At 44.6% G+C, this 144179-nt stretch overlaps 4 protein-coding genes and 1 non-coding gene across 10 annotated transcripts in view; 2 read left to right on the forward strand and 3 right to left on the reverse strand.

Annotated features, from left to right (window-relative positions):
* The first annotated feature begins 19185 nt into the window (after positions 1-19185).
* LOC106601826 (brain-specific angiogenesis inhibitor 1-associated protein 2-like protein 1) lies at positions 19186-88900 on the forward strand. 2 transcript variants are annotated; one of them, XM_045719965.1, is made up of 14 exons: positions 19190-19573; positions 24529-24604; positions 24884-24970; positions 47393-47454; positions 50024-50095; positions 53491-53625; positions 71943-72095; positions 72361-72516; positions 73185-73320; positions 73472-73700; positions 76575-76637; positions 76869-77055; positions 85799-85842; positions 87512-88900. In XM_045719965.1, exons 1-14 carry the CDS (start codon positions 19523-19525, stop codon positions 87582-87584), a joined length of 1524 nt encoding a protein of 507 aa, XP_045575921.1. In that variant the 5' UTR covers positions 19190-19522; the 3' UTR covers positions 87585-88900. The 2 variants fall into 2 exon arrangements, with proteins under 2 accessions (XP_045575922.1, XP_045575921.1); XM_045719966.1 differs by lacking the exon at positions 50024-50095 and having other exon boundaries at positions 19186-19573.
* trnat-ugu (transfer RNA threonine (anticodon UGU)) lies at positions 76190-76285 on the reverse strand. The gene is made up of 2 exons: positions 76246-76285; positions 76190-76225 (listed from the first exon to the last, which is right to left on the reverse strand). It is a non-coding gene; the product is annotated as a tRNA-Thr (tRNA).
* A 1451-nt stretch (positions 88901-90351) lies between the features above and the next one.
* LOC123743402 (brain protein I3) lies at positions 90352-97593 on the reverse strand. Its single transcript, XM_045719973.1, has 3 exons — positions 97004-97593; positions 96471-96588; positions 90352-93166 (listed from the first exon to the last, which is right to left on the reverse strand). The coding sequence occupies exons 1-3, from the start codon at positions 97167-97169 to the stop codon at positions 93034-93036; spliced, it is 417 nt and encodes a 138-aa protein (XP_045575929.1). The 5' UTR covers positions 97170-97593; the 3' UTR covers positions 90352-93033.
* A 3127-nt stretch (positions 97594-100720) lies between these two features.
* LOC106606659 (tectonin beta-propeller repeat-containing protein 1) lies at positions 100721-121534 on the forward strand. 5 transcript variants are annotated; one of them, XM_045719968.1, is made up of 27 exons: positions 100721-100884; positions 101422-101586; positions 101654-101730; positions 102349-102581; positions 102706-102891; positions 103181-103303; positions 103594-103716; positions 104505-104679; positions 105016-105119; positions 105251-105352; positions 109460-109587; positions 110168-110640; positions 111274-111377; positions 111525-111680; positions 111961-112113; positions 112564-112721; positions 114643-114779; positions 115415-115508; positions 115621-115717; positions 115860-115939; positions 116047-116103; positions 116179-116353; positions 117827-117962; positions 119274-119366; positions 119633-119739; positions 119826-119951; positions 120167-121534. In XM_045719968.1, the coding sequence occupies exons 4-27, from the start codon at positions 102357-102359 to the stop codon at positions 120251-120253; spliced, it is 3399 nt and encodes a 1132-aa protein (XP_045575924.1). In that variant the 5' UTR covers positions 100721-100884; positions 101422-101586; positions 101654-101730; positions 102349-102356; the 3' UTR covers positions 120254-121534. The 5 variants fall into 5 exon arrangements, with proteins under 5 accessions (XP_045575924.1, XP_045575926.1, XP_014058474.2 ...); XM_045719970.1 differs by lacking the exon at positions 101654-101730; XM_014202999.2 differs by lacking the exon at positions 101422-101586 and having other exon boundaries at positions 101654-101754.
* Positions 121535-121688: 154 nt separating this feature from the next.
* The window catches only part of LOC106606667 (serine/threonine-protein kinase LMTK2), a 60605-nt gene continuing 38114 nt past the window's right edge, over positions 121689-144179 (reverse strand). The window contains 9 exon segments of the mRNA XM_045719967.1: positions 121689-124285; positions 124425-124691; positions 124960-125077; positions 125445-125707; positions 125710-128552; positions 128770-128919; positions 133220-133341; positions 134119-134203; positions 138518-138648. Of these exon segments, the coding sequence (XP_045575923.1) occupies positions 124257-124285; positions 124425-124691; positions 124960-125077; positions 125445-125707; positions 125710-128552; positions 128770-128919; positions 133220-133341; positions 134119-134203; positions 138518-138648 (4008 nt within the window). The 3' untranslated portion in view covers positions 121689-124256.

The raw sequence follows: 144179 nt of genomic DNA on the forward strand, positions 1-144179 counted from the left end.
AACATCTTGATAACATATTTTAGTGTCTGTGTGTCTTTTGTTGTGTATCTAGTTTGTTTTTATATGTTTCTGTATTTGCTGGGGGAAACAAATGTCCCCTTTGGGGGATAAATAAAGTACGATCTTATCTTAGATAGCACCTCTCAAAAACGTCCCTGTGTTGTCTGACCACAACCACGCAACCAATATTATAGGCAACACTCAAATGTGTGACATTTATTTTTTACGCTGCCGTTGCAACAAATATGAATACATGTTTTGTTGCATTATGATGTAATGTTGACTGATAAGACAGCCAAGGGTCACAGCACTGAGGCAATCAACTCAAAGGCAACAAACGTTAATCTGGAGATATAAGCCTATACAGTATAATACAGTACATGAGTGATGGAGAAGCGTAGTGTGATCCTCTAGGTCTCTGTGGAAACTATTGGATCCACAGTACATCTGCCTTGGAGCCCGAGGATACTACATCTGCCTGGTAGGCTGAGGATAGTACATCTGCCTGGTAGGCTGAGGATACTACATCCTCCTGGGAGGCTGAGGATACTACATCTGCCTGGAAGGCTGAGGATACTACATCTGCCTGGTAGGCTGAGGATACTACATCTGCCTGGTAGGCTGAGGATACTACATCCCCCTGGGAGGCTGAGGATACTGCATCCGTCTGGTAGGCTGCGGATACTACATCTGCCTGGTAGGCTGAGGATACTACATCTGCCTGGTAGGCTGAGGATACTACATCCCCCTGGGAGGCTGAGGATACTGCATCCGTCTGGTAGGCTGCGGATACTACATCTGCCTGGTAGGCTGAGGATACTACATCTGCCTGGTAGGCTGAGGATACTACATCCCCCTGGGAGGCTGAGGATACTGCATCCGTCTGGTAGGCTGCGGATACTACATCTGCCTGGTAGGCTGAGGATGATACATCCGCCTGGTAGGCTACGGATAAGGGCATTAACTAGATCACTGGATCTATATCACTAAATACTGGACTGGACTGTTCTGTACACCCATTTTACTCACCCACCCACCGTGCTTATTGCCCAGAGCCTGGAGGAGATTACCAATACACTGACCTGGGGTCAACTTGGGATACACCTTTTACACACACACACACACACACACACACACACACACACACACACACACACACACACACACACACACACACACACACACACAAGGGCACACACAAGGGCACACACAAGGGCATACACACACACTTGCCGTAGGACGGTTAAGCCCTCTCTCTGCTGTGACATTTACAGATCATCTGACTTTCATCAGGAAACAGACCTGACCCCGACTGTGAAGCCATTTAAGTGTTTATTTATAGAGCCTGCTCAACTGTTTATGAATGTGAATTTCCTGAGCTCCCTGGTCAGTCAGCGCCCTGGACCCATCTCACTCAGTATCAAGCCGTAAATTCGAAAATTTTCCCCGAGCAAAAGACCAGAATGAAGCTTATAGAAGGGGTGGGGGATGGATAGACATGGTCATAGAGATTCTATAATATACAGTACCATTCGAAAGTTTGGACACACCTACTCATCTAAGGGTTTTTCTTTATTTTTACTATTTTCTACAATGTAGAATAGTGAAGACATCAAAACTATGAAATTACACATTTGGAATCATTTAGTAACCAAAAAAGTGTTAAGAAAATCTAAATATATTTGAGATTTGAGATTCTTCAAAGTAGCCACCCTTTGCCTTGATGACAGCTTTGCACACTGTTGGCATTCTCTCAACCACAATGTAGAAAATAGTAAAAAAATAAAGAAAAACCCTGGAATGAGTAGATGTGTCTGAACTTTTGACTGGTACTGTATATACTGTATAATACAATGTTTTATTTAATTCTGTAGGCGTGGTTAGTTTGGGTCAGAAAAATAATTACTCATGATGACCACATCATTTCTGGTTGGAAAGAAAGGCCTCAACTACTATTATAACCATATACATAAAAACCATGTATGATATCACTGGGGATACCTGGGAATAATACATGATAAAATACAGAGCATTTGATCCTTGTGATGTGACATCACTGCAGGTTTTCATCGCAGGTTGGCATTTATTGAGATGACTAATGTGCTGGAGGCAGCTCATTAGGGTTAGCATACACTGCTAACCCTAATGCCTGATCCTAACCTTAAATTAAGACCAAAAAGCTAATTTTAGTTTTAATAATTCAATTTTGACTTGCGGCTGGTCCATCTAGCAGAAACCGCTCAGTCAGCTCTGCCTCCAGGACAAGATTCCATCCCAAGAAACGTCAACTTGCGTTTTCATCAAGGTGAGATAAGATCATATTATTGCACGGTAGTGAGCGGATAGATGGCAGAGAGCCAGAGACACACAGGTACTGTGATTTGCCCAAGATCAACCTACAGCTGCACCTCCTCTGTGGAGAGGAACTCTGGAGCTCTATCAGAAGGACAACCATCTCTGCAGCACTCCACCAATCAGGCCTTTATGGTAGAGTGGCCAGACGGAAGCCACTCCTCAGTAAAAGGCACAAGACAGCCTGCTTGGAGTTTGCCAAAAGGAACCAAAATGACTATCAGACCATGAGAAACAAGATTCCCTGGTTTGATGAAACCAAGATTGAACTCTTTGCCCTGAATGCCAAGCATCACGTCTGGAGGAAAGCTGGCACCATTCCTATGGTGAAGCATGTTCTTTGGCCTGGTTTGCTAACTACCTCTCTCAAAGAGTGCAGTATATAAAGTCTCAGCCACTGCCTGTCACCAAGGGAGTACCCCAAGGCTCAATCCTAGGCCCCACGCTCTTCTCAATTTACATCAACAGCATAGTTCAGGCAGCAGGAAGCTCTCTCATCCATTTATATGCAGATGATACAGTCTTATACTCAGCTGGCCCTCCCCAGATTTTGTGTTAAATGCTTTACAACAAAGCTTTCTTAGTGTCCAACAAGCTTTCTCTACCCTTAACCTTGTTCTGAACACCTCCAAAACAAAGGTCATGTGGTTTGGTAAGAATAATTCCCCTCACCCCACAGGTGTGATTGCTACCTCTTGAGGGTTTAAAGCTTGGGAGTATGGCTAGACGGTACATTGTCCTTCTCTCAGCACATATCAAAGCTGCAGGCTACAGTTAAATCTAGACTTGGTTTCCTCTATCGTAATTGCTCCTCTTTTACCCCAGCTGCCAAACTAAAACTGATTCAGATGACCATCCTACCCATGCTAGATTACGGAGACATAATTTATAGATTGGCAGGTAATGGTGCTCTCGAGCGGCTAGATGTTCTTTACCATTCGGCCATCAAATTTGCCACCAATGCTCCTTATAGGACTCAAGACCGCAAGACCCACTGATTGATGCTTATTTAGAAAATCCTCTTATATAATCTACTGCAGCCCTCATCCTCCACATACAACACCTGTTCTGCCAGTCACATTCTGTTAAAGGTCCCCAAAGCACACACATCCCTGGGTCGTTCTTGTCGCGATGTGTGTTTTGTCCTATATTATATATATATATATGATATATATTTTTTTTATCCCAGCCCCCATCTACCGCAGGAGACCTTTTGCTTTTTGGTAGGCCGTCATTGTAAATACGAATTTGTTCTTTTAACTGACTTGCCTAGTTAAATCGAGAGCATCCTGTTGGGCTGTATCACCGCCTGGTACGGCAGCTGCTCCGCCCATAACCGGAAGGCTCTCCAGAGGGTAGTGAGGTCTGCTCAACGCATCACCGGGTGCAAACTACCTGCCCTCCAGGAAACCTACACCACCCGATGCCACAGGAAGGCCAACAAGATCATCAAGGACAGCAACCACCCGAGCCACTGCCTGTTCACCCCGCTATCATCCAGAAGGCGAGGTCAGTACAGGTGCATCAAAGCTGGAACCGAGAGACAGAAAAACAGCTTCTATCTTCTAGACACCCCATTCCACTTTCTGGCAGCTTTAGAGAGCCAATGGAAGCCTTAGAAAGTGTCACGTTACAGCACAGATGCTGTAATGTTGATAGAGATGCAACAGAAGGACAACAAATTGTCAGATAGGGCACTTCCTGTATGGAATCTTCTCAGGTTTTGGCCTGCCATATGAGTTCTGTTATACTCACAGACACCATTCAAACAGTTTTAGAAACTTTAGAGTGTTTTCTATCCAAATCTACTAATTATATGCATATTCTAGTTTCTGGGCAGGAGTAGTAACCAGATTAAATCGGGTAAGTTTTTTATCCGTCCGGGAAAATACTGCCCCCTATCCTAAAGAAGTTAAACAGCCATCACTAACATTGAGTGGCTGCTGCCAACATACTGACTCAACTCAAGCCACATTAATAATGGGAACATTTATGTAATCAATTTATCACTTGCCACTTTATATTATTTATATTAGATAATGTTTACATAACCTACATTATTCATCTCATATGTATATACTGTACGTTATACCATCTACTGCATATTGCCATCTTGATGTAATTAGATGTATCACTAGCCACTTTAAACAATGCCACTTTATATAATGTTTTCATAACCTACAATACTCATCTCATATGTATATACTGTACTCTATACCATCTACTGCATCTTGCCTATGCCGTTCGGCCATCACTCATTTATATATTTTTATGTACATATTCGTATTCATTCCTTTACACTTGTGTGTACAAGGTAGTTGTTGTGGAATTGGTAGATTACTTGTTAGATATTACTGCATGGTCAGAACTAGAGGCACAAGCATTTCGCTACACTTGCATTAACACCTGCTAACCATGTGTATGTGACAAATACATTTGATTTGATTTGATTTTAAATGAAAGTGTTGGTGGCAGCATTTAAATGAAATGTTGGTGGCAGCATCATGCTGTGGAGATGTTTGTCAGCGACAGGGACTGGAAGACTAGTCAGGATAGAGGGAAAGATGAATGGAGCAAAATACAGAGAGATCCTTGATGAAAACCTGCTCCAGAGCGCTCAGGACCTCAGACTGAGGCAAAGGTTCACCTTCCAACAGGACAACGACCCTTAGAGCACAGCCAAGACAACACAGGAGTGGCTTCGGGACAAATCTCTGAATGTTCTTGAGTGCCCAACCAGAGCCCAGACTTGAACCAGATCGAACATGTGGCGTCATACCCAAGAAGACTCAAGGCTGTAATTGCTGCCAAAGGTGCTTCAATAAAGTAATGAGTAAAGCGTCTGAATACTTATGTAAATGTGATATTGGGCATTGTGTGTAGATTGATGAGGGAAATTTTTTTATCAATTTTAAAATAAGGCTGTAACATAACAAAATGTGGAAAAAGGCAAGGGTTCGGAATACTTTCTGAACGCACTGTATATGGGTAAATCAGTCATACGTGTGTGTAGGTAAATACATTGTCTCTACAGCTGTGTAAAGAACTATAGGTGCTTGTCACTGATGTAGAAGTAAGTAGTTACTATGCACGAATGAACACTTTAAACAACACATTCTCCCACAGTGAAATGCAAGTCAAAACAAGTGAGTGCCTGGTAATTGTCATTTTAGAATATATTTCAGTCAGGCTTTATGAAAAGTAAACATTGAGGCAGATGGCTGAAACATGGCACAGTAGGTACAAATGGAAGTGTGGACAGGCACAGATTGGAACAGCTGTGTTGATGCCCATCATCCAATCGTCAATGTCCTCACGGTGCCCACTGTGCCCATGATTGTTGTGAGTGGGTAAGTCTGACTCAGTCAGGATGCCAAGGCTCCTCCAGGAGACTCAAGGGCAACTTGAAGTTGGCGCTAACAGATTCTACATAATGAATAACTGGTAGGTTGTACTTTACTCTGGAAGTTGTTTTATCTCAAGGTAGTACATTATGTAGCTTGAGTGTTGGTTGGTTTTGTTCAGCACCAGCTGAAGAAAGGTTTCCAGCCCCTTGTGTGGTGTTACTCATCTCCCGTGTGGAATTGAAATGGAACCTACACAGCACTTTATATGAAGTTGAATTTACACTTTTCACTGCCAGTAATAACAAATTCTCTTGCCAAGGTATGAGCCTCAAATTAGCACGATGACCTGGAGCTGGAGGCCATTACTATGTTGATCTTCTCCTCTCTCTACAATAGCTCCCATCTATGCTGTTGACGTTAACGGGCCAGGTATTGCGCAACGCAGCACGATCTATCTAAAGGTCTGTGAAAGAGCTTCGGGACTTAAAAGGCAACTCCACCACTTTTCAACCTCCTTTTCATTATCTCCAGCACAATACCAGTGTTGTGAAAACGGCAAATTGTATAGTTTTGTAGACAACAGTGAAAAAGTACTACCCAATGAAATCATTTCAAAACAGTGATTTTCAAACACTATGAGATTCACGGTGACGTGGGGAGCAAGAAAATGCCCTGCCTTGGGCTAGAATCTCGATGCAGGTAATGCTACCCTGTGATGTCACAGACAGATATATTTTTAGGACATTTATCTTTTTAACCACAGATCATAACTCGCTGTTTTCACATATCTATACACTGCTTTGGTGCTGGAGATTATATGATGTTCAAAAGTGGCAGAATTCCATTTATTATTTCCGCTAGCTTTGGAGAGGCTGCCCAAAAGTGTTATGTGTAAACATGTCACCTGCGCTTTCTCTCTCTCTCTCACACACACACACACACACACACACACACACACACACACACACACACACACACACACACACACACACACACACACACACACACACACACACACACACACACACACACACACACACACACACACACACACACACACTCCTCTCCTACCCTAACACCCACACACCTTCAGTACTTCTTCACTTCCTCTTAACAAACCCCACAGAGTGTACTCTTCCCTGATTCCCCATTCACTATCTGTGATGACTCCTCTGATGACTATCTATGCACTTCCACAATGAGAAGGATCACACAGGCTGCTCTTGACATAATATATCTATGGAAGAGGGATCGGCAGTGGGAGTATATCTATGTAGGGGGGCTCCTTACATCTGGAGCACCGTGAACTACCTCATCTCTTATCTCTCTCATCTGTGTGTGAGTGAGGTCCTCAGCTCACCCCAGTACAAGCAGAATACCCCATACACATGTCAAAAACATTACAGAACAGTGTTCTATTGAAATTCTCTCACTCACTCACACAGAAAGAGATGCGCGCACACACACACACACGCACACACTGTCAGACAGTCAAATGAAGAACGTGCATTGTTCACATAGAGAGTTTTGTCATGTGTTCCGCTCCTGCCGTCAAAACAACATTTGTGATCAAACGAAAGGGACATAAGACTTGAAACGCAACAAGTGTCCCTTGTCTGTCACACGTCTGCTTTGAACATAGTAGTAAGCTATCTCTATGGGTATTGGACCACAGTAATTAGGCTGAGCCTATGAGAAAAAACAAGCTCTCAGAATTAGTAAGCGGTCGCCGTCTGCATGAATGGCGGAAAGGGAAGCGATTAATAGTGTAAAGACCCTTTCATATTCATAAAACGTCACATACGCTGATCTAGGATCAGGTCCCCCCTGTTAATTTAATCAAATTCATTATGATCTAAAAGGCAAAACTGATCTTAGAACAGCATTACTGACACTTCATGAATACGGTCTCAGGACTCCTCAATGATCAATGAACTCTTTGTAGTCAGACAGACAGAGCTCCCTCTCAAGTTTGAAAACACTACTGAGTATCCGTTCGATGCAGCTCGCTGTCTGTGACTCTAGATTTGGTTGACACGATCAAAAAGACCAAATCCCAGGAGGATTTCCATGTAAAGTGTTGTAATTATCATATCTCTGTGGAGCAGACGAGACATCTAAACGGATTCACCTCCGTGTTTTCACATGCACATAGATTATAGGCTACGACGAGGCAGGCATTTAATGGCAATGAAGTCAGTGTAAGTACACTCTTAGAAAAAAGGGTTCCAAAAGGGTTATTCAGCTGTCCCCATAGGAGAACCCTTTTTGGTTCTAGGTAGAACCATTTATGGTTCCGGGAAGAGCTCTTTTCGTTTCTATGTAGAACCCTCTGTGGACATAGTTCTACATGGAAACAAAAAGGGTTCTACCTGGAACCAAAAAGCATTCTTCAAAGGGTTCTCCTATGGGGACAGCCAAAGAACCCTTTAAGGTTCTAGGTAGTACCTTTTTTTCTAAGAGTGTACAATGGAAGTGTGCTGTAGCCGTGCTTGACTCTATTTGACTCTAGAATCTGCACCCTGCTGGTTTAAACCTGCAGTCCCAACGTGCTAAAAAGGGATACTTTGGGTATTTGGCCCTTTATCTACTTCCCCATAGCAGATACCATAGACTTCTAGTCATTGTGCTAACGCTAGTTAGCATTGGCTTGCAAAACTACCTCACTGACGAAATCTCCTTTAAAGTTAAAGGGATACTTTGGGATTGTGGCAGTGAGGTAGTTTCGCGAGCCAACGCTAACTCTCGTTAGCGCAATGGCTATAAGTCGATGGTATAATTTAATTGTGTCAATCTAATTGTGTCATTATGAAAGTTATCCGCATTGTAATATTCCATTTTGTGCGACTCAAGCCATTATTTTCCATGTGCGCATGCTCAGGCTACACAGAGAAATATCACAGATGATAGGGGAAAGCTCTTGAGTCGCACAAAATAGAATATAACGTTGCGGAAAAAGTTAATAATGACACAACTGCATGTGTACAACATCTAAAGACCTGCATCACTATACTGAGAGTGTTGCCATTTCTGAAAGGACATGTTTGTTGATGTTTTATCTAAGCCCTGACACTGCAGAACGAGCATGAGGAAGTAATAATGACATAATATGTGCCATTTAGTAGACGCTTTTATCCAAAGTGACTGACAGTCATGCTTGTTTACATTTTAAGTGTGTATCACTGGTTGGGGTAAGTTTCTCAAAAACAAGTAAAATTGCTAAAAAAGAATCTGGACTCTATAAAGTGAACTTCTCCTTTAAGGCAATTCCTTCTGGAGACTGATCTCTAGGGTCATTTTCAATTACTTGTTGGAATAATCACTGATCTGACATGACTGGATTGGTGTAACATGCTGTTATGGAACACCTGCTGTCAAATCAATGTTTATTGGTCACGTACACAGATTTGCAGATACTATCGCAGGTGCAGCGAAATGCTTGTGTGTCTACAGTAGCTCCAACAGTGCAGTAATAACTAGCAATACACAACAATACACACACAATCCACAAAGTAAAAAGAAAGAAATTAAGAAATATCAGAACGAGCCTTCAGAGTCTCTACACTATATGACCAAATGAATGTGGACACCTGCTCGTCGAACATCTCATTCCAAAATCATGGGCATTAATATGGAATTGGTCCCCCTTTTGCTGCTATAACAGCCTCCACTCTTCTGGGAAGGCTTTCCACTAGATGTTGGAACATTTCTGCGGAGACCACAAGAGCATTAGTGAGGTCGGGCACTGATGTTAGGCGATGAGGCCTGGCTCGCAGTCCCAAAGGTGTTCGGATGGGGTTGAGGTCAGGGCTCTGTGTAGGCCAGTCAAGTTCTTCCACACTGATCTCGCCAAACCATTTCTGTATGGACCTCGCTTTGTGCTTAGGGGCACTGTCATGCTGAAACAGGAAAGGGCCTTCCCCAAACTCTTGCCACAAAGTTGGAAGCACAGAATCGTCTAGAATGTCACTGTATGCTATATTGTTAAGATTTCCCTTCACTGGAACTAAGGGCCCTAGCCCGAAACTATGAAAAACAGTCCCAGACCATTATTCCTCCTCCACCAAACGTTACAGTTGGCACTATGCATTGGGGTAGGTAGCGTTCTCCTGGCATCCGCCAAACCCAGATTCCTCCATCTGATTGCCAGATGGTGAAGAGTGATTAATCAGTCCAGAGAACGCATTTCCACTGCTCCAGTATCCAATGGTGGCGAGCTTTATACCACTCCAGCCGATGCTTGGCATTGTGCATGGTGAGCTTAGGCTTGTGTGCGGCTGCCCAGCCATGAAAACCCATTTCATGAAGCTCCCGATGGAAAGTTATTGTATTGATGTTGCTTCCAGAGGCAGTTTGGAATTCGGTATTGAGTGTTGCAACAGAGGACAGATGATTTATTTTTATACGATACGCGCGGCTCGGCTGTACCGTTCTTTGAGCTTGTGTGGCCTACCACTTCGCGGCTGAGCCATTGTTGCTCCTAGACGTTTCCACTTCACAATAACAGTGACCGGGGCAGCTCTAGCAGGGCAGACATTTTATGAACTGACTTGTTGGTAGTCACTGAGCTCCTCAGTAAGGCAATTTTACTGCCAATGTTTGTCTATGGAGATTGCATGGCTGTGTGCTAGATTGTATACACCTGTAAGCAATAGGTGTGGCTAGAAACTTGAAGAACCTTTGGCAGTGACTACAATATTGAGTCATCTTATGTATGACGCTACAAGCTTGGCACACCTGTATTTGGGGACTTTCTCTCATTTTTCTCTGCAGATCCTCTCAAGCACTGTCAGGCTGGATGGGGAGCGTTGCTGCACAGCTTTTTTCAGATCTCTCCAGAGATGTTCGATCGGGTTCAAGTCCGGGCTCTGGCTGGGCCACTCAAGGACATTAAGAGACTTGTCCAGAAGCCACTCCTGCGTTGTCTTGGCTGTGTGCTTAGGATCATTGCCCTATTGGAAGGTGAACCTTCGCCCCAGTCTGAGGACCTGAGCACTCTGGAGCAGGTTTTATTCAAAGATCACGCTGTACTTTGCTCCGTTCATCTTTCCCTCGATCCTGACTAGTTTCCCGGTCCCTGCCGCTGAAAAAAATCCCCACAGCATGGTGCTGCCATGCTTCACCGTAGGGATGGTGCCAGCTTTCCTCCAGACGTGATGCTTGGCATTCAGGACAAAGAGTTCAATCTTGGTTTCATCAGACCAGAGAATCTTGTTTGTCATGGTCTGAGAGTCCTTTAGGTGCCTTTTGGCAAACTCCAAGCAGGCTGTCATGTGCCTTTTACTGAGGAATGGCTTCCGTCTGGCCACTCAACCATAAAGGCCTGATTGGTGGAGTGCTGCAGAGATGGTTGTCCTTCTGGAAGGTTCTCCCATCTCCACAGAGGAACTCTGGAGCTCTGTCAGAGTGACCATCGAGTTCTTGGTCACCTCCCTGACCTAGGCCCTTATCCACCGATTGCTCAGTTTGGACAGGCGGCCAGCTCTAGGAACAGTCTTGTTGGTTCCAAACTTCTTCCATTTAAGAATGATGGAGGCCACTGTGTTCTTGGGGATCTTCAATGCTGCAGAAATGTTTTGGTACCCTTCCCCAGATCTGTGCTCGACACAATCCTGTCTTGGAGCTCTCCGGACAATTCCTTTGACGTCATGGCTTGATTTTTGCTCTGACATGCACTGTCAGCTGTGGGACCTTATATAGACAGGTGTGTGCCTTTTCAAATCATGTCCAATCAATTGAATTTACCACAGGTGGACTACAATCAAGTTGTAGAAACATCTCAAGGATGATCAATGGAAACAGGATGCACTTGAGCTCAATTTATCATCTAATAGCAAAGGGTCTGTTGCTAAATTTTCAAAAAACCCGTTTTCCTTTTGTCTTTATTGGGTATTGTTTTTAATTTTAGAGTAAGTCTGTAATGTAACAAAATGTGGAAAAAGTCAAGGGGTCTGAATACTTTCCGAGGGCACTGTATATATATTGAGTAGTTACTGTACATAGGATGACCCATGACTAGAACACTGTATAAACACAGTTCAATGACTCTATGTCTTGTTTCTATGAGAGCTTGTATATAGCTGGGGCAGAGCCTCAGACTCATCCACCAGAGTGGATCCCAGTGGACTTTCCCTCAGCGTTAGTTCACTCATGTTATGAAATGTTCACACTTCATGGCTCTCACTACAATATTATCAAAGCAATCAGAGGCTGGGGCTGTATGCCCCACTGCTGTCTGTGTGCATTGGTGCAAGATGTATTAGCTTCTGAATATCAATACAAGTCATCCTACACATGCCATTTTTCTGTGAGAAAATATTGTTAATCGATAGGAATGAATCTCAGATTACTCAACGTGTTACAACATTGTGGCTTTGAAGTGGTCTACGTGGGAGAGGGCCAATCTGTCTGGGTGGACATGGAAATTATGGAATGGATGTAGCATTGATGAATGTAGAAATAGTCTGGCACCCTGGCTAGCTTTGAAACAGTCTGGCACGGATAAATCAATGCTCAATAAATGAAATGGGGATTTGTTTGGTCCCTAACTGCTCCATACACATACATTCATTTCAGATGTGGTATGAACAGAACTCTTTCAATACGCTTTTATTGTATGGGAGTATTCAAGGTTACTAATTGAACAGGATACTGCATCTAGGAAACAACAGAAGAAAAACAGCCACTGCTTTATAACACAGAAAAATACAAAATAGCTTCAGGGTCAACTTTTTCTCGAGAATATGTAAGGCACACAAGTTTGAAGGAGGCAAATAAGTGAAGTTTGAAAATGTTTATACCAAAACAGCACCTTGAGCATCCTAGAGAGGTAAGTACACACCTTGAACCATAGAGACACAAAAGGATAATTAAATATCATATTTACTTCAATGCTGTGCCTTGAAATTATAATCCTCTAAGTGGTGGCTGTACTTCTGTATGTCCTTTCCATGACTGGCTGTCACGTCCTGACCAGCAGAGGGCGTATTGCTTAGTCTAGGTCAGGATGTGGCAGGGGGTTTGTGTTTGTTAAATGTTGGGTTGATGATTGGGACTTCCAATTGAAGGCAGGTGTGTATAGTTGCCTTTGATTGGAAGTCCTATATAGGTGTGTGTGTTTGTCTTTGGGGTTGTGGGGAATTGTTCTGTGTTGAGCCTATGCTTTGACAGACTGTTGGTTGTTCGTTCATTCTCGTGAGTTCTTTGTTAGTTTGGGTGTTCATTTTTGATAGTTAATAAAAGTCAAGATGAGCCTGCACATACCTGCTGCGTTTTGGTCCTCTTGTCTCCAGTACAACATTTTTAAGGATGAGTACGACTTATTTTATGACAGAATTCCCCACCAACAAAGGACCAAGCAGCGGAAGAAGGCTGGCGAGGTAAGGGAGACCGAGGGGCACACCCAAGACATTTTTAGGGGGGGGGCACAAGGGCTGTTTGACGGGGCAAGAGTTGCCCGCCAGTCAACAGTCGCCAGAGCTGCCCGCCAGTCAACAGTCGTCATCAGAGCTGCCCGCCAGTCAACAGTCGTCATCAGAGCTGCCCGTCCGTCAACAGTCGTCGTCAGAGCTGCCCGCCAGTCAACAGTCGTCAGAGCTGCCCGCCAGTCAACAGTCGCCAGAGAGGTCAGACTGCGCTGAACTGCCGGAGTGGCCAGACTGCGCTGACCTGCCGGAGTGGCCAGACTGCGCTGACCTGCCGGAGTGGCCAGACTGCGCTGACCTGCCGGAGCGGCCAGACTGCGCTGACCTGCCGGAGCGGCCAGACTGCGCTGACCTGCCGGAGCGGCCAGACTGCGCTGACCTGCCGGAGCGGCCAGACTGCGCTGACCTGCCGGAGCGGCCAGACTGCGCTGACCTGCCGGAGCGGCCAGACTGCGCTGACCTGCCGGAGCGGCCAGACTGCGCTGACCTGCCGGTGCGGCCAGACTGCCCTGAACTGCCGGAGCGGCCAGACTGCCCTGAACTGCCGGAGCGGCCAGACTGCCCTGAACTGCCGGAGCGGCCAGACTGCCCTGAACTGCCGGAGCGGCCAGACTGCCCTGAACTGCCGGAGCGGCCAGACTGCCCTGAACTGCCGGAGCGGCCAGACTGCCCTGAACTGCCCCGAGCTGCCAGACTGCCCTGAACTGCCGGAGCTGCCAGACTGCCCTGAACTGCCCGAGCTGCCAGACTGCCCTGAACTGCCGGAGCTGCCAGACTGCCCTGAACTGCCGGAGCGGCCAGACTGCCCTGAACTGCCCGGAGCTGCCAGACTGCCCAGACTGCCCCGAGCTGCCAGACTGCCCAGACTGCCCCGAGCTGCCAGACTGCCCAGACTGCCCCGAGCTGCCCAGACTGCCCAGACTGCCCCGAGCTGCCAGACTGCCCCGAGCTGCCAGACTGCCCCGAGCTGCCCAGACTGCCCGGAGCTGCCAGACTGCCCAGACTGCCCAGACTGCCCAGACTGCCCGGAGCTGCCAGACTGCCCAGACTGCCCCGAGCTGCCAGACTGCCCCGAGCTGCCAGACTGCCCAGACTGCCCCGAGCTGCCAGACTGCCCAGACTGCCCCGAGCTGCCAGACTGCCCAGACTGCCCCGAGCTGCCAGACTGCCCAGACTGCCCCGAGCTGCCAGACTGCCCAGACTGCCCCGAGCTGCCAGACTGCCCAGACTGCCCCGAGCTGCCAGACTGCCCAGACTGCCCCGAGCTGCCAGACTGCCCCGAGCTGCCAGACTGCCCAGACTGCCCAGACTGCCCAGACTGCCCAGACTGCCCAGACTGCCCAGACTGCCCAGACTGCCCAGACTGCCCAGACTGCCCCGAGCTGCCAGACTGCCCCGAGCTGCCAGACTGCCCAGACTGCCCAGACTGCCCCGAGCTGCCAGACTGCCCAGACTGCCCCGAGCTGCCAGACTGCCCTAGACTGTCCCAGACTGTCCCGAGCGGCCTGCACCTGAGCCACCTCCAGGATAGGTGGGTTGGGGAGGGAGGGTGTAGCACAGTGCCGTCGGTGACGGCAGCCACCCTCCCTTCCCTCCCTTATGGTTTAGGGGTTATTGTTTGTTGGGTTTTTGTTGGGGTATTGGGGATTTTCTTGTTTTTCTTTTTTAGGTGCATCCTGGAGTCTGCACCTTGAGGGGGGGGTACGGTCACGTCCTGACCAGCAGAGGGCGTTTTGCTTAGTCTAGGTCAGGATGTGGCAGGGGGTTTGTGTTTGTTAAATGTTGGGTTGATGATTGGGACTTCCAATTGAAGGCAGGTGTGTATAGTTGCCTTTGATTGGAAGTCCTATATAGGTGTGTGTTTGTCTTTGGGGTTGTGGGGAATTGTTCTGTGTTGAGCCTATGCTTTGCCAGACTGTTGGTTGTTCGTTCATTCTCGTGAGTTCTTTGTTATTTTGGGTGTTCATTTTTGATAGTTAATAAAAGTCAAGATGAGCCTGCACATACCTGCTGCGTTTTGGTCCTCTTGTCTCCAGTACAACATTTTTAAGGATGAGTACGACTTATTTTATGACACTGGCTGATGAACCTCAGAAGAACAGCTTCTCGTGTCTACAGGTGCACTCTAATCGAGTGGGCTATGCAACTTTGAGAAGATGGCTGCCGCACCAAGTGTTCTCAGAGCATAGATACAGTGCCTTAATGTATTCCCTGTTCAACAAAAATCTGTATTTTGCCAGTGGTCTAGTAATTACTCAGACAGCAGAAATAGATCCAAGCATAATGGGTTGCTGGTTGCTGCCTGTGTTCTGCTTGCAGCTCAGTTCATCTCATACTAACTAGATCTCACTGTTTTCATTGCTGGAGGTTCAGTACGATGTTTCCTGATGCTTGGTGTTCCTCAAATTGGACTGGGTTGGGAACGGGTTGCAAGACTTGAATATTAGAACACTCAATTTAGAAAATTCCTTCATTTAGATCATTTTGAGGCAGTTTACAAATGGACCAAAAGGTGACAGTCTAAGATGGAGGTCTCCATACTCAGAGGGCTGCTGTGAGTGCAGAATATTGCCTCAACATAGCTGATCAAAATGAGCAACTTATAATGGCCTCAATCTGGATCACCTTTAGTTGAATCAGATGTGTTAGTGCTAGGCTGGAACAAACACCTGCACACACTCTGACCCACTAGGACTGGGATTGGGAGAGGTGTATGGGTAGGTGCATTGCGTAAATCACACAAGTATTTCAGGACTGGCTAATTCCAGTACTGACTGGATACTAGTTGTCACATAAACAATATGCAGTTTTGTCCTAGGTGTCGTTTCCTTCACTCTTTCCTTGCTGCTTTGTCAAACATTTATGTGAAGAAAGGCAAGAAAAGCACGTCAATAGGAGCTAGGTGCCCTTGCTGAATTAACAATAGCGAGGCGCTCTTCTGAAAGCTGACTGCTTCCTGCACCATCAGCACCACTGTCAGTGTCTATTCACTCAGCACTGATGGAAACTTGTCCTTGAGTGAGACAGCAAGATGTGAACAATGAGAGAGGGAGAAGAATATCAGGGTGTGGAGATCAGCGTGCTTGGACAAAACTGTGGAACCCTATTGTTCCTAAACTCATAAAACAGTATTGTGGAGTTGCAAATGGTTTTCACAGAAAAATACATCACTTCTGGTATGACAATACTGTTTTTGGAAATGCAGTGACTGGAATTGTTTTGGAGTGTTAGTAAAGAAGTTGAACAATGAATAATAATTGACATTTTGTCTATGTGCTCATCCACTTCAATTCTAACAGTCATAAACTGGTATATATATATATATATATACAGTACCAGTCAAACATTTGGACACACCTACTCATTCAAGGGTTGTCTGTTTGAGCTGTTCATGCCATAATATGGACTTAGTCTTTTACCAAATAGGGCTATTTTCTGTATACCACCCCTACCTTGTCACAACACAACTGATTGGCTCAAACGCATTAAGAAGGAAAGAAATTCCACAAATGAACTTTTAACAAGGCACACTTGTTAATTGAAATGCATTTCAGGTGACTACCTCATGAAGCTGGTTGAGAGAATGCCAAGAGTGTGCAAAGCTGTGATCAAGGCAAAGGGTGGCTACTTTGAAGAATCTCAAATATAAAATATATTTTGATTTGTTAAACACTTTTTTGGTTACTACATAATTTCATGTGTTATTTCATAGTTTTGATGTCTTCACTATCATTCTACAATGTAGAAAATAGTACAAAATAATGAAAAACCCTTGAATGAGTAGGTGTGTCCGAACTTTTGACTGGTACTGTATATACAGTATATTATCCTATATCAGCCAAACTGTATGTGCAGTACTGCAGTATAATAATTTTGATCGTAAAGCTGTTACATCTGCACTGAGGCAACCCGCTATTGATAATATCTATTCATAGGCCTATTACTTTCAAAAACATCAACAAAAATGTCAAGTCTTTCATGATGTCATGTTAACTGATTTACTCATTCCAGTGGTGCATTCCATACCAAATTGACAAAAACCTTGAGGTATGAGTGCCTCAAGGACTTTCCAGTAATTACACAAATGGAGAGAGAGAGAGACGCAGTTCCCATTCCAACTGAGTGTGTGTGAGATCAGAGAAAGTTTATTTGTTATTGTTTTCAAACGGAGGAGATGATCATCCAGCGTTGTGGTAAAAAATTATTGTAGGCCAGTCAGCTGTTCTATCGCGCTTGAAATTATGTCTGAGGGGGGAAGGAACAGTGTTCGTTGTTTGAAGTAACGTCTTTGTTGTTGTAATATCGCAAATGGACATGGCAGTTTCACGGATTCCAACTTCAATATCGATTCAGGAAATAATAAAGCATGACATTGTCATCTGAAGGCAAAATGGCGGTGTGAGAATACAATAGTCCAAACAGAACCAGAGGCCCTGGACTCATATCACATTCTATCCTATCTGCTCTGGGGCTCTCCCTGGGCACAAACTCCAGGCTTTGACTTGAACTGACATTTACAGGCAAAGGTTCTGTAAATTTGCTTTTAAAATCTATATGCATGGCATTTCTCTTCCTCTCACTGATTTGAGGGTAAGTGAACCAAATAGATTTGTTAGTGGTTGTCAAATCACAGGCCCAAAAGTGATGTAATAGTTATAGCAAATCCATCATAGGGGAAAAATAATACATTTCTAGGCAAGCAACATCTAACATGTAAAGGTTGAGTGTTCTAAAATTAGATTACTTTGTATTAAGCTTGTAATGTTCCCACACACCCTCTCCTACCATCATCAGGCACTGAATTGAACTGTAAAAACGTGGCAGCGACTGACATCTGTTGGATAGTGATGGAACTGTATGTTGTTGTGCTAATATCCCAGCCAGGGACAGCAGATACCTATTGGACAGATATAGGGACAACATGCCCTTTGCCCTGCCCTAGTACTCTCCTGACTTTATTCATCGAGTGATTCTCCACTGCATGTCAGACGGACCATTACTTCGCTGTCGAAGGCGAATTCCCTCCCGTTTTATTGCTTATCTCCGTTGTTGATTGTAAGGCTAATCACGAGAGGATGTCCTGAATCAGAGTTCGACATAGGCACTGCTGTAACACTTGTGTTATTATTATGGGGATTTATGTGGCTTGTTGTAGTTCTTAGTGATATCGATTTTCTCTTCACTTGTAATTGTTATATTACCACTTCAAGGATACACTTTTTCTAGACTTTTGGCTCCCTTCAAGTAAAAGAGCCGGAACATTTGGCTAACAAACTTCGTTTTTTGAACCTTCATTTAACTAGGCAAGTCAGTTAAGAACAAATGTACAATGATGGTCTACCCCGGCCAAACCTGGACGACGTAGGAAGTCCCAATCTCGGCCGGATGCGATACAGCCTGGATTCGAACCAGGGACTGTAGTGACGCCTCTTGCACTAATATGCAGTACCTTAGACCGCTGCGCCACTCGGGAGCATTTACCCAGAACAACAGAAATTAAAGAAAATGCAAATGTCCAATGTACAGCCCAGAAGGTAGGCTACCATTATGTCAGATCGTGAAATGCATGTTGAAATACATTTGTACCTGGCAAAATGATTAGAAGGCCTGAAAAACTAAAACAAAAGAATAGTACCAATATGCAAATTAGGTAGCCAAATGAACGGTTCATTCATCCGATGCGATTCGGCTCCCGACGTTCACCAAAAAGATCAGTTCAAAAAGAACCATTCGTTCGCGAACGACACATCACTATATTATGTCAAATTGCAGCAACAGGTGTGAGCCTGATAAAGTTTTGTTTCTAAATTGATCGAGACTGCGGGCAGGGAATTAGGCTAGGCCTATGCCTACCTGTGAGTGGGAAAGAAAGGGAAGGGTATAGCCTAAATAAAATGTGTCTCGTGTTTTTCTATGATTTATCTTTGTATTGATAAATATGATATGGATTATAATTATTCCATAGATTATACATATTCTGCCCACGTGGATGGCCATTGGTCGCCTCCAGGGAGCGCCCTACACCTGCCAGTGTCCACTGTAGACGGTCACCTTTCATAGCACTAATGAATGACGTCGAACAATAACACCCTGCCCGCCTACCTTTCCTACCAACCGACTCACTGTTAATCGAGGCAGAAGTTTGACAGCTCAGCTTTTACCCCAGGCAGTCCTTTGAGAACGCACCGTTGCCTGCGGAGGAAATTGTCTCTCCTTTTTCATGAACGACTACTGTAGTTGGGAACGCCAGGTAAATAGGATCTTTCTCGGCAGGCTATATGGAGCGCGCGCTTGTTATGAGGAATTCGATGAGTCGATAGTGTCACATATTTATTCTGTCTGGGGAGTTTATTCTGGACATTTGTATTGTTTTAAACGGGCGCTTAAAGGGATATAACCATGTCGAGGGACCCTGGAGAAGTGAACAAACTCACCGAAAGTACATACAAGGTAAACGACCGTATGAGACCATGTGTTGCTTGAATCAATGTACCATAATTATCTGTGAATTAACCTTTATGAGATACCATAAATGGTCGGGCTTTCCCCGTGAAAACACCTCCCATATAAACACCTGCAATGTTGTTTTACTATGTAGGGTAATAACTTCCTCAGTTGCCAGAATTCCTGAAAGTGTTGTTGAAACAGGTTGCTCACTACTTGTGTCACCCAAATATTGTAGGCCTATAGCCAGAAAGACTATATATACAAAAGTATGTGGACACCCCTTCAAATTAGTGGATTCGACTATTTCAGCCACACCTGTTGCTGACAGTTGAGCTGCCCCAGTCAACTGTAAGTGCTGTTATTGTGAAGTGGAAACTTCTAGCTCAACTGCGAAGTGGTAGGCCACAAAAGCTCACAGAACTGGGTTGCTGAAGCACGTAGTACATAAAAATCCTCTGTCCTCGGTTGCAACACTCACTACCGAGTTCCAAACTGCCTCTGGAAGCAACGTCAGCACAAGAGCTGTTCGACGTGAGCTTCATGAAATAGGTTTCCATGGCCAAGCAGCCGCCCACAAGCCTAAGCTCACCATCCACAATGCCAAACGTCGGCTGGAGTGGTGTAAAGTTCGTTGCCATTGGACTCTGGAGCAGTGAAAACACGTTCTCTGGCGTGATGAATCAAGCTTCACCATCTTGCAGACCGACGGACTAATCTGTGTTTGGCGGATGCCAGGAGAACACTACCTGCTCAAATGCATAGTGCCAACTGTAAAGTTTGGTGGAGGAGGAATAATGGTCTGGGGCTGTTTTTCATGCTTTGGGCTGGGCCCCTTAGTTCCAGCGAAGGGAACTCTTAACGCTACAGCTTACAATGACATTCTAGACGATTCTGTGTTTCCAACTTTGTGGCAACAGTTTGTGGAAGGCCTTTTCCTGTTTCAGCATGTCAATGCCCCTGTGCACAAAGCAAGGTCCATACAGAAATAGTTTGTTGAGATCGGTGTGGAAGAACTTGACTGGCCTGCACAGAACCCTGACCTCAACGCCATCGAACACCTTTGGGATGAATTGGAACGCCGACTGCGATCCAGGCCTAATTGCCCAATATCAGTGCCCGACCTCACTAATTCTCTTGTGGCTGAATGGAAGCAAGTCCCCACATTAATGTTCCAACATCTAGTGGAAAGCCTTCCCAGAAGAGTGGAGGCTGTTATAGCAGCGGGGGGGCGGCAACTCCATATTATGCCCATGATTTTGGAATGAGATGTTCGATGAGCAGGTGTCAACATACTTTTGGTCATGTAGTGTACTATTGTACTATGCTATGCGTGTACAGTAGACACATGCCATAGGCTACTAAGAACATTATGTAGAGGAGAGATGGGCAACTGTGAAGCAGGTGGGGGCCACAAAAAATGGGAACTCATCATGAGGGGCCGCAGTGGCTCGTGTGTCTGCGTACCCACATCCACACCCACACATGCAGCCCTAGCCGAAGATCATTTAAAAAAAAGTTTGAGTTAATTTCCTGCAATTGTACACATTTTGCCATTGGGTGGGGACAAATGTTTGCAGTATTTAAGTATATTAGATGATCAATGAGGCCCCCGGTTGGTAATTCCACCATGCTTAGCCTACTACAACTTTAGATAGCTTGCCGTTAGATTCATTTACCAATCTAACAAATGTTAGCTGACATGGGCTAATCGAGTGACTGACATAACAAGCGATCTGGTGATGCACAACCACATTTCTAAAATTGATCCGCAGGCCGCCTGTTGCCCATCCCTGATGTAGAGGCACAAAACATAATACTTATGTCGTGAGAGGCTTCAGTTAGCCTACACCACTTGTGCCTAGCATCATTGAGCAGGCTTTCAAGTAGCCTACTGTCTACTTAAGACTGTAACCTATACAGTTAAGTTCACTGTGATAATGAATAAGGGTTGTCCTAACTATACCCTTCTCATAGTGTAGCCCAGCTGTGATGTATTGTCATGATTTCATCAGCTACACTTGCCGTCAGGCAGGGTCTGGGTGGTTAGAGGGAATAGACAGAATAGAAAGCATAATAGCAGAGAAGTACTCCCCCTCATTGTTTTCTCCACCACATTTAATCCTTTTTTTATCCCATCGTTAGTTCCCTAATGTCCGTTGACCACGCACCAGCTGTGTCAGTTAATGGCCTCTCATTTTGACAGATGAGTAGGTGGTATAAAATCTATTGCTGGGAAAGCTGTCTTTTTGGGGGGGAAAACTTTCTATCAGTCTCTGTTGTCTTGGGTCCCTTTTTTTCTACATTTGAGTATCACAAATGCTACTTACAGTGTTATATCAGAATACCATTACCCTAAGTGTTCCAGTATCCACATCAATGGATTAATCTGACACTTGTCAAAGCCATTGGAAAACCAGTTTTTAGTAGTCATACCCATTAATTAACCCCCTAGAGTCGATGTCCTCCGCGCACCCGCATAATAACAAATTCCCCATCAAATCCGCCTGTTTAAGCCAGAGATATCTGGTGGCGAGCTACAGCTGTGTTTGTCAGACCATGAGACATCCTGAAAATCGCTCTTCTCACAAAAACATCTGTAGTGTCCGAACGGTTTGGCCTACAGATGAGACTCTCACGAACACGATGGTGTTCTTCGTTTTGATACCTATAGGGGTCCTAATATCAAATCAAGCTTTATTTATATAGCACATTTCAGACATGAATGCAATGCAATGCGCTTCACAGGAAGAAACATAAGAAAATAAAACAAAAAAATGTACTACACAACAAACATAAGAGGATAAAAACTAAAGAATAACAGTAGAAACTGAAAGACGAAAAAAGCACCCTAAGGAAAAGCAAAAATAAGAGGAAAGCTAAAAAGATTCCAGACTCTTAAGGATTAATTAGCTATTACTGTGTAACTCGCTCTGCTTGCTGTCAAGTGTTGCACCCTCACAGTGCACACACTCCACAGGTTGTTGAGTGATAGGGTGTGCTCTCTCTCTTTCTCTCTGCAATATGAAAGAAAGAAGGAACAAGTGGATGCCTTGATGTGCCTCACTTGCATTGAAGTCCACCTCAGAGAGCAGTTAGACTGAGTTAGACTTTGGTCCCCTGAGACAGTCAGAACAGGAACAGAACAGCCTCCCCTTAGCTCCTCTCTCCTTGAGGTGATGATGAAACGGAGGGGAAACTGTCCACAGGTTTAATTATTTAGCTACAGGGTTTGACTGTGGTAAGATTAGACAGCCTCCCTCTCCTACTCCAACATCACCAGTTAGGTCTCAGTGGTAGGCAAGTCAACTGAGCCGCTCCTGACTGCTTCTCATGCTTATTAACACGGCCTTTATTCCTAATATGATGTGAGTACATGCAACAGAGGATCCATGAGGGTTGAAATGGTCCTATTTAAAATATTACCTGGGAGCCAAGCAGCATTATGCAGGTTTTTATTTCCTTCTGAATAATGGAGACCTGCTTGAGCATAGTAATGGCTGAATTATAAACTGCCGATGTATTATAACATCCATATTTACCGTGCTCTCTTAAATAAGAAGTTTACTGCCAAATCAGTTGACTCACCAGTGAATTGCATACTGTCTACTTTTCATTGTGTAGTCTACTGTTTACTGTGTGACTGCATAGCCATAACGTACTGCATTAGATTCTCCTCCTGCTTTGTTCATAGACAAGACGGTACGGATATGCTACTATGGATTTATATATCATTTCCCGGGTTCCTGGGTGTAACTCACCCTTATCTTTCCAAACAGTAGGTAAACATGATATAACAGGGCATGTCATTAATAAATAAGAAAGCTGTCAAATAAGAGAAGAAGTGTGTACAGGAAGAAAGACCCCTGAGACAATGATCATGATCCCACAGAGAATCAATTATATAGGATAACGGAGCTGACTTTACTGGTCCCCAAGGATCCATATCAGTCAAATCCATTGTCATTTTATTGAATGGAGGCTCCTGGGAAAATGAAGAAAATATGACAGAGACTTCTCACAGAGACCTTGCGTTCCTGATTTATTGAAATCCATTGGAGCTGTCAATCAAAAAAGCCTCTTGATATTAGAAATGATCTCTAAACATGCATAATAACATGCATCACTCTCTCGCTTTTTTATTTTTTTTATTTATTTCCTCTTCTTTCTCTCCATCTACTCCCATATTCTGTTTCCATTTTTGTCTCTTTCTCAGTCAGAGGAATGGGAGTGTTGCCATTGGAATGCAGATGAAAGCCAGAGTGTAGGCCACAGTCCTTTGTCAATCTCTGGTTAATCATTGGCTGCTTTGGATATAGTTTGTAGAGCTAACTGTGTTAGTTTAGAGGTCATTAGTCACATGCACAGGTTAGCAGATGTAATTGCAGGCTACAGGGAAATTCTTAAGCTCCAACAGTGCAGGTCAAGAGAAGTGAATGGGGCAATAACACAAATTATAATATACATTTATTTACAACTGTAACAATGATAAATGTCCATTGGGGTGTGTGGGGGGGGGGGCAAGTAGCTGACTAGTGGTGGCTATTCAGCAGCCTGATGGTCTGGGGGTAGAAGCTATTGGCCAGTGTGTCAGTTTTAGCCATGATGCTCTTATACAGGGTGATGTAAGTGGGGAGAACAGGCTGTGCCTGAGATCCCTGAGGTTCTTCCTGTGTCTCCTGGTGTTGGAGGTGACCTGTAGGGCAGGCAGTGTGCACCCAATGGTGCGTTGGTCTGAGTCCCACCCTCTGTAGCCGTGTGAATGGTGTACCTACTCACTCACTGACTTCTTTTCCTCTCGCTCGTTTAATCAATCACTCTATACGTCAATCACTTTGTCACTCACTCACTCACTCACTCACTCACTAAAGAGAGAAAGTGAGAAAAGGCTGAGAATATCTCATGTTGATGTGACGGTGACCCCATTTAACCCAACTACCCATCTTCTCTCCTCTTCCCAGAATGTAATGGAACAGTTCAACCCTGGGCTCAGGAACCTGGTCAACCTGGGGAAGAGCTATGAGAAATCAGTGGCAGGTGAGCAGCCGTCTTATTACTGAACTGTCCTGTACTGTATTGTACTACACTGTACTCTATTCTATTGCCATGGCAGGTTACTGGGTTACCAGAACATGTCTCTAACCAACATTTACCTTCAGTTATCTCATGCATTAGTCATAGATGGTTCATTGTTTAAAGCTGTGTTATATGTATAATAAACAGTAGGTCTGATTTTAAATTCAGGGTGCTTGTGTAGTAGTTCTTTTACACTCTGCATTGCCACATTTTTGTAAAGCAATACTTATTTTTTTACAGCGATGAGCCTGGCTGGAAAGGTGTACTTTGATGCGGTCTCTAAGATCGGAGAGAATGCTGCGGTCTCTCCTGTCTCCAGGGAGTTGGGTAAGTCTTACCTCCGTGACCATGTTACAGTCCATATCTGAACGTCTCAGATTTAACTCCATTGAGACCCTTGGTGGACCTCTTTTGGATCTCTTATTGATCTTTGTAGATGCATCACCTATCCCCTTGGTGAGGGGGATGGTGCCAATAGTCCCTCCCATCCCAACGCCTCCATCAAACCCAGCTGTGGAGCTGAGCTTTGGCTGGACTGTACTGTATGTACATGAGTTCTACTCCAACGTGGTCACCAGCCAGACAATAGCTCCAGTAAAGTGGCACACATACACCTTAAATATACTACACCTCCAACTGGGATTAAATCCCATGGTGGAAAACTACACTGATTTGACTTGCTCTGCCCAGTGATCACACCAATACACTTTAGCACAGCAAGGATCCACATCTGTCCCCTGAATCTGGATGCTCATTTGCAGCCCAGCGTGTGTGTGTGGTACTGTCTGGGCTTCCCTGCTGAACTGGGACAAGCTGCTGATTAAATCCTGCTGCACAGTAAGACTGAGCTTTACTTGTTTTCCTACATTATCAGGACCTCAATGTCCTATCAATTCACCTGAATGTCCTGAATTTGTTCAGGTTTTGAATTTGTTCAAATGCTATTTTAAGCTTAAGGTTTTGGGGTTAGGTGTTAGATTCAGGGTTTGGGAAAATAGGATTTTTAATGGTCAAACATTTGTACACTCCAAAAAGTCCAGAAATGTCACGGAAACAAAGCTGTGTGTGTGTGTCATGGTTTCCGTTAGCTGGTAATTGCTGGCTTTTGGCCAATAAAATAAATGAAAAGACAGTAAATAAAATTGTTGCTGGCCAAATTGACCGGGAGAAAGAACAATATTCTGTATTCATTGATGGAAATACCAGTCCATGTAAACACATTTGATGTCATGCTTATTAGTTTACAGGTTAATTTGCATAATTTAGTTGATTTAAATTGGCGCGTGTATTTTCGTTAGTGGTTATGTGGCTATCGTATTTATCCAACACAACTGTCACACACGAGCAGCATACAGAGCCTATTTTGAGTGGAATTTCTGCTGCAGCGCCTCAGCTGGTTGCTGCAGGAGTAAAACCATAGCCATGGGATGTAGGGGTGCTGCAGCACCCCCTGATAAATCACCATAAATATAGTTTAAAAAAAATAGGAAGAAAATGCTGTAAGGGCTTCTGTTGTCTCTGGTAAGGCTATGATGTTAGGGCACAGGAGGTTGGTGGCACCTTAATTGGGGAGGACGGGCTCGTGGGAATGACTGGAGCGGAATCGGTGGAATGGTATCAAATACATCAAACATGGTTTCCATGTCTGTGATGTCATTCCATTTGCTCCGTTCCAGCCCTTATTACGAGCCATCCTCCCCTCAGCAACCTCCACTGTGTTTGGGGTTCTGCTGTCTCTGGTAAGCTATGCTGTTAGGGGTTCTGCTGTCTCTGGTAAGCTATGCTGTTAGGGGTTCTGCTGTCTCTGGTAAGCTATGCTGTTAGGGGTTCTGCTGTCCTCCATTGCAACTACCCTCCGCTGTTTTGCCTTTGTCCGCAGCAGTAACAGCAACCCAGTATATGTGTTTCCATTGTCCAATTCTTTTAATAGTGTACAATTTAATTCAATAGAACTTCCCCTAAGCGAAAATCTAAATAAAGGATTGTGGTAGAGAACCCAGTCGGAGGCTGTCAGTAGCAGTTCTGGGTGTGTGTCTGTAGTTTCTATTCCTCCCGGTCCTGTAACTGATCCATGTGAAAGGGAACCACATATAGGTGAGGCTTTGACCTCTCCACCCAGCTGAGTCACACTGACCGCTGGCCATAATCCTCCCCCTGTGTCGGGGACAGTCAGGGAAAAGGTGAAGGGTGTGTAGAGTCCTCTGGTATGTGTCTAATCTAGCCTAATGAAGGCTGTTAACCCAGAGCACTGACTGTGAATACAGCTGTTTATATACAGTGCATTCAGAAAATATTCAGACCCATTGACTTTTTCCACATTTTGTTACGTTACAGCCTTATTTTAAAACTGATTAAAAAAAATGTATCCTCATCAATCTGCACACAATACCCCATAATAACAAAGCAAGGTTTTTTGACAATTTTGCAAATGTGTATATACAGTGAGGGGGGAAAAGTATTTGATCCCCTGCTGATTTTGTACGTTTGCCCACTGACAAAGAAATGATCAGTCTATAATTTTAATGGTAGGTTTATTTGAACAGTGAGAGACAGAATAACAACAACAAAAAATCCAGAAAAATGCATGTCAAAAATGTTATCAATTGATTTGCATTTTAATGAGGGAAATAAGTATTTGACCCCCTCTCAATCAGAAAGATTTCGGGCTCCCAGGTGTCTTTTATACAGGTAACGAGCTGAGATTAGGAGCACACTCTTAAAGGGAGTGCTCCTAATCTCAGTTTGTAACCTGTATAAAAGACACCTGTCCACGGAAGCAATCAATCAATCAGATTCCAAACTCTCCACCATGGCCAAGACCAAAGAGCTCTCCAAGGATGTCGGGGACAAGATTGTAGACCTACACAAGGCTGGAATGGGCTATAAGACCATCGGCAAGCAGCTTGGTGAGAAGGTGACAACAGTTGGTGCGATTATTCGCAAATGGAAGAAACACAAAAGAACTGTCAATATCCCTCGGCCTGGGGCTCCATGCAAGATCTCACCTCGTGGAGTTGCAATGATCATGAGAACGGTGAGGAATCAGCCCAGAACTACACGGGAGGATCTTGTTAATGATCTCAAGGCAGCTGGGACCATAGTCACCAAGAAAACAATTGGTAACACACTACGCCGTGAAGGACTGAAATCCTGCACCGCCCACAAGGTCCCCCTGCTCAAGAAAGCACATGTACATGCCCGTCTGAAGTTTGCCAATGAACATCTGAATGATTCAGAGGACAACTGGGTGAAAGTGTTGTGGTCAGATGAGACCAAAATGGAGCTCTTTGGCATCAACTCAACTCGGTGTGTTTGGAGGAGGAGGAATGCTGCCTATGACCCCAAGAAAACCATCCCCACCGTCAAACATGGAGGTGGAAACATGCTTTGGGGGTGTTTTTCTGCTAAGGGGACAGGACAACTTCACCGCATCAAAGGGACAATGGACGGGGCCATGTACCGTCAAATCTTGGGTGAGAACCTCCTTCCCTCAGCCAGGGCATTGAAAATGGGTCGTGGATGGGTATTCCAGCATGACAATGACCCAAAACACACGGCCAAGGCAACAAAGTAGTGGCTCAAGAAGAAGCACATTAAGGTCCTGGAGTGGCCTAGCCAGTCTCCATACCTTAATCCCATAGAAAATCTGTGGAGGGAGCTGAAGGTTCGAGTTGCCAAACATCAGCCTCGAAACCTTAATGACTTGGAGAAGATCTGCAAAGAGGAGTGGGACAAATCCCTCCTGAGATGTGTGCAAACCTGGTGACCAACTACAAGAAACGTCTGACCTCTGTGATTGTCAACAAGGGTTTTGCCACCAAGTACTAAGTCATGTTTTGCAGAGGGGTCAAATACTTATTTCCCTCATTAAAATGGAAATCAATTTATAACATTTTTGACATACGTTTTTCTGGATTTTTGTTGTTGTTATTCTGTCTCTCACTGTTCAAATAAACCTACCATTTAAAATTATAGACCGATCATTTCTTTGTCAGTGGGCAAATGTACAAAATCAGCAGGGGATCAAATACTTTTTCCCCCCACTGTATATAAAAGAAATGAACACGGAAATATTACATATACATAAGTATTCATACCCTTCACTCAGTACTTTGTTGGCGGCGATTACAGCCTCGCGTCTTCTTGGGTATGACGCTACAAGCGTACACCCTCCCGTCTTCTTGGGTATGACGCTACAAGCGTACAGCCTCGCGTCTTCTTGGGTATGACGCTACAAGCGTACAGCCTCGCGTCTTCTTGGGTATGACGCTACAAGCGTACAGCCTCGCGTCTTCTTGGGTATGACGCTACAAGTTTACAGCTTCGCGTCTTCTTGGGTATGACGCTACAAGCGTACAGCTTCGCGTCTTCTTGGGTATGACGCTACAAGCGTACAGCTTCGCGTCTTCTTGGGTATGACGCTACAAGCGTACAGCTTTGCGTATTCTTGGGTATGACGCTACAAGCGTACAGCCTCGAGTCTTCTTGGGTATGACGCTACAAGCTTGGCACACCTATATTTCTTCTCTGCAGATCCTCACAAGCTCTGTCAGGTTGGATGGGGAGCATCACTGCACATCTGTATTCAGGTCTCTCCAGAGATGTTCGATCTGGTTCATGTCCAGGCTCTGGCTGGGCCACTCAAGGACATTCAGAGACTTGTCCTGAAGCCACTCCTGCATTGTCTTGGCTGTGTGCTAAGGGTTGTTGCCCTGTTGGAAGGTGAACCTTCACCCCAGTCTGAGCACTCTGTAGCAGGTTTTCGTCAAGGATCTCGCTGTACTTTGCACCATTCATCTTTCCCTCTATCCTGACTAGTCTCCCAGTCCCTGCTGCTGAAAAACATCCCTGCAGCATGATCCTGCCACCACCATGCTTCACCGTAGGGATGGTGCCAGGTTTCCTCCAGACGTGACGCTTGGCATTCAGGCCAAAGAGTTCGATCTTGGTTTCGTCAGACCAGAGAATCTTGTTTCTCATGGTCTGAGAGTCCTTTAGGCACCTTTTAGCAAACTCCAAGTGGGATGTTACTCTTCGCCAACTGGCTTGTCAGGACCAATGCGATCAATACAAAGAACTCTGATTTAATGTACAGTATGATCCAAAGTTGGGGTCTCTATTTGAATTACAGTACATCGATTCAGGATTTGAACTGGGCATGTACTCTAACTTCAAGTGGAAATGATCTTTCACATCTTACGTTCCTGCATTGACTTCTATTGACTTGAGCACTGTCATATTGGGAAATGAATATGGCAGCAACTACTCCTTTCCAGGTCCTGTATGTAAAAAGTTCTGACTGTTGCCCCATAACCACTAAGTCCTATTTCCTTATCTTGCAACTTTTAAAGTCGAAATTCATGGAAAAGCTGTAAAGACAAATGGCCTACCGGTCGGTCAATGATACGGGTGCATGTTGCGAGAGCCTTCCTATCAGAGCCTGATAAACCCTGAGTTGCAGCAGTCTCTGCGTCAGTCAGGCCTCCCCCCGTGCCTCTGTAACCTGGGGAATATCTGGAGTCTACTGAGCTGCCACAGAGAAACCTGAGCTGATCAGCCTAGAAACCAGAGACTCCTGAGAGTCAGTGGAGGATTGACACATACCTTCCTTCCCTCCCTCTCCTGCTTCCTCCCTCCACCTCCAGGGTTCAAATGTCAGCGTGAAGGACTGTCCTTTCATTCTTTCATCCAGGCAGCCAAACACCCAGACTCATGACCTTTTCTGGTTGACATTGTGAGCAGTCACTGTCACAGTTGACCTAATGAAGATGGAGAAGATGGAGGTTTGAACAAGACACAGTAGTCCTTACTGTTCTTAATATCATTAAACCCTGTTCACTGTCTCTGAGATGTAACCCAACTCTCTGGATGGTTTGAAATCCGAGAAGTAAACAGCAGCAATGCACAGTGTCATCTCTCACGTGTCTGCCAGGCAGTCAGTCTCACTGTGAAAAATAGAGTTTAGTTTTTTGACAACATTGGGACAGCGTTCCTAGTCTGTCCTGTCACCATGGATGGACAGGTTATCTGAAGGCCCGTCCGGATGGTGCCTTTGTCCACCCCAGTGTTGTGAAGTAGGATGTTGTCTCGCTGGGACACCGTTGGGAGAACACACACACTGCCGTCTGCTCCATTATTTTGAATGGCTTCCAACCCATTTAGATAACCCATGTTTTGTAGTGTCAGGTGGCACCTGCTGTTGATGCTAGGATTCTTTTGCCCGCAGTCAAAAACATCGGAGGGACTGTGGGACGATTTGCATGCAAGCATAGAGATGCTTTTTTCCCAAACAACTTGGAGTGAGTGTGTTTGTGTGTACATTGCAGATTCTATGATTCTATGATTATTTATCTATTGCATACTGCAGATTATAAACTGGGTGGTTCGAGCCCTGAATGCTGATTGGCTGACAGCCGTGGTATATCAGACTGTAAACCAACATGTATTTTTACTGCTCTAATTGCATTGGTAACCAGTTTATAATAGCAATAAGGCACCTCAGGGGTTTGGTATATGGCCAATATTCCATGGCTAAGGCCTGTATCCAGGCACTCTGCATTGTGTCGTGCATAAGAACAGCCCTTAGCCGTGGTATTTTGGCCATATACCACACCCCTCAGGCGTTAATGCTTAAATATACACTAAGTGGACAAAACATTAGGAACACCTTCCTAATATTGAGTTGCACCCCCTTTTGCCCTCAGAACAGCCTCAATTCATCAGAGGATGGACTCTAGAAGGTGCCGAAGCGTTCCACAGGGATGCTGGCCCCATGTTGACTCCAATGCTTCCCGCAGTTGTGTCAAGTTGGCTGGATGTCCTTTGGGTGGTGGACCATTCTTGAGACACATGGGAAACTGGTGTGTGAAAAACCCAGCTGCATTGCAGTTCTTGACACAAACCGTTGCACCTGGCACCTACTACCATACCCCGTTCAAAGGCACTTAAATATTTTGTCTTGCCCATTCACCCTCTCTGACTGGCACACATACACAATCCATGTCTCACTTGTCTCAAGGCTTAAAAATCCTTCTTTAACCTGTCTCCTCCCCTTCATCTACACTGATTTGAAGTGGATTTAACAAGTGACATCAATAAGGGTTCATAGCTTTTACTTGCATTCACCTGGTCAATCTGTCATGGAAAGAGCAGGTGTTCTTAATGTTTTGTACACTCAGTGTATATAGTTGTCTAAGTTATGTTTTGGGACAAAGACTATAACTTCAAAAATGTAACTTATTGGTATTCAACTTGCCTGGACACCAATCTGCTCAAACAAATGATACATTCATGTTGCTTTATTTTAGAAAGCCAGTGACTGTTTCAAGTCTCCCCATCCTAACCTGAAATGAGTATCACTGAGCACTGCAGTCATATTGATGTACAGTCATCTGTCTAATTTGCATTTGTTGTTTCCTGCAGCCATTACTGATCCAATCTCCTTATCACAGAATAGTCTCCTTATCCTGGAATAGTCCCACATAATCTTTCTCTTTATGGCTGCTACTGAAATTAGCCTATGTCCCATTTATATATATATATATATTTTAACCTTTTATTTAACTAGGCACGTCAGTTAAGAACAAATTCTTATTTACAATGACAGCCTAAGAACAGTGGGTTAACTGCCTTGTTCATGGGCAGAACGACAGATTTTTACCTTGTCAGCTCGGGGATTCGATCTAGCAACCTTTCGGTTACTGGCCCAATGCTCTAACCACTAGGCTACCTGCCGCCCCCATAGGGCCCTATTCCCCAGAAAGTACGCTACATATGGAAATCCCTAACCGAAAAGTGACGTTTTTTCACCCACAAAATCACGGTGCTGTTATCACAAAACACATTATTTTCTGTGTTATAGACTAACTAGACAATAGGCAATAAAGGGGAAAGTTGTGTAATGGAAGTACAACAACTACTTTGGTGAATGACAAGACATTGCAAGATGCAGATTACTAAGACATATGCGCCCCACAGTTCTTTCTGCCTGCCCTCTCCTTTCTCTCCCTCATGCTGGCTTGCCTGGGGTGTATTCATTACACTGATTCTGTTGCAAAACGTTTCTGAACGGAAGCAAACGGGACGAAACTGGGAGGGACCTACCTGAATTTATCCAATATAAACTCTTGTTTTAGTTGCAAACTGTTTGCACTAATGATTCCACCCCTGCTCTTTCTTTTTGGTAATGATGCGAGTGTGTGTTCAGTCTTCGGTCTGTTGCCTGTAGAATATCCTAGCCTATTCATTGACGATAGATAGGCCCTGCTTCACTGAAGTTGCAAGCCAAGAAATTGGGAGATAAAGCATTCCAAATGTGTGATACAGTTGAAGTCGGAGTTTACATACACCTTAGCCAAATACATTTAAACTCAGTTTTTCACAATTCCTGACACTTAATCCTCGTAAAAATTCGCTGTCTTAAGGCAGTTAGGATCACCACTTTATTTGAAGAATGTGAAATGTCAGAATAATAGTAGAGAGAATTATTGATTTATTTCAGCTTTTATTTCTTTCATCACATTCCCAGTGGGTCAGAAGTTTACATACACTCAATTAGTATTTGGAAGTATTGCCTTTAAATTGTTTAACTTGGGTCAAACGTTTCGGGTAGCCTTCCACAAGCTTCCTACAATAAGTTGGGTGAATTTTGCCCCGTTGGTCCTGACAGAGCTCGTGTAACTGAGTCAGGTTTGTAGGCCTCCGTGCTCGCATACTTTTTTTTCAGTTCTGCCCACAAATGTTCTATAGGACTGAGGTCAGGGCTTTGATTGCCTCTCCAATACCTTGACTTTGTTGTCCTTAAGCCATTTTGCCACAACTTTGGAAGTATGCTTGGGGTCATTGTCCATTTGGAAGACCCATTTGCGACCAAGCTTTAACTTCATGACTGATGTCTTGAGATGTTGCTTCAATATGTCCACATCATTGTCCTCCTCATGATGCCATCTATTTTGTGAAGTGCACTTGTCCTTCCTGCAGCAAAGCACCCCCACAACATGATGCTGCCACCCCCGCGCTTCACGGTTGGGAGGGTGTTCTTCAGCTTGCAAGCCTCCCCCTTTTTCCTCCAAACATAACGATGGTCATCAGACCAGAGGACATTTCTCCAAAAAGTATGATCTTTGTCCCCATGTGCAGTTGCAAACCGTAGTCTGGTTTTTTTATGGTGGTTTTGGAGCAGTGGCTTCTTCCTTGCTGAGCGGCCTTTCAGATTACGTTGATATACTTTTGTACCTGTTTCCTCCAGCATCTTCACAAGGTCCTTTGCTGTTGTTCTGGGATTGATTTGCACTTTTTGCACCAAAGTACGTTCATCTCTAGGAGACAGAACTTGTCTCCTTCCTGAGCGGTATGACGACTGTGTGGTCCCACTGTATCACAATTCCAGTGGGTCAGAAGTTTACATGCACTATGTTGACTGTGCCTTTAAACAGCTTGGAAAATTCCAGAAAATGATGTCATGGCTTTAGAAGCTTCTGATAGGCTAATTGAGATCATTTATCAGAAGCTTCTAAAGCCATGACATAATTTTCTGGAATTGTTCAATCTGTTTAAAGGCACAGTTAACTTAGTGTATGTAAACTTCTGACCCACTGGAATTGTGATACAGTGAATCATAAGTGAAAAAATGTGTCTGTAAACAATTGTTGGAAAAATTACTTTTGTCATACACAAAGTAGATGTCCTAACCGACTTGCCAAAACTATAGTTTGTTAACAAGAAATTTGTGGAGTGGTTGAAAAACCAGTTTTAATGACTCCAACCTAAGTGTACAGTCGTGGCCAAAAATATTGGCACTCTTGCTCTTTTTTCAAATAATGCAGCATTTCTTCCAGAAAACTGTTGAAATTAAAACAATTTTTGGTATCCACATATGTATATCTTCGGAGTGCGGTTGAACAAAACAAAAGAATTTGAATAATTTACTGAATCTTTGCTAATTCCACAAAGAAATCCTAAAATGGCCTGGACAATATTATTGGCACCTTCTAGAAGTAGTTAGAAATTATTAGATTTCAAGCAGGTGATTCTCATTTACTTTGGAATTGAACTCACCTGTGCTGAGTTGAAGGTGCCTGCAGTATAAAAATCACATATTAAACCAGTTTAAGTAGAGAAAAGGACTCATTCTCCTGTTTTGGGTAACTGTGTGTACCGGAACGAGCATGGACAAAAGAAAGAAAACCAGAGAATTATCTGAGAAGGTGAGACACAAGATTACAAGTCCATCTCCAGAGACCTTGATGTTCCTGTTTCCACCATACATAATGTTATCACGAAGTTTAAGGCCCATACCACTGTTGCCAACCTCCCTGGATGTGGCCGCAAGAGAGAACTTGATGAAATTGTGCAGCGAAGGATTGTTTGAATTGTGGAGAAATGAAATTTTATTTATATAGCCCTTCTTACATCAGCTGATATCTCAAAGTGCTGAACAGAAACCCAGCCTAAAACCCCAAACAGCAAGCAATGCAGGTGTAGAAGCACGGTGGCTAGGAAAAACTCCCTAGACAGGCCAAAACCTAGAGAGGAACCAGGCTATGAGGGGTGGCCAGTCCTCTTCTGGCTGTGCCGGGTGGAGATTATAACAGCACATGGCCTAGATGTTCAAATGTTCATAAATGACCAGCATGGTCAAATAATAATAATCGTAGTTGTCGAGGGTGCAACAAGTCAGTAACACAAGAGTAAGTGTCATTTGGCTTTTTCATAGCCAATCTTTGAGAGTATCTCTACCGCTGCTGCTGTCTCTAGAGAGTTGAAAACAGCAGGTCTGGGACAGGTAGCACATCCGGTGAATAGGTCAGGGTTCCAGCAGGTCTGGGACAGCAGGTCTGGGACAGGTAGCACGTCCGGTGAACAGGTCAGGGTTCCATAGCTGCAGGCAGAATAGTTGGAACTGGAGCAGCAGCACGGCCAGGTGAACTGGGGAGAGCAAGGAGTCATCAAGCCAGGTAGTCCTGAGGCATGGTCCTAGGGCTCAGGTCCTCCGAGAGAGAGAAAGAAAGAGAGAATTAGAGAGAGCATATTTAAATTCACACAGGACACCGGAAAAGACAGGACAAATACTCCAGATGTGACAGATTGACCCTAGCCCCCCGACACATAAACTACTGCAGCATAAATACTGGAGGCTGAGACAGGAGGGGTCAGGAGACACTGTGGCCCCATCCGATGAAACCCCCGGACAGGGCCAAACAGGTAGGATATAACCCCACCCACTTGGCCAAAGCACAGCCTCCACACCACGGGAGGGATATCTCCAACCACCAACATACCATCCCGGGACAAGGCCGAGTATAGCCCACAAAGGTCTCCGCCACGGCACAGCCCAAGGGGGGGCGCCTTGATCAACTGCCACACAGATTCAAGTTGATCTTCAGACACAAGGTACCACAGTTTCAACTAGCACAATCCGCCACCAACTCAATGAAAGGGGGTTATATGGTAAGAGACACAGAAGGACCCCATTGCTGAGAGAAAGACATAAGAAAGCCTGGCTGCAATTTGACAAAACACACCTGAACATGCCAAAACCCTTCTGGGAAAATGTCCTGTGAACAGATGAGACCAAAATAGAGCTTTTTGGTAAAGCACACAATCTCTATGTTTACAGAAAACAAAATTAAGCTTTCAAAGAAAAGAACACCTTCCCTGCAGTCAAACATGGAGGAGGTTCAGTGATGTTTTGGGGTTGCTTTGCTGCCTCTGGCACTGGGTGCCTTGAACGTGTACATGGCATTATGAAATCAGGAGAGTACCAAGGTATTTTGGATCGCAATGTCAGACCCAGTGTCAGAAAGCTGGGTCTCTGTCGAAGGTCATGGGTCTTCCAGCAGGACAATAAACACACTTCAAAAGCACCCAGGAATGGTTCAAGACAAAACGCTGGACTGTTCTGAAGTGGCCAGCAATGAGTCCAGATCTAAATCCCATTGAAAACCTACGGTGAAATCTGAAATCAGCAGTTGGGAGAAGGCACCCTTAAAATCTGGGAGAACTGGAGCAGTTTGCACAAGAGGAGTGGGCCAAACTACCAGTACAGAGGTGCAGGAAGCTCATTGATGGTTATAGGAAGCGCTTGATTGCGGTTATTTTGACCAAAAGCAGTGCTACCAAATATTAAGTCTAGGGTGTCAGTAATTTTGTCATTGCCATTCCTGTTTATTTTCAGATTTAAATGGATATATTAAGTTCGGAATCAAAAGCAAAGGTTCTGTAATATTAACAGTAAAATAAAGAATTGTGTAGACCAACTACTTTTGTTCAATTTCAACTTATTTTTAGGAAAATTGTGAGTTACTTGAAAAACGTGCAAGGGTGCCAATATTGTTGGCCACAACTGTATGTAAACTTCCGACTTCAACTGTAGATGGGCCTAGTACACGGTTCTGACTCCGTCTCCCTGGTGGCCGACCTGCCTATACTGTGCCCCTCCCCTCTCTCTCCGTCCCTTGTTAGCTCACAATGAAAGATGCGAGTGTTCGGAAATATGGCAACTAATCAGTCTCCTGCATTCCAAAAATACTGACTCTTAGGAGTAAATTCCTGGCGGAATCTAATCTTGATACTCAGAAATGGGAGTCGACACCGGAAGGTTTAGGTTTGAGGTTTTATTTATTTGCACCAAAGAAAAGAAGTGCACTACTGGGTGATTTGAAAAGTCGTAGTCAATCGATTAATAATATAATACTTTTAGGGGGAAAAAAGTCCTTAATTTACAATCTGTAGACACTATGAGAATAGAAGGGTTCAGAACTTTTGTGAACCATCACAGCACAGTTGAAAAATATATGGCAAATAGAAAATGGATGGTGTTCAGAGATAGATGGGAGGTGTTGAGTGGGACTAAAAACCAAAGATAACTAATGTAAAATATAGTCTGTAAAATGTATATAGGTTCAGAACTTTTGTGAAACAGCATAGTTAAACATATGGCAAATAGAACTGGATGGTCTTCAGATATACAGTGGGGGGGGAAGTATTTGATCCCCTGCTGATTTTGTACGTTTGCCCACTTACAAAGAAATGATCAGTCTATAATTTTAATGGTAGGTTTATTTGAACAGTGAGAGACAGAATAACAACAAAAAAATCCAGAAAAACGCATGTCAAAAATGTTATAAATTGATTTGCATTTTAATGACGGAAATAAGTATTTGACCCCTCTGTAAAACATAACTTAGTACTTGGTGGCAAAACCCTTGTTGGCAATCACAGAGGTCAGACGTTTCCCACTCCTCTTTGCAGTTCTCCAAGTCATTAAGGTTTCGAGGCTGACGTTTGGCATCTCGAACCTTCAGCTCCCTCCACAGATTTTCTATGGGATTAAGGTCTGGAGACTGGCTAGGCCACTCCAGGACCTTAATGTGCTTCTTCTTGAGCCACTCCTTTGTTGCCTTGGCCGTGTGTTTTGGGCCATTGTCATGCTGGAATACCCATCCACAACCCATTTTCAATGCCCTGGCTGAGGGAAGGAGGTTCTCACCCAAGATTTGACGGTACATGGCCCCGTCCATCGTCCCTTTTATGCGGTGAAGTTGTCCTGTCCCCTTAGCAGAAAAACACCCCCAAAGCATAATGTTTCTACCTTCGTGTTTGACGGTGGAGATGGTGTTCTTGGGGGTCATAGGCAGCATTCCTCCTCCTCCAAACACGGTGAGTTGAGTTGATGTCAAAGAGCTCCATTTTGGTCTCATCTGACCACAACACTTTCACCAGTTGTCCTCTGAATCATTCAGATGTTCATTGGCAAACTTCAGACGGGCATGTATATGTATTCTTGAGCAGGGGGACCTTGCAGGTGCTGCAGGATTTCAGTCCTTCACGGCGTAGTGTGTTACCAATTGTTTTCTTGGTGACTATGGTCCCAGCTGCCTTGAGATCATTGACAAGATCCTCCCGTGTAGTTCTGGGCTGATTCCTCACCGTTCTCATGATCATTGCAACTCCACGAGGTGAGATCTTGCATGGAGCCCCAGGCCGAGGGATATTGACAGTTCTTTTGTGTTTCTTCCATTTGCGAATAATCGCACCAACTGTTGTCACCTTCTCACCAAGCTGCTTGGCGATGGTCTTGTAGCCCATTCCAGCCTTGTGTAGGTCTACAATCTTGTCCCTGACCTCCTTGGAGAGCTCTTTGGTCTTGGCCATGGTGGAGAGTTTGGAATCTGATTGATTGATTGCTTCTGTGGACAGGTGTCTTTTTTACAGGTAACAAGCTACGGTTAGGAGCACTCCCTTTAAGACTGTGCTCCTAATCTCAGCTCGTTACCTGTATAAAAGACACCTGGGAGCCCGAAATCTTTCTGATTGAGAGGGGGTCAAATACTTATTTCCCTCATTAAAATGCAAATCAATTCATAACATTTTTGACATGCGTTTTTCTGGATCCTTTCTTTGTCAGTGGGCAAACGTACAAAATCAGCAGGGGATCAAATACTTTTTTCCCCCCACTGTATGTCTCTATAAGCTTGGCACATCTAGCCACTGGGATTTTTGCCCATTCCTCAAGGCAAAATTGTCCCAGCTCCTTCAAGTTGGATTGGTTCCGCTGGTGTACAGCAATCTTTTAGTCATATCACAGATTCTCAATTGGATTGAGGTCTGGGCTTTGACTAGGCCATTCCAAGACATTTAAATGTTTCCCCTTAAACTACTCAAGTGTTGCTTTAGCAGTATGCTTAGGGTCAAATGTCCTGCTGGAAGGTGAACCTCTGTCCCAGTCTCAAATCTCTGGAAGACTGAAACAGGTTTCCATCAAAAATGTCCCTGTATTTAGCACCATCATTCCTTCAATTCTGACCAGTTTCCCAGTCCTTGCCGATGAAAAACATCCCCACAGCATGATGCTGCCACCACCATGCTTCACTGTGGGATGGTGTTCCCAGGGTGATGAGAGGTGTTGGGATTGCGCCAGACAGTGTTTTTCTTGATGGCCAAAAAGCTAAATTTTAGTCTCATCTGACCAGAGTACCTTCTTCCGTAAGCAAACGTGTTTGCTTATTTTTTATTTAAGCAATGGCTTTTTCTGGCCACTCTTCCATAAAGCCCAGCTCTGTGGAGTGTACGGCTTAAAGTGGTCCTATGGACAGATACTCCAATCTCCTCTGTGGAGCTTTGCAGCTCCTTCACGGTTATCTTTGGTCTCTTTGTTGCCTCTCTGATTAATGCCCTCCTTGCCTGGTATGTGAGTTTTGGTGGGCGGCCTTCTCTTGGCAGGTTTGTTGTGGTGCCATATTCTTAAAAAAAAATTATAATGGATTTAATGGTGCTCCATGGGATGTTCAAAGTTTTGGATATTTTTTTATAACCTGACCCTGATTTGTAATTCTCCACAACTTTTCCCTGACCTGTTTGGAGAGCTCCTTGGTCTTCATGGTGTCTCTTGCTTGGTGGTACCCCTTGCTTAGTGGTGTTGCAGACTCTGGGACCTTTCGGAACAGGTGTGTGTATATATACTGAGATCATGTGACACTTAGATTGCACTCAGGTGGACTTTAACTAATTATGTGACTTCCCAAGGTAATTGGTTGCACCAGATCTTATTTAGGTTCTTCACAGCAAAGGCATATGCACGTACCACTTTCCAATTTTTTATTTTTTGAATTTTTTGAAACAATTTTTTTTTTTTTTTTTTCACTTCACCAATTTGGACTATTTTGTGTTGTCCATTACATGAAATCCAAATAAAAATCAATTTAAATTACAGGTTGTAATGTAACAAAACAGGAAAAACGCCAAGGGTGATGAATACTTTTGCAAGGCACTGTACCTCCATCACCTCCATTACATCAGGAGGATCAAACTGAAGCAGAGAAGGGAAATGTCCCTTAATGTAATCCAAGGGATTGCCATCAGTTTTCTCAAATTTCTTTGACCGAGAGGAACCCACATTCACAAAAAAGTTATTCAATTCACATGAAATAACATCAGGATCACTATAGGTCTTATTTCCAACAATAAATTGAGATGGGATGGTTGTAGATGCCTTTTTCTTATTCAACAGTCTGTTGATGACTTTCCATGTTGGCTTTATGTAAGGATTCTTGGAATTTGTTAGTAAAAATAAAAAATTGAGGAAATCTGAAGTAGGTGAGTACATGTTGTTTTTATTCTTTTTGTAATTTGCAGAATTCAGGGGAGAGGTATTTGTGAGAAACTTTTTATACAACTTTTTTTGAGACCGGTTGTAAACCAAGGTTTCCAAAACCATTCTGCTGCTTTCTTACGTCGTTTAACTAAGGGAAAGCAGTGGTGAAATACAGAATTGAAAGATGAGAAAAGTCTGGTAAGTAGACTCCACATCGGCCTGATTATAAAAAATGTTCCATTAAATATCATCAATCAGCATCTTAAAGAGCTCACAACTACTTTTGTTAAATGCTCTACATTTAATGCTACTAATCATTTCCATCTGTTCATTTCCATCTGCCAAAGAGAAGTGGACAATTGGAAAGTGGTCAGAAATGTCAGTATAAAATATACCTGTATAAGCCACATTATTCAAAGAAGTCGACGTACAAGGAGTCGAGGAATCAATTATTTGGGAGTCTATTCTCCACCACCAGGTCATCGCCATGCAGCTACAGTGGCCAAGTCCTGTATGGCAATACTTTGAGAAGTTAAATGATAAGGAAATGCCAACTTTGCGAGGTGGAATTGAGGTACAGTAATGGTAAAACATGTGCAATGCTTAAACATCAAAGGGACGCACCTTGAGACCCAAACCGTTGTTGGCAGCAGCGCAGCTACACTGTGAATTAATGTGGGAAACTGATGAACGTTAAGAACATTTTCCCATTTGTCACATCCCTAGTACCATTCATGATTTTGCTTATTTAATAGGTATTACTGAGCTCAAAGCACCAAGCCCCACCACCATGTCTACCACCACATCTACCACAGACAGACCATACTCATGGGTCAGTCAGAACCATTAACCCAACACCACATCTACCACAGACTGACCATACTCATGGGTCAGTCAGAACCATTAACTCAACACCACATCTACCACAGACAGACCATACTCATGGGTCAGTCAGAACCATTAACCCAACACCACATCTACCACAGACAGACCATACTCATGGGTCAGTCAGAACCATTAACCCAACACCACATCTACCACAGACTGACCATACTCATGGGTCAGTCAGAACCATTAACCCAACACCACATCTACCACAGACAGACCATACTCATGGGTCAGTCAGAACCATTAACCCAACACCACATCTACCACAGACAGACCATACTCATGGGTCAGTCAGGACCATTAACAACAATTGGTTATTTTAGTTTGATTGGGTTAAACCATTGGATAATACTGGCAGTATTTCTACTAGGCTATTGTCCATTTACACAGGGTTGTGCTTCACACTGCGCTCAATTGACCATGCTTGTGTAAAGGACGTCACACTGCTTGCTTAGCGAGTACCACTTCCTTCCTTCAGCTCATATCTGGCGCAAACTCTGGACTTCTGTCTTGCTAGCCCACATGACCGTCCTCCCTTCAGCATCTTAGCCGATTGCGCCACCTCAAAGGCTAGGTAATGAGGCGACGCAAGCGGGACACTTAAGGCTGAGAAGTACGTTTCAAACATCCCCATGTGCTACCCTTGTTGCTTGGCAACATTCTGTCCATACGCACTGCATATAAACACATTATTAGTTGGGTTGTTGTTACTGCAAAATATATGCCTTCCAGTCTCCACTTAGTTTTAGGATCAGCATCAAAACATTCTCCTTCTTGAAACTTAGTTATACAAAAAGTCAACGTGGTAATCAATAGGACATTGCGAGCTACATTTTCAAGGTATTGTAGCAGCAGTTTAGCTGAGATGAAGGAGCTGTGTTGTCAATGGATACTTTGCTACTTTTTTAACTGGTGAATTATTTTGTGGTGAGAGATATCTGGATTTAAGTGACACTAACAATGGGATAAGTTGAATGGTAGGTCAGGGGTCTGAACATGGTGCCATGCACAGGCTTCTTTCACAGAGCTTTCTCTCTCCCTGCACAGGCCCCTCTCTCTATCTCTCCTTCCTTTTTCTCCTAGTGCCACCCCACTATCTGTTCCCGTCTCATCTACCCCACTCCCTCCCTCTCTCCCTCTCTCTCTCCCTCCATGTCCTGACAAAGGACACATTTACCAGGATGTTCTGGTGCCCTTTAGTCAGCGATGTTGTTTGAACTGTGGTGAGTATGCCAGCCACAGCCCACAGGGCAGGGTGGGGCTGGAGACTGGGAGACTCGGGAGAGGTAGAGTGGAGTGGCTTAGGACACACAGTGGGACAGGGCGTGGAAGTGTCTTAGGACTCACTCTGGGACAGGGAGTGGAAGTGTCTTAGGACTCACTCTGGGACAGGGAGTGGAAGTGTCTTAGGACACACACTGGGACAGGGAGTGGAAGTGTCTTAGGACACACACTGGGACAGGGAGTGGAAGTGTCTTAGGACACACACTGGGACAGGGAGTGGAAGTGTCTTTGTACACACACTGGGACAGGGAGTGGAAGTGTCTTTGTACACACACTGGGACAGGGAGTGGAAGTGTCTTTGTACACACACTGGGACAGGGAGTGGAAGTGTCTTAGGACACACACTGGGACAGGGAGTGGAAGTGTCTTAGGACACACACTGGGACAGGGAGTGGAAGTGTCTTAGGCCACACACTGGGACAGGGAGTGGAAGTGTCTTTGGACACACACTGGGACAGGGAGTGGAAGTGTCTTTGTACACACACTGGGACAGGGAGTGGAAGTGTCTTTGTACACACACTGGGACAGGGGGTGGAAGTGTCTTTGTACACACACTGGGACAGGGGGTGGAAGTGTCTTTGTACACACACTGGGACAGGGGGTGGAAGTGTCTTTGTACACACACTGGGACAGGGAGTGGAAGTGTCTTTGTACACACACTGGGACAGGGAGTGGAAGTGTCTTTGTACACACACTGGGACAGGGAGTGGAAGTGTCTTTGTACACACACTGGGACAGGGAGTGGAAGTGTCTTTGTACACACACTGGGACAGGGAGTGGAAGTGTCTTTGTACACACACTGGGACAGGGAGTGGAAGTGTCTTTGTACACACACTGGGACAGGGAGTGGAAGTGTCTTTGTACACACACTGGGACAGGGAGTGGAAGTGTCTTTGTACACACACTGGGACAGGGAGTGGAAGTGTCTTTGTACACACACTGGGACAGGGAGTGGAAGTGTCTTTGTACACACTGGGACAGGGAGTGGAAGTGTCTATGTACACACTGGGACAGGGAGTGGAAGTGTCTTTGTACACACTGGGACAGGGAGTGGAAGTGTCTTTGTACACACTGGGACAGGGAGTGGGAGTGTCTTTGTACACACTGGGACAGGGAGTGTCTTTGTACACACTGGGACAGGGAGTGGAAGTGTCTTAGGACACACTCTGGGACAGGTAGTGGAAGTGTCTTAGGGCAGTGTTTAGCTATTGTAATCCAGGGGTTAATAAAGAGTGGAGCTGGCCCTGGCTCATATCACACAGTATTTATTTGTATGTTCCACCATATCACAGCAGCTTATGTATTCATAACATGTGAATACAACATTCATGAAATGTATAAGTCTGTGTACTAATTGTTGGTACATTGAGACATTTAGTCACATGTATTATCTTGGACCGTGTAATGATTTTCAAATTAAATGCATTTGACTGTTCATGTGATTATGACTAATCCAATATAATCATTGAGCAATACTAACCTTCATTATGCAATGTTCAACAGTAAGTGAACAAAGCTTGCTTCATGTCAAACCATCCAGAAACGCCTGGGTTGGGTTTGTTTGATCAATGATCAGTCACATACTGTCACAACAGCACTTTCCTCTCTGGGTATTTCTCTCAGAGCAGAGCCATCACTGCCTGTTGTAAACAAACACAGTTGAATAATATGGAAATACTGGATGAGTAGTGTATAGTTCGTTCATCATTCGTTCAGTCCCACACTAAAGCTCTCTTCCTGTATAGTGTATCACTAATGCACTGAACCACTCGACTTCTGCCCTCTCTCCTCTCCCCTGCCATTGTGTCCCAGTATGGAACATTCTGTCTATTGTTTTGTATTATTAAACTACTCTCTTGTGTTGTTTGATCAGAGCTTTCTGACGTAGTCTCTCTGCTAGCTCTGTGCTACAGAAGAGGGACAGACAGCCTATAGCCTGGGGTGACATGGAATGGAAAATCTCTCTCCAGACAGACAGTCAAAGCTTTCCTCAGATTAACATCATATAGCCTACTGTGTAGTCTGACATACAGAGTAGGAGGTGGCCTAATCAGAGGGAGGACCAGCTTGGCTTCTGCTCAAAAAGGAACCAAACTGAAGAAAACACACTGAAACAAGGAGGGACTATACTTGGACTTGTCCAATAAGAAATGTTAGTCATTTAGCAGACGCTCTTATCCAGAGTGACTTACAGTAGTGAATACATGCTTTTAAAAAAAAAAATTGTACTGGCCCCCCATGGGAATCAAACCCACAACCCTGTCTTTGCACACACCATGCTGGCGTTGCAAACACCATGCTCTACCAACTGAGCATAGAATAATAGTGAAGACATCAAAACTATGAAATGACAAATATGGAATCATGTAGTAATGAAAAAACTGTTAAACAAATATTTTTCTGTTCACCTACTCTGCCTCACAAAGACACGGCGGTTGGAACCAAAAATCTCAAATTTGGACTCATCAGACCAAAGGACAGATTTCCACCGGTCTAATGTCCATTGCTCATGTTTCTTGGCCCAAGCAAGTTTCTTCTTCTTATTGGTGTCCTTTAGTAGTGGTTTCTTTGCAGCAATTTGACCATGAAGGCCTGATTCACGCAGCCTTCTCTGAACAGTTGATGTGGAGATGTCTGTTACTTGAACTCTGTAAAGGATTTATTTGGGCTGTAATCTGAGGTGCAGTTAATTCTAATGAACTCATCCTCTGCAGCAGAGGTAACTCTGGGTCTTCCTTTCCTGTGGAGGTCCACATGAGAGGCAGTTTCATCATAGCGCTTGATGGTTTTTGCGACTGCACTTGAAGAAACTTTCAAAGTTCTTAATGTTCCAGATTGACTGACCTTCATGTCTTAACATAATATGGACTTGGTCTTTTACCAAATAGGGCTATTTTCTGTATACCACCCCTACCTTGTCACAACTGATTGGCTCAAACGCATTAGGAAGGAAAGAAATTCCACAAATTAACTTTTAAGAAGACACACCTGTTAATTTAAATGCTGATTGAGAGAATGCCAACCGTGTGTAAAGCTGTGATCAAAACAAAGGGTGGCTACTTTGAAGAATATCAAATATATTTTGATTTGTTTAACACTTTTTTGGTTACTACATGATTCCATATAGATTATTTCACAGTTTTGATGTTTTCACTATAATTCTACAATGTAGAAAATAGTACAAAATAAAACAAAAACCCATGAATGAGTAGGTGCCCAAACTTTTGACTGGTACTGTAGGTTTCTCTGTGTGAGACTGCGTAAGATGAGTCACTTGTTTTAACGTGTTACGATAGTCATCAGTAAAACAATATCCTTTCATCTGTTTATTAGCAACACGTATTGTGATAATCACTCAGAAGTGCCATGTGGTTGGATCCTTATTAGGGAAAGGGAAGGGGGATGATACCTGGTCAGTTGTACAACTGAATACATTCTACTGAAATGTGTCTTCAGCATTTAACCCCTCTGAATCAGAGAGGTGCGGGGGGGCTGCCTTAATCGACATCCACGTCTTCCGCACCCGGGGAACAGGGGGTTAACTGCCTTGTTCAGGTGCAGAACGACAGATTTTTACCTTGTCAGCTCGGGGATTCGATCCAGCAACCTTTCAGTTACTGGCCCAACACTCTAACCACTAGGCTACCTGCATGAATTGGGTGTTCCGATTTCCAGTTGCTTTATGGTGTTATTACGTTTTAATCCATTTTTGATTGGCTGTTGAGGAACATGCAAAGAGTATTGTTTTTGGTTCCCTGCAGTTAGAGCTGTTTTTGATTATCTAACTGCAGGTGGTAACGACACACTGTTTCCTCAACGTTAGCGAATATTAATAGGGTCAATTTTAGTTTACAACTGAATTAAAGCCATACTGGGTTGTATTCAGTAGGGAGAAAACGTGTTGAAATGGACTGAACCGTAGGAGATGCAAACTGAGCTTGTCCAATAACGACACCGATTTCCATTGGCAACACATTGCTTCGGTGTGCCCTACTGAACATGATAAATGAATGTGACAGCATCTCACAAATAAATCACTGTTCTGTCGGCGTTGTCAACATTGTTTCCATTCCCCACCTTTTTGTCAGTTCAGCACTTGTCAGAGGGATGTGTACTGTATGTCTTTTCTCTTTCATGAAGGAAAGCAACCATTTGAGTCTATGTACATCGTATGGACAACCCTTTTGGGGGGTTCTGTTCAGATACCCCTTCACGAAGAAGTGTACACTCCCCCACATGCATTTAAAAGCATTGGATTGGTGTAAACAAGTTTCCACCATATTCCTTCCACCAGTCCATATCTAATGGTTCACACTTCAGGAGAAGGGTAGATCGTGTCTAATAGTGCACACTTCATGAGAAGGGTAGATCGTGTCCAATAGTGCACACTTCAGGAGAAGCGTAGAGAATCTGACCGAAACCCTAATCTTGTTTTCCCCCACGAGCCAAGCAGCCAATCAGTGCATGTCTCTCTCTCGCCACAGGCGTTGTGCTGATGGAGATATCCGAGGTCCACAGGAAAGTTCACCTTGAGCTAGAGGAGAATGTGAGTACTGTGTGTGTGTGTGTGTGTGTGTGTGTGTGTGTGTGTGTGTGTGTGTGTTCTGCAAGGTGTGTGTGTGTGGGCGGGGGGCGTTCTGCAAGGTGTGTGTGTGTACATGAGTGTTTGCGTCATCTATTGTTTAATTCCCTGACTTGTCTCGCCCAGTGTGCCCTCTCTCTCTCTCCCTCTCCCTCTCTTTTTCTCTCTCTGCTGCTTAACACAATGTACCGTTTTTAATTCCTCTCAAACACAAATATCTCTCTTTCCCCCTCTTCAACTCTCTCTATTAGTAATCATAGGATGGTGTTTCTCTTTCTATGAAACATCAAGGGACAGAAAAAGCAAAGATGATGAGGAGAAAACAAACAACAAGCTAGAGGAAAAGTTGCACCTGTTTGGTTATTGTGGTACAGCCTGTTTATAGGACGGGAGCAGGTCTGAACATGCCCTGTGACGGGGCCTCTGGGAACTGTTGTTGATGACAGTCACACTTGTCAAGGCCTGTAGTTATGGTTTGCATACAATAACTTATTTTACAAACTATAAAACATGTTTATCATAAGTATACAAGGTTAGGGAGACACTTATTCATGTAATAAATTACTTGTAATCTGATTACAAAAATACTGTAATCCATTACATTACCAGCAAAAAATCCTGTAGTCAGATTACAGATACTTTTGAAAAACTAGATGATTACTTCTTGTATTGACTTTTAAATTCAGAAAGGATGTTTGTGAAAAAATACATTATGGCACCTTTGTTTTCTCAATGACATTCAATTCAGCAGGAGGGAGTTTCAGTTTGTTCCACCTCAGAAAGTGACCACAGGTCAGAGACCACTATGATGATACTCCAGAAGCGTTTGATGGATCCTTTTGGTCTTCTAATGCCTCTTAAGGGGAAAGTAATCAAAAAGGAACTAATCAGATTACTTTACTGAGTTTGGGTAGTCCAAAAGTTACATTAATGATTACAATCATGGACTGGTAACTAGTAACTGTAACGGATTACATTTAGAAAGTAACCTACCTAACCCTGTACGTATGCATGTTGAGGAACCTTCTCATCTGAGAAGGTAGAAGTTGGAAGCATGTAAACTTGACTGTGCTGTCATCAGGTCATGAATACGTGCTAGATATGAGCTCATGTTGGAGGAACAAGAACCTCTGGGGCGTGTTGACACTACTGTTGTCATGCATGGCAACTGGTATATTGATTCTTAACCTGCCTAACTGTGGAGGGAGCCCATGGCAACCATGGTGAAGGGTTAACCAGGGGGAGAGGTAGAGCATTTTGTCACTGTTTGTATGTTTCTTGCTCTTACCACAGATCTATGATCAGATTCCCCAAATCTTAACCCTAACCGATAGGGGGAGGGTCCAGTCTGCCCACTCAATACCCATGTGGTAGAGGCAGCAGCACCCCTTGGCAGTGACACCCCTGTAATTCAAACCCTGCTCCCTTCTCTGTTACCTACACTGGCACACCAGTTCATGAGACGACAAAGCTACTACTTCTCCCTATCGTTATATCCATACAAATATAATTACTAATTATATCTGCCTGGTTCTGTCCCCAGAAGTCACTGTTGTTCTCTTCCCTAGCTCCACTCTGTATCGGAGAGCAGCTTTAGTTTAGTCAAGGCCTCCGCTGACTATGTGTGAGTCACAATATGAATTCCTTCATTCCATTAAAGAGTTGGAGCTTGGAGGAGGCGTTGTCATGCATGGTGTGTCTATGGAAGGCAGAGCAGTTTAACTAAAGGAGGGATCATTAACTAGATCCAGCCACGGGCAGATTTTTTTACATAGTTACAAATCATTTGTGGACTGCAAATTGACCCAAGAAGCCCAAACCGATATAATATTGGACTAAAACATAATCATTTCAAACCTTGCTTACATTTGTGTATGATCACGTGGCTCTCTATTATGCGAGGGAATACTTGGGAACAGATTTCCCAAATTAAAATCACGTGGAGCTGATTTTATATTTAAGAACTTGGCGGGCCAAATAAAACCAACCACGGGCCAAATTCGGCCCACGGGCCGCCAGTTGGGATTCCCTGCACTAAGGCACCTAGAGATTTGACGCAGCAGCTAACAGGGTTGTTGTTTGAGAGGACTGAGAAGACGTGGGTTGCAGGGACAGTCTCTAATTCTTCGTGAGAGGACGTGGGGTTTTCGTTGACCGAATGGCACCAGTGGGCGTCGGTTTGCCACCACAAGGTCACGGTGATGTAAGAGATGCCTGCGCTCCCCCTCATACTGATTAGAGAGAGAGATCCCTGCATTACGTTTCGGCTATGACTCACTCATATAGTCTTGAATCTTTTCTTCTCTTTCTTGCACACAGGCACACACACATACACAACCGTGCAAACAAACACCTTTGCTTACACAACTCAAGGATGGCTCTCAAATCCCTCCCAACATTCTTTTTACTGTTTTCCACTGACGCATCTCCATCACTCCATCATAACAGTCCCTTCTCTAATCAGTGTGCATCCCCCCTCCTTTCTCCCTTCACCGTCTCTCCCCCTCTCATCCCCCTTTCCCCTCACCTGCAGTTTAAGAGGTTTCACAGCGAGATAATAGCTGAATTGGAGAGGAAGACAGACATGGATGTAAAATACATGACAGTAAGTACTGTACTGTATGTATGTGTGTGCTTATGTGATTCTATGGAAACGGCCTTCCCTCCTGCTCATGGGAATATCAATGAGAACTGCCCCCCCATGCCTCATCACTGGAACTATGATCCTACCTACATCAGTGACCACATAATCCTGTCTACTGCCTACCTACATCACAGTGACCACAGAATCCTGTCTACATCACTGACCACGGAATCCTGTTTACTGCCTACCTACATCACAGTAACCACAGAATCCTGTCTACATCAGTGACCACAGAATCCTGTCTACTGCCTACCTTACATCACAGTGACTACAGAATCCTGTCTACCTACATCAGTGACCACAGAATCCTGTCTACTGCCTACCTTACATCACAGTGACCACAGAATCCTGTCTACTGCCTACCTTACATCACAGTGACCACAGAATCCTGTCTACCTACATCAGTGACCACAGAATCCCGTCTACTGTCTACCTACATCAGTGACCACAGAATCCTGTCTACTGCCTACCTTACATCACAGTGACCACAGAATCCTGTCTACCTACATCAGTGACCACAGAATCCTGTCTACTGTCTACCTACATCAGTGGCCACAGAATCCTGTCTACTGTCTACCTACATCAGTGGCCACAGAATCCTGTCTACTGCCTACCTACATCAGTGACCACAGAATCCTGTCTACTGCCTACCTACATCAGTGACCACAGAATCCTGTCTACTGCCTACCTACATCACAGAATCCTGTCTACTGCCTACCTACATCACAGAATCCTGTCTACTGCCTACCTACATCACAGAATCCTGTCTACTGCCTACCTACATCAGTGACCACAGAATCCTGTCTACTGTCTACCTACATCAGTGACCACAGAATCCTGTCTACCTACATCAGTGACCACAGAATCCTGTCTACTGTCTACCTACATCAGTGACCACAGAATCCTGTCTACTGCCTACCTTACATCAGTGACCACAGAATCCTGTCTACTGCCTACCTTACATCACAGTGAACACAGAATCGTGTCTACTGCCTACCTTACATCACAGTGACCACAGAATCCTGTCTACTGCCTACCTTACATCACAGTGACCACAGAATCCTGTCTACTGCCTACCTACATCACAGAATCCTGTCTACTGCCTACCTACATCAGTGACCACAGAATCCTGTCTACTGCCTACCTACATCACAGAATCCTGTCTACTGCCTACCTACATCACAGAATTCTGTCTACTGCCTACCTACATCACAGAATCCTGTCTACTGCCTACCTACATCACAGAATCCTGTCTACTGCCTACCTACATCACAGAATCCTGTCTACTGCCTACCTACATCACAGAATCCTGTCTACTGACTACCTACACCGCAGTGAACACACTGTCTGCATCCCAAATGGCACCCTATTCCCTTTATAGGGGACTACTTTTCACCAGGGCCCAAAAGTAGTAAGTTCACTATAAAGGGAATAGGATAAACATACAACAATGACTTATGCCGTTCAGAGCCGTGGTTGAGTGGTAACGCTCACAGCATATGGCACATGTACATCTCTCCCCACCAGAGACTAGGGTTTAATCTCTGTGTCCACCCTTTCTACTAATGCCTATAATAAAACATAGCATTTAAGGCTAATTACCATTGAATCAATGAAACTAAAAACAAAGCACTTTAATACAGTGGGGGGGAAAAAGTATTTGATCCCCTGCTGATTTTGTACGTTTGCCCACTGATAAAGAAAGGATCAGTCTATAATTTTAATGGTAGGTTTATTTGAACAGTGAGAGACAGAATAACAACAAAAAATCCAGAAAAACGAATGTCAAAAATGTTATAAATTGATTTGTATTTTAATGAGGGAAATAAGTATTTAACCCCCTCTCAATCAGAAAGATTTCTGGCTCCCAGGTGTCTTTTATACAGGTAACGAGCTGAGATTAGGAGCACACTCTTAAAGGGAGTGCTTCTAACTGCAGCTTGTTACCTGTAAAAAAGACACCTGTCCACAGAAGCAATCAATCAATCAGATTCCAAACTCTCCACCATGGCCAAGACCAAAGAGCTCTCCAAGGATGTCAGGGACAAGATTGTAGACCTACACAAGGCTGGAATGGGCTACAAGACCATCGCCAAGCAGCTTGGTGAGAAGGTGACAACAGTTGGTGCGATTATTCGCAAATGGAAGAAACACTAAAGAACTGTCAATCCCCCTCGGCCTGGGGCTCCATGCAAGATTTCACCTCGTGGGGTTGCAATGATCATGAGAACGGTGAGGAATCAGCCCAGAACTACACGGGAGGATCTTGTCAATGATCTCAAGGCAGCTGGGACCATAGTCACCAATGTCATTTGCGCCCGCAAGGTCCCCCTGCTCAAGAATACATATACATGCCCGTCTGAAGTTTGCCAATGAACATCTGAATGATTCAGAGGACAACTGGTGAAAGTGTTGTGGTTAGATGAGACCAAAATGGAGCTCTTTGGCATCAACTCAACTCGCCGTGTTTGGAGGAGGAGGAATGCTGCCTATGACCCCAAGAACACCATCTCCACCGTCAAACATGGAGGTGGAAACATTATGCTTTGGGGGTGTTTTTCTGCAAAGGGGACAGGACAACTTCACCGCATCATTTGACGAGGCCATGTACTGTCAAATCTTGGGTGAGAACCTCCTTCCCTCAGCCAGGGCATTGAAAATAGGTCGTGGATGGGTATTCCAGCATGACAATGACCCAAAACACACGGCCAAGGCAACAAAGGAGCAGCTCAAGAAGAAGCACATTAAGGTCCTGGAGTGGCCTAGCCAGTCTCCAGACCTTAATCCCATAGAAAATCTGTGGAGGGAGCTGAAGGTCCGAGTTGCCAAATGTCAGCCTCGAAACCTTAATGACTTGGAGAAGATCTGCAAAGAGGAGTGGGACAAAATCCCTCCTGAGATGTGTGTAAACCTGGTGGCCAACTACAAGAAACGTCTGACCTCTGTGATTGCCAACAAGGGTTTTGCCACCAAGTACTAAGTCATATTTTGCAGAGGGGTCAAATACTTATTTCCCTCATTAAAATGGATATCATTTTATAACATTTTTGACATGCGTTTTTCTGGATTCTTTTGTTGTTATTCTGTCTCACTGTTCATATAAACCTACCATTAAAATTATAGAATGATCATTTCTTTGTAAGTGGGCAAATGCACTAACTCAGCAGGGGATCAAATACTTTTTTCCCCACTGTAGTGACATTACATTTAATGATATTACTGAAAGTTTTTTTTCCAAAAAGGAAAATATACTTTTTAAAATCAATGCTACTTGTACTGTCTAGAGATGGTTCCAGGTGTTCACGGGTGCTTCCCCCACCTCCCCTCTCCCTCCCCTCTCCCTCCCACCCACCCAGGCCACCTTTAAGAGGTATCAGACAGAGCACAAGATGAAGCAGGACTCTCTGGAGAGGTCGCAGTCTGACCTGAAGAAACTCAGGAGGAAGAGCCAGGGCAAGAACACCAACAAGTACGAAAACAAGGAGAGTGAGGTGAGGACTGACCCACACATTTCAGTAATTTAACTGACACTCTTATCCAGAGCGACTTACAAGAACAGTTAGGGTTAAGTGCCTTGCTCAAGGGCACATCGGCAGATTTTTCACTTAGTCAGCTTGGGGATTTGAACCAGAGACTTTTCAGTTACTGGCCCAATGCTGTTAACCATCTAGGCTACCTGCCGCCCTCATACACACACCTGTACATACACACTCACACTCTCTCTCTCTCGCTCTCTCAATCTCACACACACACCTTCGACATATGAGACGGTGTCGATCATACCCAATGTAACATTATCCAAGTTCCCAGACAATGCCCTCATGCATGATTACGCTGTGTGTGTTATGTGTTGTTTGGTGTTTTGGATAGTTCCATTAATACACCTCTCTGTACTGTGCCTCCTCCCTCCCCCACCAACACACACGCATGTTGTTATACTGGAAGATCCAGTCGGAGCCTCCTACACACACACACACACACACACACACACACACACACACACACACACACACACACACACACACACACACACCGCTTCAGACTGAGACAAAGAAAGATAAACCTCTTTAGTCCAGTGGTGTGTATTCATGGATACCAAGGCTTCCCACAAAAATGTACCAAGAAAAAACATTAAATAATGTTTCGTCTTTCTGTGCTTTCCTAATTATCGTTGCATCCGAGTCAGCGAAACAGCGCCCCTCTGCCACTGTATGTGTAGGACATCTATCTGATGCTGTCTGGTCATAAAGAGTATGACATTGTTGCCACCAGTAGCATTGAATGTAAGGGAAGCCAGGGAGCATTTGGCCTCCCTTGATAAAATAAAAAAGTATTAAATAATAGCCAATCAGCATTGAGCTAAACTGAGTGAGCTCAACTGTGAATAGTCCTGGCGCACAACAAAAAAAGTGTCAAGGGAAGCCAGTTTTGATTTGGCTTTACTCCTATCGCAGAGAAATATGTAATCGATTAAAAACAACTTCAATTGTTGCACCTTGTTGTGCAGTTGTCATCCGGTGGCTAGCGAGCTAGCTAAAATTGGCCCTTTCCTAAATTAGCCATGGATGGAGATAGGGATTTGGACTTGTGGTTTTACTTAATTCTCCATACTGGCCAATGCTTATAACTACAATTCTGATCCAACCATAAAATACATTGTGCCCCTGGACTGAGAGATGGACATTCAATATGTAGCTAGATGTAGAAGGCTAATGTTAACTAGCTAACATTGCCCATGAATGGAAGTTAGGCTAGTGAGCAAGCATTTTAGTCAAGTAGCCTAGGACAACAAAAAATAAAAGCGTGTACTGTATGACAGAGTCATAGACCGTTTTGTCAACATGAAAGAGAGGAGGATGGCATTGGTGTTTCTCTACAAGTAGGGTGAGTCTACATGTTTTTCTACTTAAACACACACACACACACACACACACACACACACACACACACACACACAAAATCAGAAATCAGAAATCAGAACCATAGACAGCCACATCATATTTAGATTACGTTGATTGGATTACATCGTTTTTGGTATCTTTTAGTTGTCACTTTATTAGACTAAGCAAAGGTGATTTGATGGTGTTGGAATAGTGGAGACATATCCTGTTTTCTTTTTGTCCAAAAATGTCGGAAACATTAACTTTCTTGACCAATATGTAGGTAATTTAGCTGTTTGCTACATGCAGTAAGGTTTGTGGACTTCACCAGACAGGTTGCTCTCCGGTTTTGTGATGAAACAAAGGTGTGGTTGAGTTTATTCTGCCACTGTCTTCTTATTGTCTCTGCCTTTAGGCCTGTATATCACAGTGTCAAGGCATATGAACTGACAGGCTATAGAGCAAACAACACAATTATCACAACACATATGTTGTAATATGGCATTTTCTTCTGGCTTAGATTCCGCAGTGATTTTATCCACGCACCGCTACTGCTTTAGTCACAACTCTGTGACAGTCTGCTGCCAAATAGGACGAGAAAGCCCCAAATTGAGAGGAGTTATGAAGAGTCATTAGTATTCATTCTGAGGTCAAGTTAAAGTACTGTTTACACCCCTAGAGTTGATTGACGCACCGGTGCTTCAATCTATGCTAAATAACAACAACAAAAAACATACAAATCTGTCAGTTTAAACTAGAGATATCTTGCATTGGATGCATCTCAATCCACCGCCTCCGCCAGTGTCTCACTTACGCATCTACGGTGAAAGGTGGCAGAGCTAGAGTGGTGTTTGTCAGACCACAAGTCATCCCACAAACACGATGGTGTTCTCCGTTTTTCTCTATGGCCCCCATAAGTAGGAGACTCGTATGAAGTCGGTACCGTTGATGTGCAAACTTCTGTTTCGTAGCGTCTGAACCGTTTGGGCTACAAACTAATAAAACCCCACTGTGGAAAGGGGAGATTCTCATGAACACGATGGTGTTCTCCGTTTTGCTGTACATTGGGGTGGAGCGTGTGGATCGCCCCAGAGTCTGGTGAGAGAGCCTGGTCCTAGTCTCTCTCACCAGACTCTGGGGGCGCTCCACACGCTATCCTGGTCCTAGTCTCTCACCAGACTCTGGGGGCGCTCCACACGCTATCCTGGTCCTAGTCTCTCACCAGACTCTGGGGGCGCTCCACACGCTATCCTGGTCCTAGTCTCTCACCAGACTCTGCGGCGCTCCACACGCTATCCTGGTCCTAGTCTCTCTCACCAGACTCTGGGGGCGCTCCACACGCTATCCTGGTCCTAGTCTCTCACCAGACTCTGCGGCGCTCCACACGCTAGCCTGGTCCTAGTCTCTCTCACCAGACTCTGGGGCGCTCCACACGCTATCCTGGTCCTAGTCTCTCACCAGACTCTGCGGCGCTCCACATGCTATCCTGGTCCTAGTCTCTCTCACCAGACTCTGGGGGCGCTCCACACGCAAGCCTGGTCCTAGTCTCTCACCAGACTCTGGGGCGCTCCACACGCTATCCTGGTCCTAGTCTCTCACCAGACTCTGGGGGCGCTCCACACGCTATCCTGGTCCTAGTCTCTCACCAGACTCTGGGGGCGCTCCACACGCTATCCTGGTCCTAGTCTCTCTCTCTAGACTCTGCGGCGCTCCACACGCTATCCTGGTCCTAGTCTCTCTCACCAGACTCTGGGGCGCTCCACACGCTAGCCTGGTCCTAGTCTCTCTCACCAGACTCTGGGGGCGCTCCACACGCTAGCCTGGTCCTAGTCTCTCACCAGACTCTGGGGCGCTCAACACGCTAGCCTGGTCCTAGTTTCTCATCAGACTCTGGGGCGCTCCACACGCTATCCTGGTCCTAGTCTCTCACCAGACTCTGGGGCGCTCCACACGCTAGCCTGGTCCTAGTCTCTCACCAGACTCTGGGGGCGCTCCACACGCTATCCTGGTCCTAGTCTCTCTCACCAGACTCTGCGGCGCTCAACACGCTATCCTGGTCCTAGTCTCTCACCAGACTCTGGGGCGCTCCACACGCTAGCCTGGTCCTAGTCTCTCACCAGACTCTGGGGCGCTCCACACGCTATCCTGGTCCTAGTCTCTCACCAGACTCTGGGGCGCTCTACACGCTATCCTGGTCCTAGTCTCTCTCACCAGACTCTGGGGCGCTCCACACGCTAGCCTAGTCCTAGTCTCTCTCACCAGACTCTGGGGGCGCTCCACACGCTAGCCTGGTCCTAGTCTCTCTACCAGACTCTGGGGCGCTCCACACGCTAGCCTGGTCCTAGTCTCTCCACCAGACTCTGGGGCGCTCCACACGCTAGCCTGGTCCTAGTCTCTCACCAGACTCTGGGGCGCTCCACACGCTAGCCTGGTCCTAGTCTCTCTCACCAGACTCTGGGGGCGCTCCACACGCTAGCCTGGTCCTAGTCTCTCACCAGACTCTGGGGGCGCTCCACACGCTAGCCTGGTCCTAGTCTCTCCACCAGACTCTGGGGCGCTCCACACGCTAGCCTAGTCCTAGTCTCTCTCACCAGACTCTGGGGGCGCTCCACACGCTATCCTGGTCCTAGTCTCTCTCACCAGACTCTGGGGCGCTCCACACGCTATCCTGGTCCTAGTCTCTCTCACCAGACTCTGGGGCGCTCCACACGCTAGCCTGGTCCTAGTCTCTCTCACCAGACTCTGGGGCGCTCCACACGCTAGCCTGGTCCTAGTCTCTCTCACCAGACTCTGGGGCGCTCCACACGCTAGCCTGGTCCTAGTCTCTCACCAGACTCTGGGGGCGCTCCACACGCTAGCCTGGTCCTAGTCTCTCTCATCAGACTCTGAGGCGCTCCACACGCTAGCCTAGTCCTAGTCTCTCACTCAGACTCTGGGGGCGCTCCACACGCTATCCTGGTCCTAGTCTCTCTCACCAGACTCTGGGGCGCTCCACACGCTAGCCTGGTCCTAGTCTCTCTCACCAGACTCTGGGGCGCTCCACACGCTAGCCTGGTCCTAGTCTCTCATCAGACTCTGAGGCGCTCCACCCCAGCTGGGGCACAGCGGCTGTGAGAAGAAACAAGCTTTTTCCTGTATTCACAAACGCTCAGAGTAGGAGTGCTGATCTAGGATCAGGTCCCCCTGTCCATATATAATCAGGTTCATTATGATTTAAGACCAAAATTAGACCCTAGATTCCTACTATGAGATGCATTGTGAATATGGGCCCTGGTCTCAGGTATGTGCTTTAACCTACTGAGGCACGTGCAGTACAGATACATGAAGTTGAAACAGCATGATAACAATATTCAGATGAGTTATTTTACCTGCAGATCTGGGAACAGACTACAGTAAGTCTGTGCAACAGTGACTTACAAATCTGTTATCTTAATTTGATCACTCTGTTGTCACAGAGATTTTCCCTGCGCAGCAGGACATACAAATTGTAGTGTATTTAAGGTATAAAAAGTCTTCTAAAGTTTGTAATTGCCACTTTAACATTTCAGACTTGATTTGCACTAACAAAAAATGTGTCAACACCTACAAAAATGTCCATCACTTATATTTCACATAATAATTCATATTACCTGTTGCTGCAGGACTATTTTCCTGCTGTGAGAAGCAGGGTCAAATTAAGATGGCACATCTGTATAGATAAATATTGCTATTACAGATCTGGGACCAGGCTACAGTAGATCTAACATTGACCCTGAGAGTAGAACCCCAGAATCTGGTCCTGGACCAGCTCTAATATAACAGGACAACTGTTGACAGAGTCAGATCCCTGGTTTGGTCACAAGACTATCAACAGACTGCACCCAGGCTCAGAGACTTACACACAGAGCAGAGCTGTGTTACAGTCACAGGTGGAGGTAGGGTTACAGGAAGCCACAGAGAAAACAGGAGCAGAATGAGACAGAGAGGACCATAGGCTTAATCACTGTATTAAGTCAGTGTTTAGGCCTATAGTTAATTTTCATATTGATTTGTTTTCTTCACTAGATAGAATTAACTGCAGCTTCATATTAAATAGTCAGTACATCTTCCTCTCCTTCCGTGGTCTCCAACTGCTCCTAAACACAAGTAAAACTAAATGCATGCTCTTCAACCGATCGCTGCCTGCACCTGCCCGCCTGTCCAGCATCACTTCTCTGGACGGTTCTAACTTAGAATTTGTGGACAACTACAAATACCTAGGTGTCTGGTTAGACTGTAAACTCTCCTTCCAGACTCACATCAATCATCTCCAATCCAAAGTGAAATCTCAAATTGGCTTCCTATTTCGCAACAAAGCATCCTTCACTCATGCTGCCAAACATACCCTCGTAAAACTGACCATCCTACCAATCCTCGACTTCGGCGATGTCATTTACAAAATAGCTTCCAATACCCTACTCAACAAGCTGGATGCAGTCTATCACAGTGCCATCCGTTTTGTCACCAAAGCCCCATATACTACCCACCACTGCGACCTGTACGCTCTCGTTGGCTGGCCTTCGCTTCATAATCGTCGCCAAACACATTGGCTCCAGGTCATCTACAAGACCCTGCTAGGTAAAGTCCCCCCTTATCTCCGCTCACTGGTCACCATAGCAGCACCCACCTGTAGCACGCGCTCCAGCAGGTATATCTCTCTGGTCACCCCTAAAGCCAACTCCTCCTTTGGTCGTCTCTCCTTCCAGTTCTCTGCTGCCAATGACTGGAACGAACTACAAAAATCTCTGAAACTGGAAACACTTATCTCCCTCACTAGCTTTAAGCACCAGCTGTCAGAGCAGCTCACAGATCACTGCACCTGTACATAGCCCATCTATAATTTAGCCCAAAATACTACCTCTTCCCCTACTGTATTTATTTATTTTATTTATTTTGCTCCTTTGCATCATATTATTTATATTTTATCTCTGAACTTTCTTCAAACTACAAATCTACCATTCCAGTGTTTTTCTTGCTATACTTTATTTAATTTGCCACCATGGCATTTTTTTTGCCTTTACCTCCCTTATCTCACATCATTTGCTCACATTGTATATAGTCTTATTTTTTTTTTCTACTGCATCATTGATTGTATGTTGTTTTACTCCATGTGTAACTCTGTGTTTTTGTATGTTGTCGAACTGCTTTGCTTTATCTTGGCCAGGTCGCAATTGTAAATGAGAACTTGTTCTCAACTTGCCTACCTGGTTAAATAAAGGTGAAATAAATAAATAAATAAAAAACATCAGTGTTGATGGTTACATCCCGAAAGGCACCCTATTCCTTAGTGCACTACTTTTGACCGGAGTCCATAGCTGGAGTCCATTTTTATTGGGTGTATCTACCACGTCCTGTACCGGTCCGGAAAGATACATCCGTTGTTTTGTTATTTTCTGCCTGCAAACATGTTGGATGATTCAGTATCCATTGAAGAGCTTGAACAATACATTGACGAGAGATACTTACGAGCTCAAAGAAACATGTCGCTGGTTTCAGAGGATTCAATCACTGTTAAGGACAACAAACCCAATCAACAATACAAACCAAAGCCAAGTTGTCCAAGCGGTATCAACGATGTCATAAAACCATCCCCAAGCAACAGGGTGCACGTGGAGAGTGGGGAGATGTTTACGGATATGGATGTTGACTTGTTGAAATCCATCAATGAAAGGCTTGTCAAACTTGATATCTTGGATATATTACGAGAGGACATCAGTGCATTATGTGCCCGTCTAGAATTCAGCTAATGTCAGATTGATGATTTAAGGAAAGAGAACACAGTGCTGAAAGGTACTGTAGACTCTATTCATGGCAAGGTGGAGGTGGTGCGAAAGGAGAACAAACAACTTAAAGAAACCTTGCTTGATGTACAGTGTCGATCAATGCGGGACAATCTCATATTTTCAGGGATACCGGAGAAAGACAACAGCAGAATCTGTGAGGACACTGTCCGAGACTTTATGTCAACTCAACTGAAACTGCCCACTGATGTTGAATGGGTAAGGCCTCTGGGAATAGGCCCCGGGCTATTATTGCATTTGTTATAACATTTTAAGCAAATGGAAATGAGGAAGAACAAGGGCAGAGCACTCCGAAAAATTGATTTTGGAATGAATGATCACTTGCCCACGGAGATCAATGAAAGGAGAAAAAAACTGTATCCCATCATGAAGGAAAAGCGTTGCCTGAATCAACGAGTCTCCTTGGTGATGGATAAACTTCAGATCAAAGGCAACTGTATCGGGACTCTAGAGTAACTCCCTGGCTATTTGAATCCAATGTTCAAATCTGAGTTTGTGTGTTGTAGTGTATCATGACATCTTCAACTATAACGAATACACTTGACAAGAAATGGGTTGCATATAGCTCAGGTTAATGTATGTAGCCTTCCTAACAAAACACATCAGGATTTTAACTTGGTCAACATAAATAATATTCATATTTTAGCTTTGACGAAACACATTTAGATGCATCTGTAAACGATGGGCAAATGAACATTCAAGGATATAGTCTACATAGAGGGGACAGGAATAGGAATAGTGGGGGTGTAGCACTGTACATTCAGAATCATATACCTTTTAAGAGGAGGGATGACCTTAATGTATGTCAAATAGAGGCACCATGGGCTCAAGTACATCTACCTCACCAGGCACCCTTATTGGTAGGATGTGTGTATAGACCTCCTAGCTCTAAGGTGTCCTATCTGGATGACTTATGCAATGGGTTTGACCAGGCCACACATGGTAACAGAGATGTATTTATCTCGGCTGATTTTAATATAAATTGTAAGGATAATAATTATTCAAATATAACTAAATTGATGAGATATGCCGAGAGCTATGGTTTGAAACAAATGGTTAATGATGCTACTAGATCATCAATTAAGTTAGGTCACCGTTCAGACACATGCATCGATCTGATCTCCTGTAGTGTACCATTGCAATGCTTAAAAGCCAGATCAATGCCGGTGGGCTGGACAGACCATAATATTGTGACCATAACCATGAACACCAAGGTTCCAAAGAAACCCTCAAGGATACTGGTCAAGAGAAATGCTAAGACATTTAATCATGAGCTATTTCAAAATGATTTGACTGATGTACCCTGGGAGCTGATTTATCTAGCGGATGATTTAAATCACACTACAGAATGTTTTATTGATTTGCTCACTGAGGTAATGGACCATCATGCCTCATCTCCATGGATTGATGATGAACTGGGTGAGACATTTTCTCAAGGAAATATGGCAAAAGTCTTAGCAGCCAAATATAAACTAGAAATTGATTAACAGAATTATAGAACACTACGTAATTATGCAGTTTAAATTAAATCGTAAGAAAAAAATGTTATTTTACAAAAATGATTTTAATGATTGTAAAAAGGTATGGAATAAAGTTAAGGGCATACTTTGTACATCTATCTCATCATGCCCTTCTAGTGTGGAGGTTGACGGGATAACAACAAAACCATCTTATATTGCCAATCATTTTGCAGATTTTTTTACAAAGAAAATGTATTTACTGAGCGATAATATAAACACCCATTCTTCCAAACAAGCTATTGTTCATTGGATTGATGAACATATTATGAGCAGAAAAACCTGCACTTTGGTGTCAGTAGAGGTGTTAAACCTATTGAAGTCATTACCTGATGGTAAATCTACAGGTTATTATTTTATGGACTATTGTTTTGCTTCACTATGATGCTCCCCAGATTGCAGCTCCACTGAAATACACATTTTATTGGTCACTGGAAAAGGGGACATTTGCACATGTATGGAAGCATGCTGAACTGTGTCAAAGTATGGGGGGAGTACAAATTGAGGAAGTGGCAGAAACCAAACTACTAGGGGTGCAGCTAGACAACCGCTTATCATGGTTGTCAAATAACTAATCTATGTAAAAAAATATATATATATACACTGCTCAAAAAAATAAAGGGAACACTTAAACAACACATCCTAGATCTGAATGAAAGAAATAATCTTATTAAATACTTTTTTCTTTACATAGTTGAATGTGCTGACAACTAAATCACACAAAAATAATCAATGGAAATCCAATTTATCAACCCATGGAGGTCTGGATTTGGAGTCACACTCAAAATTAAAGTGGAAAACCACACTACAGGCTGATCCAACTTTGATGTAATGTCCTTAAGTCAAAATGAGGCTCAGTAGTGTGTGTGTGTGGCCTCCACGTGCCTGTATGACCTCCCTACAACGCCTGGGCATGCTCCTGATGAGGTGGCGGATGGTCTCCTGAGGGATCTCCTCCCAGACCTGGACTAAAGCATCCGCCAACTCCTGGAGAGTCTGTGGTGCAACGTGGCGTTGGTGGATGGAGCGAGACATGATGTCCCAGATGTGCTCAGTTGGATTCAGGTCTGGGGAACGGGCGGGCCAGTCCATAGCATCAATGCCTTCCTCTTGCAGGAACTGCTGACACACTCCAGCCACATGAGGTCTAGCATTGTCTTGCATTAGGAGGAACCCAGGGCCAACTGCACCAGCATATGGTCTCACAAGGGGTCTGAGGATCTCATCTCGGTACCTAATGGCAGTCAGGCTACCTCTGGCGAGCACATGGAGGGCTGTGCAGCCCCCTAAAGAAATGCCACCCCACACCATGACTGACCCACCGCCAAACCGGTCATGCTGGAGGATGTTGCAGGCAGCAGAACGTTCTCCACGGCGTCTCCAGACTATGTCACGTCTGTCACGTGCTCAGTGTGAACCTGCTTTCATCTGTGAAGAGCACAGGGCGCCAGTGGCGAATTTGCCAATCTTGGTGTTCTCTGACAAATGCCAAACGTCCTGCACGGTGTTGGGCTGTAAGCACAACCCCCACCTGTGGACGTCGGGCCCTCATACCACCCTCATGGAGTCTGTTTCTGACCGTTTGAGCAGACACATGCACATTTGTGGCCTGCTGGAGGTCATTTTGCATGCTTATTTTATTTCACAATATACACCATTTAAAGCAGCCAAACAGTATTCAGTTGGTAAGAGACCGACATTCAGTAAATACTAAGAATAGATTATCCAACATCTACAGGTGAAGTGCGAAGTTTACCAACACCTTAGCCAAATACATTTAAACTCAGTTTTTCACAATTCCTGACATTTAATCCTAGTAAAAATTCCCTGTCTTAGGTCAGTTAGGATCACCACTTTATTGTAAGAATGTGAAATGTCAGAATAATAGTACAGTGATTTATTTCAGCTTTTATTTCTTTCATCACATTCCCAGTGGGTCAGAAGTTTACCTACACTCTATTAGTATTTGGTAGCATTGCCTTTAAATTGTTTAACTTGGGTCAAACGTTTCGGGTAGCCTTCCCCAAGCTTCCCACTCTAAGTTGGGTGAATTTTGGCAAATTCCTCCTAACAGAGCTGGTGTAACTGAGTCAGGTTTGTAGGCCTCCTTGCTCGCACACGCTTTTTCAGTTCTGCCCACAACATTTCTATAGGACTGAGGTCAGGGCTTTGTGATGGTCACTCCAATACCTTGACTTTGTTGTCCTTAAGCCATTTTGCCACAACTTTGGAAGTATGCTTGGGGTCATTGTCCATTTGGAAGACCCATTTGCGACCAAGCTTTAACTTCCTGACTGATGTCTTGAGATTTTGCTTCAATATATCCACATAATTTTTCGTCCTCATGATGCTGTCTATTTTGTGAAGTGCACCAGTCCCTCCTGCAGCAAAGCACCCCCACAACATGATGCTGCCACCCCCGTGCTTCACGTTTGGGATGGTCAAATGATGTCAATTAGCCTATCAGAAGCTTCTAAAGCCATGACATCATTTTCTGGATTTTCCAAGCTGTTTAAAGGCACAGTCAACTTAGTGTATGTAATCTTCTGACCCACTGGAATTGTAATACAGTGTATTATAAGTGAAAAAAATCTGTCTGTAAACAATTGTTGGACAAGAAATGTGTGGAGTGGTTGAAAAACGAGTTTTAATGACTCCAACCTAAGCGTATGTAAACTTCTGACTTCAACTGTGTGTGTTATCCAGACAGAGCAATAAAGAGAGCAATACAGAAATGTAATTATTAATCTGAGCACACCAGAAACCTTTCAGTATATAAATTCAAACAATACTTTAGAACCATTTGAAATATAATAAATTGGAAGGTTGTGCAGGACTTTGGTAGATGAATCAATCAATCTATCCTTTCAGACTGTTAAGAGTATTTATCTGGTCAATATGTCAGTGTATTATGTCTGTTTGTAACAGTGTGGTATACGTGAAAATGTGATTGTATTATAAATTGTATTTTAATATTTAAGGACTCTTGGAAGATTAGTCCAAATAAGGACTAAAATAGATAATAAAATTAAATTCCTCTTTCTCTCTCACATTCCTGTCTCTCTCGCTCTCTCTCTCATTCCTCTCTCTCTGTCGGTCTCTCTCATTCCTCTCTCTCTGGCCACATGGAGAGAGAGACCGACAATCTCCCTGTTTTGCTGTCTGTTCAGGCTTCTGAGGGATCAGTGTTCTGAGTCAGAATCCCTAGTGATCTGAGTGTCGTTCTGTCTGTATGCCAGTCATTCTCTGGGGCAGACAGACAGATGGCCTGACGTCTGGGCTGAGACACAGGGGCTTAGCTGTAGATGACTCACCAGTACAGCTAAACACTTCCTGGGTACTGCCTCTTCATTGACCAATAATTCCCAAGAATTACACTGGTAATTTACCTGACCCCCCCTCGCGCACTCTCTCGGTCTCTTGGCCCTCCCTCGGTCTCTTGGCCCTCCCTCTCTCTCGCTCTCCCTTTCTCCCTCGCTCTCTCTCACTTTCTCTCTCTCTCGCCTTTCTTTCCTACCTGTTTCCAGAGAACTAAAGATATGTGTCCATAGCAACAGCCATTATTTAGCCTTGACAGATGTATTGTGTCAACCAGGATGGTTGCATTTATTACATTTCACACCAATGTTTCACTCGCATATATATATATATATATATATATATATATATATATATTATATATTTTTTTTTATATATATACACACACACACAGGAACACACACACGCAGGAATATTTGAATTATCCAGGTTGGTGTTTCAGGTCCCTGTGGCTTTATCTTAGTACATGGAGGGCAAATGATTGCAGTATAGCTCTGCACGCACGCGTCAGTGATAAGGAGGAGGTGGTGTTATGGCTCCCATGATGAGGAGGTGGTGATTGTTATGGCTCCCATGATGAGGATGAGGTGGTGTTATGGCTCCCATGATGAGGATGAGGTGGTGTTATGGCTCCCATGATGAGGATGAGGTGGTGTTATGGCTCCCATGATGAGGATGAGGTGTTATGGCTCCCATGATGAGGAGGAGGTGGTGTTATGGCTCCCATGAGGATGAGGTGGTGTTATGGCTCCCATGATGAGGTGGTGTTATGGCTCCCATGATGAGGTGGTGTTATGGCTCCCATGATGAGGAGGAGGTGGTGTTATGGCTCCCATGAGGATGAGGTGGTGTTATGGCTCCCATGATGAGGAGGAGGTGGTGTTATGGCTCCCATGATAAGGAGGAGGTGGTGTTATGGCTCCCATGATGAGGAGGAGGTGGTGATGTTATGGCTCCCATGATGAGGAGGTGGTGATGTTATGGCTCCCATGAGGAGGAGGTGGTGTTATGGGAAAGGCCAGCATTGTCACAGGTAACCCAAACAATGGTGGGCCTCTTGTAGGAAGTCTAGGAGGTGGGCTCTGGGAAATTAGTAAAATGTGAAGCAAATTGCAAAATGGCTTATTTTTTTTTTAGAGATCCTGTATGCATGTCACTGTGTTACTGTCCTCGTGTCTGACTGTGTGCTCTTATGTGCATACACTTGCCTTGTCTGATTGTGCACTACTTTTGGCCAGAATATCAGCCTATTCCCTATACAGTGCACAAGTTTTGACTAGAATGACACCTTAGTCCCTAAATAGTGCACTACTTTAACCAAATCAAATTGTGTTGGTCGCATACATATTTTGCAGATGTGATCACAGGTGCAGAGAAATGCTTATTTATTTTTATTTCACCTTTATTTAACCAGGTAGGCAAGTTGAGAACAAGTTCTCATTCACAACTGACCTGGCCAAGATAAAGCAAAGCAGTTCGACACATACAACAACACAGAGTTACACATGGAGTAAAACAAACATACAGTCAATAATACAGTAGAAAAATAAGTCTATATACAATGTGAGCAAATGAGGTGAGATAAGGGAGGTAAAGGCAATAAAAAGGCCACGGTGGCGAAGTAAATACAATATAGCAAGTAAAACACTGAAATGCTAGATTGCAGTGGATGAATGTGCAAAGTAGAAATACTGGGGTGCAAAGGAGCTAAATAAATAAATACAGTAGGGGAAGCGGTAGTTGTTTGGGCTAATTATAGATGGGCTATGTACAAGTGCAGTAATCTGTGAGCTGCTCTGATAGCTGGTGCTTAAAGCTAGAGAGGGAGATAAGTGTTTCCAGTTTCAGAGATTTTTGTAGTTCGTTCCAGTCATTGGCAGCAGAGAACTGGAAGGAGAGGCGGCCAAAGGAGGAATTTGCTTTGGGGGTGACCAGAGAGATATACCTGCTGGAGCGCGTGCTACAGGTGGGTGCTGCTATGGTGACCAGTGAGCGGAGATAAGGGGGGACTTTACCTAGCAGGGTCTTGTAGATGACCTGGAGTCAGTGGGTTTGGCAACGAGTATGAAGCGAGGGCCAGCCAACGAGAGCGTACAGGTCGCAGTGGTGGGTAGTATATGGGGCTTTGGTGACAAAACGGATGGCACTGTGATAGACTGCATCCAATTTATTGAGTAGGGTATTGGAGGCTATTTTGTAAATGGCATCGCCGAAGTCGAGGATCGGTAGGATGGTCAGTTTTACGAGGGCATGTTTGGCAGCATGAGTGAAGGATGTGTTTCTAGCTCCAACAGTGCAGTAATACCTAACAATACACAATAATACACACCAATCCAACAGTACAGTCATACCTAACAATGCACACCAATCCAGAATGACCCCCTATTCCAGTTATAGTAAACTACTTTTGACCTGAAGGAAACCCTGAATTCATTATACAGACCGTAACTGGATGGAGACCACAACAAATTACCATAGGAAGGCTTTTCCCATTTCCTCTATGACTCAAGAGCTCCAATAGGGACAGGAAGCTGGTGAAAGAGTGTGTGGAGGGTAGATTACATTGAATCGTGTGTTGTCACATGGTGTTGTTGTTATGGGTAACATACTGTGCTGTACGGCTGCAAGGTGATTTTGCAGTGTTGTGATGACGAGATGGGGATCTCACCGTGCAGCCCTAGTCTGTCCCCCACCTTTAACTGTGTGTGTGTGTGTTAGGTAAGTAGGTAAACAGCATATTGAAACGGGTTGACTTTACACAGGGTTCAAATTAATTTATATAGCCATTCTTACATCAGCTGATATCTCAAAGTGCTGTACAGAAACCTAGCCTAAAACCCCAAACAGCAAACAATGCAGGTGTAGAAGCACGGTGGCTACGAAAAACTCCCTAGAAAGGCCAAAACCTAGGAAGAAACCTAGAGAGGAACCAGGCTATGAGGGGTGGCCAGTCCTCTTCTGGCTGTGCCGGGTGGAGATTATAACAGAACATGGCCAAGATGTTCAAATGTTCATAAATGACCAGCATGGTCAAATAATAATAACCACAGTGGTTGTCGAGGGTGCAACTGGTCAGCACCTCAGGAGTAATGTCAATTGGCTTTTCATAGCCGATCATTGAGAGTATCTCTACCGCTCCTGCTGTCTCTAGAGAGTTGAAAACAGCAGGTCTGGGACAGGTAGCACGTCTGGTGAACAGGTCAGGGTTCCATAGCCGCAGGCAGAAGAGTTGAAACTGGAGCAGCAGCACGGCCAGGTGGACTGGGGACAGCAAGGAGTCATCATGCCAGGTAGTCCTGAGGCATGGTCCTAGGGCTCAGGTCCTCCGAGAGAGAGAAAAAGGGAATTAGAGGGAGCATACTTAAATTCACACAGGACACCGGATAGGACGGGAGAAATACTCCAGATATAACAGACTGACCCTAGCCCCCCGACACATAAACTACTGCAGAATAAATACTGGAGGCTGAGACAGGACGGGTCAGGGGGCCCATCTGATGATACCCCCGGACAGGGCCAAACAGGCAGGATATAACCCCACCCACTTTGCCAAAGCACAGCCCCCACACCACGAGAGGGATATCTTCAACCACCAAGTTACCATCCTGAGACAAGGCCGAGTATAGCCCACAAAGATCTCCGCCACGGCACAACCCAAGGGGGGAGCCAACCCAGACAGGAAGACCACGTCAGTGACTCAACCCACTCAAGTGACGCACCCCTCCTAGGGACGGCATGGAAGAGCACCAGTAAGCCAGTGACTCAGCCCCTGTAATAGGGTTAGAGGCAGAGAATCCCAGTGGAGTGAGGGGAACCGGCCAGGCAGAGACAGCAAGGGCGGTTCATTGCTCCAGTGCCTTTCCGTTCACCTTCACACTCCTGGGCCAGACTACACTCAATCGTAGGACCTACTGAAGAGATGAGTCTTCAATAAAGACTTAAAGGTTGAGACCGAGTCTCTCTCACACATGGGTAGGCAGACCATTCCATAAAAATGGAGTTCTATAGGAGAAAGCCCTGCCTCCAGGTCTTTGCTTAGAAATTCTCGGGACAATTAGGAGGCCTGCATCTTGTGACCGTAGCGTACGTGTAGGTATGTGCGGCAGGACTAAATCGGAAAGATGGGTAGGAGCAAGCCCATGTAATGTTTTGTAGGTTAGCAGTAAAACCTTGAACTCAGCCCTTGCCTTAACAGCCAGTGTAGAGAGGCTAGCACTGGAGTAATATGATCACATTTTTGGGTTCTAGTCAGGATTCTAGCAGTCGTATTTAGCACTAACTGAAGTTTATTTATTGCTTTAGCCGGAAAGTAGAGCATTGCAGTAGTCTAACCTGGAAGTGACAAAAGCATGGATTCATTTTTCTGCATAATTTTTGGACAGAAAGTTTCAGATTTTTTGCAATGTTACGTAGATGGAAAAAAACTGTCCTTGAAACAGTCTTGATATGTTCTTCAAAAGAGAGATCAGGGTCCAGAGTAACGCCGAGGTCCTTCACAGTTTTATTTGAAACGAGGGGGGTGTGTGTGGGTATATCTCTGGTACCTGTCACTTGTGCAGGTCTGTTGTTATGCCAGGTGTTTCTGGGTGAATGAGTTCCCAAGACCCATACTGCACACTGGCTGCTATGTCACATGTAAGCAACTGGGTCAAGCATTCACTGATGGAAGTCTTCAATGAATCAAAGCTCTTTTTGTCCGTGTTCTCCTTACAGATTCATGTACCTAGATTGATTTGAGCTGCAGGGACATTGTAGGATCATATGAAATGTAATCAAGATAAATAGGTCCATAAAGAGATATGGTTAAAGGACCCTATAGCATGTGTATGTCTTAGTTCTAATGAACTGCACACACATCATCTCAATACTAATCTCAAACAATACATCCAATAATAATCTTTCCTCTGTATCTACAACAATGTCATATGTTTCAGTGCACACACTTTAAAGACAGCTATTATACTTCAGTCTACAGTAGATTAACTACTTTGATAATTCAACACATAGTGGCATCCATTTTACACGTTTGTTGACTAGTCTTTGTTTTTGTCATTGTTGTACCAAGTATTTACAGGTTAGTGCTATCCGGGATCATTGGGACATCTCGACCCTAAACCCTAACCTTAACCCTTACCATTTTACATGTCAACTTCAATGGGGTAGAGATGTACCAACGATCCCAGATAGCAAGGATCAATATTTACATCACAACTCACTGTGCTGTGTGCTCATTGGTCTCCCATTCGGTTCCATTTCCAATCAAATCAATAGAACTGTATTGATTGTAAATATTGACAGTTGCCAGCCACAGAAACACAGTGAAAAGGAATAGAGAGATCATAAACTTAGCCATAGATGACAAAGTTATAAGAGCCATTCACACCCACATAGATCAGAGACTCTGACCCCTGAGTGACCCATGTCTGTGATGGAAGATAAGACACACAAAAGAAGGTTGTGTCATTGTCCACACACTCTTTGTTCACTCCCACATGGCATTTTTAATTCAGCGTTCAGCAATACAAACTAAATGTTTCGACTGACCTTGTTCAGATCCTGTGCCAAGTTTTTAAATGTGCCTTCAGATAAGACTCCTAGGCTGCGTTTACACAGGCAGCCCAATTCTCATCTTTTTGACCAATCGCATCAGATCATTGCACATCACATCTTTTTCAGAGATGATCCGATTGGTCAAAATACCAATTAGTGCCAAAAAGGTCAGATTTGGGCTCCCTATGTAAACGCAGCAAAAGACACACTAAACAAACTCATACAAACTCAGCGTTTCGACTGACCTTGTCCAGCTCCCGTGCCTAGTTTGAATGTGCTTTGTCTCCTAGACACACAGTATATTTTGCTGCTGCTCCTCCTTAACCCTCATCTATTCTTCTGTCAGCATGTCTGCTACTGTCACCTCCCTATCCCTCATCTATTCTTCTTTGTCAGCCATGTTAGATAATAAAACCCATCCCATTCCCTTGTACAGTATCCCTACAATACCTCTCTGTATCTCTGTCTCTGCCTGCCACACAGAGATTAGAACGTCCAGCCAGCCTATATCTCTGCACCTCTCGTCACAATGCCCTTTCACTTCCTGATACCTACGATGCTAGGCAGCTCTGATTGGCTGAGCTATGTCTATGTGGCAAGACTGTGTGATTGGTCTTTGCAGTGAGGTGAGAGCATGTGATTGGTCAGTGCAGCAAGATATTTGTGTACGATTGGTCGTTGCAGTTGAGATAACAGCATGTCATTGGCCTGTTGTGTTGTGCAGTGCCTGGAGACGCTGAGGTCAGGGCAGATGGACATGCAGAAGTTCATCGCCGATGGCTGCAAGGAGGCTCTGCTGGAGGAGAAGAGACGCTTCTGCTTCCTGGTGGACAAACACTGCACCTTCTCCTATCAGATCGCTGCCTTCCACAACAAGGTATTGGAACTATGCTACAGTGCCTCCTAGGTTCTCAGTCAGTAGAAAACCTGAACATGATTTCAATCCATTAAAATTATGTGGGTTTTAAGGGGATGTGGCCTAAAGGCTAGGGGTGGAATTAGATCCAGATCACACTGACCATAACCACCATCTGTGTACCACGTTTATCATACAAATGTCTAGCGGGGTACCACATCACAAACCCAAGGCTCCCATTCTACAGTAACTACTATGACTGCTGCTGTTCCTTCTCTGACCCCAGGCCAGAGACATGCTTTTCGGGAAGCTGCCCACCTGGCAGGACAAGTGTGGCGACGCCACCAACGTGCCCGAGAGCGTGATGTCTATGATTGAGGGTCTTCGCACCCCAGTGTCCATCACCCCCCAGGCCTCCCCCGTCTCCCAGAGACACAGTAGGGTGAGAAGGCAGAATCACTCATTCATTAACCATTTAGAAAACAATTTATTAATTAGAATATCTATCTATTTCTGATTCAATGTGAGAGAGAACACAGCACAGATACCTTGTGAGACACTATGGCTTCAGTGATTTCATCATAATGAAATGGTAAAAACCTGTACTACTAATGTACCACTACCAATGGCAGGTTAACTACTAATGTACCACTACCAATGGCAGGTTAACTACTAATGTACCACTACCAGTGGCAGGTTAACTACTAATGTACCACTACCAGTGGCAGGTTAACTACTAATGTATCACTACCAATGGCAGGTTAACCACTAGGCGGCAGCTTAATGGTTAGAGCGTTGGACTTGTAACCGAAAGGTTGCTAGATCGAATCCCCGAGCTGACAAGGTTAAAATCGGTCGTTCTGCCCCTGGGCAGTTAACCCACTGTTCCTAGGCTGTTATTGTAAATAAGAATTTGTCCTTAACTGACTTGCCTAGTTAAATAAAGGTAAAATAATAATAATACTAATGTACCAATGGCAGGTTAACTACTAATGTACCAATGGCAGGTTAACTGCTAATGTACCACTACCAATGGCAGGTTAACTACTAACAACTGTACATTCTAGCACTCATACTATCCCCTTCCTGTGTTCCACTTCCTGTGGTCAGAGCAACTCCATATTCCGGGACACAGTTCCACCCCCTGCCCCGGCACTGAAGGCTCAGACCAGCCCATTGGCCAGTATGTTCACGCAGGACACACCCACAACAAACTCAGTCACCAGAGAGACTGAGAGTGTCACAGGTAGTGTGTGTGAGAGTGTGTGTGAGAGTGTGTGTGAGAGTGCGTGCGTGCTCGCTCGCATGTCCTCCCCGCTGATCGCTGGTGTGGGTGCATGCATGGACCTGTGTACATGTGTCTGTATATTAACCCTTCTCTCTCCCTCTCTCTCCAGACTACAGGGACAATGGAGGGGAGGAGAGTGGCGGTCTAGGTCCCAGGTCAGTGTCTGTGGCCACAGGACTCAACAACATTGTGAAGAGACCCAGGGTCCGCACCATCTTCCCCCACACCTCTGGGACCAACGCTACGCTGCTTAGCTTTGACGAGGGAGACATCATCACCCTGCTCATACCTGATGAGAGGGACGGATGGCTCTACGGAGAACTGGAGAAGACCAGGCAGTAAGTTAGAGAGACACACACACTTACATACGGTGATGCACACACACACACTAGGGCTGGGCAATATGGCCAAAATATCATATCATATATGGTATTTTTCACAGTATGACGGTATTTTATGTTTTTGTGTCTAAATTTGCTTTATGAGTAGTGCGTGACAACACATATATTCTAAATTATTTCAATGGGTCTATCTCCATTTGGATTATTTTATACTGTTCAATTCAACTTCAACCTAAAATAATTTTGTATTATTTTCCATCAATTTCTGCATTCCATGCACTCATTTGAGATAATTTCCACACTGCCACAATATGGGCAAAAATACTAGGCCTTATTTTTAACCAAATGTTGCAATTGCGATTTAGATCAAAACCCTTGGGTGAACTTTTGGAATCATGGAAATATAATGTTTATTATAATTCTATAGTTAGAATATAAATAATAGTGGGCATAATAGTGTTGTTTGACATGACAACGAATGAAAATGCCATGGATGAGTTATTGTGACAGGGTAGGAACCAAAGTGATGTCCAGTGTTTCCTAGTGGACCATGTGATCTTTGGCAACATTAAAACTTTATTCATATAGCCAACATATTCATGCTTCGCCTATTCCTCTTTGATTTAGAAGATACTTTTGCACAAACAACGCTGATTTATGCCTCCACCAGTACTGGTAGCAGGCTGTATTAGCTAGCTACGTTTGCTCTGACTCAGTACTTTTATGAGCTAGTTAGCTAACCAGCTAACTAGCGATTAGCATTAGTGGCTAACACGATTTAGCTTAACTTGCTAAGAAAATACAAACTAGCTGTTGGAGATGTAAGAAACACAAACTAATATTGTAATTATAGGACGCTTGTGGATTTATATTAAGATCAAAGTGGAAACAACATCGTTGTCATCGACATTGTTGCATGTGCTGCATTGACCATGCAGACTGAACGAAAGTCTCGTGGTCAAGCAACAACAAATGTGGTCCTTGAGTGACGGGGTGGGACTAGGTCTATGTGGCAAAGCGGCGTGGAGAGAGAGCAGAGAGGAATGACTCAAGTAGCAGAGTAAATGATAAAAATGGACTTTACACACGGGTATCACATTTAACAAACTGTTATAGAAGGTAAAGTAAAAACCCAAACCGTTCCGTGCATCAATACCTGTATATAGTACAATATGGTATACCGCCCAGCCCTAACGCACACACATGCATTTATACACACACCGCCAGCTGCTGTGTACATGTGGTAGTTCCGGTCCTGATTAGATGTTGATTTGATTGAGCTCCCCTTAACTGGACCACTCCAGGTGGGGCTGGCTGGGCGCCGTGCTCTGGGATCGCTAAGCGCTGCCTGGGAGCCGGCTCACACTGGGGAATACAATCAGCGCATGGCTGGAGGCAGAAAAACAGAGGAGAGAGGGGGGAAGGAGTGGGGGGAGAGGGGGAAAGAGGTAGAGAAAGGAGAGAATCACAGCCATTTGAATCTCTGATGTTTTTGCTGAATCAAGGCTTAAAATGAACTTTTAAAAAGGTGTTGTATTCCTGACATGATGCTGTACATGTTCTATACAGATTCTAGAGATGATGGACTCTTATATACATGTCAAAAGCAGTGCACTAAATAGGGTGGCTTTTGGGATGTTACCTAGATATGTGCCATTGATACAGTGTAGGGTTCTTGTGGAGGTCCCTGCAGTGTGATGTCATTGAGTTGATGAGACACCTATCTGTCACACCTCAGTCAGATGGATCTGGGTCAGTCACCTAGCAACACACACTGATAACATCCACATGTATCCCTCCACCACCATAGTGTGATGAAGAGTGTCATGGACAGGAATGAAATACATTTAATTAATATCTTGTGAAAACATGAATAATTCATCATATTCATTATGTTCACAAGGCTATATGACAAAAATCTGTCATCTATGATTTTTTGATACCCTTTGAGACGGTAGACTGAGAGAATGAGAGGCATGTGACTGTGAAATGTTGGCCTGGTTCCAGATCAGGTTAGTGAAATGTGATCACTACCTAAACCCTACAGCATGGTTCACTGTGGTGCTTTTAACAGGGAAGCTGGAAGTTGATACAGTACCCCCAGCCTTTATGTATTCTAGTTAAACACTGGCCGCACCCTGCCGCCCATTCTGAAGCCCAGTGAACAAATATGAACATTTCTAATCTAGTTAAACACTGGCCACACCCAGCTGCCTATTCTGAAGCCCAGTGAACAAATATGAACATTTCTCACTGTTCTAATCTAGTTAAACACTGGCCACACCCAGCTGCCCATTCTGAAGCCCAGTAAACAAATGGACAAATATGAACATTTCTCACAGGGATTTGTATGGAGTCAATGATTTCTCCTTTCAGAGGCCTATGATGATTATACAGTTACAGTTTAGTCATTTAGCAGACGCTCTTATCCAGAGCGACTTACAGTAGTGAATACATACATTTCACTCATGCATTTTCTTTGTACTGGCCCCCCGTGGGAATCGAACCCACAACCTTGGCGTTGCACACACCATGCTGGCATTACAAACACCATGCTCTACCAACTGAGCCACAGGGAAGGCTTATTCTACCATAATGGCCTCACGTCTATCTCGCCACCTGTTAGACAGCTATAGAGAGGTTGAAGATGCAGAATCCTGAAAAGGGGATTCTATTCCGCTACTGCATGATGGAGTGGTGTGTAGAGAAGCAGCTTCCAGGGGATTGTGTACTTCAGTGTGGATGTCAATGTATTAGGAGTGTCTGAGGGTTATCCAGGGGCCTGTAGAAAAAAGCTGGGGAGATGGGAGTAGTATACAAGTGTAATCACCTCCCTCTCTCTCTCTCTCTCTCTCTCTGTCTGTGTTCCAGGAGGGGATGGTTTCCATCATCCTATTGCCGGGCATATTCAGAGCCAATAGTGAATAAAAACAGGTAAGATTTCATTTCACTCAAGCAGGCACACACACACACACACACAGGTTTCATCCAGACTTGTTGTCTCATAGTGTTTCCTCTACTCTCCTAGTCTGATGACCTTTGCTGATCAGAACTCCCTCCCTCCTCTCTCCTTTATTCTCCCTCCCTCCCTCCCCTCTCTCTCCTTCCTTACTTCTTCCTCCCTCCCCTCTCTCTTTCCTTCCCTCTCTCCCTCTTTCTCCACAGTGTGGGGGCTCCTCCCATGCGCAGTAAGAGCGTGGTGAACCTGCTCCACCAGGACACAGAGACAGATGATTCCTCCATGGTCCTCCCCCCTCCCGACTACAGCGACTATCCCAAGAGGAGTGTCCTCCCGGGCAGCAAGCAGCACTCGCCCTCCCTCTCCGCATCCTCCGGCTCTTCTGTACACACGGTCAGTCAGAGCCTGTCAGAGCTGATACTTAGTACTATACAGTTACTAGCTACCTGACCAGAGCTGATACTTAGTACTATACAGTTACTAGCTACCTGACCAGAGCTGATACTTAGTACTATACAGTTACTAGCTACCTGACCAGAGCTAATACTTAGTACTATACAGTTACTAGCTACCTGACCAGAGCTAATAGTTAGTACTATACAGTTACTAGCTACCTGACCAGAGCTGATACTTAGTACTATACAGTTACTAGCTACCTGACCAGAGCTAATAGTTAGTACTATACAGTTACTAGCTACCTGACCAGAGCTGATACTTAGTACTATACAGTTACTAGCTACCTGACCAGAGCTGATACTTAGTACTATACAGTTACTAGCTACCTGACCAGAGCTGATACTTAGTACTATACAGTTACTAGCTACCTGACCAGAGCTGATACTTAGTACTATACAGTTACTAGCTACCTGACCAGAGCTAATAGTTAGTACTATACAGTTACTAGCTACCTGACCAGAGCTGATACTTAGTACTATACAGTTACTAGCTACCTGACCAGAGCTAATAGTTAGTACTATACAGTTACTAGCTACCTGACCAGAGCTGATACTTAGTACTATACAGTTACTAGCTACCTGACCAGAGCTGATACTTAGTACTATACAGTTACTAGCTACCTGACCAGAGCTGATACTTAGTACTATACAGTTACTAGCTACCTGACCAGAGCTGATAGCTAGTGACTGTATAGTACCAAGTACCTGACCTTATCTGAGGTTTCGGATCATTTCAGTCCTTCTCAATTGTCAGTTGTGTAAACAGGAGAGTTGGCTGACGTTTACATGTGCTGCCTGTCTGCGTATAAGATGTTGTTTGTTTTAATAACACCTATATAACACCTTAACAATACTTAATAAGCACTTAATAACATCTCTTACTGATTACAAGCCACATTAAACCATTAGCACATCCTAATTCCCTAAAGGTTGTCTATACAGTATTTGATGCATCCTCATATTTTTGAATCCTGTATTGGATAGGATAAGGATAGGATAGGATAAGATGTTACTGTATGGTACAGTATAACAGATCATAGCATTGTATAAGACCATAGATATCAACTACATGACATCACTGGATTGTGGATAAGACACACCTGTAAAGAGGATTTCCCCTTGAGCCAGTATAGTAATACAGTATAGTAATACGGTATAGTATAGTAATACAGTATAGTAATACAGTATATTATAGTAATACAGTATAGTAATACGGTATAGTATAGTAATACAGTATAGTAATACAGTATAGTAGTATAGTAGTATAGTAATACGGTATAGTAATACGGTATGTATAGTAATACAGTATAGTAATACAGTATAGTAGTACGGTATAGTAGTACGGTATAGTAATACAGTATAGTAGTACAGTACAGTATAGTAATACATTCCCGGACTGTTGGACACCCTTGCATCTGGGAGCCTCTGCCCCACTAAGGGGCTGCTGGACTGTGGTAGAGTAGGATAGGGCTGGGCCTAGCCAGGAGGTTGTTTAAGCTAAAATACAGCAGTTTTGAATGTAGTTACAATACATTGTAAGACTCATCATGAGCCTAGCTATCTTAAGATGAATGCACTAACCAAAAGTCGCTCTGTAAAAGAGCATCTGCTAAATTACTAAAATGTAATTGAGCTTGACAAGTATTATCCCTTTATAGTGGTCTATTATCATCTGTAATGATGTGGAGTAAATACCTGGTCCTCTCCTCATGTCTGACTCCTTGTGTGGGTCACGCCATGCGTGTCTAATGCTCATCCTACACTCTAGCAATGCTCTCAACTAACTCTTGCTTTTGCATGTATTCAAAATCATCAGTCAAAGTTGTGGGTTTTCAAAGTGCAAAGGCCAATCCGAGGTTGTTTGTGCTTCCTGATCCTGGCTGAATGGAAATTCATGGTAAGAAGCCTAGCCACTAAACACCTGCTGGCGTTGGTTTGGCTGAAGGCATACAAACAAAGAAACTCAGTCTCCTGTTTAAACTTGTGCAAGCTATAACATGTACATATTGATGTGAGATGAGGATGAGAAGTGAAATAACTCTGGTCGAACATCTCCTGTTTTCCCTATGCAAAATGCTACATAGAACCAAGCCAGCAGTAAAAGTAGTGGAAAGTCCCAGTTACTGTAAAGCTATGCAGGATCCCTCCATCCCATTTCACTAAAGCAGAAACAGCTATTGAAGCCAGACTCCTTAAACCACCTAAAAGACATGGAGAAGCCCTGCATTGTGTTCAGATGTGACGTGTGATTTAACCCTCGCTACCCTGGCTCTCCTTTTAGTGGAATGTCAGCACCCAGAATCACATCTCCCACTACTCCATGACGTCCGTCACAAGAGACTACTTTTAGTGTAATTAGCTGTACCTACAGTACAGGCTGGACATCCCGTTCATCACATACACACTAGAAATAGCGACAGGAGGAAACATAAGCTGCTAATGCCCTCGTGGCTGTACAGGTCAGTGGTGACCCAGAGAGGTCAGGTTGTGGTTTGTGATGTTTGGCTCTCCTGTGTGAGAGGTTGAATGGAGAAGTCTGGGAAAGACAATACACTTCTCAACTTGTCTTTTCTTTCACGGCGGTGAAATATTTATTAGGCTACACTCTGCTGTGTCCCGTGTGTGTGTGTGTGTGTGTGTGTGTGTGTGTGTGTGTGTGTGTGTGTGTGTGTGTGTGTGTGTGTGTGGCCATTATCATGCCTGGCTGTCAGTGTACACTGAGTGTACAAAATATTGAGAACATCTTCCTAATGTTTTGCCCTCAGAACACCTCAATTCGTCTGGCCATGGACTCTACAAGGTGTTGAAAGCATTCCACAGGGATGCTGGTCCATGTGGACTCTGAAGCTTCCCACAGTTTTTTGTGTCAAGTTGGTTGGATGTCCTTTGGGTGGTGGACCATTCTTGATACACACGGGGAAACTGTTGAGCATGAAAAACCCAGCAGCGTTGCAGTTCTTGACATAAACCATTGCGCCTGGCACCTACTATCATACCCGTTCAAAGGCACTTACATTTTTTGTCTTGCCCATTCACCCACTCGTGTACATGCATCCTGTGGCACAGCTCCGGCATAGCCTTCCATTGGAATTCCACTCTGGGTGAACCTGACACCTGGAACCTGACACCCTCCTTCTCTTTCTCTCTCTTTCTTTCTCTCTGCTTCTCCCCTCTCTCTCCCTGTCTGACTTCCCTCTCTCTTTCAATGTCTCTCTCCCTGTCTGACTTCCCTCTCTCTTTCAATGTCTCTCCTTTTTTTCTCATCAACTTTCTCTCTGTCTCTTTCTGTGTCTTTCATTGTTTCTCTGTCCCTCACTCCATGCCCTACCTCCCTCTTTCTCTCTGCCTCGGCCCCCCATCTTTCTCCCTCTGTGTCTCTGCCCTGGCCCCCCATCTCTCTCCCTCTGTCTCTCTGCCCCGGCCCCCTATCTCTCTCCCTCTGTCTCTCTGCCTCGGCCCCCCATCTCTCTCCCTCTGTCTCTCTGCCCCGGCCCCCCATCTCTCTCCCTCTGTCTCTCTGCCCCGGCCCCCCATCTCTCTCCCTCTGTCTCTCTGCCCCGGCCCCCATCTCTCTCCCCTCTGTCTCTCTGCCCCGGCCCCCCATCTCCCTCTCTTTCTTTCTGCCCCGGCCCTCCATCTCTCTCCCTCCATCTCTCTCCCTCTGTCTCTCTGCCCCGGCCCTCCATCTCTCTCCCTCTGTCTCTCTGCCCCGGCCCCCATCTCTCTCCCAGTGTGTGATTCTGATTCTAGTAGGTACTTATCCTCCATTCATGCTGTATGAGTCAGTCAGACAGACAATCAGTTCCGGAACATCGATAGTAACATGTTTTACCAATGAAACACATTGTATTTAACAGTGCTGGACTACACCAACCTGCTGTGCTCCCATTCATCAAACAACACACAGAGATAGAGCAGGGGTTGAGGTGGTGGACACCGCTCTGGGATGCTCCCAAACGGCACCATATTTCCTATATAGTGCACTACATTTTACCAGGGCTCGGGTCATAGGGAATAGGGGGCCATTTAGGACACAGCCCCACTCTGTGGAGATGGGAATCTATCTATGAGTCAGGTTGTGTTCAGTTATACTGTGAGCGGGTGGGGTGTGTGTAGGTGAACACGGGGGGTGGGGTGTGTGTAGGTGAACACGGGGGTGGGGTGTGTGTAGGTGAACACGGGGGTGGGGTGTGTGTAGGTGAACACGGGGGTGGGGTGTGTGTAGGTGAACACGGGGGTGGGGTGTGTGTAGGTGAACACGGGGGTGGGGTGTGTGTAGGTGAACACGGGGGTGGGGTGTGTGTAGGTGAACACGGGGGTGGGGTGTGTGTAGGTGAACACGTGGGGTGGGGTGTGTGTAGGTGAACACGGGGTGGGGTGTGTGTAGGTGAACACGGGGGGTGGGGTGTGTGTAGGTGAACACGGGGGTGGGGTGTGTGTAGGTGAACACGGGGTGGGGTGTGTGTAGGTGAACACGGGGGGTGGGGTGTGTGTAGGTGAACACGGGGTGGGGTGTGTGTAGGTGAACACGGGGGTGGGGTGTGTGTAGGTGAACACGGGGGTGGGGTGTGTGTAGGTGAACACGGGGGTGGGGTGTGTGTAGGTGAACACGGGGGTGGGGTGTGTGTAGGTGAACACGGGGGTGGGGTGTGTGTAGGTGAACACGGGGGTGGGGTGTGTGTAGGTGAACGCGGGGTGGGGTGTGTGTAGGTGAACGCGGGGGTGGGGTGTGTGTAGGTGAACGCGGGGGTGGGGTGTGTGTAGGTGAATGCGGGGGTGGGGTGTGTGGCAGGTGAACGGGGGGTGGGGTGTGGGTAGGTGAATGCGGGGTGGGGTGTGGGCAGGTGAATGCGGGTGGGGTGTGGGTAGGTGAATGCGGGGGGTGGGGTGTGGGCAGGTGAATGCGGGGGTGGGGTGTGGGTAGGTAAATGCGGGGGTGTGGGCAGGTGAATGCGGGGGTGGGGTGTGGGTAGCTGAATGCGGGGGGTGGGGTGAGGGCAGGTGAACACGGGGGTGGGTAGGTGAACGCGGGGGTGGGGTGAGGGCAGGTGAATGCGGGGGTGGGGTGTGGGCAGGTGAATGCGGGGGTGGGGTGTGGGTAGGTGAATGCGGGGGGTGGGGTGAGGGTAGGTAAACACAGGGTGGGTGTGTGTAGGTAAACACGGGGGGTGGGGTGAGGGTAGGTGAAGACAGGGTGTGTGTGTGTGTAGGTGAACACGGGGGGTGGGGTGAGGGTAGGTGAACACAGGGTGTGTGTGTGTAGGTGAACACGGGGGTGGGGTGAGGGTAGATGAACACAGGGTGTGTGTGTGTAGGTGAACACGGGGGTGGGGTGAGGGTAGGTGAACACAGGGTGTGTGTGTGTAGGTGAACACGGGGGGTGGGGTGAGGGTAGGTGAACACAGGGTGTGTGTGTGTAGGTGAACACGGGGGGTGGGGTGAGGGTAGGTGAAGACAGGGTGTGTGTGTGTAGGTGAATAGCATGCTGTGAATGTTTTTCCGTACAATGAAAATAATAACTATCTGTGTAGGTGAGTCTGAACAACACTTCCTGTTTCTCTCTGTGTGTAGGTGAGAGCACGACAAGTGGAGTAACTCTGTGTATGTAGGTGTGTGTGTGTGTCGTAACTGTACTGTGTGTAGGTGTGTATGCGACAAGAGATTGTGTGTGTGTGTATATGACACAGACCTCCAGGGCTGTCTGAAGGAGGCAGGGATGGTATAGTGGTGAGTCATTCATTCTAGACTACCAGCCACGTATAGCTCTATCCTTGTGAATGGGATTATAGTTACTTCATAACTGCGATCACTCACTTCTCTTCATCTCCTTTGGGACACGACTAGGTCTGTTTGTCATGTTTAATACTGATAATGTGGTCATTTAACAGACTCTAAACACATTCAGTATATGTGGCCCCTGCAGGAATCAAACCCACAACTCTGCTGTTACAAACTCCAGGACCCAGGTCTTTATTGTGCTAGTATGACCACTGCCATAACGGAGAAGTCTTTTCCCCATTCAGCAGATTTGGCTGCAGGGAGTGAATGAGGGGAGGGAATTAGAGAGAGGAGGGTGGGATAGAGGGAGGAGTGGGGGTTACACAGGAATGCTCTGTCACCATGAGAAAAAGGCTCCCTTGCTGGTTCTGCCCTTTGTGTAGAAAGTGAGGCAGATGAATACAGAGAAACCGATTAAAAACCCAGAAAGAGAAAGGAGACTGACGTAGCGAGAGCAGAGGTACTAAAGGAATGTATCGAGAGAAATTGTGTGTGTGTGTTGACACCCTGCACTCAGTCTGATTAGGACTAGGATTAAAACTACACATCTGTCCAGGATGTCAAGAGGATGTTAGGACAGCAGTCAGTAAGGTCAATGTCTGTCTGTCTGTCACATCTGTCTGTCTGTCTGTCTGTCTGTCTGTCTGTCTGTCTGCCTACCACTCTCTAGGGCTAATGCTGTTCTGTAGGCTCAATGCTGTCCTCTAGTGGTGACATCCCAGCACTACAGCTGTGAGAGACTACCAGTGATGCGTGGGTCAGCAGTTTGTTCACCAGCACCCACCCGAAATTGCTAGTAACCCATCCGCAACCGCCCGACTATATGTCAAAATCTGAGGCCCACACTCAACCCTAACCCGCAAATATAGAAAATGCGAGGAACCATTTTTTGACTGGCCTTTTTGAATAGGCCTATGTTTCTGCTTATAATTTCCGACATTTTGGTATGCTATTTGTTAGTCAACTTGTCTATAATTAAATACATGCAGCTTCTCTTCTGTCAGTAGTTGTTGCCCTAGAAGACTAAATAAACCCTTGCTCACAAGAATGTCATAAATCAATAGAATGAATGCTTAAATCTAGTTGACATGGGTAAAGTTGCTTCTCTCACAAAGCAAAGACATTTAGGGACTGGGGGGAAAAATGCAATAACTCCAGTTTTAAGGAAATTAAAAGCTGTTATAAAGACCCAACATATATTTTTAAATAAGATTTCAGTTCAGCTTGGGTGCATATTTTATGTGGTTGAAATACTATCCGTTTTTATGATGCTGAATAAAATAGCACCTTTACACACGGTCCCTAACCGCGCATTCATTATCTCAAGATGCTGAAAGAAATCAATTATATTTCTCCACTGCTGTACCCCAGTCAAAATGTACATTTGTTGTATCATTTCACTGCAAGAAATGCTTAATTCTATAGGAGTTAATATTAAAGCTATGTGAGAGGTTATAGACCTACACTCAGTGTCCAGATTTCAGTTATACTACTATTCCATTTAACCCATCTTGAACAGTACAGTTCCCTTGATGTGCAATTTTGAAGTCCCTGTGTTGTGACCTCACAATCATCACACATCTTTCCCAAACAGACTACTGTTCTGGCCTACTGTTCTGGCCTACTGTTCTGGCCTACTGTTCTGGCCTACTGTTCTGGCCTACTGTTCTGGCCTACTGTTCTGGTCTACTGTTCTGGCCTACTGTTCTGGTCTACTGTTCTGGCCTACTGTTCTGGTCTACTGTTCTGGCCTACTGTTCTGGCCTACTGTTCTGGCCTACTGTTCTGGCCTACTGTTCTGGCCTACTGTTCTGGCCTACTGTTCTGGCTCTACTGTTCTGGCCTACTGTTCTGGCCTACTGTTCTTTTGCAGCATTTCTCTTATTGAATTAAACTCTGACATTGTCTTTTCGGTCTCAGAATTCTACAAGACTGATACATTTATGGATTTTAAATGCATTGTTTTCTCTTTATTCAACCCACCCAATATTTAATGACCCTAAACCCGCCCGCCCCGCCAATATAACTACAGGTATTGCAGGTTATGAGTCAACCCACGCATCTCTACACAGTACAGTAGGACAGTGTTTCCCCATCCTGGTCCTGGGGACCCAAAGAGGTGGACATTTTGTTTTTGCCCTAGCACTAACACACCTGATTCTAATCAAAGGTGTGATGATGAGTTGAATCAAGTGTTTTAGTGCTAGGGCAAAAACTAAAATGTGCACCCCTTTGGGAAACTGCATATAGGGTCAGATCATGATTTCACCAATTTCACTATTGATTCTAGTTTGTTTGTTTATTTGATTGTGACCGTAAGATTCAATCTAATTGTAACAATTTCAGGAAGATTGCTTCACCTCAACATGCCTTGACTTTTCACTGGCATAATGAGTGAGATGTTTATATATTCTTTCTGGAATGCACTGTCCCTTCCAGAAGAGCCATTTTCCCGTGTCAGTGTTCTGAGGTGATGAAGCATTCTCCTCTCACCAGACCTGGGTTTAAATACTATCTATTGAGAGGACCTGTTGCAATGGAACCAACAGAAAAGTCTCAAAAGTCTAGTTGCAAACCACACCATTTGTCACTCCAGGCAGACTCAAGCAATCACTCAAAAGTATTTGAAAGATTTTAAATAGCATTTGAACCCAGGTCATCTCTGTTTGTCACAGTCACAACACACTCACCAGTCAGCCCTACCAAACCTGTCTGAGGGGCAGTCTGTGGTGTGGTCTCCATGGGCAACAGATGCAAAAAGTCCCCAAAATGTTGTACATTTGGTATGGAAATGATATTTTTGCATGTAAATGAATCATTGTTGAATTCCATCATGGAGAGTGAATGGGTCTTGTGACTTACAGTATATGTGGTCTGATGATGTCTCTTGGGTTTGTTTACAGGGAACCCAACTGAATGGGTTTGGAAAGACGCCTCTTTTCCTCGGGTAAGTCATGCATCATGTCATATGGATTATGAAGATAATGTTAACACATCTATCTTAAACTCACAATAACATGTGTAGACAAGCAAACAGTGCCATGGAACGAGAGAAGCGATTTATGATATGTTTCTGACTCAATATTATTTAGAAATATTGTTTTTGGTTTAAAAAAACAACTGTATAGTTTTTGGTTTAATTTGATTCTAAACCAAATGTATTAAAAAGATTCACCAGGCTGTAATGTAATCAAAAATGTAATCTACGTAATCCCCAGAAGTAATTATCATGAGAGGGCCATAAACAATAACTAGTAATGCTGCAGACTCTAAGGTTAAAATCTCCCCTTTCTGGTAAATCTAGTTATAAATTGCTGAGGTGTAGTCACTTCTCAGGACACAAGCTCAAGTACACAGTACAACTATGAAAGATTTAATGTGATGTATTTCCTATTCAACAAAATTGTATAAATAAGGCTTGAAATGACTTATATGCTTTCTAAATATAGTATAATCAATTTAGAAACGACTAACTAAGATTTCCTTAACTGTAAAATACATATTTGCATATTTAATGTTAGAGAAAATGTGCATATTTTCTAAAGGTCTCTCTTGATCAAAATGTCTGCCCCCATCGATGTGAACGTCTCACAGCACGCTAGCTTGGCTTCCTGAACTTGTTAGGACCTCGCCTTTCATCTAATATTAATATTGTCCATTTATGACAAAGTGTTTTTTGTTTGAACTCTATTAATTGTTTGAAATTACTGGCTATAAATCAATCTCAATGTGCGTCAGCGACAAAACCACTTCTCCCGCTGCATTACGATGTAAGGATTCCAGGCATATGTGTTGTTAGTGGCTGTGATGTAGGGTTCAGCCAGGAGTTGATGGACAGTCGGAAGAGCAAATGAAATGGTAGGAGGGACATCCCAGCTTCAAGTGGTGTCAGATTTCACATCCTGCTACACACAGGCAGAAGAGACATACCCCTTTGTCCATTAGAATCAGGGCTACCGCTCAATGCAAGCCATTTCAATCTATGGTGTCCACATATTCATTTATCAGATGACGGTTGGAACCGGTACCAGAACCACTCAGGTCCCCAAAACAGGGGACATCTATTATAACAAGTTGTTTCATTGTATACACTGACTTTTTAGACCATATCAATAGCCTGGTGAATTTAATCTTGCTTATTGTCTACGTTTGGTATGTCCATGTCCAGACTACAATTAACAGTAGGCCTAGCCCCTATATCAGTGTGAATGCTATAGCCTATGTTTTTCCATATTGAAGCAATGCAACTAGAACAATGTGGACTGCAAACATGTTCAATATATTTAGCAAATATGGGGCAGGCTATTTAACGAACTAGACTATAACAGACTAACATTTGAATTGGAGTTGATGACAATGTAATACATAAAAGACCATAAATACACAACACATATTTAGCCATGGAGCACGTTCTGATTGACCCAGCCTGTCTGTGCCACTACCACCTACCGCGCCCATAATTCCTGTTGTGAAAATAGCTAAAGTATTTTTGACACACCCCAAAGCTGTAACGCTACCGCCAGTGCTAAGATTTACCATTGTGTTAGGTTTGTTCAAATAGGGCCCAAGTGTCATAAAATCATCACACCAGTATTAACCAGTCTCTGTCTCCTTAGGGGAGGGAACCCGTTCACCGCAGTCAAGCTACGTCCCACAGTCACCAATGACCGCTCAGGCCCAGTCATCTAAACCTCCAGACCCACCCTCCTGTCCACCTCTACACAGGAGCGGCACCTCCAGCTGGGCATCACCCCATGCTGTCCCCCCTCATCCTCCAGGCGGATGGACCCAGGGCCGGACACTAGTGGACAGGACAACTTGACACTGTGGGCTGCTGTGCTAAAGATCCAGTAATTTCACTACTACAGATGCCATTAGAAATGACATTGTCTAATACATAGTTGCCCTACTGCTGCAAACGCTCTCCCTGAGAAGGTGGGAGGATTTATTTATGTAAACAGATGCACATATATAGATTTTCTAGACCTATTTTTGTCGGCGATGATGAGTGGCAACATACTACATGCGTTCTCGCTGGGCGTGTGCGAAAAGGAGTCGAGGAAAGCCTGAGATTGGACCGTTGAAATATCAGAATGTATTTATGACTCTTTTTTTTTGTTGCTTGTTCAATCACTCGTCAAAGATTTTTCGTTGCCATAGGGCAGTAGATAAATGAATGTATGCAATACGGGACCTATGCATCACAATTTACGGAGGTCCTTATGGTAGTGTTGCTCTTGTTATTGTGTATCTCAAATATGATATGTAAAATTGCATTGTTGCTATCATTACTAAAGACCAACAGCTGGCGACTGTTGAATATAACTATACTCATTCAAGGGAAGCGCACACATCGTTTTTCCCCCTCAACTCCTTCCAAGAAGTGTACAACGAATTTGATTGGTTGAGTGTGTCATTGTCATCTTGCTGATTTGGTTTTACAGTTAAGTGTTCATACAGTGCTGCTGTTACTAGTGGAAGATGTGTTTACCTTAACTCTATATACCAACAGTAATCATTCTGTGAAACGTTTCTCACCTGTCTGTTATTCAGGTAGCCCGGGTCATGTTCATTAGGCACCAAACGGAAGAAAGCAGACTGAAACCTGAGGAATGTTTGTTATTGCTTGATAAGAAACTTTCAACTGTTTTAAAATGTTTTCCATTACATTTCCTAATGAATATGACCCAGTAGTGCTGTGGACATATGTTTTTAAAAGGACACGCTTAAATGGAACTCTTAACTTCCCATAGACCGTGCAGGCATTTTGCTTTTATCTTCATGCTTCATGGAAGGCATTTTCAGCCTAGTGGCTAATTTTATTATTTTTCTTTGGTCTGCCCTGCCTACTCCCTGAGTTTGGAACGTTGCTGTATGAAAATAAACAAATATATACTGAACAAAAATGTAAACGCAGCATGTAAAGTGTTGGTCCCATGTTTCATGAGCTGAAATAAAAGATTCCAGAAATGTTCCATAAGCATTAAAAACGTACTTCTCTCAAATGTTGTGCACAAATGTATTTACATCCCTGTTAGTGAGCATTTCTCTTTTGCCAAAATAATCCATTCACCTGACAGGTGTGGCATATCAAGAAGTTGATTTAACAGCATGATCATTACACAGGTGCACCTTGTGCTGTGGACAATAAAAGACCACTCTAAAATGTGCAGTTTTGTCACACAACACAATGTCACAGATGTCTCAAGTTTTGACGGAGCGTGCAATTGGCATGCTGACTGCAGGAATGTCCACCAGAACTGTTGCCAGATAATGTTAATTTCTCTACCATAAGCTGCCTCCGACATCATTTTAGAGAATTTGTCAGTACGCCCAACCGGCCTCACAACCGCAGACCATGTGTAAGGCATCATGTAGGCGAGTGGTTTGCTGATGTCAATGTTGTGAAAAGAGTGCCCCATGGTGGCGGTGGGGTTATGGTATGGGCAGGCATAAGCTACGGACAATGAACACAATTACATTTTATCGATGGCAATTTTAATGCACAGAGATACCGTGATGAAATCCCGAAGCCCATTGTCGTGCCATTCATCCGCCACCATCACCTCATGTTTCTGCATGATAATGCACAGCTCCATGTCACAAGGATCTGTACACAATTCCTGGAAGCTAAAAATGTCCCAGTTCTTCCATAGCCTGCATACTCACCAGACATGTCACCAATTGAGCATGTTTGGGACACGCTGGATCGACAGTGTGTTCCAGTTCCCGCCAATATCCAGCCACTTCGCACAGCCATTGAAGAAGAGTGGGACAACATTCCACAATCAACAGCCTGATCAACTCCATGCGAAGGAGATGTTTTGTGCTTCATGAGGCAAATGCTAGTCACACCAGATACTGACTGGTTTTCTGATCTACGCCCCTACCTTTTTTAAAGTATCTGTATTCCCGGTCATGTGAAATCCATAGATTAGGGCCTAAAGAATGTATTTAAATTGACTGATTTACTCATATGAACTGTAACTCAGTAAAATCTTTGAAATTTTTGCATGTATATTTTATTGCTTCACTGCTCGTCTTCTCGTTATTTCAACTCTTTGTTGTGGTGAATTATACATGTTATGGCCAATAATATACAACAGTTACTTTATGACTAGAAAGGCTTCAATCCAAGGCACACTGTTAATAGACCTTTTAAAGGCAATTGCCCTGAAGTTTGCAAAGATCACATTCATGTTCAACTCTGGATGTCGGCTCTGATTCTAATCATTAACTGGTTGACAAACTGAATCCGGTTCCTTACAACTGGGGTCCAATTGAACAAGAACAGGGTTGTCTTCTACAAAGTGATTGGGCACTGATCTAGAATCAGTTGAGCTTTTTAGACCATAATTCATATGATTATGAGGGACCTGATCCTAGATCAGCACTCCTACTTTGAGACGCTTTATGAATACAGACCAGGAAAAGTTTTAAAAGATCAGTCAAGACATGTACCGCACTCGTGTTTATTTACAATAACTCTTATAAAAAATAAGGACCTCAATCATGATAGCGTGTGTAGTGTTTCAAAGCAGATCCATGTAAAATACACCCCCCAATATATAACCCCATTTTATTACATGACATGGACAGTAACAATACACTACTGGTGTAGAGACATTCTCAGTTGATTGTCTATTGTAGGGAGGATCGCAGACTGAGTTGTCACTGAGAAGAATACTAAGAAGGCTACACATGTCAACCTGCTTGTAGTATGCAAAAACTCACATGCTTTCCCTCCCTCCTTTGGCTGAGTCCGCTTGGTTGTAGGTCAAAGACGTGGTGTCCGACTTGACCTGGGTGAACTCTACAGAGCCTGTGTAGGGCGCTTCAACCTATGTCCGAATTTCCACACTACTTAGAACGTACATTTTTATTGGGCATGCATTCTAAGTGGCTATAGTGACATGAAAGGATATTGGAACAGAGACCCCTGTTCATTAGGCAGCAAACAGTAGAAAATGGACTGAAACAGGGAGGGACTACCTGGTCACGTCCAATAAGAAACGCTGAGGTCTGCAGACCTATATAAAAGCAATCTATCAGAATCATACCTGTGAAAATATGACATGGCCACAGAATAAAAAGAAACCCAGAACAGACAACTCAAAAGACACATTTTCAATGTCTCAGTTAGGGACAGCTGATGTCTCAGTGTTACGTTTAAAACCCTCCCCCAGCCAGAGTCAAGCTGGGAAAAGATATTCTCTGTGACACTGGCCCAGACTGAGTGGGGGCAGCATTCTCAAAGGCTTCAAAAACAGAGGTTCAAAAGGGTTGCTTAAAGCGGCTCTCGCTCGATGGGTCATTTCCTTATAGTCATATACCTGTACAGTGACAAACCATTTCCCAACATAATGAGTCTTCTTTAAAAAATACATAATTAATCCTAGAATGTGACTACATGAAACAGAAGGCGCTTCAGGAGTGGCAGAACTGAACAATTCCCAGGTGCGGCGCAATTGGAATTTAACATTGAGCACAAAATCAACTTGTGCCTCCATTTGATTGAACATGACAAAATAAAGGAATTCTATCAAGTAAATGATTTGTTATTGATCCACGTCTTGAGCCACATAATGATCACAATCCCTTTCTGGGCCTATATCACAAAGAGCCTCAGAGTAGGATTGCCAATCTAGGAATCTAGCTTTTAAATCATAATGTACAAGGTATATATGGACAGGGAGGACCTGATCCTAGATCTCCTAGCACTCCTACTCAGATGCACTTTTTTAAATATGCGCCCTGGGGCCGTATCCACAAAGCGTCTCAGAGTAAAACATTTGGTCGTAAGTGCTAAGAGACATTTTACTCCTACTCTGCAGGAAGCTTCTTTAGTCATAACAGTCCCCCACCTAGTCAAGAGATATTTAGGAGACCTCATGAGCTGTCCTAACCAGTTAAGTTACCAACACGTGTCTTGGTAATAGAAAACGGCAGTGGTTCCTGCACCATAGACAGGCAGTTGCTTTGGAGTTGAAAGAATGTTTGATATTTCTATTTGATCAACCCATAATAATGTACACCTTGTACCTTGTGCTTTTGACAATGATTTCACAAGGCTTCGTTCACATGACAGCCTATGCCTAAATACTTACAACCACTAGGCTAATAAACAATCCCACAGTTCTCTTTCAATGATTTCATGACCCCTACATCATGTCATTTAAAGTTATCCCTTTGAGCGCAATATCACATTAAAAACAGATGCCTAAAAGTAGCCGTGCCTGTGGGTTGGGCAATGGAAAGCATCTACAGCCTATATTAACTGATTGTGTTCGGTAAAATTAGACCTTTCTGAAATGCTTTATGTAACATTATCGACAAGTGACTCGAAGGCCTAGTGTGCCAAAGCTATTTAGATGTGTTGAACAGAAGTGTGCTGATATAACGTTCATATTTTAACTGTCAAACTGTATGATTCAGTGCAATATGCCCATCACATTAATATAAACATATGCAAACCAACATATTAGGCTAAATTAAAAGTAGACAAAGTGATCGTGTCAGGCAGATGATATCAAACGTTGTACCACTGCAACATTCACCGTAGTTGTCTGAAGCGTGCTATACAGCTGGCAGTGCCTCGTCCTGATTGGTTATTCCTTCTCATTTGCAACAATGACAACGAGCATCATCACTACCCCTCTTTTGCGCTCCCTCAAACTGTCGTGATTACCAACAGAGAAACTTTAATGAGTTGATTTTTCTCCTGGCTCAGAGTTCGTCTGAGCAGTAACTTATCATCATAAAACCTACTCTGAGCCGGGAGATTTTTTTTGTCTTAAAACGGGATCCTAGGATCTTTTCTGATACGCTTTGTGGAATATGGCCCCTGGCTGTTTTCTGCTCTATAGCGTAATAAAGGCACCAGCAGTAGATAGACAAAGATCAGGCTTCTTCACTAGATAATACTACCAAAGTATATTCTACCATGTGCAAATGTAGCTTTTCACATGCACCTCTATCATATTATCAGAATGAATGGCTGGCTATAAGTTCATTGTGGCGACTACTTAATCGTTGTATAGAAAATCCATGGCATCCTCAGTGTGTAATAATTCTAAACAACACAGTTCTAAGACCCAGCTGGGCTGTGAGAGGATGAGCTAGCTACTGGTTGGTCCTTCTATCCGAAGGTGGCGCCACAGTTGGGACATCTCCTCTGGCGCAGTGCCAGGCAGAATAAGATCCCCAGGGGGAAGAAGAAGACGGCACACATGATCCCCAGACAGGTGAAGTCATCCTCCAGCACGCCCACTCTGAAAAAAGATGAAGGCACACATTAAAGAGACAGAAAGTTGGCCTCTGGTGATGCTCTCCAGCAAAAAAGGGGCCACCTGAGCAAAAACGTTTGCCTATAACTAAGGATTTGTGTGGTTTTATGAGATAAGAAGTTATTTAAAAATGATCATATACGTAACAACATTCAAGCTAAAAAAATGTAACTCATCAATTAGCAACTAAATTCCCATCCACCCCAGAAAGCATTTTTTAGGACTGAGAAAACTCATGTCAATGCATCCACCTCCCAAAAACCAAGCGCAGGAAAAGGAGCACCTATTGGTGTAGAGATTGAACCATTCTGTTGTTGTTGTTGTGTGTCAAGTCGCCACAGGGAAAATAACTAATAATGAGAGAGAGAATAATAAGTAGCCTATTCTTTCTAGCATTGTGACTCTGGGCTTTCTAGGTTTCCATGGTAATCCAGTGTTCGAGATGCAGTGCTATTAGATGTATGAGCCGTGAACATAATCATCACGCTGTGGTCTCACTGTGTGACCTGGGGAATCACATGGACAGAGAGTTAACTGTTCCCCTGACCAGAGTGGCTACTAGAAGGAACAGAGCTGCAGGGGTTAACAGCTAGTCTTATGACTCCACATGTTGGCTGACTAGCATCATGTCCAATGCATCTGTCAACTCCCCTTAGAGGAAACCTACATTGTATAGACCCAAATATGTCTAGATGTTGAACTGTAGTGATTACACTATACACCTACTAGCCAATCACATCATGGTGTGTTAAAATCACAAGTGCTTTTTGTGACAGATATTAACACCATTTCAATAAGCGTTGTGACTAGAGGGAGTGCAGCTACCAGAAGTTACTTTTTACAGCAGGTTAGGAGAGCATTTTAGCTAGCCCTAACCCTTTCCCTAACCTTAACTTAAGTCTCCTAACCTGCTACGAAAAAAGGTAACTTCCAGTTGAAGCTATACTTCCTCTAGTTACAACCTTTTCTAAAAGAAATGGTGGACAGCAAAAATATGTGAGCAACAACAGGTGGAGCGCAAATGTAGTGTGGACTGTGACGTTTTGCCTGCTCTGTGTGTGTGTGTGTGTGTGTGTGTGTGTGTGTGTGTGTGTGTGTGTGTGTGTGTGTTGCCTGCACCTGCCCTGCTGTGTGCCATGTACATGTCATGGGTGTGTTTACACCGCCACTGCTTATCAGCGGAGTATCAGAGTGCCAAGGCCACAAACTGGACTAGAACCCTTTAGTGAACCTGGCAATGCAAATAGTGGTGACAATCTAGTGGTGACAAACTAAAACAGGCCGTCTCCCTCTACTCTCAATCTAGTGGTGACAAACTAAAACAGGCCGTCTCCCTCTACTCTCAATCTAGTGGTGACAAACTAAAACAGGCCGTCTCCCTCTACTCTCAATCTAGTGGTGACAAACTAAAACAGGCCGTCTCCCTCTACTCTCAATCTAGTGGTGACAAACTAAAACAGGCCGTCTCCCTCTACTCTCAATCTAGTGGTGACAAACTAAAACAGGCCGTCTCCCTCTACTCTCAATCTAGTGGTGACAAACTAAAACAGGCCGTCTCCCTCTACTCTCAATCTAGTGGTGACAAACTAAAACAGGCCGTCTCCCTCTACTCTCAATCTAGTGGTGACAAACTAAAACAAGCCGTCTCCCTCTACTCTCAATCTAGTGGTGACAAACTAAAACAAGCCGTCTCCCTCTACTCTCAATCTAGTGGTGACAAACTAAAACAAGCCGTCTCCCTCTACTCTCAATCTAGTGGTGACAAACTAAAACAAGCCGTCTCCCTCTACTCTCAATCTAGTGGTGACAAACTAAAACAGGCCGTCTCCCTCTACTCTCAATCTAGTGGTGACAAACTAAAACAGGCCGTCTCCCTCTACTCTCAATCTAACACTCCTAGAAATCAGGCTCTATTATTTGACTTTGTGGTCCAGGCCTCAGAAGTGAAAACAAAAGTCTGTATTTACACCAAACACTGATGTAAAGTCTCATTGGAAACATGCCATTAGTGTATTCTATCATCAATTAGCCTATTATGTTCATTTTAAAAACACTAAATGTGATTATTATTTTCTACAAAATCAACACAAGACAGACACTACAGCTGCTGGGTCATGTTCATTAGGCACCAAACGGAATAAAACAGACAAACAGGAACAGACTACCTTGACTTGTCCAATAAGAAACACTCCTTTTCCGTTGCAAAACATTTCAATGTTTATTAGGACAAACGTTTTCCGTTGTATGACCTAAAGAACACGACCCTGACCATTTTTCATATAAGACCACGTTGACGTTTGACCTTCAAGAGCATCATACAGTACAGTCAATCAACTTCCTCTCTCCTGTCACATGTCTGTGTTCTTAGCAGCTGACACTGAAAGGATGTTGTGTCAGACAAATTGAAACCACTGCGGTCACTCTCGAAATGAAGCTTTCCCCTACAGCAGCAGCTTTAGCGTGTACTAGGCCTGCCTGCCCGCCCACAGTGCAGTGTGTGTGTGTAACAGTGTGTGTGTAATACTGTTATCGTGATGCTCACATGTAGCTATGCTGTGGAACATCCTTTAGACACAGAAGGAGCAGAAGACAACGGTCATTTGACACATGGAAACCACGTGTTCACCACAGGAACACTATTGATTAACACTGAAAAGGCTTTCCTTGATAGCAGATTAGCCTACTGACCCGTCTTGGTTTGGCAGACCCCTACACCTTCTCCCAAATCTATTTGTATTGGTCACATGCACCGACTACAAATCTGGTAATGCTCTTCTTTCTAGATCACCTTCCTTACACGCTTGTTATAGCATTACTCCACCCTGTGGCTTGCAGAGATTCAGCGCTGTGCGAACAACAGCGTAATAGCTTCTATGTTGTTTTTTTTCTCTCAAAAAGACAGACCATAACATAACCTGGTGACATCATATCCTGTGATGTCAACCAACTCATCCTAATATTTATATATTTCTTAATTCCATTATTTTACTTTGAGATGTGTGTATTGTTTGCTACTACTGCACTGTTGGAGCTAGGAACACAAGCATTTCACTACACCCGCAATAACATCTGTTAAATATGTGTTTGTGACCAATAACATTTGATTTGAACTGAGCAGTTAAAGGTTACTTTACTAAAATATAATAAAATAAGACAATTGAAGGCTGCCAGAAATCCAAATAGTTCCCCCCTCCATAGATACAATACTGTTGTATTGAATTATGTGCCGCCTTCAAACATACAGTATACTTCCCCACTATGAGTGTGTTGTTTGGGGCTGGTGTCTCACCTGCAGGCTGGGCAGCCCCCCACCACCACCACAGAGGGCTGGATGATCGTGTACGTGCCAGGGTAGGGCTGCTGGGCTATGGCTGGGCCCATCTGAGCACTGGGGCCTCCTTGGAACCCTGTGGTAGGATAAGGGGAGGGGAGAGGAGTTTGAGGTTGAATTAGGCTAGATCTGAACTACAAGGGGAAGTCATGAGTGTTAGTTTCCGTTTCAGTCAGTCAAGAGAGGTAAAGGAATATATAGTATTTGTCACTAGTAAAATAACGAACCCAGTACCCTGTATAGGGCATAGACTACTCTAATACACACTTGTACATGTGTGAAATATGACAAATATAAGCATCCACCCAAATTATTATTGGTATTACAGTCAACAGGCTACTCTATAAATGTCAGCAAGTTCATACAACCTAAAATATAAAAAAAGTGACGTTATGGCGGTTCCAGCATTTGCACATCGGCGCGTAACGACGTCATACTCCAGGAGCTAGCTTTGGACGTTAGGTAACAACCCTACAATGTGATCTACTTGCCTGGGCCAGTGGGGTACTGATATGGCGGCGGCTGTTGAAAGCCCGGGGGTGCAGGGGTCGGGGCGGGGATAGCTCCATAATTGTGCTGCTGGCCATATTCATACGGCCCCGGGACGACGTTAGCATAAGCGGGAGGACGGTCTTGGAGAAGAGGTTTGCTGTCCATATCTGTTGCGTCCTCAAGTTACCTTTCTCTTTCTTTGCCTTGGCTGGCCCTCTTCTTCCCACACAAATTGGATTTACTTAGTCGGTGTTGCCTCGAGTCATACGACTTTCGCAGGCACGGATGGGTAAAAAAAAACTAAGAAAACACGACGCGCAAAAATTTAAGTTATCGCCTCTCTCCATGTGCCAACTTTGTCCTGACTGCACCACCCGAAACACTCGCGGACTGTTCAGACTAAAGGAAGGATGCTTATATAAAAATAAAAGAGTGAAATGTCTAAAATATCGCCATCTTATCACCACATTGTCATTTTCTGTCAAAAGAACCTCTCTAAACACTCTAGAGCACACAAAAAAAAACTGTTGTAAAGTCGGAACTCGTTTTCCCTTTCCGTCTGGATTGTCACAAGACTCGAATCATGTGATGCGCTCCGGAACGCCTATGTGCGGAGAAAGGGGGCGCGTTCGAGCGGATCACATTTGTCAAGTCGGTGACCAAAGTCTGTTGCATTCTGGGTTTACAAATTGTCTGACTTGTGCCTATGAAGTTTTGACTTCAAATTTGTGCAGTTGTTCTTCACCAACTTCATCCTGCAACCATCGCCTGCATTGTCAACCAATCATTTGGATGTTTTTTTGTTTTTTGTTTTACCCATGCAAACGTGTTCAAGGACATGTCTGAAACAGGAACCTATTTAACAAGTTGTGTGTACAGGTGATATACCATAAAACTTCAATTAATAGCCCGGGTGTTTATTTGCTTAAATTACTGAATACAACAGGTGCTTATTTGAGCCAGGCACACTGCTTTTGCATATTTGCATAGTTAATTGTTTAATTCCAGCATTCACTTCCAGCATTTTAATCAATCTTAATATCCTGCACTAATGTGTTATAATTGACACACTGTGTCACGTTTCTTTTGTCTTAAAATGCCTCTATTTAAAAAATGTACAAATAAAACATTTCCTTGACAGAATAATTATTATCATCTTTGACTGTGCATTTTCGGCAGTTCTTACTTTCGCCACAAGAGGGCGATCGGCCGATTTCTGGGGGTCTGTATATCCGAAGTTGTTGACTGTTTTTGTGCTTGTCAGCTGTTAGCAGCCAATGACTAACAGTTCCTTACTGTCTGTCGATAAAAGCAGATGATTGCCATCGTTTTATAGAATCCTTACTGATTTAGTTAATGTAAGAAATCAAACAAAACATTTCAAACAATTCATGGTAAACTAGTTAACAATTAATTTAGACCTGGTATTTATTTGCTCTAATGTGTAAAATTTCCCTGCTGGCTATTAAAATGGACAGGTGGCTATTTGAGGCTGTGTGTAATTTAAGTTTTACAGTATACAAATAAATGTGATATTTGAGGTTCTCTCTCACTAATTGACTGAAAAATATACACACATATTATGATTTCAGTTTATGAGTGTGTGCTATGGGGGTTAGATACATGTTTATTTCAACATAAAGAAAACCTTTTTTAAATAATGGCAAAACTGCCATGTTGATCTGAGCATTGCTGTTGGAAAAACCACAATAGTGTCCAACTTTAGGCTTTCGCAGATGCACTTCCCCAGACTTCACTCCTCGACTTTCGTCTACGGTCGGTTGCCTTAACCCAGTGGTCACCAACCAGTCGATCGCGATCGAATTGTCGATCTCCAAGGCATTTCTAGTCGATCGCCAAACATTTCTGTAAAAAACCCAACGATAAAGCCTTGTGATCCTATTTTTTTATTAGTCTCGGGCTGTTGATGGTAGGCGCAGCCAATTCAGCTGCCCTGCGCGCCGGGTAGGCAAACTGTTGCCATTTCATCTGTCTGAAGGTACAAACTCTGCCTTTCCGGTGGGCCTGGAGAGGAAATCAAGTGCACTATGCCACCGCTAGCCAGTCAGATTGCTCAGATGACCGAGTCTGCACAGTAACTTACTTAGGAGGCATTAAAGAAAGCTACGGCAAAATTGATACTGTGAGATTTCACAACGTTTAAAACCATGACTATAGAGATACTGTCAACGAATACAGCAAAGAGCTGCTGTTTTTATGAGTGAGTGTAAGTTCTTACTCAACACTTGGTATTCAACACTTTTATAACCCATAAAATGCTCGTTCTTCCTATATCCATTCAGCGCTACAACAAGCAGTGCAGCAGTAATGCATGAGTAGGAAAGTGTATCTATAGGCTTGGGTCTTTTTTAATATCAAGGAATATTTCACTTTCTCTGTTCATAGGAGTAACAACATGAATTTGTGCATGAGGCAGAAATATTGCGGTGCGACTCGAGTTTCGCCATCAGCTGGAAGACGGTGTCCCTTTTTGGAAGGTGTCAGTGGAGGAAATGGAGAGAGGAGGGATGTTGAGAGACGGACCATCAGCCTGCTGCTCTCTCCCTCTGCTGAGACTGACCATCAGATGCAGGCACCATCAATTCAGTAAAATAAAAAGCTAATGATTTAAATGTGTGCTCAACTCAGCTGTGCCTCACAGGTAATACAACAACGGATCTATTACCGGTGTGATCATATACACTACCTCACATTTTGAAATGAATATTTTTTTAAATGTCCCGAACGACAATGCATTGGCAGGTAAATTCAAGCAACGCCAGTATGCGGTGATAATGTATTGGTCCTATAGCTTACTGCACAGCCTCATTGTTACAGTACTGTTTTTAATTGGTTAATGTTGCATAGGCTTACATCTTTTGAGTCATGTTAATAAAACAATCAGAGCGGTAGATCTCGGCATGCATTTTGACTCAGAATGTGATCTTGATTTAGAAAAGGTTGGTAACCACTGCCTTAGCCTTACCACTCAAACGCACCCAGCGCTTCTTAAAGTGGCAATCCATCGCTGTGCTGCGCTGTGCTGTAGCAAGCACTTCTCTCTAATTGTATTGGAAAATGTATGCATATTAGGGTATTATTCAAACTTTGTACTAAATTAGACCCACACAACAGTATTGGTTTATCTCACCTAAATTTACTTCTGCACAACAATTATTACATTCTGTATGACCAAATGTAACGTTAGGCATACAGCTCATATTATAATGCTTATGATATTTAGACATAATAGGCATGCCCTATTGAATTAATTACATTCAGAATGGCAACACTAGGCCTATATCAAGGCTATATTGCCTTCAAACTCAACTCTGGACCTCGACGCCAGTTCCACTGCCCTTTTCTTGTGTTGTCACAATTCCTATATAGCCTCCCAATTTGAAAGTGTAGCCTAAAACAAAATACCTATCATGTCACTGTAGTAGATCACTAACAATAACAAATATTGGCCCATGGTCTATTTGAAGGCATTGGGCATGCAAATATTGTGATTACGATAACTCATTATTGAGTCAACTAAAACCTACCTACTGTTTAATTATTTACACCTACCGGTATCTTAATCAATAATTAAGATACCGGTAGTAGGCTATATGTGCGCGTCTCTCCACTTCTCTGTCAAACAGCTATAGCAGTCGGAAAAATATACAAGCCCACGCAGTTTGTCCAATCAAAATACGAGATTCGGGACACCTGCAGAATGTCAGCCAATCCGAGTAACAGTTCCACCATTTCCTGTTGTGGATTTGGAACGAGACGTTATACCTTCAGAATGGGAATAAAAGGCGGAGAATAGAATAATCGGGTGGATGATTTGGCCCACTAAATGCAGCTAAACCTACAAGAACGGGGAAAGAGAGTAAGTAGGGCTTTTGAACCTCTATATTGTTGTTGTAACGGAATATTGGATGATGTGTTCGGGGACAGGACAAAAGTGGAGTCTATCAAGTCAGTGACACTTTGCAGGACAGGACTAGATGCATTTAAAGTTGTCATGTTTTGCCGTTTCATCACCTCAAACCACAGTCAGTTGCCCGAAATATTCATATTTCAATTTTCCTATTGATATTGAATTTCTTTCTAGGCTGTGGTGCATCAACATGCATGGCAGGTGTCCGGTTTTAACGCACCTGGGTGTCTGATATCATGACGCGTCTTATCAGTGTCCATTGACAACCGTTGATCGGTTTTAGTTATTCAGGTGTAAGCCGCTCCTTACGCCGTTATTCCTCGGTGCATAGGCCATGAAATCCACATAACCCGGCTACTCTAAAAGGTTTAAGCAGCCTGCCCACACCGTTGACAGCATATCATTGGGACCGATGACACATCCAATTTTCCCATTCCATTATTTCTAGTGTTAGTGTTCCCACACGGCCGTATCTCCACGTTGCAGCACGTGTTTACCGGAGATGAAGGCGACCACCTGTGGTAATTAGATGTGTAGCGTGCTCCAAACACCTGTGTGTAGGCCCAACGGAAGAAGGTCGCGACAAACGTGTTATAACTGAAAAATACCAGAGGCTTCAACTGTGATAAAGCCGTTTAAAACAAGTGTACAGTAAGTGTATATTTTGCATTACTAAAATGTATTTTTGATATGAAAGTAAATGGCTTTATGTTTCTAGAACCGTATCACAATTGAGAGTCGACTCACATGGCTGTTTTGGCTGCCAGAGCCAGTCTACCTCCTGAAAATAACAAGGTACTTGGACCTTAAGGTGTAACGGTAGGTCGCCTACACTCCTTAAGAGCACATTCCTGGGCTAGTGGGTAGCCCACTGGAAAGAAAAAACTGACTGTAGAAAACAAATCTGCTGACCGCTAAGCCAAAGATGTGTATAACTAACCCAAGATGGGCCACAGACTGTCATTTCCAATGGGAACAAATTATTCATAGTGGGCAGAGCCAAGCACGAGCTAGCGAGATCCTATTGGCGTTTTCTAGCATGGATTTGCATAATAACTACAAAACTTAGTCCACTCTGTTCTTAACAGATTTGAGTTTTGTGAACAGAACTGTATTCCGATCAAATGTTTAATCAATGAGAGAGTTAGCAGAATGCTGGCCAAAATCCGTCTTCCATCTTCTCCCACTGCCGTGGCTTCCTCACATCACCACATTTGGTGGTGAGTGGAAACGTTAACCTCATGCTTCAGATGTATACAACCGGTGAAACATCTGGCTCGTTATTCTAACTGTGGCTAATCTAACCCGTCCATTAAGAGTCTAGACAACGCTCAGCACAGAGCAATGTTGTGTTACGGTAATGGCCGGGCCAGTGTGGTGAGAGGATTAAAAACTGCCCGTGTTTATCATCAGGCCCCATCATGTCCAGCTCGCTCCTATGGGCAGTGGACGTATACGGGAAGGTGTACAGCCTATCCACCACCAGAGGGCGCTGGGAGCGTGACGAGGACACCCTCCTGGAGCTAAAGCGTGTTACCGCTGGACAGAGGTGCAGCTGGGGAATTGGCTGTGACCACCATGTTTACCTCAATATCGACCCTGGGGAGGTGCCAATTCGCTATCGAGAGGAGACCTATGAGAACCAGGTATTGTGATAATTCCATGTCGCTTCTGCCAACATTTTAAATGTGTGTGTGTGCGTGCATATGCACATGCTTGCTTAGTGTCTGCATGTTCAATTGTACCTTACAAAACTGTTTGTGGTTTCAGAGGTGGAACCCAGTGGACGGCTTCACTGACGTGCTGCTGCCCACTGACCGTTGGGCCTGGAGTGACCTCACAGGGGTGACCGCCCAGCCGCTGCACAGCTTCCTGTTGCCCTCAAACAGCTGGGAGTGGGAGGGGGACTGGTACGTTGATCAGGTCTGCGCTGGAGGAGACCCCACTGAAACTGGGGTGAGAGACTGGAAGTTGGAACGCCAACTACTGCACAACAAGTCTGGGGTAGCAGGCTTTGAGGTGCTCAATAAAGCTGTGGAGTGCATCTCAAACGGTACCCTGTTCCCTAGTGCACTACTTTTGACCAGAGTCCTATAGGTCCTACTCAAAAGTAGTGCACTCTAAAGCCTTGGATTCATTAAAACACACTGCTGTTGATTTGAGTCGGGCCAACTGCTGACCTCTGAACTCTTTCACTTGTCATCTTAATTGTGTGCGTTTTGTATGTGTGCATCTGTGTGTTTAGGGCTGGGAGTATGCAGTGGACTTTCCTGCTAACTTCTCCAGAGAGAAGAAGTGGAACTCGTGTGTTTGTCGCAGGCGATGGATTAGAGACAGGATATACAAAGCCAGAGGCTCTTGGACCAAGGTACAGTATGTTGGCCCACAACATGACTTGATTTGGTCCTCTTCACCTAATTGTGAGCGTATGTCATCCACCATTAGTTTCTTTGTGAGATCTTTTTCCGAGCCTGGTCTATTTGTCTTGCCAACTCACGCTTGACAATGACCATAGAATTTGGGAAGACAGCACAAACCGTTCTAGGACCAGGCTAGGAGATCCCCACTGAAGGCTACATGCACTCCTGTAGGTATTACAATACCGCCAGTGAATATACTCTCGTTTTAACAGTTCCTCTCCTGACTGAACCCCCTCAGATCCCCTTGGACCATCCCAAGCAGCCCCCTCTCCCCCTCAGTGACATTAGCTGTGGAGGCTGGGAGATGAGCGACCAACCCGGGCGATATCACTTCCTGTGGGGTGTGTCCCAACAAGGACAGGTCAGTGTGGCTGATCCACCACAGATTCTTCTGCTCTGTTTCCTGTGCCTTAATTCACCTGCATACAAACTGATTCTTGACACACATTGACAAACCTTTCAAATGTAATGTTGTTCACCTTCATGTTTTGTACGAACTCGCACACTCAGGCCTGCATATCTTAATCATGATAACATGACAGTTTCAAAGTGTTGGCAACTTGGTGTGGTGTCAAATACAGCATGCTAGACCATTGTGCAGTTCAAACATTTGGCCACTAGAGAGCAGCATTACTCCATCCATTGTCAATGCATTGCTTAACTTGGTCTTAGACTCTTCTTCCTCTTTTACATCCAGTCTTGATCTGCTATTCCAGGAATCTCTCAGCATACCATCCTCTATAGGGATAATATGTGAACATATCTTCCATTTACACCACTGTAAATATAATGGACTGAGGTCAACGGCACTTACATCAGTGAATGTGAGACTTTCAAAGCAGCAGTTTTCTAAGTTTGTCATATGAGGTGCCTATATGCGAATGCTTTGCGTTCCTACCTTCACTAAATGTTGTTTCAGTCATCTTTTAATTATCAAATTATAGTGAAAATCTGCACACACAGTAACTGATCTTAATTTGCATTTCAACCAGAATGTCTTATTAACTCTTGCAACCCTCAAGAGTTAACGCAAGTCTTGAGTGGGGATGTGGACACACACTCATGATAGTGTGATAACAACTAAGGCCCAGCGAAAGCTGAGTTAAGATCAGTTGAGACTAACCGTGGCGGTGTTGCCTCCTCTCTCAGGTGTGGTTCAGGAGTGGCATCCTGCCACAGGTCCCTGAGGGCCAGTGCTGGGAGGAGGTGGAGGCCCCCAGGGAGGTGGCCCAGATCTCTGCCGGACCAGGGGACTTGCTCTGGGCTGTACTCTGGGACGGACAGCTACTGGTCCGCACAGGCATCTGCCTGGACAGCCCTACAGGTATGGGCTGATATTAGGTCCACACAACCATCTCCTAGTATACTGATGATGTATTTGGCTATGTGTAAGGGATCATGTAGACAACGACTTGTATGATGTACCAGAGTTGGATGTGAAGCTAGGTAAAATTAGTGCTCTTTTGGCATATTTTATGCTTTTGTCCTATACGGCAGGTTTCCTCTAAAACCATTGGTAGTACTAGAGTGGCAAACTTTGCTTCACAAGCTTTTGACTCGGAGTTACAGAGAACCCTGTTAGGTCAACTTTGTTTTTGTTTTGTCTTTTTATTGATTTTACACAATGACAGTGCAAATAGTTTCTCTACTACCCTGTCAGGTTCCTCATGGGTGGTGGTGGATTCTCCCCCAGTAAAGGAGGGCGGAACCATCCATGTTGCTGTGGGGGTCAGCGTGGTGTGGGCCATCACTAAGGACTACAAAGTGAGACAACATCCACCCCTTGCTGAACTTGTCTCCTAACCAGGAAGGATACTGGGCCCAGTTGTAGTCTGTAGAGCAGTACAGTAGCCTACCCTACAGAGCAGATCTATAAAGTGTGTGTGTGTGTCCAGGTGTGGTTTCGGCGGGGGGTGAACTCCCATAACCCCTGTGGTTCAGGATGGATCAGCATCGGAGGGGAGATGATGATGGTGGATGTGGGACTCAATGACCAGGTGAGACAACAGGGGATTTATATACACTAGATGACTAATAGGGAGTGCTGTGTTGAAGCCACCGTGCCTCAATTTTGCCACTCTCCCAAATTGTTAACATATTTTGGAAGGTATAGAAATGCATTTATTAATGTCTACATTCGTTTTTGCCACGCTAATCTATTAAAGACACCTTAATGCATACTTTAAAAAGATATTATGCAAGCTAAACATAAAAATCTATTAATTTCCCTTGAAGTAAATTATTTTGAGATTACTGATGTTACTGTCCCTACTAAAACAAAATAATTAAATGCATGTAATTTTGTCCTTAACCTTTAACTGAAATACTGTAGAATTTCATTAATTCCCATGAAGCACTGTTCCTACTGGGGAGTACCAATATGGCCGACCGGTGGCTTCAAAGTCTCTCAATGGCCAATACATAGCATCAGCAATCCAGGGTTTATATACATCATTGCACAACACGCATCCGGACAATTTTTTTTCTGGTATATTTACATAGGTACATTTGTAATGATCAGTATCTTGTTGTCTTATTTTCTAAGACTTGCTGGTTCTCCTCTCTTAATGGAGAGTGCTGGTTAGAACCTTAGAAGAGATGTTTGGCGGGAGGCTCTCATCCTCTGTGACAAACGAGTTCTGATTACAGTGCCATTCTCTCATGTCTGTTTGATTAAGCATAATTAGATCCTGCACACATACCACTCAAGTCCTCGTCTGCCCCTTCACCTCGTCCCCCTTCTGCCCTAGACCAGGTTCTGGCATTCCCAGCCTTGACCGATTCACATTTCCCTGGTGGTGTATTTCTGTACAGGGCTGGGCTGGAGTTGACGTCAGGGTGGAGGTTGAAGGGGCTGCTGGCCCTGTTTCCCTCTGCTGAGTCTGAGAGGAATTTGCTAGTACAGCAAACTCGCCCCTCTGCCCTCCAGTCTCCATTCTCTCTCCGCCTTTCTACCCTTTCTCCCGTCTCCTCCTCCTCTCCCCGTCTCCACCCTCTCCTCTCCTAGGCTTGGGTGGTATCCAGCTTGTCATACCTTCATAATGACATTGTCATACCTTTGTAATCCAAAGGTTAGCAATGCTAATAAATAAATGTAAAATCCCATAGAGAATGCTAACGAGCACATTGCGAACGTTTTTGTAGTCTCTGACCTAAAGTATTTGCAGGACAGACATCCCAGCTCAAAGTTATACAAGTAACAAAAAAATCCTACTCACAGTTTGCTGTACACTCAAAACAAATATTAGACAGCTAGGCTCTTGATCCAGGAGGGGATTCTCTGCTGTTACCAAGCAACGCTTGATTTTGAAAGAAGCTAACGCTAACGGAAGAAGCTAATGCTAAGCAGAGCATTTAGCACAGTGGTCACCAACCGGTTGATCACGTTCGACTGGTCGACCTCCAAAGCATTCCTAGTCAATCACCAAACATCTCTGTAAAAAAGCAAACGATAAAGCCTTGCCTTCCTATTTAAAAGAAAAAATGTGTTTCATGCTGTTGGCGGTATATGATTGGCCCACCTCTGGCCAATCAGATAGCACAGTTTCCTCGCGCCATAGATGGTTAAAAAGAAGCCTGGAACGTACAGCAAAGTTGTTACTGTGAGATTTTAAAACCATGACTAGCGAGAGTCAACGAATACAGCAAAGAACTGCTGTTTTTATGAAGTTGTTCAGTACTGTCAACATTTTGTTCAACACTTTTCTATAAGCCATAAAATGTGCATTCTCCCTACTTCCACTCACGCTACAACCAGCACTGCAGCTGCAATGAATGAGTATAGCAAAGTGTTTCCATAAGCTTGCGTTGTTATTATTAGCGTCTTCTCTCTTTTTAATATCAATAAATATTTCACTTTCTCTGGTCAGGAGTAACAAACTTGGTGCATGAAGCAGAAATAATGCAATGTGTTAAGTTTCGCTATCAGCTGAAGACTGTCCCCTTTTCTCAGCAGGGGGAGGGAGAGGGGGGGGGGGAGGGAGAGAGGTGAGGGAGGGGGGAGTGAGGTGAGCGGGAGGGAGGCAGCCTCACCACTGACCGTCAAATGCAGGCCATCAGTCCAGTAAAAAAATCTAGCTAATTATTATGCTCACTCAGCTGTGCCTCACAAGTAATACAACAAATGATCTATTACCAGTGTGATCATATACACTACCTCACATTTTGAAATGTTAGGTACTGTCTAATTTCAAAATGGTCTGAATTAATTTATTTTTTATCCAACTAGGCAAGTCAGTTAAGAACATTCTTATTTACAATGACGGCCTAGGAACAGTGGGACAGATTTTGACCTTGTCAGCTCAGGGATTTGATCTAGCAACCTTATGCTTATTAGTCCAACGCTCTGACCACTAGGCTACCTGCCGCCCCAATAACAACATTGGCAGGACAATTCAAGCATAGCCAATCAGCAGTGATAATGTATTGGGCCTATAGCTTACTGCACAAACCTCATTGCTACATAACGGTTTTTAATTGGTTAATGTTGGAAAGGCTTACGTTAAGTCATGTTTTTAAAATAAGGTGATCTTGACTCAAAGGTTGGTGACCACTGATTTAGCACAATTTAGATGGTTAACTGAATAGTTGTAAGATATCTAGCTGGCAAACTGTTAGTTGTGAATTCCATACATACTGTAACTAGATCACCTGGTTTGTGCTAATAACTCACAAGTCTCTGGTTGTTGTGCTTGTAAACAAACACCACATGACTGGGGACTACCAGTAAGCTGCATAATGAAAAATTGTGAAAAGAATGCGATCTTCAGCTCCTAACGTATTGCACAAGTTGACTGCAGGTATTTACTTAAAAATAGCTACAAATATTCAAATGTACTTAGAAAAACATCATAGTTATTGAAAAATAACTAATTGAAAAACCATCCTGGAGTATATACGGTATACTGCAACAGCCTACCTTCTCCTCCCACTCTCCTGTATCTCGTTTGTCTCCCCGCCCCCCTCTCATGACTCACCTGTCTCCCCTCTCCTACCCCCCTCCACTCCTGTCTCTCTCCTCTCCTGTCTCTCTCTTCCCCCTCCTCTCTGAAACAGGAGCCTGTCTCCACTACACTAACCAGGGGCCCCAGCCCAGCCTTATATATCCTTGGCCTATATTCTGGTGCCATATTGGACACAAGCTAATTTGAGTAGGGCAATACATCATAGCCCATATTTCAGTCCTGTCCCAGAGTTATGGATGCCACTTGTATTAGATGGCACTAGGGTTAAATTGCCTTTTAAAGTAGCACTTGACAGCAGGCCTTTGGGTCAGTCTATATTGGTTTTTACTGTATCCATATTGTATTTTTACTATCATATTGTATTTTTACTGTATCCATATTGTATTTTTACTGTATCCATATTGTATTTTTACTGTATCCATATTGTATTTTTACTGTATCCATATTGTATTTTTACTATCATATTGTATTTTTACTATCATATTGTATTTTTACTGTATTGTGTTCAACTGTTCTCTGGCATATATCCAACTTGCCGCTCAACCCCCTAGAGTCTATTGATGCGTTGGTGCATAAATCTAAGTAACACAATGTAATTAAGTCCCCATCAAAATCCCTCAGTTTATGCAAGAAATATCTGCATGGGCTGCGTCTCATTCCGCCTGTCGTCCTTCCGCATCTGTGGTGGAAAGTGGTAGAGCTACAGCTGTGTTTGTCAGACCAGGAGACATGCTGAAAATCGGTCTTCTCGCCAAAACGTCTGTGGCATCCAAACGGTTTGGCCTATAAACCAATATGACCACTCTATAGAAAGGGGAGACTCTCACGAACACGATGGTGTTCTTACAAGTGTCACGGGACTCAATGCTGATGTGACAACTTTTGTCTGTAGCGTCCAAGCCGTTTGGGCTACAACCTACTATGACCCCACTGTAGAAAGGGGAGACTGATGAACATGGTGTCACGGGACTCATCTAAAGGTAACCCATAGAAATTAATGTAAGGATGGAGGTAGTTTTGTGCCAACAAAAATAGACTTCTAAGAATGAATAAGTAGTCCAGCCACAGTGGTGGGTGTGATGTTTACGATAATGCTTTATGTTTATGAATAAGCCACTATAAATGCTTTATAATTTAAAGGTGTGGGGAGTTGGAGAGGACCGTGGGCTGTACTTCAGGAAGGGTGTCACCCCATCGGAGCCCAGTGGGAGGGGCTGGATACCTGTTTCTGCCCAATGGGGTCACAGCAAAGAGACTGTCCAACCCAGGTCAGTTACATACGGAGTACACACAGAGAATGCTCACTTTCCACTGTTTTTGCATTGTATTAGATTTCATGTACTTTGTATGCTGACATCTCAAAATAAATATCCATGTAAATGGTCATATCATCTTGTAAATACCTGGACGCTCCTTCAGTTTCATAAACGGACATGCATTCCAAAGAAGTATACAGCGGTGCTGGCTAGACCAGCTAGATGGTCCATATTGGGTGGACCAGAATGTTTGGGTGGTGATTAGGTGTCCATGTGACACGTCTGGTAATTAAATTTAGCCACAGGCGTTTTATTTATTGCTCAGAACTTGGGGGGGGGGCAAATAAAACCACCCACAGGCCACCAGTTGGGGAATGCTGGTGTATATGATCTTAAGACTACATTTATGCTTAACAATTACTGTACACAAGACAGGGATGCAGTTTTATTTTGGTAGTTGTCTGTCATGTTACCAAATGATTTACTGAACTCTTTGGCTGTCAAAAACATACTGTGTGTGTGTCTTTGTGAGTGCTGCATTTATACTCATATGAGTGTTCCCCCCCCCCCCCTTTCCGTCTCTGTTGTCCAGTGCTGGCTGTGAGTTTGGGGGACAGGTGACCAATGCTTCCCATGGCTCTGTTCTGACCTGCGAGGACTCAGGGGACACAGAGCTCCACCTCACCACCACCCCAAGGCCACAGGACACCCCCAAAGCATTCATCCCCACCAGTGACAGCTTCATCTCCAGCCTGGTGGCTGACCGTGAGCCCCTGAGGACCCCCACACCCTCCCCCAAAAAGCCACCCCAGGGGAAGGATGGCGAGGCCACCCCAGCCCCGATGTGCAATGTGGACCTGGAGGCAGCTCAGAGCCCCCAGGGAGAGGCATCTTCTCTATGCAGGGCAGGGGACATGGGACCCCCCACCTCAGTGGCCACCTACCCCCTGGGTCTGGAGCTCTCTCTGGGTTTAGGGGAGGAGGACGGGCCTGTATGGGCCTGGATCTCTGGCGGAGGCTGTGACGTGGACCATACAGCTCAGATGACCTGGCTCAGGCCTGCAGGTACGGAAGAACGCTCACCAGCCTATCAGAGTTTTCAGACCACTACCTGAAGTATGAAACGCACCGAGAATCTCACTGCTGATAGACTGCCGATAGGTACTTATCACAGTGGGAGGCCATTCCTTCTCTTGCTAGAACAAAAGCAGTACCTGCTGCGTGCCGACCCGGTAGTGAACCTACCAATTCTACTTCAGTGATCAACCAACAAAAAACCGTCCACAGATGAGCTGCTAGCTGACTAGTGGAGGCTGTTCAGCAGGAGAAATGTCCCAAAAAAGTCAAACCTGCAATGTTTTGTGAAACATTTGGCTATGGGCTGGCACTGGCAGTATGGGATTATGGAGAGTGAATTAAATAAATAATTTATTCGTCATCTTGCTAGGTAGTGTCTGTGTGAACACTTAAAGATTGACTGCCGACACTGTTCAGAGGTGCTAAGTTCTGTCGGCAGGTAAACGTTTGACAATACTACCGGTGTGTCTGAGCTCTACCTAACTTTACTTAACTAACTAAATAGGGGATTTCTAGGAGTTTTTCCTGGTGAAGTCACATGGTTAAGGAAAAATCCTTGTCCTGATATCTATCAAACTCTTAAATCACTTGTTTATCCTGTCTGTTATCTGTGTGCACCAGACCCATGCTCCACTGCCCTGTCCATCGCCCCTGTTGACCCAGAAGCCTCGGCGGCTAGGAAGGCAGAGACCACCACCAGTAAGGAGCCAGCGGAGAGAAGCGCGGTAAGACTTCACGTTCTCAGGTTTAGTTAGTTAGTTAAACATCACTGATCATTTTTTTTTAGGAGTCTGAGTCTGCTGAGGTGGTGCTAGAAGTAGGGACAGTGACTTTTAAATGGAGTTGTCTAATGAACACTGTGTACGGGTCAGTCTGTGTGGGTGAGGAAGGGCAGCATGCGCTGGTGGAGGGACTGGAAGCCCTATCGCTGGGTGGATGTGGGCGTGGCCCTGGAGCAGTCCACCAATGTCAATGGCAAGAGGGATGCCATCTTCTTCATCTACTTCACCCAGTATGACGAGAAGAAGGTGAGGGAGACTCAATGACACTCAAATTCCTAAACATCCATCCTCTCTTCATTGAAGTAATCACTGAATAGAAATGACTGGAGAGGTGAAAGCCATGTTGTGGAGCCAATGTCTTTCTCACCTACAGTATCTAAAGAGTAGATGCCTACTACTCAGAATATACCGCTATGCTACTGTACTGCTTTGAATTATTCAATCATTTTCATTTCTAGATTGTTTGTCACAGTGGTCAGAATGTATCCACTTCCTCCCTCTCCCTCCATTTCGCTATCTTTCTCAGTACCTCCATGTGTTTATAAGTGATGTGACGGTGCTGGTTCCTGTGCTCAAGGACAACTCCCATCATGCCTTTGCGGTGTACACGTCAGATAGCACAAAACAAAGATGGCCGCTGATCCTGTCTGCACAGACTGAGAAGGACATGGCTGACTGGGTATGTCTGGAAAGGCCTCCATTCAGATATAAACAGCACACATAATGTTTTTGAATAGAGAAAGGATAGATATTCTAATGCCATTATTTTTTACCTAGATTTTAAAAAAAATATCAAAATTCAGCACATTTTACAACAGCCTTCAAGTTAACTTCCCAATTGAAGTAGCCTTGCCAGAGATAAGAGATTAAGGCTGCGTCCCAAATGGCACTCTATGGGCCCTGGTCAGAAGTAATGCACTACATAGGGGTGCCATGTGGGGTACAGCCGCAGTACTTATCATAAGAGAGGATACCAGATACTCTAGAAAGTTTCACTGTTGTCCACATGCAATGTAAAGCCTTTACCTAAAACCACTTAGTAAATGTAGTCCAGTAATATTACTATTATCCATCTGGACTCTACCATTGGCCATATCTCTGAAGGGGTGTCTTTGTCTTTCCTGTGCAGCTGTCCCTGTTGGCTGGGTGCTGCTGCGAGGCCAGAGGGATCAGGGGAACCCCCTCCCGACAGGCCCTGTGGTCAGTCACCTCCAAGGGGGACGTGATGGTCCACGAGCCCTCTCCCTGTCTGGAGGCCCCGGCACACACCTTGCCCTGTGACATGATGTGAGCTTTACCTCTACCGACATGCCACGCACTGAGCTTTACCTCTACCGACATGCCACGCACTGAGCTTTACCTGTGCCGACATGCCACGCACTGAGCTTTACCTCTGCCGACATGCCACGCACTGAGCTTTACCTCTACCGACATGCCACGCTCTGAGCGTTACCTCTACCGACATGCCACGCTCTGAGCGTTACCTCTACCGACATGCCACGCTCTGAGCGTTACCTCTACCGACATGCCACGCTCTGAGCGTTACCTCTACCGACAGGCCACGCACTGAGCTTTACCTCTACCGACATGCCACGCACTGAGCTTTACCTCTACCGACATGCCACGCACTGAGCTTTACCTCTACCGACATGCCACGCACTGAGCTTTACCTCTGCCGACATGCCACGCACTGAGCTTTACCTCTGCCGACATGCCACGCTCTGAGCTTTACCTCTACCGACATGCCACGCACTGAGCTTTACCTCTACCGACATGCCACGCACTGAGCTTTACCTCTACCGACATGCCACGCACTGAGCTTTACCTCTACCGACATGCCACGCACTGAGCTTTACCTCTGCCGACATGCCACGCACTGAGCTTTACCTCTACCGACATGCCACGCTCTGAGCTTTACCTCTGCCGACATGCCACGCTCTGAGCTTTACCTCTGCCGACATGCCACGCTCTGAGCTTTACCTCTGCCGACATGCCACGCTCTGAGCTTTACCTCTACCGACATGCCACGCACTGAGCTTTACCTCTACCGACATGCCACGCACTGAGCTTTACCTCTACCGACATGCCACGCACTGAGCTTTACCTCTACCGACATGCCACGCACTGAGCTTTACCTCTGCCGACATGCCACGCACTGAGCTTTACCTCTACCGACATGCCACACACTGAGCTTTACCTCTACCGACATGCCACACACTGAGCTTTACCTCTACCGACATGCCACACACTGAGCTTTACCTCTACCGACATGCCACGCACTGAGCTTTACCTCTACCGACATGCCACGCTCTGAGCTTTACCTCTACCGACATGCCACGCTCTGAGCTTTACCTCTACCGACATGCCACGCTCTGAGCTTTACCTCTACCGACATGCCACACTCTGAGCTTTACCTCTACCGACATGCCACGCACTGAGCTTTACCTCTACCGACATGCCACACACTGAGCTTTACCTCTGCCGACGTGCCACGCTCTGAGCTTTACCTCTGCCGACATGCCACGCTCTGAGCTTTACCTCTACCGACATGCCACGCACTGAGCTTTACCTCTACCGACATGCCACGCTCTGAGCTTTACCTCTACCGACATGCCACACACTGAGCTTTACCTCTACCGACATGCCACACACTTATGTTTCTGTCTCCTCATCACTCAGTTCTCTCTCCTTTTTTCATCCTTGTTCTTTTCAACAATCACTTGTCAAGTGCTCTTTCTACCATGCTCCCCTCTAGCGCCCAGTGCAGAGCAGCATGTTCCTCACTGCTTTGAAGCCAACCAACCATGTACCTCTGTTCTTTTCTCTGTTCTTGCACTCATATAGCTAACACTTGATGTCCACTGTTGTTTGGCTAACATAACTCACCTGACGTCGATCTATTAGCTACTACTAACCTGCTAAAACAATTATCTTCTCTCTGGTAATCTTAAGCATAGTTCTAACTTCTGTCTTATTGCTAACAATTGGTGCTAGTGTCTGTCTCTTTTGCTAGATGCTAACCACAGGTGAGTGGTGGCACCTTAATTGAGGATGATGTTCTCACACTAATGGCTGGAACGGAATAAGTGGAATGTTATCAAGCACATGGTTTCCATGTGTCTGACACCACTCCATTCCAGATATTACTATGAACCGTCCTCCCCTCGTCAGCCTCCTGTGACGCTAACGCTGTCTGGTCCTGGTACAGGTTTTGGCTGCAGGTCCTGGGCCACCTGCGCTGTGTAGAGTCTAACAGTCTGGGTGTGGTGTGGGGGATCGGGTATGACGGCACCGCCTGGGTCTACTCTGGTTCGGGCAGCGCTGCTCAGGAAGAGTCCCCTCAGGGTAATAAATGACCCCACAACTCAGTCTTCCAGGCCACCACAGTCTTGGGTTATGTTCATTAGGCACCAAACGGACTACCCAGACTTGTCCAATAAGAAACATTTATTTTCAATTTACTTTGCAAAAAAAAACATTTTCCCTTAATGAACATGCCTGTGATGGTTTTCAATCATTTCTTCCATGTAGCTTAAGTCATTCATTGACCTTAATTAAAGATGAAATCCAGCAAACACTGAGTGGTTCTTGAGGACTCGTTGTTCACCCTGCCTTAGACCGTGCCTTTGCTAGTCCACCCTGTAGGCTGCTTTCATCTTTACACTTTAAGCTTCTTTACCTTCATCCTACAGTAGGTTGACCTTAACAAAGATTACAAGTTTTGATTCCATGTGGAAGCTTTTACAAAATAAACAGTTATGGAGTCCTCCTGTTTTAACCTTTGTCATCTTCAACCTGCTTCTACAGCCAAAACAGTCAAATTAAAGTGTTATAGCTAATGTGTATAAAGTAACAATTCAAAGTACTGTATTAGTGAACCTTCCAGCTAGAGAATTAGATAGTCAATGGCCTTATTACTGATGAATAACTTACAACATCAGACTTATTATAGCAGAGTTGTGCCTTTCCTCTGTTTGTAGGAGACAGGGTTACCCTGCACACACAGACAGATGGAAGGACTGTGTACATCTATGAGAACCAGCGATGGAACCCCATGACCGGATACACAGACAAGTACTACGATCTGCCTCACGTGACTGTTGGCTGGGTTGTAATATGTCCTAGACACTTCCTACTGCTCCTCTACAGGTCAGTGTGTGTAATATACACTGTGCCACCCTTGCAGGCTCCTCCCCACAGACCGGTTCCCGTGGAGTGATGACAACGGCTTTACAGAGTGCACCAAGTCCACCACCCACCCACCCTCGCCTCAGTGGAGCTGGGTAGGTAGTCCCTGAACCCCCTACACCCTCAAACCTCTTATTAAAACTAACACACAGTTCAATGTTGTATTTAATGGAACTGTGTTGAGTTGTTAATGTTGTACTGTCCATCTCAACATGAAACATGCCTCTGCTTTGCCAGGTGACAGAGTGGGCCGTCGACTTCGCTTTCTCAGGAGGGACAGACAAAGAGGGGTGGCAGTATGCAGCAGACTTCCCTGTGTAAGATGCATATGTCCCTTCATATTTGATCAACCCTATATAATGGCGAACACTTATCTTAGAAAAAGTAAAGTGTGTTGATTGACTGTTCTGTGTCTGTCATGTAGGACGTTTCATGGCAACAAGAGCCTGAAGGACTTTGTCAGACGTAGGCGCTGGGTCAGGTATAGTCTCACTCACTCAAACATTTCATTAGGAGGATGATGATGATGATGATGATGATTCTTGTTTCCACACAGGAAGTGTAAAATCACCCTGACTGCCCCGTGGCAGGAAGTCCCACCCATCCCCCTAAGTGACATCACAGTGTTGCCGTGCCTGGCTCAGAGCAGTATGGAGCAGGTCCCAGTCTGGGGCCTCAGTGACAAGGGGGACGTCCTGTGTCGCCTGGGGGTCACCCCCCAAAACCCTGCGGTGAGGAACATCCCCCAAACCTACAACCTGGGACTTGAACCAAAGACAATCATTACTACATCACAGAATAACATCCTCTTTGCTTGAACAAACATGCTCAATGTTATTCTCCTATATAACAGAGTTCAGCACCCTCTTGTCTTTTTTTACAATACATTCTGACCAAACCTCAGCATCCAGCTTTCTCACGTTCCCAATTGAATATGTTATGAGTCTAGGACGTACACTACAAAAGTATGTGGACACCTTCTCGTCAAACATCTCATTCCAAAATCATGAGCATTAATATGGAGTTGGTCCCTCCCCTTCTGCTGCTATAACAGCCTCCACTTTTCTGGGAAGGCTTTCCACTAGATGTTGGAATATTGCTGCAGGGACTTGCTTCCATTCAGCCAAGAGCATTAGTGACGTCGGGTGTCGGGCCTGGATCGCAGTCTGCGTTTCAATTCATCCCAAAGGTGTTTGATGGAGTTGTGCTCAGGGCTCTGTGCAGGCCAGTCAAGTTCTTCCACACCAATTTATACAAACCATTTCTGTATGGACCTTGCTTTGTGCACTGGGGCATTGACATGCGGAAACAGGAAAAGGCCTTCCACAAAGTTGGAAGCACAGAATTGTCTAGAATGTAATTGTATGCTGTAGCGTTAAGATTTCCCATCACTTGTACAAAGGGACCTAGCCCGACCCATGAAAAACAGCCCCAGACCATTATTCCTCCTCCACCAAACGTTACAGTTGGCACTATGCCTTTGGGCAGGCAATGTTCTCCTGGCATCTGCCAAACGGTAAAGCATGATTTGTCACTCCAGAGAACGTGTTTCCACTGCTCCAGAGTCTAATGGCGGCGAACTTTACACCATCCCAGCTGATGCTTGACATTGCTATCTTAGGCTTGTGTGTGGCTGTTCAGCCATGGAAACCCATTTCATGAAGCTCCCGACGAACAGTTCTTGTGCTGATGTTGCTTCCAGAGGCAGTTTGGAACTCAGTAGGGAGTGTTGCAACCGAGGATAGACGATTTTTCGTGCTTCAGCAGTCCCGTTCTGTGAGCTTGTGTGGCCTGCCACTTCGCGGCTGAGCCGTTGTTGCTCCTAGACGTTTCCACTTCACAATAATAGCACTTCAGGTTGACCGGGGCAGCTCTAGCAGGGCAGAAATTTTATGAACTGACTTGTTGGAAAGGTGGCATCCTATAACAGTGCCACATTGAAAGCCACTGAGCTCTTCAGTACGGGCCATTCTACTGTCTTTGTCTATGGAGATTGCATGGCTGTGTACTCAATTTTATACACAGGTCAGCAACTGGTGTTGCTTAAATACTTGAACCCACTAATTTATATGCATGTCCACATACTTTTGGCCATATTTACAACTTTTTGATGCTAATACTGTAAATATGTGTTTATGTTCTATTACATTCTGTGGTGCTGTCCTGTTGATTTGTTCATGCTATCTCTGACCATACCATCCCAGGGTTCCTCGTGGCTCCACGTGGGTACTGACCAGCCCTTCAAGTCCATCTCCATCGGGGGAGGTCACCAGGTGTGGGCCATTGCCAGGGACAGAGCTGTGTTCTACAGGGGCTCAGTGTCCGCTAGCAACCCTGCAGGTGAGACCCAAATGCTGGGGAGGTCCTTCTGAGATGCTGTATAGATACGGATGGCCTACAGTGCTCTATGACTGAAATACACAACTACTAATACATTTCTCTTTGTTTCCTAGACACAGATCACTGTAAGGCTAGTACTGGACTAAAGCACACATTATACTCCCTCTCCACAGATCACTGTAAGGCTAGTACTGGACTAAAGCACACATTATACTCCCTCTCCACAGATCACTGTAAGGCTAGTACTGGACTAAAGCACACATTATACTCCCTCTCCACAGATCACTGTAAGGCTAGTACTGGACTAAAGCACACATTATACTCCCTCTCCACAGATCACTGTAAGGCTAGTACTGGACTAAAGCACACATTATACTCCCTCTCCACAGATCACTGTAAGGCTAGTACTGGACTAAAGCACACATTATACTCCCTCTCCACAATCACTGTAAGGCTAGTACTGGACTAAAGCACACATTATACTCTTATCTCCCTCTCCACAGATCACTGTAAGGCTAGTACTACTAAAGCATACCACTCATTCCCTCTCCACAGATCACTAACTAGTACTGGACTAAAGCATACCACTCATTATACTCTCATTATACTCCCTCTCCACAGATCACTGTAAGGCTAGTACTGGACTAAAGCATACCACTCATTATACTCTCATTATACTCCCTCTCCACAGATCACTGTAAGGCTAGTACTGGACTAAAGCATACCACTCATTATACTCCCTCTCCACAGATCACTGTAAGGCTAGTACTGGACTAAAGCATACCACTCATTATACTCCATTCCAGGCGGTGTCAGAGGAAGGCCCTAAAAATTGCCAAACACTCCAGCCACCCTAGTCATAAACTGTTCTCTCTGCTACTGCACGGCAAGCGGTACTGGAGCTCTAGGTCCAAAAGGCTTCTTAACAGCTTCTACCCCCAAGCCATAAGACCGCTGAACATCTAACCAAATGCCCCCCCCCTTTTTTTTACACTGCTGCTACTCGCTGTTTATTATTTATGCATAGTCACTTTACCCCTACCTACATGCACATATTACCTCGACTAACCTGTACCCCCACACATCGACTCGGTACCGGTAACCCTGTATATAGCCTCGTTATTTTATTGCTGCATTGTTGGTTAAGGGCTTGTAAGTCAGATCTACACTTGTTGTATTTGGCGCATGTGACAAATAAAATTACGTTTGAGTCCAGGACTAGGTGTAATCTGTTTCCCATTTCCTGGCCCGTACTGAACCTAATTGTAGTTAGTCAACTAGTTTTAGTTGTTGTTTGTCATTGTCCTGCAGGAGAGTGTTGGTACCACATCCCTTCCCCACCCAAACAGAGCCTCAGACAGCTGTCTGTAGGGAGAACCTCGGTCTACGCTGTGGACGAAAACAGTGAGTAGCCGCAACCTGTGGGTCAGCTCTTTCAATGCTTGCTTTGCAGGAGAGCTGCTCTCTGGTAAGTCAATGAAGGAATGTATTTCATTGGCATCAATGTAAATGTGCCTGGATAAGGAAAACGTATATCTCCAACTGCACTTTCAGCCGTAATCCCTAGATGGATGAATCGACAAGCAGGATCAATGTTTCCTAACTAATTGAATATTTAGGTAACTCTACTGACCGCTGTTCTCCCCTGCTGTGTGTGTGTGTGTGTATAGGTAACTTGTGGTACAGACAGGGCCTGACTCCCAGCTACCCCCAGGGCTCAGCCTGGGAGCTCATCTCCAACAACGTGACCAAAGTCTCAGTAGGACCTCTAGATCAGGTCAGTACAATTCTTTTTTTTGTGCTAATTTTAGTAGCAAGTAACTTATTTTCTACTCCAATACCTGGTCCTGTGGTGTTGTCCAGGTATGGGTGATAGCAGACTGGGTCCCAGGCTGCCCCAGTGAGCTGTCTGTCCCTGGAGCTGTCTGTCACAGGCTGGGGGTGGGACCTATGCAGCCCAAGGGCCAGTCCTGGGACTACGGCATCGGGGTGAGTCATTACCAACTTGGTGTTGATTTGATGTCCACTCCAAAGACATAAAGCGTGTCCCAAATGGCACCCTATTCCCTAAATAAATCACGACTTTTTATCAGAGGCCTATGGGCCAGTCATTGTACAGTATCTGAAATACCTCCGTTAAGATGGTAATGGAAGACATGTAATGCAAGAGATGCCACGTTAATGTGAGAAACGCTGTCTTTCAGGGAGGATGGGAGCACATCAGTGTGAGAGGGAACTCCACAGAGGCTCTACGTGCCACCCCGGCCCTTACTGGATCCACCCCCCCGTAGCCCACTCCCTGCCAGGCCACTCCTTACTGACACCACCCCCTGTAGCCCACTCCCTGCCAGGCCACTCCTTACTGGATCCACCCCCCGTAGCCCACTCCTTACTGACACCACCCCCCGTAGCCCACTCCCTGCCAGGCCACTCCTTACTGACACTAGCCCACTCCCTGCCAGGCCACTCCTTACTGACACCACTCCCCGTAGCCCACTCCTTACTGACACCACCCCCCCGTAACCCACTCCCTGCCAGGATACCTTTGTCACAGGAGAATGGGAACTCTGTGGGTCTGTAGGGCCCCTACTAACCCGCCCCGTTCCTCCATCTCTACCCACAGCCCTGTGTGTGCCTGATTCCATTTCCAACCCTGGTTGCACATTTTTGCTACAACCCAGCACAAACATGGTACGGTTGGATATTTAAATCATTTAGTGCTAGGCTGAAACATGTTGGCCACCTTTGACCCAACACTGGAAGTAATAGTGCTTCTGTCAGTTTTCATCCAGTCCATGGCCTGTGAACCTTAGTGGCAGGTGCTAGAAGTGGCTAGGGTGAGAAGTGGAACCGAGCCTGTCCCATACCAACACACTGACTGCCTACGCCACTCCCTTGGACTGCCGTGTAGTCTATGATTTTGTTTTGGTTGTCATTTTCCTAGTTGACACACAGTACCTTTTCATCGAGGTCTATGTATGCTTTGGAATTTATTTTTTGGCTGTTTACTGTCATCTTGGTTTGGCCTGCATGATGTTTGCAATGTAGTGGTTGAAGTAGCTTTTTCTTCAGAACTAGAAAGATCAATTCTAGTCACAGCCCTGGGCTTCCATGACAACAAGGATTATTTTACTGTAAATTTACAACCAGATTTTTCCTAAAATGGTAAAAACATCACGGACCTGAATTCCGAATGAATAGCATCTATTTGCTGTGTTATGTATTGTTAATATCCAGAATGTTATGCATAGGACCAGGAGTTCTTTCTGCTCAGGTCACATGATCTGCAGAAGCTCCAGGCTCTAGTTATGACGTATTCCATGCAGATACTGAGGCCGGGATTCAAACAAATAGCACTGTGCCTACGTTGCACTACACTTGACTTAAGACAATTTCCTGGATGTTTGGCGATTGCATTTTGTAGTGATGTCAGCTACCTTTAAAAGTGCAGCATAATGTCCGCACACTTTCTTTTGTTTGAATTCCTGTCTGAGTTTGCTGTGGCCTTGACTGTTATGGATGTCCTCTTACAAGGTCAGACAACTGAAATAAATTCCAAAACAGCTCTGCAACCTTGGGTGTTCTTTGTATGGGCCTGGAGTTTCACTACACTAAAGTGATGTGCTAAATGTTATGTAAAGAACCTATTTAACATTTTGTTCTACCGAGATAGGATGGATGGTTAACACATTGGCTACTTCTAGTTGAGCACAATCAGACAAGCTATAGAAGTAAATGTGCATTTATTTCCATATTAAACATTTCATTCAAATACACTAAGCATGATCATCAATATGAAGTAAAAATATTACAATTTGTAAAATTTACGGACAGAATAGATTTTCCTAAGGTGCTTCGCGACGTAATTTTAGGAAATGTCCGGCGCTAATAGTGGAATAGTATAACAATATTCTCATTGATTTCTCCTGTGGCAGTTTGTCAAAATGGGAAAGCGTTAACTTCCTGGTTATTACACCATAAATTATTTTCTTAAAGCTGGTGGACTAAAACATTTCACAGCAATTTAGATGGTAAAATGACTGCTTGTTTTCAAACTGAAATTGAGCGATCAGTATAGAATTTTAGCAACTTCCACTAGATGGTAGTCAGAACAGCTTTTCCATTTTGACAACCGATGCGGCTCTGGTGGGAGACCTCAACAGCAATCAAACCAGTCTCCGTTACCTGTCATTCCACTTACGACAGATATGGACATTTTCTGAAATTACAATTCAATCTTGTGTAGCACCTTTAATTTAACCCTTCGTCACTTTTACTGTGATATGTTACTCTTAAACGCTGCTTTAAATGACAACCTCATACCTAGGACTTGATTACATCATTCCCCATGTACAGACAAAATTAAACATTTATATACATCAGTACAGTTCAACATTAAGTTAGCCTTCTCAAATGTGCAAGATTAAGCAAATGTATATACTGTAGAATAAAACATCATGATTTCCTTAAATAAAATACATTTAAAGTTTAACTGAAAGAACACACAGGCTGCTGGTAGTAAAGAGGTTAACCTTGTCTAGAACACTGGAGGTGAGGAGAGTTTCTATCCGAAGACTTGTTCAAATGATAAATCATAGGGGAAACCTTGACAAGTCACTAAACCCAGAGCTATAAATCGTTTCATCTGTGTAGAACCCATTGAGTCTGGAAGAACGGTTTGAACTACAGGAACAGAAAGACCATGAAAAGCTCCCCTTGCTGATCCAGCTGAATAATTGTTTATATACATCATTGATCGTGGTGACGGACCAACCTGCTGCACACCAAAACAAATCATACCGGGGACAGTCCGTTGAGTGGCTATGGCAATGTCCACAATCCTTACCTTGGCTGTGTCACATGCAGTAGTTAGTGAGAATAACCCGTACAGAAAATAAAACTCATACTGAGTGTAGAATTGGTTTGACATAGTAAACCAAACAGAGAATAGGCATGTCTGTCTTGGTAGACAGTCCAATGACAACTAGGGGCTAAGTTAATGTAAGATCCCTGCACAGTACCAGAGAAATTATCTGCATCCCAAATAGCACCCTGGTGCCGTTTGGGACAGTGATGCTGCCACATCCCTACTGGCTGCTCCTATTAAACTCAGACCCACAAAATGAATCAAAAGGTACTCATTGCACATTGGTTCCACAAAACATGGACAATTCAAACCAACTTTTTACTCCTGTCTCCTGATGCAAACTCAGTCACTAGGCTTGTGTGTCAGGACAAAATGTATTGACTTCTTAATCATGTGATTCCTGGAGTGAACGGGGAGAGGATATTTTTGTATACAGTGTAATCAGTATGAAATAGGCACTACGATAAGACCCATTGATTGGTGAAAAAACTGGACAAACCTTGGAAGTCCCATACTGTTAATTCTGACAATGTTACCTTATCCAATACTTCTACTGATGGTGTTTAACTGAATGAACTGTAACGCTGTCAGACCTCTCCTGTTCCATAACACATTCTTATTCTATTGTTCTCACTAGAACACTGACTGTTCCTATAGCAACCAAGCAGGGGCTCATTTCAATTATACAGATGGGATGAATGGACGGTGAATGAGTCAATCACCAAAACTTGGTTCCTTAAATTCCTAATATACCTCTTCCAGTCTTGACCATCTCCTGTTGAAGCATACACACTTCATGAGTAGACCTGACAAATACGTTTCCAAAAGGCAACTTCTGTAATAATCGCACAATGTAGCAAAAGTGCTAATGAGCAGTGTTACGCCCAAGGGCCTTGGTGTTTTAGTCAGCCTGCTCCAAAGAGCTCATTATTTGATTGCAGACACAGGGGCTGTGGTTCTATCAGGGCTTCAAAATAAGTGTATTTTTGGGGTGAAACCGAATCCCCTCAGGAAAGGACATTAACCAAACATTTGGAATGCGCTCGACAAGTTTTAAAGCAAACAGAAAGTTGGTTCAGTTGTCTGTTCTTCCTGCTGCATTGCACTGATTTGGGGAGGGGGGGGGGGGGGGAGAGAAGAGAACAAGGCTCGGAGGACTGACGGCCTCAACTGTTTGTATTATTTGCAAGAGGCTTTTGGTGGAAGGAAGGGCGTTGTTGGAGCCTGTTTCTAGTTCTCTTCATGGCCACCTCTTGGGGGGGGCAGTTCTGCCTGAGAAGCATCCACGGCCTTCATGACACGGTGTCATCATCCATCTGTCTTTAGCCTGCATGTTGAGCTCTCCTACATTCACCTGATGTTGTGCAAGGCTCTGTGTCCATTCCCCTCAGAGAAGTGGGGGGGAAACGGTCCCTTCCACATGCATCTTAGTCTTTATCTCCTTCTTCACTGCTTCCTGAGGGGGACATCAATACACAAATACAGAGTTAGAGGGTAGATCATAGAGATCCTATTCAATTACTATGTATGAGGTAGATAAAGCACATGCCTGTCTGCTTTCTGTAGTTTGTTTGTGTTGGTGCACTCCCACTTGCCTCCTTGTTCGGTGTCCGAGTCAGTGAGGTGTGTGAGGGAGAAGCTGGCGATGCTGGCCGGGGAGATGGAGAAGCGGGAGTAGTTGGAGTTAGAGCTGCTCCAGCTGGGCTCCGGGGTGCGGCCCCCGGGAGGGGGAGGGGAGAAGTAGTGCGAGGCCGTAGACGAAGGGGACATGGTCTTAGACACGGCCAGGTCCGTAGCTGCCTTGGAGAGGAACGCCGAGGGCTCCGGGGACGAGAAGTCGTCATCCCATTCGAACCCACCGCCTGAGGGGAGAGACCTGTTTAAAACCTTGATTTGGTACAATTAAAAAGTGGCAATATGGAACTTTTGCCACTGGAGGTATTTTGCGCGCCCCCCCCCCCCCCCAAAATTACGAAAATGTACGTTAGCAAATGGTCAGACTATAAACATCTGCATTTGGACTGCTACCATAGTGTATTCATTTGGATTACATTGTCAGGTAGGTTTCATGGAGCCCTTTAAGTTCTTCCTTTAATGCTGATGGACGTTGGCCGTATCGTGATGACTTACCTTCTTCATCTGTGGAGCTCTCTGTGGAGTTGGTGAACCTATTCAGGTGGCTGCTGAACTCGGCCACCTGGCTGTTGGAACCTGATGAATGGTCTCCCAGCTCCTTGGTGGGGGTCTCCTACAGATGGGGAGACCAATAAGTGCAATGGTTAAAGTTCAGTCTCATAATATTTAGACTAGGTCTAGATGGCAGAGAGAACCTGTGAATGCTACAAAAAACCTGCAATATCAAATTTCAAATCAAATTTATTTTTATATAGCCCTTCGTACATCAGCTGATATTCTCAAAGTGCTGTACAGAAACCCAGCCTAAAACCCCAAACAGCAAGCAAAGCATGTGAAAGAAGCACGGTGGCTATCACATGACATTCAAACCATTTCTAATGCATAGCCATAATATTTGTATCTTTGAGTTGTTTTGATATAAATGTTAGATACAAGTGAAACAATGTCTGCGTGCAAAAGGTGACAAGTGGGTAGTCTACCTGGTCGAAAAGGAAAACGGTGACATCGTCGAAGAACGACACAGCTCTACTGGTACTGTCTGCATCGCTGCCCCCTGATGGCGTGGAGGGTTTGGCGCTGGGGGTGACATTCAGCGACGTGGGCTTCAGCAGGCTCTTGAGGTTCCGCGCTCTACTGTCATCCGAGACTATAACGGGAACCGGATGCACCGTGTCGTCCTCGCTGTCCTCGCTGGAGCTGTGTAGCCGGTACGCCCGCATGTCATCATCTGAGTCATCGCTGTATCGTCCTCTTCGTCCGCCTCCCCTCCGTCCTCCTGCCCATCCTCATCAGAGCCATCACGCCTGCCCAGGTGCCTCCCCTCCATGTCGGGCTCCTTCAACTTGGGGGTGATCTCGCTGGCGTAGGTCCTGGTTAGCTTAGCGTGGACCGGTATGTTCTCAGGAAAAGGTTTTGCTGAGGTAGCAACAGCAGGCAATGGAGGCTTTTCCAGGTCCTCGGTGGAAGTTCCGCTGGACTCGGAGTGACTGTGAGTCCTGAAGTCAGGGAAGAACTCCAGTGTTCCGGTTTCGTCCACACTGCCGTCGATGGATACAGGTGAAGTCTTCTCCCAGTCCTCCTCTGTGGTGAGGATCAGCACAGGGAGACTGGTCCCTTCCAGGGGCTGAGGCTTGGTCTTCTCCACTCCGATATCAACCAGAGCTTCTGGAGCAATGGGAGACTGTGACTCAGCAGAAGACTCTACATGCTCCTCCTCTGTGACTTCAGGAAGAACAGATGGACCTCCAGAAACACTGCCACTGATGTCCACAGTTGGCGAGTTGGCTTCTTCAGACTTCTTCTCGGGCTCGGACTCGTTGTCGGAGAAGTAAGCAGAGTCTCTGTAGTTGCCTCCCATGAAAGATTCCTCGCCAGGGGCGATGGGCTCTGCCTGCTGGTCCTCACCGTCCTGAGCATCCATCACACTCTCCACCTCCGAGACGATAATATCGGGAGGAACCAGCATGGTAGCAGCTGCTGGCTCCTCCTCCTCTTCCTCGGCCAAACTCAGACCGTTTTCTTCTGAGAAGTGGTCTTTGATAATGGGCTGAGAGTTCCACTCTGGAGACTCCAGGTTCTCCGTCTCGTATCCGCTGTCGGCTGTTTTGTACGGGGGCTGGAGCTTGTGAGGGGCTGCCGGGGTGTTTAGCTCTTCGACAGACCCCTCCAGCCTGTGGCTGTTGTCCAGGGAGTCTGGCGTCTCAGCTGAGTTCTCCACAGTGGGCAGAGTGGTGGAAACACTGTCCTCCAGTAGGCTGTCCTGGCTGATCTGGTCCATGGAAGGACCAGAGACCAGCAGAGAGGACCTGTCGTGTTCGTTGTCATGTTCATGCTCAGAGAGGACGGTGTCCATTTCTGCCTCTGTATCATCTTCAACCAGGTCGCTTAGCAGATCATCACTGGTAAAGCCTTCACTGGTCAGGCCATTGTCAACAGCAATCTCACTGACATAGACTGGGGGAGAGTCATGGCTTAGCAGGTCATCTGTTGGCTCTTTGAATCCTATGGATTCAACACAGTCATCCTCTGGGGCTCCGAGGCGGTCTTCAAGGCTGGGGTTTTTGGCATCCATGCACAGGGGGTCTGTAGTGGCACTTTCAGAGAGGAGTGTGGGAGACTGGTGGATATTTGCTGAACTAATAACTGGGACCTCAGCCCTCTCAGAGGTAGAGTCAAAAGCAGAGTCCATCCTCATATTAGAGGACTGCTGCAGCAGTCCTCTAATTGGCAGCTGGTTGCTACAGATGTCCTCTGTTACCAGTGTATTTGAAGGCACCAGTGTTTTAGGGTCTGCTAGAGGTTGCAGGAAATCCACAAAACTGGGACTCATAAAGTCAAAAAGTTCCTCCTCTGCTGGGGACATGTTGCTCTCCACAGGTTTTATGGGGATCTCTGCTATGTTTACGCCATCTATGGTCTCATCATCATCCCAAGAGTTCATTCTGAAACTGTGCTCAGGGATGTGGGTCAGACCAGGTTGGAGGAAGTCCAGTTGTTGACTCCCACTACTTTTCCCTGATAAACCAGAGCCCTCCTTCATCAGGCTCTTCTCTTTGAGGAACATGAAGTTGTCCGCTAGTTTCTCAGTGTTCAGTAGCCTCATCACATCCGGTGTTCCCTCCCCCTCTGCCTCCTCTAAAGAGTCCTGGAGGATGACCTCTGAATGGCGCTCCCCTAAAAAAGAATTCTGAAAGCACTTTTCTGTTCCCTGGGCCTGCCCCTCTACAGACTCCACTCTCTGGAAACCATTTCCGTTGAGTTCTGGAAGCTCCATGAAGCCCCTGTTCCAGGAATGGGAGTCCTGTCTGGAGTCTCCCTCGCTGAAGATGTTGGTGTGGTAGGGGCTGTCATGCTCACTGGACGACCAGATGTGGCTGTCCTGGAGGTACGAGTCCTTGGAGTCTATGCTGTGGTGGAAGAAGTCTGCATCGGTGCTGGACTCGTCCAAGCGGACGTCTTGGAGGGTGACAAATTTCTGCCCGTCTGAAACTGTGTCTACCTCCGGACCCCTGTTCTCCTTCGCCTCCACGGTGCTCTCCCCCTGCTCCTCCAACTGGATGTAGTACTCGTTTCCATTGGCTGGTTTGTGAGCGTCAAACACGGGAAGGATCCCAGGGATTGCCGAATGGGTGTTCCTGCTGTCGGAGCCCCCCGTCCTGGGGGCTGCGGGGTCTGGAAAGTGGGCCTGAATGTCCTCGCTGGGCACGGGGAAGAACATGCTGTGGTAGTTGAGCGTGGTGTCCATGGACGAGCGTCCATGGCCACTATTGCTCTCGTAATGGTCGTGCTTGGCCGCTTCCCACACGTACTCGAAGCTCAGGCCACGGCTGGTCTCAGTGACAGTGAGCACCTCGTCCACCTCGGCCCGCAGGGCGTCGTCTGCGAACTGCTCCAGAATGGGGTAGGAGGAGTGGCTGACGGTGGTCTGGCGCGTGACAGGGTTGGGCTTGAGGGAGTCCCAGCGCTGCTGGAAGTCATCCTCCACATCCTTCTGGCCCTGCATACGCAGGTAGGTGAGAAGCCGGTGGATCTCCTCGGCTGTGGCCCGCTTGTCTGGAGTCAGCCAGCAGAACTGTAGCACCTCATACCTGCACAGGGGAGAGAGGAGGTATTACCCGAGGCTTTTTAAATACAGTTTGACTTCATAGCAGAACGTTTCAATGTCAAGTATGCAATTCATACACCTCTCTTATGGTAAAGTATTCAAGTTTCTTAACAATTGAGGAGACACTCCATAAATAACATGTAGTCCAGCTAGATTCAGTTGGTATCATGTGTAGTATGGTTGGAGAGAGCGGGACTGACCATCTGTCGGAGTAGGGCAGCTCCAGCTGTGGTTTCAACAGTTTGATCTGCTGTTCCCTGATGACGTGGTTCAGGACCTCGCGGTCAGAGAGGTGAGGGTAGGGCTGGGCTGCGTTCTCAAACAGCTCCCACAGAGTCACCCCCAAGGCCCTGCAAACACAGGGATCAGAGAAACACTTATGACTGGTGGAGGGATAATTACAACTCACAACCTACTGTACCTGCATGCATGGTGGCAACATAGGTCTGTGATTAAATGCTCAATGAGATGGGGGGGAGAACTATTTTCATATTGCAGCGTAATAACCATATTCACATCACAATTAATGTTCTTAATAAAAATAATCAAAACAAATATTCCTCGAAACTAAGGATTACACGAGTTGCCCCCCATGTTTTATACTCAGAACAGCCTCAATTTGTCGGGGCGTGGATTCGACAAGGTATCAAAAGCATTCCACAGTAATGCTGGCCCATGTTGACTCCAATACAATAAGTTGTCTGCATGTCCTTTGGGTGGTAGACCATTCATTTTACCCTGATGAAGACAGCTTGTCTGTCAAAGTTAGACATTACATTTTTGCATCTGAGCTCCTAGAGTGTGCGGCTCTCCTTTATTGTTTTAAGTGTTCCACTCCGCTAGCCAGCACCTCGTCGAAATAGGTGTGCGTTTCTTTCGCCTCTAGACTATTCTTGATACACACAGGAAACTATTGAGTGTGAAAAACCCAGCAGCATTGCAGTTCTTGAAACAAACCGGTGTGTCTGTCACCTACTACCATACCCTGTTCAAAGGCACTTAAATATTTTGCCTTGCCCATTCACCCTCTGAATGGCGCACACACAGTCTAATTTGTCTCAAGACTTAAATCCTTCTTTAACCTGTTCTCCCCTTCATCTACACTGATTGAAGTAGATTTAACAGGTGACATCAAGGGATCATAGCTTTCACCTGGTCAGTCTCGTGGAAAGAGCAGGTGATCTTAATGTTTTGTATAGTCAGTGTATATAGGCTTAAATGTATATGGGTCAATCCACGACTACAGTTCCTTTTGCGTCTATTCAATTTTAAGTAGAAATTTTGCATCAATATTGAATTTTAATAGCATGTTATATTAAATGAAGTACCCTTTACTATAGACCACATGGAACATTCAATAAAAATATTTTAATATGAATAAAGACTTCTTAAAGTCTCCCTTCTCATGTTTTTCCAACTTCTAGGAAGATCTTAACCCGAAAATGTCCAAGTTTTCACCATTTTAAAGCCCTAGTTACTTGTTTGCTGAGGATTAATATTTCACGTCATTCATTTTAAGGTGAACCCTGTTATGTGAACTGAACTCTCGTTTTAATATGGTGAATCTATTCCTTTCAATTATTTTTCTAAACAAATAGTCAAATCATAGCGTAAAAAGCAGGTGAGCTGGTGCTACTCTTTTTAGCCATTTATCTGGTGTTTTGTGGTGGAACACTAAGCGGGTGGAACATAACGTCAACGCTGTCACCCATAGATAGGCTAGACACTTTTGTGAAGCTTGCATTCAATTCCCACAAGCTTCCATTCCCCCTGTCACAAGGGGATTTATGGTCAATTAAATATCAAAAGGTCCACCCTGCTACTTCATTTGTCAGTTACTATAATGTTGTTTTTGTTTAACCTCTATAGACCAGGCATTCATAGCTTCCATTTTTAAATTTATTTTGTCCTATTTTCCTGTTAAATAAACATTGCATTGTTATGCATAGATGCAAATGTTTTTTTTCCCTCTCAGGTGGGCTTAATGAGTACAGTGGCAGAAAAATCACTCCCTCTATACAATGGCAATAATTACATATTGTTCAATAATAACTTTGCATAATATTGTAGTCTATAGTGTATATTTACACCCCAAACCATCGGTTCCAGATATTTTAAGAGTAGCTGTTTCACCATAAATCACTGTGGTTCCTATTAAGCCAGTTTGCATTGAAACACATGGGGATAGTGTGCTTACATTCCTAATACTCAATTAACATATGGTTTTTGTTCAGATTAAGTTGATTAAAACACTCAAATTACAGCATCTAGCCATGGTGCCTTTATCAACATTATAAACCTCAGTACTCTCTCCAAGACATTTGGAGTGGACAGGTAGTCATTGATGCAGAGAGAGAAGAATAAGATCAGCGTTGAGGGATATCAGGCCTACAAGTGGTAGACAAAAAGGCCAACATAAGAGGGACAAGATGATGACTATTGGGCAACGACTCATGCACTTTTGGGTGGGGGCATTGTCATATTGTTGCCCTTCATTCATCCAGGTGATTTGGTGTTTTGGTCCACCAGCTGTCCCTTTGTAATACAACAGTAGAGAGGTGGATTTGAAACCGTCTTGAGACAGACTTTAGGAAGACAAGTTGAACTAATTAACAAGAATAGCAGTACAGGAAATGTGAATCATTTTTCAGATACTCCATTGCAAGTTGTGTGTGTTATGGTCTTCGTGCATGGATTCTTATCCACAGAGGACCAGTGTGTGTGTGTGTGTGATGGTCTTTGTGCATGGATTCTTATCCGCAGAGGACCAGTGTGTGTGTGTGTGTGATGGTCTTTGTGCATGGATTCTTATCCACAGAGGACCAGTGTGTGTGTGTGTGATGGTCTTTGTGCATGGATTCTTATCCAGAGGACCAGTGTGTTATGGTCTTTGTGCATGGATTCTTATCCACAGAGGACCTGTGTGTGTGTGTGTGTGTGTGTGTTATGGTCTTTGTGCATGGATTCTTATCCACAGAGGACCAGTGTGTGTGTGTGTGTGTGTGTGTGTGTGTGTGTTATGGTCTTTGTGCATGGATTCTTATCCACAGAGGACCAGTGTGTGTGTTATGGTCTTTGTGCATGGATTCTTATCCACAGAGGACCAGTGTGTGTGTGTGTGTGTGTGTGTTATGGTCTTTGTGCATGGATTCTTATCCACAGAGGACCAGTGTGTGTGTTATGGTCTTTGTGCATGGATTGTTATCCACAGAGGACCAGTGTGTGTGTTATGGTCTTTGTGCATGGATTCTTATCCAGAGGACCAGTGTGTGTGTTATGGTCTTTGTGCATGGATTATTATCCACAGAGGACCAGTGTGTGTGTTATGGTCTTTGTGCATGGATTCTTATCCACAGAGGACCAGTGTGTGTGTTATGGTCTTTGTGCATGGATTCTTATCCACAGAGGACCAGTGTGTGTGTTATGGTCTTTGTGCATGGATTCTTATCCACAGAGGACCAGTGTGTGTGTTATGGTCTTTGTGCATGGATTCTTATCCACAGAGGACCAGTGTGTGTGTTATGGTCTTTGTGCATGGATTCTTATCCACAGAGGACCAGTGTGTGTGTTATGGTCTTTGTGCATGGATTCTTATCCACAGAGGACCAGTGTGTGTGTTATGGTCTTTGTGCATGGATTCTTATCCACAGAGGACCAGTGTGTGAGTTATGGTCTTTGTGCATGGATTCTTATCCACAGAGGACCTGTGTGTGTGCAGGTTTTTGTTCTAACAGAGTATTAACACCTGATTCAACTCTATGATTCGTTTATTAGTTGAATCAGCTGTGTACAGGTGGTTGACAAGAACAAAAACTTAAGTCCACATTGAACTCTGTTGATACGATTGGACACCCCCCTGATCAATAGTAATGAGATTAATATAATACAATTTTACATAACAATATTTGGAAATTAATTATTTAAGAGGTGGGCTTAAAATTGTACATTCAGTAGCCTTTAAACCCAGTCCAAACAAAAAATAAAAAAACTTCATGAGAAATGTATATTTCATTTTATCTCCACTTATCCTACAAAGGGCAGTACATGCTAGAAATGTCTAAACTTAGATGTTGATGGGCTTAATAGGTACACTTACCCTACACTACCCAAAATGCCCTCTATTGGTGGAATGACCCATATTCTGAGAACTAAACATATCCTTATTTAGGGGTAAATGTGGTGCTGCAACAAGAGCCTCTTTATGCAATGTTGTGATTTACAGCCGTGGCACGGAGCCACGAGGTCAAAAGGGAGGGGCCAGGAGGGATAGGTTCCAGTGTTGCTGTGCTGCCTGGTGGGAGTGCAGGGTCAGCGTCTTCTTCCCTTTAGAAGTCTGCTAGACTGAGTGCCTGCTAAGATTTACAGTCTCAGAGACTGGTCTATCATGGTCTATCATCTTCAAAGGAGACCCTGACCTACTGCCCAGCAACAGCCCAGCAGGACGCAGGTTGACTCACTGTGTTAATGACTATATTTTATTCAACAAGCACAATGCCCAGGAGGCTGGCTCATAATAATGTCTGGAATGGAATCAACTACACGGACACCATGTGTCTATTCTGTTCCAGCCATTATCATCAGCCTGTCCTCCCCAATGAAGGTGCCACCTACCGCCTGTAAATTGCACAGTGACCAGGTGGAGGTACCTACCACACATTGCCAGGCTTGGTCTGGTCCAGGGTGATCACGCCCCCATGGCGCTCCCCCACCAGTTCCGGGGCCATCCAGCGCAGGGGCGCCGACTCGTCGTCCTCCGTGATGATGTAATCCTCCTGTGACATGAGAGAGGGACAGAGTCAAGCATGGAGCATCCATGTAATTACATGCGCAACACATAAATGCATTGCGCATGTCTAACTCAGAATAACAATTCTACAAACAACCAGTAAGCTCACATTCGCCTTCTTTTTTTCCATTCAATTCAGTGATGTGTTTTGCCAAGGCTTCTAAGAAGCATTTGGATGTTTGGTAGCCTTTCCTTCAGTTCTAACCCACATTACTGTACTTTGAGTTGTTTTCTGAGTTCCTAGTAAGTACTAAATCAAGCTCATAAATACAGCCAAAACACCTCTGGCCACACTTGTTGACCGTGCTAAATAGAGAGCGCAACATTTTGAGGAATGCAGCGGGCGGAGCTAGCCTTATCGACAGTCAGGCCAGGGACAAACGCAGTAGGGAGTTACACTTTGGTATAACAATCTTAATGCTTCACAGAGTTCTGCCAGACTGGGGTCAAAGGCTAACAGCTGTATATAAACCCCCTACTGGAAAGCACTTATCCTCCCCTTAATAAACCACTTTTACACCATTGTGGTGACTATACAGACTAGGCCTATACTACTGTACAGTACTGGCTTTGACATCCTTTGAAACTTTGGTGGATGTGTAACCTCTCTGTTCAGCTGGGCTCAGCAGTGTGAAAAGGGTTAAAGGTTAATGAACCTAAACTGAAACTACTGTAACAGCACACATACAGATGCCACTTGAAAGTAAAACAAAATCCCCCTGATTCCATTTGAAGGAGAACAGGTTGGAAAGTTTCCTGGTACCTTGTATCTGTAGGGGCCGATGCCATAGTCTCCCACTTTAACCGTCAGGTCGGCAGTCAGATAGCAGTTCCTCAGGGCTAAGTCACTGAGAAAAGAGGGAAACCAATTAAAGATATTAAAAAACCTGAGGATTTACAGTTTGTGTGTTCAATATGGTCTGGTGTGGTCACAGAACGGTTGAGTTTAATGTGTTCAATATGGTCTGGTGTGGTCACAGAACGGTTGAGTTTAATGTGTTCAATATGGTCTGGCGTGGTCATAGAACGGTTGAGTTTAATGTGTTCAATATGGTCTGGTGTGGTCACAGAACGGTTGAGTTTAATGTGTTCAATATGGTCTGGTGTGGTCATAGAACGGTTGTGTTCAATATGGTCTGGTGTGGTCATAGAACGGTTGTGTTCAATATGGTCTGGTGTGGTCATAGAACGGTTGTGTTCAATATGGTCTGGTGTGGTCATAGAACGGTTGTGTTCAATATGGTCTGGTGTGGTCATAGAACGGTTGAGTTTAATGTGTTCAATATGGTCTGGTGTGGTCATAGAACGGTTGAGTTTAATGTGTTCAATATGGTCTGGTGTGGTCACAGAACGGTTGAGTTTAATGTGTTCAATATGGTCTGGCGTGGTCATAGAACGGTTGAGTTTAATGTGTTCAATATGGTCTGGTGTGGTCACAGAACGGTTGAGTTCAATATGGTCTGGTGTGGTCATAGAACGGTTGTGTTCAATATGGTCTGGTGTGGTCATAGAACGGTTGTGTTCAATATGGTCTGGTGTGGTCATAGAACGGTTGAGTTTAATGTGTTCAATATGGTCTGGTGTGGTCATAGAACGGTTGAGTTTAATGTGTTCAATATGGTCTGGTGTGGTCACAGAACGGTTGAGTTTAATGTGTTCAATATGGTCTGGTGTGGTCATAGAACGGTTGAGTTTAATGTGTTCAATATGGTCTGGTGTGGTCACAGAACGGTTGAGTTTAATGTGTGTTCAATATGGTCTGGTGTGGTCATAGAACGGTGAATGGATCACAGGGCTGCAAATAATAGGCAGTTGGTCCATTTGTTCTGGTGCCAACCATCAGGTCCAGTTGAGTCTACCAGCACTACATCCAACAAATAGCTGTCATTTGTTCTCTCTGAACTAGGGTTTGGCCATACTTGGGGAGACCTCTTCTACACCAAATATCGTGATATCTGATATAATCGTTTTGCGCCGTTAATGACTAAAATCACTCCAGACTGTGCAATTTGTGCTTATTTACAATATTAGTCACATTCTCATTAAATAATATTTGTGTGGCGTAGAAATAAGACTCATTTAGACTTTCTTTTCAACATATTGACACAGACTAACTGATAAAACTTCACAGTTTAGATTTGTAAAGTTCAAATTAAATACAGTCTTGTGCATCACAATGTATCATCAATGTCAAATATCAGGATATTCAATGTAATCAAAAATCGGCCCAACCCTAGTTTGAACACAAGTTAGCGGTTTCAGATGAACATTGCAGTACATAACTGTAGTCTCTGAAGAGAAAACAATACTCTGAACCTTGTTCATCAATCATTTGGGAAGAAGATGGAACTCCGTACTGCTGCAGGAGATGTTTAGATTGGCTCAGTGCTACTCTCATGTGGTCATGCAATGAGGAATATACAGTCAGTTGCCAGTTTATTAGGTACACCCATCAAGTACCGGGTCGGACCCCCCTGTAGCCATGAAGGGATGTACCTGGTCAGCAACAATGTTGAAATACGCTGTGGTATTGAAATGTTGCTCAACTGGTATTCAGGGACCTAACGTGTGTCAGGAAAACATTACGCCAGGACGGGGCCATGCTGACTCATGCTGCTTACGCCAAATCCAGGATTCGTCAGACCAGGCAATGTTTTTCCATTCCTAAATTGTCCAGTCTTGGTGGTTTTAGCTGATAGGAGTGGAACTCTGTGTGGCCACTGCTGCAATAGTCCATCCGTGACAAGGACTGACGAGTGGTGCGTTCCGAGATGCCGCTCTGCACATCACGCTTGTACTGCGCCGTTATTTGTCTGTTTGTGGCCTGCCTGTTTAGCTTGCACAACTCTTGCCATTCTCCTTCGACCCCTCATCAACGAGCTGTTTTCACCCACAGGACTGCATGTTTTTTTTTGGTCACACCTTTCTCTGTAAACCGTAGACACTGTCGTGCGTGAAAAGCCCAGGAGGCCAGCTGTTTCTGAGGTACTGGAACCGACACAGCTGGCACCGACGATCTTACCACGCTCAAAGTCACTTAGGTCACTAGTTTGGCCCATTCTAACATTTAATCGAACAGTAAATGTCTGCCTGCTTTATATAGCAAGCCACGGCCACTATTTTTGGGGTGGTGTACCTAATAAATGGTCCACAGTATATTTTAATGCCTTAAATACACTCTACAGGCCTATGACAGGATATCCCAGTGACAAAAGTTGAATAATTACATTTTCCTCACCCTAATATGATTAAATGCTATGTCTCAGGTGATTAAGGACCCCTTCAACCTGCCTCTAAATCCAACCAACCCCCACAGACCCAGGTCAGGGCCAGACAAAGACTGGACTCTTGAGTGGCTTTAGACCCAAACACATTTGGACTTATAGCTTACATCACTAGAGGAAACCTCATCCAGTTGCTTCTGTTCTGCCCCTAGTAACAAAATCACTGATGCTGGAGCTTTTCCCCACTCACTCATACAGCACCAGGATATTGTTCCCAGGGAAGAACACTCACAGGTGAGCACAGAGTGGCAGTGAGGCGGGGTGGACGATAAAGGGGGACTGGGCTGTCTGAGTGGACAGATGGTATCCCATTCAGACTGGGACCCTCATGGAGGGAGAGGCTCTGGTTTCCCCTTGGCCAAAGAAACATTTCACCACCAACCCATTCCAAGAGCGTCTCTTTTACCCCGTCTATCCGTGGACATCGCTGACACTAGTGGTCTGTGCTCGTACACCCCGGGAGCTACTGTCAGGCCCACTGAAACATCGGCAAGATAAATGGAGAGATATTTTAAACCTCTTCTGTCCTGGCTGTTCCCTGCTGTTGGCGAACGCAGTGCATTACAGTACTACTGGAGGATCAGGGAGAGAGAATCAGATTCAAAGTCTTATCCCTACAAGGCGAATGGCGTGGGGGCAGTTTGGTGCAGACACATCAGCAGATTCTTCACCTCTGACAGAAAATCGATATAGCTCAGAGACCTAGCGAGTTAAAAACAAAGACCTTACATCAACAAAAAGGAGATCAACTGATTCTGCTCATTTTTTTCAAGTCAAGTGAAACTATCAGATTCAGTAAAATTACCAAATGAATTCAAATATGTGCTGGAAGCTACGGTTGTCACACTGGTTGAAAAACTGGGGAACACAGTTCCCTCTCCTCTACTGCCCCATATGCTATTTCTCCCCAGGGTTATTATGTAATGTCAGTCAGAGTGATTCTCCTGAACTGCCATGACAGCTCGCTATCTTATCGCTGTGGCCGCCCCATCACATTAACATGCTGGGCTCAGACCACAGACCCTAAGCCTTGGCTATAGTTTCAGTTCACACCACTGCCACCGTCCCAGAAGGCTTTGTGGCACCGTGCTAGCCACAGCCCCTTGCCGGGTACTTTGTGGGCGGGGAATCCAGTGAGGACACCTTGGTAGTAAATCAACTTCGCAACCCAACCAAAAGAAAAGCGGTGCACTATTTCTTTTTACGACTGTCATTACGACCCTGTTAACGGTGGAATCTCGTACTTGGGCTCCTTTTGAGTTTTAACACAGGATAATAAATGGCCTACATGAGGCTATCCATTTACACACAAACAGCAGAATCATCATATCCCTCTGACAGGCTGATAGTTGACACTGTGGCAATGCGTGGGAGCTGGGTAATTGGAGCCCTTTGGGTTTATTCTGAGCATGCAAAACAGAGCATGTGGATGCGCTGAGCGGAGCCAACATGTCCTGCACTGCCGGGTAAAAAGTTAAACAAAACAGGCCCTTGCAGCACTCTCCTTTTTGGAGAGGCCCAGTGTCCCTGTTCAGGATTGGCCCAGTGTCCCTGTTCAGGATTGGCCCAGTGTTGTCTTGGGAGTAAGGAGTACGTATCCATAAGAGCAAGTTGCCATGAGGGAGGCCAAAACCACATATTTCATTTGATAGAGACAGACTTGTAATTGTGACACATTAATATCAGTTGTATCTGATACTATCGTAACTCAACATTTTTAAGTTGGAAGATGTAAAAACAGACAGTACTACTTAAAATGTTTGATTAAGTCTTAATTCCTGAAACGTGACTGTCGTTTGACATCTGAAGGCTGTGCCCTTAGCTAAAGCCATGTCTAGTGACTGACTGGTGTAAACAGAGCCGGAACAGAAGTGCTACCTGTGCAGGAAGTTGTGTTTGTGGAGGTGGGTGACGCCAGCAGCGATTTCACAGGCCATCTTCTGCAGCTGCAGCAGCTCAGTATTTCGGAACATCCAATCCTGCTGAGACAGGTAGCTCCGGAGGTCCCCCTGAAATGGAGACAAGCACAGGATAACATCTGTGTACTAGTTTCAATGCCAAAAACAGCATTCACTTAGTCCTTATTTAAATATAAAATGTCACACAGAAACATCACATCTTGAAGCTCCTGTAATATGGACTTGAGTAACTATCTGAAGGTGCATTGTAAACAGTCATCCACACAGGGGTAGTAGACTCCCTCACACTGCATAGCTCTCTCCAGCCCAGCAGGGTTTTACTGCTGATGGGGGAGTGGAACCAAATAAGGGCCCAGCTGTTTATTACACCTAGGTCTATATGCTGTGTCACAGCAATTTTAAAATACAAAAACCAGGCCAGTGGGGTGGATCGACTCTTGCCGGATGGCCAGGTCGCGTTTCTGGGCACACGGTCAAAAGCTCTGTTTGGGAGAGGAGGTGAACGGGGTAGGCCAGGGGTGTGTGAGAACAACGAGTCCCACAGTCTGGGGAAATAGGTCGAGGGGGGCAAATTTAATTCCCACCCCTCAGATGTTGGGGAGGGCAGCTGAGGCTGATGCCAGAATGTAACCCACCAGAGACCTCTGATTGTAGTGGTACAAACAGTCACTATGTGGGTTAGGCTGAGGTCCATAGACGGAGGTGGCATGAGTGCAAGGCAATCTGTCAGTTTAGATCAGTAACGTTGGGATAATGAGTCTGAGTTGATGGATTCACTGACAAGGCTCCTCCTGAGGTAATAGGGGCTTGCCTCGTACTATTGTGTCACCAGTAGCTGTGGTTCACACCCTGCACGCAGCTTACAAAGCTCTGAGAACTGCCATGAAATGCTTGAGTTCTCAACTACATCTCAACAAAGTGCAGCCTCCTTTTAAAGACAAAACCTTCACAACAAATTCGTAAGAGTTTGACCATTAAAATAAAAAAGTATTGTGAAAAACAAACGATGGAAAGAACATTCTGAGCAAAGACCACAATAGACAATGCCACACCCTTATTTTGACGCTGCACCACTAATCCAGGATGGCATTTCACTGATGGGGGAAATATAATGTATCATTTCAAAGGACTTCAGCATCACGCACCCCCTCTGGTAATCTCTCTGCTACTTTGTCATTTATCCTACAAATATGAAGAACAGTAGAGGCCCCAATATGGAGCCCTGTGGAACACCACATGATATCCCTCTAGCCCCCAGGCAGTCCTTCACCAGGATCCATTCTGATAGGTCCCTTAACCTGTTGGGTCTAGGGGGCAGCATTTGCACGTCTGGATAAAAAAAATGTACCCGATTTAATCTGGTTACTAATCCTACCCAGTAACTAGAATATGCATATACTTATTATATATGGATAGAAAACACTCTAAAGTTTCCAAAACTGTTTGAATGGTGTCTGTGAGTATAACAGAACTCATTTGGCAGGCAAAACCCTGAGACATTTTCTGACAGGAAGTGGATACCTGATGTGTTGTATTGACTTTAAACCTATCCCATTGAAAAACACAGGGGTTTAGGAATATTTTGGCACTTCCTATTGCTTCCACTAGATGTCACCAGCCTTTACAAAGTGTTTTGAGTCTTCTGGAGGGAGATCTGACCGAACAAGAGCCATGGAACGGTGATGTCCCATTAGACACCTGGCGCGCTACTTCATGTTGGGTACCCTCGTTCCAATACGTTATAAAAGACTATGCATTCGTCCACCTTGAATATTATTCATGTTCTGGTTAAAAAGGCCCTAATGATTTATGCTATACAACGTTTGACATGTTTGAACGAACGGAAATATATTTTTTCCCCTCGTTCATGACGAGAAGTCCGGCTGGCTTACATCATGTGCTAACGAGACGGAGATTTTTGGACATAAATGATGAGCTTTTTTGAACAAAACTACATTCGTTATGGACCTGTGATACCTGGAAGTGACATCTGATGAAGAGAATCAAAGGTAATGGATTATTTACATAGTATTTTCGATTTTAGATCTCCCCAACATGACGTCTAGTCTGTATCGCAACGCGTATTTTTCTGGGCACAGTGCTCAGATTATTGCAAAGTGTGATTTCCCAGTAAGGTTATTTTTAAATCTGGCAAGTTGATTGCGTTCAAAAGATGTAAATCTATAATTCTTTAAATGACAATATAATATTTTACCAATGTTTTCTAATTTTAATTATTTAATTTGTGACGCTGACTTGACTGCCGGTTATTGGAGGGAAACGATTTCCTCAACATCAATGCCATAGTAAAACGCTGTTTTTGGATATAAATATCAACTTGATAGAACTAAAAATGCATGCATTGTCTAACATAATGTCCTAGGAGTGTCATCTGATGGAGATTGTAAAAGGTTAGTGTATCATTTTAGCTGGTTTTATGGTTTTGGTGACCCTGTCTTTGACTTGACAAAACATTACACACAACTCTTGTAAATGTACTGTCCTAACATACTCTAAATTTATGCTTTCGCCGTAAAACCTTTTTGAAATCGTAAAACGTGGTTAGATTAAGGAGATGTTTATCTTTCAAATGGTGTAACATAGTTGTATTTTTGAAAAATTTGAATTTTGACATTTATTTGGATTCAAATTTGCCGCTCTTGAAAATGCACCTGCTGTTGAGGGGGGACCACCGCGGCGCGACGGTGAGCGTCCCACCTAGCCCCAAGAGGTTAAACAAAGCCAGTCAGATCAACTGGGTCCTTGACAAGGATATGATCTACTCCAACAGGTCCTTCTATACACAGCCAGGCAGTGAAAAGGGCTGCAGGCCCAGGTAGGTATGGGGCCCAGGGGCATCAGGTCCACCACGGTGGGGGAGCTCTGGAGAAGGTGACCGCTGTGTCACCAGGAGCTAAGAGGATTCCTGTGGAATGTGGTAGTGAATACACAGCCACTCTGCGGGGTCATACAATATACAGGCAGCTTTCGGTAAAACTGTCAATCCACATGACTCAAGGTAATGGATCTGCCGTGTTTACTCAGAGCTCTCTGTGCCCTTACTGACTACAAGCAGCTTAGACCAGTCCTGCTGACGGAACCACCATAACTCTTGTTTCTAACCGACACGGCCGAGCTGCTTTTCCCTAACACCAGCTATAAAACAACCTGCTCCGAGAAAAGACTATTCATAGAAGATCTATATTAAATCTATAGCTCATAGAAGATCTATATTACATCTATATTAAATCTATAGCTCATAGAAGACCTATATTAAACCTATGGTAAGTGATATGTTCTGATCAGTGACACGTACAGTAGACTACTCAAGAGTCCCACTGTCCCAATTTTCTTCTAGTGTCCGGCACAATCACCTTAAAATAGTTGCTTGACCACTTACTGCAAGAGTAAGCGCTCGACTGAGTGAAAAATGAAATCAGAATTTGTCTCCGGTCAAGATACCTTGGACATCATAAAGTGTAATTGATGTTCTCACGTGCACACTAGAAGTAACATTTGTATGTTTCGTCTGTCATGAGACTAATAAAAAACATAAAAAGGAGATGCTACTGATGCATAAACAACAACGCCAACAACCATTCTGACTGTCGTCTACTGAAAATGTACACACTTTACTGAGAAGGAAACTCTAACCGGAGGTGCTTTGACCACTGTCAATGTGAAAACAAACCACTGTATTGTCCTATAATGGAAAGGCTGACTGTGTATGTTACCATGGGAGTCTTGTTCTGCCTTCCTGACAAATGTCCTCCCGATTGTCCTGTCCTGATGGGTGGAAAGGACAGCCTGTGTCCTCTCCACACTCCTATTCTCAATGTAAAGAATCAAATGGAACGGTGTGTCCTCATATCACATTACATTTAGTTAACGACTTAATGAGTTATTAGTGCAGAGTGGAATTACTAACGAGACAAGTCATTGTAGTCAATAGAACCTAATGAGAACAATTAAACAAATATGAATTAAACCACAGTAAACTAATTAGGAAGAGAGGTTGTGAGTTAATCATTGTAAGAGTAAAAAGTGATTCCTAGTCAGGTCATGTGTTCCGGAAAAACTCTAGGCCCTGCGGCTATGGAACCCTGACCTGTTCACCGGACGTGCTTGTTGCACCCTCGACTACTATGATTATTATTATTTGACCATGCTGGTCATTTATGAACATTTTAACATCTTGACCATGTTCTGTTATAATATCCACCCGGCACAGCCAGAAGAGGACTGGCCATCCCTCATAGCCTGGTTCCTCTCTAGGTTTCTTCCTAGGTTTTTGGCCTTTCTAGGGAGTTTTTCCTAGCCACCGTGCTTCTTTCACATGCATTGCTTGCTGTTTGGGGTTTTAGGCTGGGTTTCTGTACAGCACTTTGAGATATCAGCTGATGTACGAAGGGCTATATAAATACATTTGATTTGATCATGGTCCATGTCTGATGAGTGAGTCCTTGATTACACTGACAGGTCTTCAACATAAAGCATGCTTCTCTCTGGGGCCCTTCGGCTAACATAGCCCTGTGGTCTGTTCAACGGCCACTAGAGGCCCTGCGTCTTACAACCACTGCTCCTAAACCCCAGTCCGGCTAGGGCAGGTGGCTCGACTATACTGAAGACCATAAGGGAGGCCCCTGCAGGAGAGACTGTCACTCACTCACGCACCAACTGGCAATCTGTGGGGCACTGCTCCAGTTGCGCACCACGACGGAGTGATATTTGGGTGTCCGAAATGCAGTGAGTCTGGAGTCAGTAAGGGTTACGGCTGATCCAGGGCAGTTTACTGTTACATGTACAGAGGTGTGGGGCATTAACTGTGCCAATTGATGAGGGCTATAATATCGTATAGTAAATTAATGAATACCTTCCGTGCAAATGTCTTTCACGGAATTGTGAGAGCTTGTCAGTCATTTAGAATTGAATGAAGAAGTGCTTGTTTACAGCATCCATTGCATGAGATACAGTGAGGTACGAAATGATTGACATGCTTGATAATGACGAGCAAAAATGACTATAAAATTCAATATTGTTCGCTCCTAAACATTGGGAAATTATATAATTTTATACTAATATAAATTGCTCAGAAAAACATATTTAGTTTAACAAGTAATTTCTCTCTCAAAAAGATAGGGGTGTCAATAAATTTGACCCGTTTTCAATACCTCACCTTGCGAGGATAACAGCACAGACTTTTTCTAAAATGTTTTAAGAGTTGGACAACACATTCTTAGACCATTCCTCCGAAGGCTTTGCTTGGGGTTATCGTCTTGCTGGAAGTTTCAGCTTCCTGGCAGAGGCAACCAGGTTTTTGGCAAAAATATCCTGGTACTGGGTAAAGTTCATGATGCCGTTGGGTGTTGACCTTAACAAGGGCCCCCAGGACCAGTGGAAGCAAAATTGCCCCATAACATTAACGTCCACCATCATAATTTACAGTAGGCAGTGTTTCCGCTGCAACCATTTAGCTGCGGCACTGCACCACTGCAAAGTCATTGCCGCTACACTAAAAAAATATAGCATCTTTCTGCCAAGGCGTACTTTGAAGATGCTATAACAGTCCACACTTACTTTTCCTCTGCAAAAACAATGAGTAATGACTAGAAAAACCAGAC

Source organism: Salmo salar, chromosome ssa06 (assembly GCF_905237065.1).
Source record: "Salmo salar chromosome ssa06, Ssal_v3.1, whole genome shotgun sequence".
Taxonomy (NCBI): Eukaryota; Metazoa; Chordata; class Actinopteri; order Salmoniformes; family Salmonidae; genus Salmo; species Salmo salar.

Bases quoted from the DNA above. Each gene is read 5' to 3' on its own strand.
- LOC106601826 (XM_045719965.1), top strand. From the start codon at position 19,523: ATGTCGAGGGACCCTGGAGAAGTGAACAAACTCACCGAAAGTACATAC. The intron at 24,971-47,392 runs GTAAGTCTTACC...CTCTCGCCACAG, and splicing joins TCCTGTCTCCAGGGAGTTGG to GCGTTGTGCTGATGGAGATA. The intron at 53,626-71,942 runs GTGAGGACTGAC...TGTGTTGTGCAG, and splicing joins ACGAAAACAAGGAGAGTGAG to TGCCTGGAGACGCTGAGGTC.
- LOC123743402 (XM_045719973.1), bottom strand. From the start codon at position 97,169: ATGGACAGCAAACCTCTTCTCCAAGACCGTCCTCCCGCTTATGCTAAC. The intron at 96,589-97,003 runs GCAAGTAGATCA...ATCCTACCACAG, and splicing joins TCAGTACCCCACTGGCCCAG to GGTTCCAAGGAGGCCCCAGT. The intron at 93,167-96,470 runs GTGAGACACCAG...ATCTTTTTTCAG, and splicing joins GGGGGCTGCCCAGCCTGCAG to AGTGGGCGTGCTGGAGGATG.
- LOC106606659 (XM_045719968.1), top strand. From the start codon at position 102,357: ATGTCCAGCTCGCTCCTATGGGCAGTGGACGTATACGGGAAGGTGTAC. The intron at 111,378-111,524 runs GTAAGACTTCAC...TGTACGGGTCAG, and splicing joins AGCCAGCGGAGAGAAGCGCG to TCTGTGTGGGTGAGGAAGGG. The intron at 114,780-115,414 runs GTAATAAATGAC...CTCTGTTTGTAG, and splicing joins TCAGGAAGAGTCCCCTCAGG to GAGACAGGGTTACCCTGCAC.